This window comes from Malus domestica, chromosome 02 (assembly GCF_042453785.1).
Source record: "Malus domestica chromosome 02, GDT2T_hap1".
Taxonomy (NCBI): domain Eukaryota; kingdom Viridiplantae; phylum Streptophyta; class Magnoliopsida; order Rosales; family Rosaceae; genus Malus; species Malus domestica.
In genome coordinates, this window is record NC_091662.1 from 10,713,810 (window position 1) to 10,854,129 (window position 140,320).

At 38.9% G+C, this 140,320-nt stretch overlaps 12 protein-coding genes, 3 long non-coding RNA genes and 1 other non-coding gene across 27 annotated transcripts in view; 11 read left to right on the plus strand and 5 right to left on the minus strand.

The window, feature by feature from the left end:
* Positions 1-1,812, minus strand: part of LOC114822745 (kinesin-like protein KIN-7F) — a 6,741-nt gene extending 4,929 nt beyond the window's left edge. Inside the window, exons 1-2 of the mRNA XM_070808315.1 lie at positions 1,403-1,812; positions 1-455 (exon numbers count right to left, since the gene is read on the minus strand). The exon at positions 1-455 is cut by the window's left edge and continues 3 nt beyond it. Coding sequence (XP_070664416.1) covers positions 1-208 — 208 coding nt within the window. The 5' untranslated portion in view covers positions 209-455; positions 1,403-1,812. The remainder of the gene's footprint in view (positions 456-1,402) is intronic.
* A 19,072-nt stretch (positions 1,813-20,884) lies between these two features.
* LOC103420005 (glyoxylase I 4-like) lies at positions 20,885-22,323 on the plus strand. The gene is made up of 3 exons (XM_008358081.4): positions 20,885-21,499; positions 21,694-21,796; positions 21,877-22,323. The coding sequence occupies exons 1-3, from the start codon at positions 21,336-21,338 to the stop codon at positions 22,162-22,164; spliced, it is 555 nt and encodes a 184-aa protein (XP_008356303.1). The 5' UTR covers positions 20,885-21,335; the 3' UTR covers positions 22,165-22,323.
* Positions 21,547-24,820, minus strand: LOC103420004 (pentatricopeptide repeat-containing protein At1g09820). Its single transcript, XM_008358080.4, has 2 exons — positions 22,673-24,820; positions 21,547-22,137 (listed from the first exon to the last, which is right to left on the minus strand). The coding sequence occupies exon 1, from the start codon at positions 24,672-24,674 to the stop codon at positions 22,872-22,874; it is 1,803 nt and encodes a 600-aa protein (XP_008356302.1). The 5' UTR covers positions 24,675-24,820; the 3' UTR covers positions 21,547-22,137; positions 22,673-22,871.
* Positions 24,821-29,596: 4,776 nt separating this feature from the next.
* LOC103436121 (B-box zinc finger protein 19-like) lies at positions 29,597-32,447 on the plus strand. Of its 2 annotated transcripts, none has more exons than XM_008374539.4 (5): positions 29,597-30,330; positions 30,880-30,976; positions 31,096-31,211; positions 31,312-31,557; positions 32,141-32,447. In XM_008374539.4, the coding sequence occupies exons 1-5, from the start codon at positions 30,238-30,240 to the stop codon at positions 32,144-32,146; spliced, it is 558 nt and encodes a 185-aa protein (XP_008372761.2). In that variant the 5' UTR covers positions 29,597-30,237; the 3' UTR covers positions 32,147-32,447. The 2 variants fall into 2 exon arrangements, with proteins under 2 accessions (XP_008372761.2, XP_028945554.1); XM_029089721.2 differs by having other exon boundaries at positions 29,725-30,330; positions 30,861-30,976.
* A 4,186-nt stretch (positions 32,448-36,633) lies between these two features.
* Positions 36,634-37,803, plus strand: LOC139192690 (uncharacterized). Its single transcript, XR_011576970.1, has 2 exons — positions 36,634-36,861; positions 37,500-37,803. It is a non-coding gene; the product is annotated as an uncharacterized lncRNA (long non-coding RNA).
* A 4,471-nt stretch (positions 37,804-42,274) lies between these two features.
* LOC103409271 (probable serine protease EDA2) lies at positions 42,275-45,821 on the plus strand. Its single transcript, XM_008348083.4, has 11 exons — positions 42,275-42,812; positions 42,911-43,066; positions 43,157-43,339; positions 43,456-43,572; positions 43,706-43,759; positions 43,843-43,914; positions 44,220-44,425; positions 44,558-44,652; positions 44,984-45,058; positions 45,176-45,259; positions 45,497-45,821. Exons 1-11 carry the CDS (start codon positions 42,498-42,500, stop codon positions 45,610-45,612), a joined length of 1,473 nt encoding a protein of 490 aa, XP_008346305.1. The 5' UTR covers positions 42,275-42,497; the 3' UTR covers positions 45,613-45,821.
* An 808-nt stretch (positions 45,822-46,629) lies between these two features.
* On the minus strand, positions 46,630-49,153 carry LOC103428071 (protein CHAPERONE-LIKE PROTEIN OF POR1, chloroplastic-like). The gene is made up of 5 exons (XM_029089725.2): positions 48,943-49,153; positions 48,391-48,553; positions 48,199-48,302; positions 47,322-47,766; positions 46,630-47,068 (listed from the first exon to the last, which is right to left on the minus strand). Exons 2-5 carry the CDS (start codon positions 48,537-48,539, stop codon positions 46,918-46,920), a joined length of 849 nt encoding a protein of 282 aa, XP_028945558.2. The 5' UTR covers positions 48,540-48,553; positions 48,943-49,153; the 3' UTR covers positions 46,630-46,917.
* Positions 49,154-49,221: 68 nt separating this feature from the next.
* On the plus strand, positions 49,222-49,294 carry TRNAE-CUC (transfer RNA glutamic acid (anticodon CUC)). Its single transcript has one exon. It is a non-coding gene; the product is annotated as a tRNA-Glu (tRNA).
* Positions 49,295-50,061: 767 nt separating this feature from the next.
* Positions 50,062-54,229, minus strand: LOC103428070 (PHAF1 protein At3g51130). Its single transcript, XM_008366169.4, has 15 exons — positions 53,952-54,229; positions 53,500-53,582; positions 53,214-53,288; positions 52,592-52,659; positions 52,414-52,519; positions 52,246-52,306; positions 51,984-52,150; positions 51,690-51,752; positions 51,525-51,572; positions 51,324-51,437; positions 51,122-51,221; positions 50,963-51,036; positions 50,687-50,791; positions 50,532-50,597; positions 50,062-50,369 (listed from the first exon to the last, which is right to left on the minus strand). The coding sequence occupies exons 1-14, from the start codon at positions 54,046-54,048 to the stop codon at positions 50,547-50,549; spliced, it is 1,212 nt and encodes a 403-aa protein (XP_008364391.2). The 5' UTR covers positions 54,049-54,229; the 3' UTR covers positions 50,062-50,369; positions 50,532-50,546.
* A 948-nt stretch (positions 54,230-55,177) lies between these two features.
* On the plus strand, positions 55,178-56,127 carry LOC114819962 (uncharacterized). The gene is made up of 2 exons (XR_003767319.2): positions 55,178-55,378; positions 55,685-56,127. It is a non-coding gene; the product is annotated as an uncharacterized lncRNA (long non-coding RNA).
* A 7,299-nt stretch (positions 56,128-63,426) lies between these two features.
* Positions 63,427-78,651, minus strand: LOC103401218 (aquaporin PIP1-2-like). Its single transcript, XM_070811537.1, has 2 exons — positions 78,400-78,651; positions 63,427-64,113 (listed from the first exon to the last, which is right to left on the minus strand). The coding sequence occupies exons 1-2, from the start codon at positions 78,649-78,651 to the stop codon at positions 63,427-63,429; spliced, it is 939 nt and encodes a 312-aa protein (XP_070667638.1).
* Positions 78,652-79,341: 690 nt separating this feature from the next.
* LOC114819963 (uncharacterized) lies at positions 79,342-84,824 on the plus strand. Of its 10 annotated transcripts, none has more exons than XR_011576988.1 (14): positions 79,461-79,632; positions 80,882-80,929; positions 81,755-81,790; positions 82,231-82,309; positions 82,408-82,494; positions 82,680-82,758; positions 82,839-82,891; positions 83,427-83,539; positions 83,622-83,711; positions 83,900-83,930; positions 84,182-84,223; positions 84,311-84,363; positions 84,464-84,560; positions 84,675-84,824. XR_011576988.1 is itself a non-coding variant. In XM_029089749.2 (12 exons), the coding sequence occupies exons 1-12, from the start codon at positions 79,605-79,607 to the stop codon at positions 84,312-84,314; spliced, it is 690 nt and encodes a 229-aa protein (XP_028945582.1). In that variant the 5' UTR covers positions 79,461-79,604; the 3' UTR covers positions 84,315-84,454. The 10 variants fall into 10 exon arrangements, 2 of the variants coding, with proteins under 2 accessions (XP_028945582.1, XP_070671215.1); XR_011576990.1 differs by having other exon boundaries at positions 79,463-79,632; positions 83,900-83,961; positions 84,183-84,223; XR_011576995.1 differs by lacking the exon at positions 80,882-80,929 and having other exon boundaries at positions 79,342-79,632; positions 83,900-83,961; positions 84,183-84,223.
* Positions 84,825-119,852: 35,028 nt separating this feature from the next.
* Positions 119,853-126,705, plus strand: LOC103407085 (zinc finger CCCH domain-containing protein 44-like). The gene is made up of 10 exons (XM_008346037.4): positions 119,853-120,619; positions 120,863-120,942; positions 121,059-121,243; positions 121,576-122,449; positions 122,542-122,669; positions 123,135-123,194; positions 123,281-123,331; positions 123,549-123,619; positions 123,850-124,001; positions 124,112-126,705. The coding sequence occupies exons 1-10, from the start codon at positions 120,261-120,263 to the stop codon at positions 126,421-126,423; spliced, it is 4,272 nt and encodes a 1,423-aa protein (XP_008344259.2). The 5' UTR covers positions 119,853-120,260; the 3' UTR covers positions 126,424-126,705.
* A 1,730-nt stretch (positions 126,706-128,435) lies between these two features.
* On the plus strand, positions 128,436-131,185 carry LOC103401007 (uncharacterized). 2 transcript variants are annotated; one of them, XM_008339713.4, is made up of 5 exons: positions 128,436-128,780; positions 129,292-129,458; positions 130,210-130,285; positions 130,591-130,660; positions 130,763-131,185. In XM_008339713.4, the coding sequence occupies exons 1-5, from the start codon at positions 128,624-128,626 to the stop codon at positions 130,881-130,883; spliced, it is 591 nt and encodes a 196-aa protein (XP_008337935.2). In that variant the 5' UTR covers positions 128,436-128,623; the 3' UTR covers positions 130,884-131,185. The 2 variants fall into 2 exon arrangements, with proteins under 2 accessions (XP_008337935.2, XP_070671253.1); XM_070815152.1 differs by having other exon boundaries at positions 130,594-130,660.
* Positions 131,186-131,638: 453 nt separating this feature from the next.
* LOC103401000 (protein FMP32, mitochondrial-like) lies at positions 131,639-134,061 on the plus strand. Its single transcript, XM_029090791.2, has 8 exons — positions 131,639-132,040; positions 132,146-132,421; positions 132,566-132,697; positions 132,816-132,875; positions 133,264-133,340; positions 133,450-133,506; positions 133,615-133,681; positions 133,763-134,061. The coding sequence occupies exons 2-8, from the start codon at positions 132,221-132,223 to the stop codon at positions 133,880-133,882; spliced, it is 714 nt and encodes a 237-aa protein (XP_028946624.1). The 5' UTR covers positions 131,639-132,040; positions 132,146-132,220; the 3' UTR covers positions 133,883-134,061.
* Positions 134,062-134,205: 144 nt separating this feature from the next.
* LOC139192705 (uncharacterized) lies at positions 134,206-134,741 on the plus strand. The gene is made up of 2 exons (XR_011577002.1): positions 134,206-134,332; positions 134,564-134,741. It is a non-coding gene; the product is annotated as an uncharacterized lncRNA (long non-coding RNA).
* The last annotated feature ends 5,579 nt before the right edge of the window (positions 134,742-140,320 follow it).

Consider the following 140,320-nt stretch of genomic DNA (forward strand, 5'->3'; position numbering starts at 1 on the left):
ATGTGTAGGCAGTTGGGTACATGGAGCGTTCGGAAACTGAAAGATTGTTCCTGTATATGATAGTTGTGTCATTAATGCATTCCCAATCCGACACATCATTTCTAGCAGTCTCCTTCTCAACCAGAGGCCGCAGCCGGACTGAAACCAATATTCTCTCCCCGTGGCCAGCTGGCTCTTGCATTGGCTCCTCGCCATCAACGGCCACCATCTTTCACTCTTACCCTATTTTCTTCCAAAATCCACCTCCAAGCAAGATTGATAACAAAACTAAATACCAAGTATCCAACACATTTCTCTAAAAACCATGAATCATTGACCCTTCTATTCAGCTCCCAACAACGTTCCTTTCAATTCAACAAAATGCTTTATGTTCCCAAATGCTCAATAAATCAAATGTGCTGCTGGGTTTCCAAAGAACACAATGGCCAACCTAGTTATACACGGACAATCGTCATCTGCAATTAACAGACCAATCATTTGTCAGTGCTGATTCACCGGCATTTCGTTCCGCGTTGTGTCTCGACCATAATACAAAATCTCTTCCAAAATTTAATTTATATTCAGAAATGTGAAAGACAAACACATACCCAACACACAAACAAACAGTGGCTCTCTATTATAATCGAAAGTTTGGATTTTTCCGACAGGGTAGCCGAACCCAGGCTGTCAAAAGTGCTTATTGTAATCAAAACCCGTTTCTGATTAAAAAAAGTGCTTTTCCAAGAATCAAAGAAAGACCAGAGAAAGAAAAACACAAACTTTTAATATTTATGTTTTAATCCTTAGGTTCAGAATTCAGAGTCACTTTCAAGGAATGTTTTCCAAGTTTAGAGAGAGAGAGAGAGAGAGAGAGTTAATGGCGGTGGTGTGAATTGTCAGATTTTTTTTCTGGGGAAACTCATGGTTTTTGGATGCTTCCATCTTTCTAAATTTGGCTCTGTACAGAGAAATCCAAACAGCACTTCCAAACCCACATTTCCCAAAAATAGAACACTCAAAATTCAAAAACTCGAATCCAAAAAAATCACTAATCTTCTCAGTAATTGCCACACGATGCCAACCAATTCGACCCAAAAATCATCCAATTTCTGGATTATCCAAAACCCCAAATTTAGAAATTTCCCCAAAAATGTAACTCAGAACGCTGTCACTACACATATTCACTAGAAATCGGAAAATAAATCGAAAAAAAAAAATCAATTCAGTTACAGTATAAATATATTCAGCATTACCAAACATAGAAATCGATCAGCAATCAGAGTCACTAGAAATTGGAAAAAAAATTCCCAACAAAAAAATAAAAGCAATTAAATTACAGTGAAAACACACTCAGCATTACGAAACATAGAAATCGATCTGCATTTCGAAAATCCAGAAGCAAAACACGTTAAAATTCTCTTACCTCCTGCAACCTAAGACCGCCATTGTTGAAAGCTTGAAGCTCCAAAGCGAACAATTTTTCTATAATATTTTGTGAAGAAAAATGTGTGAGTGGTTATGGCGTCGACTTCTGTGATAATTGACTGTTGCTTTCGGAGCTGCTGCGACAAATCATTGCTGGCCTTTGAATAAAACTACCGCGCTAACGCAGAAACGAGTGGCTACCCGGGACCGGGAGGGAGGAGGGTGTTGAAATGACTGATTTGCCCACGACATTGCACCTAATTTGCGTGGCAACCAGGGCTAAAAAGAGAAGGGCATTGAATTATGGTCGCTGTAAGCCTGTAAATTCGGTGGAGCACATGAGAAGTTGTGCTTCTTTTGCTCTAACTTTCGAAAGTAAACTCCCGAAATGCTTTCCACCGCCCATGTTAAAAGTCTCATAAAATAAATAGAGAGAGAAAATTTACAATATCCTAGCGGGAAAAATATCGAGCAGAGGATCCGAATCTAATACGAATAACATTACATAAAATAAGATTCCGAGAGTTGAAATCAAATCCGAGACTTTGCGTGTAAAGAATAATGATCTTAATTAATTGTTCTTGAAATATTTTAAAGTAGTTCTCATAAATTCTAAATCCGTCACTAAACATGTGCAACTGGACGGTAAATTCATTAGCAAATGATAACCATTGACTTGAACGACATTCATGGTTGACGAAATTTTTTTTGTATTTTCTTATCATCCTATTATGCCCACTCACATGTTTTTTCCACTATATTATTAATATTTTAAAAATCATAATCCTTTTTTTTAATTGAAAAAATCCTAATCGTAGAACTAATATATTAAAAAGGTTCCTTCACTATAAAATTTCTTCAACCATAATATACCAATTAAAATTCTTAATTAATAATAAATAAAAAAACAGGTTGAACTTCACCAAAATATGAGTAGTACTAGTTCATTCTTCACAAAGTAGAAGTCAAGTAATGAACATCTAGGGTTTAAAAAAAATCCTTACAATAAATTCATTTTCAATGTTTAAAGTTAATAAGTGGCGAATTGTCTTATACTATGTTTGAATGAGGCAAATAAACTTAAATTTGGACAAAGACAGAATTTACAAATTGATAGGTTAGCCAAACCATAAAATTGTACATATTCCAGAAAATAAAATTTCAATTTTGAATTTTATCATATTTTTTAGGCTAGTCAAACAATAAAATTTACAAATTCTAGAAAATAAAATTTCATCATTTCAACTTATGTCATTTTAAAATTTCTTAATAATTTTAAATTTATTCACCCACAAGTAGTGTTAATGACAAGTAGTGTTAATGACTAATAGAATTTTCCTCTCCAATACATTCAGAGTTCAGACAATTTTTCCCATCCCTTCTAATACAACAGTAGTCATTATTCAATATTAATGCTACACATCACATGGGCAAGGTTTGATGGATGGATCCCATATGTATATTATGTCCATATATAAAATATCCACAGAAAAAAGAGTTTAATAGATGAAAAGAAATTGTGGCATGCAGCCATGCAGGCTTTAGTTACAAAATAAAAAATCAGATGGGGAGCTTTTTATAGTTTTCTCCCGATGGGAGAGGCAAACAAAAAGCTGCGAAACGATGAGTATGGGGACCGCTTCTCTTTGACCCGAAAAAGAGTAAATAATAATGTATTATGCATGCACGAGGTTGAGACACACCATGTGAATTGGAGAGAAGAAGAAGAAGAAAGTGCAGGTTAAACATTCGTCCTTGATTAGCAGGACCCCATGCATCTGTCGAAAAACTCCACAGAAAAAAACATATGAAAAGGAAAGTTAATGTAGCACCAAAATAACTATTAATGGAATCCAAAAATAATATTTAATCGTATATCAGAGAGTACTAGATATATGTAATGAGCATGCAGATTCATTCGACTGGAATTGCATGTGCTGGCACCAACCATTTTTCCATTTTTTTTTAGCTTTATATTCATTGTTGCCGACAGTGATATTTCTTTTTTTATTTTTGGAGTAATTAGGTTTTCATCCTTATTTTTACTACTCTATTGATTAAAACCTTATTACTTTTCAATTTTTGATCAAGGTCCTTTGTATTAATAATATCATTAATTATTTCAATAATAAAATATTTTTTATTTATAAATATATTCATTTAATATTAAAAATGTTACAATTAGTATATTTATATTTATGGCTAAATTTTTTATCATATATTTTTATTTTTAGTTTGTACCCATTTTTAATTTGCAACCCTTTTTTAATTTGTACCAATTTTCCTTTCAATTTTAATTTGTACCCATATATTAATTTCTTTTTGTGCCCATATTTTTTAAAGTTTTATTTGTATTGTACCCATATTTTTTTATTTATTTGTACCCATTTTTATTTTTGCTAAATGTACCCATTTTGAAGAATGTACCCATGTTTTGATACAATAATTTTTTGGTTATTTTTTATGAATGTACCCATGTTTACACACACACACACACAATAGTATATTTATATTTTAATATTTTTAATCCCACAAATTATGTTTTTATTTAAAATCTCATTAATATAAACAACTATAAATTTTAATTTTTAATTTAAAAAATATAGTAACGTACATAGAAATAAATTATCAATTAATTTTAGGGACTTGGATCAAAAATTGAAAACCAACAAAGTTTCAGTCAAAGATTGTTCATAACTAGGGACCGCATCCAAAGTCTCCCTTTATTTTTTTTATTTTTTTATTTTTGGTGACAATGGGGCACCAACCTTTCAGAAAAAAAAATTACATAAGGATATCACGAGGTCATGAGATTCCAATTATATTTGTAACTAGCAATTGACAACAAGAAAATGGAGCTTTATTTGTCTTGTTTATGTTATATTCCCCTTGTCATGAATCGTGCATCTTGAATTAATATTGAATTAAATAGAGGTTATCGTTTGCTCAATGATGAGGATGAATTGTGTGGTAGATAGGAGTTGTTCGTGGCTAGAATTTCCGTTGGGGATGTTTCCTAGCCGACGAGCACACAGCTCCCCGAGAAGTTGGCGCCTGTCGATGCTTTCTGTCGGGCTTCTGCTTTACTAGCGGGCTTGTCGGGCAAGGCTAAAAGAGAAGGACAGAGTTACCTTTGAAATGTGTCTTTGTGGGGCCTTAGGTATAGGCCTTGAGGCTCACAATCAAGATTAACTTTTAAGTGCTCAGGCGTGTCACTGCCATCTTCAGCATGGCAGATGTAAAACGGATGTTGAGTTTTAGTTTTATATATACCCGAGAGACTGTTTTAGTTATGAAAGGTGTCTTTGTGGGGCCTTAGGTGTAGGCCTTGAGGCTTCCAATCAGGAACTAACCCAGTACTTGAATATATAATGTTTGTTTCATTGATTATAGAAGTATTATGACTATTATACTTCTGATTACCCGAGCCAGAAAAGCAGAAAGAATCCAAATAGGTGCCTTTGTAGGGCCTTAGGTGTAGGCCTTGAGGCTTCCCATCAGAATTCCTTCTATGCTCAAACGTTCTACGATAATCATAATATAATAGAAATAACACTAAGGGATAGGTCGATTACTTGTGCCCCAAGTAACTTCGGACTTCTTGTTTATCAAAGACTGTCGTGGATGGGTTAAGTCCACATAAGGTTCTTTTTTATGCCTTGAGATCAAGGACTTTTAAATGATCAATCTTACATGCCCGAGGGCTTAGAACTTAGATCTGATTTAATCTGTGAAGACATATTTAAATCGGATTCAAGAACTGAGGAGCCTTTTTAATCATCAACTTGCCAGAAATAACTTGGATACAACTGGAAGTATACAACATATTGCTAGACTACTGAATGAAAAGACAAAAAACAAAGAAGGTCGGGCAAGGCTGATCGTCTTGCAACTTTCTATCTTTGTGGTTTATTAATGGGTTTGAGAGCTTAGAAAGAGGGGTAGGGAGATGGGTTTACAAAAGGAAATCAATACTACAGCAAGTTTTAGACAAGGTAGCAGAGCTATTACAAAGGCTTTGGGTGAGGGTTGATCCCGAAAGGGATGAAGGCTTGGGCTGACTACAGCTTCGTTGAAGGCAAATCTGGTTTGAGCAAATTTTGTGCTTGTATTTGTTTGTTTGATTGAGTGTCCTTATCTTTGATTTCTCTTTCTTCTTTTATAGACACTTCGGCTTGGCCTCATGTACCAGTAATCTTGCCCGAATGCAACTTGAAGGGCAATGACTCATCAGCTTTTTACTTGTACTGCCACTGTAAAGTGCTTTTGGGCTGATTAGCTGGCTGGTCTACACCACTTGACCTCTAAGTAGGTGAGCAAGTGGTTCAAATGGTCTGCACCTAGTCAGAAAATGGCCTATCCTGCTTTCTGGGCTTTGGCTGGGCTTCGGGCTTTTCTCCTTCTAGACCTCTTTCTTTTGGGCCAACTCCTTCTTGAGCCCAAAGTTCAAGTTTTAACCCAAATAGGAGTAGGTTAGGTTAAGAGTTCGAAACACTTCTAGATAATTAAAGAAGTAGTGATTCGAAGAGAGATGTTTATGCTCTCAATGAGCATGTTCTAAGAGACCAATATTATCATAAATTCGAACCTAGCTATGATTCGGCTAAAATTATATAAAGGGAAAATTAGGTTCACATCCTTAATGAACAAACTACACATATGGAGTAGGTTATATAAAAGTTAAAACTGATGAAATTAAGAAATTATTTTCAAAATGTCTCTTTGGCTACATCAAAATATTCCCCTTCCTTTTTTCTAGACCTCATCATTTTAACACTTTTTTCCCCTTGCTAAATTAGAAAATAGTACATCAACATATAGTCATGGAGGGTTAAATGTCGCTCTTGACTATGTTTTAGCTCTTAAAAATTCATATTTAAAAAAAATATATTTTAGTGCTAAATTTTTTTCATCTCCAGATATGCAAGGCTAACTCTTTCTATCTTGTCTTGAGATGCACATGTTAGGGCACACTAAGGGGCTTAAGGGCTTGATATATGTAACATGTCCTTGGCTAAATTTAGACCTAATTATTCTTTTAAGCAAATTCATTTTGGCCCTTGCTGGGAGATGAATTTTGCACAAATTCGAGCTAAAAGTGGCCCATAGGCCTTAACACACTTTTCTCCTACTAAATTAGAAAATACAAGTACTTGAATACTTGAACATAGCCAGGACCTTCTAATAGATTGTATTTCTTTTACATGGCACAACCTATACATCTGTCTTTACGTCTGTTTGTCTTCTTAAAGAGATTTTTCAATATGCTAAGGACACGAGTTAGTGTACCACATATCAATGATACAAGTGAGGTAGAATTTATTTTTGGGTTCTTTAGATATAAGCTCATGCAACACTTATTTATTTGACAAAAAATCCATCTCATTTTAAACATCCAAATAAAACCCAAATTTGAAGTAGACTACCATGTAAACAAATAAATACCTATTATTTTCAAACAATTTACAATTGTGCCAAAACACTCTAATTATGTTAATGAATTTAATTATCCCCATAATTGTGGGAAATAAGTGCCTTATTATTATAAAATTATCTACATTATACTTCTCTTACCATCATATGTTTCATTTCTTTTATTTGTTTGACAATCATTGTAGGTAAATTATTTTGCATGTATGTATTAGGCACATTTTGTTAAAATTATATATATGCGTACAAATAATTTATCTATATTTTTATGTAAAATAATATGTAATTAATTAATTTTGAATCAATTGGCTAAAAAAATTTATTTATTTTGTAGGTAAATTTTTTTTGATGTGATATTACATATATACTAGCCACATTTTGTTATTATTATATAAAGTGTGTAATCAATCGACATTCTTTTATTCTGTAGGTAAATTATTTTGCATGTAGGTAAATTGTTTTATATTTTTTTACAAAATATTGGTATTTAATTAATTTTGAATAAAAAAATATTTATTTATTTTGTAGGTAAATTATTTTGCATGTATCATTACATAATTTACTAGGAACTTGTATTGTTATTATATATATGTTGTGCAAAATAATTTACCTATGTTATATTTAAAATATTGATAATTTTGAATATTTTTATATTTTTAGGATATACTAATTTATCTGTTAGCATAATGTGAAAACAACTATATAATAAGGAACATTGATATCATGTAAATTTTTATTATTAAATGCATAGGAATCATGACATTTAAATTTTTTTCCAAATCCCCATAAGGTATTTGAAGACATTTAATTGAATGAAATAATGTAAAATAAATGTAGATAATAAGGGAGATACCCAAAGTAAGTTTTATTAAGGGTAATTTAGACATCTAAAAATACAAATTTTGCCAAGCCAAACTTAATTATGGATATTGCTTAGTTGGAGTCTAGTCATTGAATTTTTGTTAGATAAACTTATCATGATGGGTTTTTGTTAAAATTGAATTTCAAGGGGGTGTACTCATATTTTCAGTTTATTTTTAGGATTTGTCTACTTATGATAATAGACATTTGATATATCTTGTTGCGGGTATGGATGCAAATTTCTTCCTCCTTGATCTTCGACAATTTTGCACCTACAAAACAATTAACACCTTAGGTTAAGGCCAAGAGCCTCACACGCCCACCATGAATGAGGGGCTTTGGCCGAAGAACCTCAAATGCCAAAGTTAGAATTTAGAGAGAAAGAGTGTTTAGAGAATTTTGGGATTTTTGCCAAAGTGTTGGACTGACTATTTGGTGAAAATAGGAGCCTATTTATAGGGCTAGATTGGTTCACTTTAAAGAGGAATGTGGCCGGCCACTTAGTAGGGTTTTTTGGTTTTGTTTTTGTTTAATTAGGCAATTAATTGGCTAATTAAACATAAAAGGAAATGTTTTGGTGGTTATGGAATTTATTGGCTAATAAAAAGGAAGAAATGGTGAAAAAGGTAGAAAAAGTGATGGATTAGGTTTTGAAATGGGGATAGCCGGCCCTCTAGTGACTTTTAGGTTTGAATGGGTGTTTCAATTTGGTAATTAAGGGATTAATTAGGTAATTAATCCCTTAATTAATCAATTTTTAGGAAATTTGAAAGGAATATATTATTTAGCTAATTGATTAGCTAAATAATGGAATATAAAACATATTAAATAAATTAGGTTTTGGGAATTACCTTATAGAAAGGATTTGATGAAATAGGCTTTAAATTGTTACCTATTTTGGGCACTTTTGACTTGGTTGAAAGATGATTGCCCACTGCTCGCGCGTAGGAATCCCGGTATGCCTCAAGGGTATTTTTGTCCTCTTTTGTCCAAAAAACCACATGGCGCCTAGTGAATATTTTTGGCTCCACAAATGCCCCCACACCTGTTGGGCTGTTCGCAGAAAAGGGCAGCAAGTGTAGATATCTTCTTGCTTTAGGAAACTTAGGACTGCTTCCTATTTTGATGTAGATTCTCTCTTTAATAGGAAATTAGATCGTTATAGGAAAGGGAAATAAATTTCTCTCAAAGCCTATTTAAGTCCACCTTAAGTGGGTTATTAAATCAACTTTGGAGAGCGATTTATTCTACCCTACAAGAGAGAGATAGCTTAGAGAATATTTGTTCCCCCTCCTCTAGCAATCTTTTACATCTTGCCCGTGCAAATCACCGTTTTTCGTTGCTTTCTTCGTCTTCTTCGTGCCGCACTGAGGTAAGAAAAAATTAATTTTCCTTGTCTTCTTCTTAGATGGTGCTACCGCTGGGCAGCCGTCGGGGTGGTGCGGCACGTCGGCTGGCATGGGCCAGGAGTCAGCTCGGCATAGGCCGATGAGGTATTGTGGCAGGGACCACTACTTTAAGCTACTCGACTTGGGTAGAACCAAGGGCAGCTTGTGTGGCTGGGGCCGCGGATTGTGGCGCTGGGGCGCAGTACTAGGTGAGTCACATGGCTCATGTCCTTTTAGGCTTTTGGACATGACGCGAGCTAGGCCGGTGATTGAGAGAAATGAAGAGATTGTGGGCCTCATGAGCTGCTGGAATGTTGGGTTGAACTCCCCTACTAGGTACCACGAATGGCGTTGGTTACTTTAACTCTATTCGTCAGAAGAAACGTGGGCTGCTCCCAAAAAAGGAGATGAATAGAATCAAGGCGAATGCATTAGCTCGTCCAATCACTGTTGTGGATCCTGCTGTAAGTGAAAGTGGGAAAAATGATCTTCCCTGCCTGCTCAAGAGATACTGGTTGAGAAAAAACCAAAGACTTATTTCGCTCGCGCAGGATCGCCGACTGCCTTCAGGCTTATGATTGTTCCAAGGGGACGAAAAATAAGGCTGCTAGATCTGAGCATGTGGCGCCTGCCATGTCAAGAATGGCTCGTATGATTGCTGATAAGATTGTTCAGCATAAAGGTCTTATCATGCCCCTAGTGCCGAATTTTGTACCAAGATGTCTGTTGGGAGCTAAGTCCGGTTCACCTTTGGAGAAGCTTGCTATTATGAAGAGCGATAAGGTGGACTCTGCTACTAAAGTGGCGCCAAGGCCCATTCCTTATGCTGCTGAGACTGATTCGCCTGCTGGGAATGAGGAGACTGCTCGCGTAGGCAGCTGTAAGAAATCCACTAAGCCTGCTTCTGGGGAGGCTGCTGAGATCTATGTGCCTTTGAAACCATATCTCTTGAAAACATGGACGCTTGTGCCAAGTTTGTTGATGGCGTCAAAAAAGTGTTTGCCCAAGCTTGTTTGCGAAACATACGACCCAATATAGAATGACTGCTCTGCTTGCTATGATGCAGATATAGCAAGGCTGTTAAGGAGACGACAAATACTATGGCAGATTTTGAGCTCGTTGCTTTGAAGGGGTCTCATATGTCTACCCTCACTTCTTTGCAGCTTGAGACCGCTCGCCAAAAAATCGTTGACTTGAAGACTAGGCTTGACGTGATCCAAGTTAAACATGAAAGTGCAGAGAAGGAGATTGCATGTTACATACCTTAGATTCAAGATCTTGAGTTTGCAGTTTTTAAGCTTTGTTTCGCTGCTTATGCAAAGGATGAAAAGTTGATTGCTGCTTATAATCAAGTGATCCACTTCAAGAGAATCGTCGATAAGCTTGAACCCCAAGTGTTGGAACTTCAAGGTGTACTAAAGATCAACGAAAGTCTGAAGAAGGAAGTGGATGACCTGCAGGGCATCCATGTTGGTCTGCTCGAGGAAGATGAGCAGCTGAAATGTGAAAAAGCTAGGATCGGGGTTTCGAGACCTTCTCTATTTCTCCGAAAGACTTGCTTGATTTTACTTTTGAGGCTTCCATTGGCGAAGTAGGGGCAGCTGAGGGTTAAGCGCCGGATGATACCGCTGCTAAGAGCGTCACGACTGCTGAAGGTGTGGCGACCGAGTAGTTGTGGGATGTCCAAGCTGCTATAGTCTTCTAGGTAGCCTTTAGGATTTTATTTATTTTTTCTTATAGTTCTTGTTTTGCTTGAACTCCTTCGGCCTTTGCTAGTTGTTTATAAACATGTTTTCCTTGGCTTTTCTTCATCTTCGCTTCTTTTGTTTATACCCTAACCTTTAGACTTAATAGACCAGTGGCAGGCATGCTACTTTTTTATAAGCAGACAAGCCCGCGTAGCCTATGCAGCAGTAGGTGTTGGTGTAGAACTTTGCAAAGTTGTTAGCCATAGAGTTGGCAGCCGGATGCCTTACTTACAGAAACAGACAAGTTCGCGTAACCACTAGGCTGTTAACTTAACTTTCTCCAATTCCGTAGGTTGCGTAGCAAGTATCACGACATTTTAGGACTTGGTGTAGGTTGTTCCGCGCTTGGCAGAGGTGAAGCTTATTGACTACGTAGCATGTCGGCAGTGGATAAAACTTCATATATGTGTGCTAGCTTGTTTAACCTTTCACAAGAATGTGCGGTTGTATAAGTCTAGCGTGGTTTTACTGCTCAAATGGCAAGCCGTAGGCAGTCTTCCAGAATTCGTAAGCTACCTTAGTGCACTCGATAACAGCTTTAGGGTTCCAGGGCAGCCGTCTGTAGGGCGTACTGCATAATGTGCCCCCTCCGTCTCTGGGGTCCGGTTCCCTACGGATTAGGCCAAGAGACCTAAAATCCTTCAATTAGCTAAGCCTTGAAAAAGACCATTGTGGCTACTTCTAGGAATCCCGGCACAAGCCATCGTGCATCTAGTTATACTAGGGCAGCCAGGCTCATCCACATCTGGATATTCGGAGTGTAAAGTTTATCCTCCAGCCTTGGAGAGCTGACCCATATAGGTGTGGGGAATTGGTTTACCCTCTCGCACTGGAAAACAATTAGTTTACCATCTCGCACTGGAGAGCATGGTTGGTCCCTCGAATGGCGCAATTCCTGCGATGAATCCCTAAGTAGGGCGCAGTCTTCTTTTGAAGTGCAAGAGTGATCAGTTGTTATAAGCATGCAGCCGAGCCAAGTTGTGATTACTTCTAAATTCCTCATTAAAAAAACGAGTGAAACGAACAAGAACTTAGCTGTAAAGTAGGAACTACATAATAACTGGATAGTCATCGGCTTGTGAGGTGGTGCCCGTCGAGCTTCTTGAATCTTCGGGTTTTGCTATAGCAGGAGGTCACACATGGTACTTCTTCATATTGTAGGCCATGCACTGATTTTCAATCTTTTTGCCGTTTCATGGTGGCGAGGGTGTAATTACTCTTACCACCTACTCTGCTGATCTTATACGGACCTTCCCAGATGGGATCCATCTTTTTGAAGCCTTCTCTGTGGGCAGTGATGAAGGTTTTTCATAGGACTAGATCTTTGGGTTAAAATTGCCGGATCTTGGCCTTTTTGTTGTAGCTAAGGAGGAGTTGCTGCTAGTAGGCTACGATTCAAATGATGGACTGCTCACGCTTCTCCTCTGCCAGATCTAAACTTGTGGCCATCTCCTTTATGTTCGGTTGTTCATCTTTTGGTGGTGCGATATGCCCATAGACATCCGAGGAGTTCGTTTAGCCATTTTCCCTTCTTGTTGGTGAGGGATTTCTTGAGGCATTCGAGGATCGTCTTGTTGGATACTTCGGCCTGCCCATTGCTTTGAGGATATCTCGGCGTGGACATGTGCTGCTAGATGCCATATTCTTAAGGCACTTTTGTACTAACTCCTTAGCATATTGGTGCATGGTAGGCCAATATTAGCCTGCGTTAAGAGCCTTCTATATTTAGGATTGGCCTCCGGAGTGGTTTCCACATACACCTTCGTGGATTGATCTTAGAACTTTCAAATCGTCAGGAGGCGCTAGGCAGCGGATATGTGGTCTGATATGGGATCTTTGGATGAAAATGCTATGACACTTAGGCTGCTGGCTCCATCTCTATGCTTGGCTTGTCAAGATATTCTATCGGAATAGAGTGTTTTGAGTTGGTGATCAAGTGCAGAGCCTAGGCCGGCTAGTACGTCTGCATGGGCGTTGTCTGCCTGGAGAACTTGAGTGAGAGTTTAAGTCTGAAATGCCCCAAGCTGCTTGCGTACTTTCTCTAGGTATTACATCATCGATATGCAAATGCCAAAAATCTCCATTGAGGGAGCAGGTGCAGCTAAAGTGTGCTTGGCTGCCTTCAGAGCGCCATTGGGCCGCTCTGTTGCATTGTCAAGGCTAGGTGTGAAGGCGCGGTAGGGAGCCATGGGGCTGGGGCCATGTTACATGTAGCAGAAAATGCTCAATTTCCGGTATTGGGCCACTCTAGAGCTGAATAATGGAGCAAAGGTTGGCTAGGGCCGTGTGACGCACAGCAGGAGATAGTGTTCAACTGTCGGTACATGTTGCTTTTATGTAAAATCTTATGGGGCGACGAGGACAAAACTTGCTTTTGAGTGTTCCTTCCAGTGTTCGTCTACCCTTGGCATGTCTTTTGGGCCTAGTTGTTGCGTTCGTCAAGATTCGGTGGAATAGTGCATCATCATGATGACCGCGTACGTTTGAAGGTAAAACTTGAGCTTTTAGGTTACAACAACTATCACCAAAGTTAGCTTTTGAATTTCTGATAACATCAATGAGAGCTTTTAAATTGTGGAATACAACTGATAGCATCGAAGAGAGCTTTTAAACTGTGGAATACAGGTAGTCGGGCCCCCAGCTCTTCTCGTATGATGGTAGAGCTTATTTCTGCTTTAGATGTGACTACTCGTCCAGTCAGACTTTGAATCTCCTTCAGAGTAGTAGGGAACTTCATATTCAAGATCGTTTGGATTTGCCTTAAATGGGCATCGACGAACTTCGTCCTAAAGTGCATGCTTCTTTGCCAGAGCGAAAGAGTCTGCTAGAGTTAGATCTTCTTTCATTATCAGTTTTTCGAACAGTGGGTGGTCTGCTGGAAGTCCTTTTTGGAAGGCTGCTCTAGCTATCGAGTCGTTGCATCCGACTATTTTTGCCTTCTCTACTTTGAACCTTCTCACATAGTCACGAAGCGACTCCTTTGGGTTCTTTTTGACGTTGAACAAATGGTCAAACTTCTTTTTGATCGAGCGATAGGATGAATATTCTTTGGTGAAAACCAAAGAAAGTTCGTAGAAATTCCGGATGGATTGTGGCATCAGGGTGTAGAACCAATCTTATGCCTCGCCTTGTAGAGTGGTGGCGAATATCTTGCACATGAGATCATCGTTGTTTTGATAAAGGATCATTGCGTTTCGATAGCACTTTAAGTGTCTCTCTGGGTCTTCATCCCCTTTGAAAGATGTGAAATGTGGCATACTGAACTCATGTGGAGACTCTGCCTGCTTGATCTCGTCCATGAAGGGTGACTTGCTTATGTTGGTCATGTTCCGTCGTAGTGCCTCGTCGGTGACCTCGTTGCGTTGGAATCATGCAATCACTTAGTCAAGAGTCTCTCTACTTCTTCCTGAATTTACCTTTGTTGGGGTAACGGAGCTCTCGGCTGCCCCCAGCCATGACTTGCTGGTCTAGGTTGTTCTTCCATGTGTTTAGCTCGTTTATGCCGCAGATGCAGTGCATGTGGTGCGTTCCTAACAGGCGAGCGAGTTCTTCGCAGGCTGCTGGTTAAACTTGAGCTGGATTGAGTAACTGATTCTCTCCTTCCGTCGTGCTGCCTACTCTAATGTGAGGTGGATGATGCTCCTTGCAGGCTTAGCCGCGAATGAACACTTTTCCTGGAAGGTTGCTCATGTTGACTATCGGAGTGTGACCCCAACCTTGAATGTATGCTCATCCGTGGGCCTAGTCTATAGTGCACGCTCCTCCGCGCGCTAAGACGAGTGTTTACGCTATCTCAGGGGCCCAATCGGGAATGTACACTGCCCGAACGTTCGGCTCGTGGCTAGTCTAATGGTTGTTTACCGGGACGCTGCTAGAAAGGTTCATCTGCCCTTGTCCTACTTCGGGATACTTCGTCCGGGGCACGTTGGATCTCGATGCGTTGCAAAAGTTGATTCACCAAGGTTGTCTGTTGTGCAAGGGCGCTCGTCAACTATATGACTTGTCGAGACAAGTGTTGTTCGCCATTTGGATTGGAAGAGCTTGGAATGAATGCGCCTCATTGGGCAGTGGAAGGGTGGTAGACTCTGGGCGCGAGATTTGAGTTGGGAAATGTCAAATCCGCGAAAAAATGTGGTGAGAATGCCCACGACTCGATGGTAGGTCCAGATGGTTGAGATAGTCTTGGGCCGACTTGGGCTGCTTGGAAAGCCACGGGAGCAAGCTGGGCCACGAAAGTAGGTTGGGCAGTGAAAGTGGGCTGCTCGACGGGAGCAGGCTGGACCACGGGAGTGGGCTGCTCATCGGGAACAGGTTGGGCCACAAGAGCAGGCTGCTCGAAATGAGCAGGCTGAACCACGGGAGTAGGCTGCTCGTCGGGAGCAGGCTGGGCCACGAGAGTAAGCTGCTTGGCGGGAGCATGCTGGGCTGTGAGAGCAGGTTGGGCCATGAGAGCAGGCTATGCCGCAAGAGTGGGCTGCTCGTCAGGAGCAGGTTGGACCACGGGAGTGGGCTGCTCGTCGGGAGCAGGCTGCTCAGCGCGTAATGCATGCGAATGCGAGGCTTGGGCTCGGACGCGTGCAAGCTTGGATGGCACGGCTCGGGCCATGGTGAAGGCACCATGGACCTCGCCACGGGTGGCTACCGAGGTAGCCACCGCGATGGTTCCCGTGGTGGAAACTCGTGGTGGTGGTGATGCTCCACTTATTGTCGCATTTAGCCTCATGTATCTCCACAATCCCATTTCTTGAACATTAGAATTTTCACTTGTGGAATTTTCTAAATTTATAGCCATTATATTTTGCTTACACGTTTTATCAAAGAACATTTGCAAGTAAAAACCTTTGCAAGTAAAAAATTCTAATAATAAGAACGTATGAAAAATATTCAAATGGACTAGAAAATAAAGAAAAAACCTTTTTGTGCGAGAGTCTTCTACGAGTATGGATTTCAACTCTCAATGAAAGCACCAATTTGTGGATGCAAATTTCTTCCTCCTTGATCTTCGACAATTTTGCACCTACAAAACAATTAACACCTTAGGTTAAGGCCAAGAGCCTCACGCGCCCACGATGAATGGGGGGGGGCTTTGGCCGAAGAACCTCAAATGCCAAAGTTAGAATTTAGAGAGAAAGAGTGTTTAGAGAATTTTGGGATTTTTGCCAAAGTGTTGGACTGACTATTTGGTGAAAATAGAAGCCTATTTATAGGGCTAGGTTGGTTCACTTTAGAAAGGAATGTGGCCGGCCACTTAGTAGGGTTTTTAGGTTTTGTTTTTGTTTAATTAGGCAATTAATTGGCTAATTAAACATAAAAGGAAATGTTTTGGTGGTTATGGAATTTATTGGCTAATAAAAAGGAAGAAATGGTGAAAAAGGTAGAAAAAGTGATGGATTAGGTTTTGAAATGGGGATAGTCGGCCCTCTAGTGACTTTTAGGTTTGAATGGGTGTTTCAATTTGGTAATTAAGGGATTGATTAGGTAATTAATCCCTTAATTAGTCAATTTTTAGGAAAATTGAAAGGAATATATTATTTAGCTAATTGATTAGCTAAATAATGGAATATAAAACATATTAAATAAATTAGGTTTTGGGAATTACCTTATAGAAAGGATTTGATGAAATAGGCTTTAAATTGTTACCTATTTTGGGCACTTTTGACTTGGTTGAAAGATGATTGCCCACTGCTCGCGCGTAGGAATCCCGGTATGCCTCAAGAGTATTTTTGTTCTCTTTTGTTCAAAAAACCACGTGGCGCCTAATGTATATTTTTAGCTCGACAGCGGGCAAGTATAAAAAGTTCGTGTTCTTATGTGAGGACAAAGAACTTTTCTTTTGTAAATCTAATTAATGATGGAGCAATTGTCAACAAAGTGGGCTAAAGAAACCTTTAAGTATAGGATGGATTGTCATTATCCCAATTGTCCCACATTAGTCTTGAATAACCTTTATTTGCACACCTTACTTCTACCGTGATCCATCATAGAATTATATAATTTAAAGGTTATGTTAGTGAGATCAATTATGTAGATCATATTTTGTAAATCATATGACGTGATTGTTGATGATTAAATTATTACTTAAGTATTTATTAACGTGTTTATTTCCTATTGATGACACATCACATATTTTAAAATTTTAATTTGAAAATTAATCTACTTAGCATTACACATAATTTAATCTACTTAGCATTACTCATAATTTAACACACCTCGCAGTTGTGATAATTAAGCATAAGCGACAAGCACTAAGAAGTAGATCCATCTTACTTTTCCTTAGTTGTTGAAAACAAAAACCCAACTAATCCGATCGGACGTTGTTTTTTAATTATTATAGTTAGTCGAGCTTCACTCTAATATCTGGTAAAGAAAGAGAGGTTCACTTATATATATCATTTAATAATATTAATTGAGAGCAATGGTTGACAGCTATAGGTATATATATATACACACAAACACATACAACATGAAAAATTATTTTCACACTTTCGTTTTCTATCTCTGCTCTTTTTAATTTATTTTTATTTCTTATTATTTTGTATTCATTAAAAAGCAGAGGAAGAAAAAGAGCTGCATAAATCAGTTTCAATATACGACACATATATATGTACGTAGCAATATCTTCCTGCATGGCGTGCATGGCAGCATCTTATTAAAATCTTGACGTGTTAGGTTTAATATTACTTTCCCATCAAATTAAAGGTCTAGGAGTGACATCTTTAACCAAATAATTTAACCTCTGCTGGTGCAAAAGCACATGCAAACATTGATTAAAACATTAATGTGCAGTAGGTAATGAGTTAATTAATAGGGTCATTAGTTTATGTCAAATATTAATTCACTTCTCCACCCAAAAAAACAATATTCATTCACTCGCATGCAGCCAATTTCAAATGTCCAAGAAAAACAGAGTGCTTAATTAAAAAAAAAATTTATTACATCGATATTTTTACACTAGAAGGAGGGTGAGTCGGCAAAGTCACACAATGGGCAATCAAATTTGCTATCAAATTTGTCATCCACAAGATTCAAAAAATATTTAAAAACAATAATACTGAATTTAACATCAATCACTATTTCTAACGATTTGACGAGATATATATATATTTGTCAAATTGTGTGTGGTTTTAACTTTAAAGCATCATCAAATTTAATCTTCAAATCCCCACAAGAAATGAAAGGTTAGATTGCATGATTATATTTTACAACTTACTCCACATGAAAAGTGAGTTGAATATCAGAGTGCGCAACGAACAAGACTAACAAATAATATGAATTTTATTAAAAGAACGAGAATGCCAAAACGGCTACAAAACCCTAAGAGACTACATTGTGGCTAACTTGCTCTCAAACTAAATTACAAGCTCTATTTATAGAGCAATAGACCTAAGAAACCCTAATGCGTAAATGCCAAAAATACCCGACTATAAAATCAAATCAAATCTCTAATTACTTTCCTAAATAAACCTAATAAATTCCAACAAAGTGTGTCAATGGGCTCTAAAATTCAACCGTTTTATAGAGCACATTCCAACTCATCCGATTTTTCCAATTTAGAGCGTGACTTAGTTTTCATGCACCAAATTATATCATAACTTATGATCGGTTTTTAACTATTACAAATGGAGCGACTACAAAACCCTTCGCTTTATAGAACCATGTAGCTTAATAAGCCCAATAATTATACGATATATAAGAATCGCTACTACAAATAGTACTACACCCTGTCTTGGCCACAGTGTTGCTTTGTTATGTGGTCTGCCAGATAATCGATTGGAAGGTTGAAGGCTTGTTGTGAACATGGACTTGCGGAGATGGAAATTGAAGAGCAGAATTCTAATGTTTGATTATCCACGGCAGCTGCAATGGAATCTGATCTACAGACTACAGACATGAGAGGAGAGGAGGACACGTGGAGCTATAACCTTTTTATGGTGGTAAATAGATTGAAATTGTTGGAAAATAGTTGGAATTTCACTTATGCTCGATAAATACAATAAAAATCTATATATGTCGTTGTTACTACAAACCAAATATCAGAATAAACAAAAATACGTTTATTGTAGCTAATTTTCCATAAAAAGTTTACGATGAAATAAAATATTTATAGTTTCGGTGTCATTTTTTTTTTCTTTCTGGTTTTAGATCTTGGAAATTAACATGCTCCATTACTAACTCAGAACCTCAAGAGTGTGAGTAAACACGCTTAAACTCTTAAGCTACAAGCTCCTTGTAAGCAAATTTAATTGCTTTTAACTTTTTTTTATATACAAGTGATAGTTGGGAGCAAAAAATCGAACTTAAGACCACCAATGCAAGAGCGTTACATGAGTTATGTTGAGTTTGGGTTCATTGCATGGAAACGGTAGATTAAGTAACTAGCCCGACCCAAATACAATATAAACTCATAAAAAACAAAGGCCCAATACTCTCCTATTTCCATTGATAATACGAGTTTTGAACTAAATCTGAATATGAATCAATCAACTGCATGAATTGAATACTTTGCCATGGTTTCTAGGATTATAGGACTTTCCTCATCATGTTTTATATACAAGTAATAGTTGGGAGCGGAAAATCGAACTTAAGACCACGAGTGCAAGAGTGTGACCGGAGTTACGTTGAGTTTGGGTTCATTGCACGAACATGGTAGATTAAGTAACTAGCCCGACCCAAATACAATGGATATAAACTCATAAAACCAAAGATCCAATACTCTCCTATTTCCACTGATCAGACGAGTTTTGAACTGAATTTGAATCAATCAACTGCGTGAATTGAATACTTTGCCATGGTTTCTAGGATTATAGGACCTTCCTCCTCATTTTGTTCCTTTGATCAAAGTAACAATTTCAATAGATAAACTCCGAAAGTACAACAAAGACATCTACAAGACAGAAAAAGCGCCGAGCTCTACAAGGCAGAAAAGAAACGCGCCCAGAAGCAAAAAAATTATCCCGGACAAACGCCAAAACACAAGATCTAGACTCACCCAAAAGTATAGAAAAAGCTACAATACATATGAAGGATTAAAATGGTCATGACAGCACTTTCTGTCACTCTCATATATTAAACAGTAAACAGGCTACATGTGCTAGAAATTAGAAACACATTCAAAACATTTTGATCATCACCGTTCGAAATTTGCTCAAAAGGACGTATCAATCTCTCGGTGATGATATCTCGCCCCATCTTTCGATTTGGATCTGTTGAGTTTATAAGATCAGAACATAAAGGATGTCAGGTGGGAGAGGAAACATCAAAGAAATTTCTCAATATTTGGCACCTTGCTGTTTCCCTTTCTTACAAGCTTCAAAGAAGTAATGAAAAGGCCTCTATTCAATTAAGGTTGAGTCGAAGTTTTAATCACCACAATCATTTTGTCTTTGCTTTAGGCTAGCAAGCAAACTGTGTGTAACCCTTTGAACTTGAAACGGGTTAAAAAATATTTGCATGGTGTATAATTTTAGTACTTATCTTTTCCTGTACCAACTAGCTTTTGATATAAAGTTATTTCTCTTCCCAATAGTGGAAGAGATCCGAAATTCGAATTTCCTTCTTAATTCTGAGAGAAAAATAGAGGGGCCCTCTACTGTGATTAGGGATGGTTCGGTATGGAATATCGAATCCCAAACCAAAAAATTTCGAGACAGGAATTTGAAGACCAATCCTGGACTAAAATTTCGGTATTTCTAATTTTTAGAATTCTCGAAATGTTTTCGTTATTTCGGGAAGGGATTGGATTTTGAGTTTTGGGTTGAAATTTGAGATTTTTTTGGTTGGGGCTAAAATTTGAGTTTTTGGCCTAAAATTTTTCATATCAATTGAAATTTAGGCTCTTTACCTCTTACCAATTTGAAATTTCGTACCATTTGAAATACCAATTCATTCATACAAAGTCAAATTGACGTTCCAAGGTTTCAAACTACTTAATTTCATATTTCTATTTCTTCTATTTCTAATGTAGTCTACTATCAAACTACTTAAATTCAACATTCAACATGCATACCACACAATAAATATCCTATATATTTTCGGCTCGGTTCGGGATTCCTGAATAATTGAATATGTAATCCCCATTTCTGTACCAAAAAGTTCGGGATTAGTTCGGTATGAATCCCAAAAATTTCGGTATTATCGGTTTGGGGAATTTTCGGTATGGGATCGGGATTGGGATTTTTTGGTTTGGGATTTTTGGGAAAATTTTCCAGCCCTAGACATGGTCGATGTGGCATTCAAAGATATTACACCCTTACTAATATATGAAGGTGTACGGTAGCTAAGAGGAAGACTAGATTTAACTTGTCTGATTCAACTTGTGAGAATCTGCCAGGAAAGTTCCTCGCAAGAGTGAGGATGATGTGCAAAAATTTCGAATTGAACTTGAAAGACGCTCCAAAGTGTGGCTTTATAAAAGGCAGTCCCTTCTAGTCTTGTGATGCAGGGCACACGAAAAATCAAAGAGAGACTAACTAATTGCAAGTGAGAGTTATCGTAAGAGTGTGAAATGGAGATTGAGGAAGTAAGCAACTGCGAGGCACTGCCTTTGCTCTCTTTAAATCATGTGTCCTTGTTGTGCAGATCAGTGTGGACTTCCATGAGGTTCTATGAAGAAGTGTTGGGGTTTGTTCTCATCAAACGCCCCTCTTCTTTCAACTTCAATGGAGCCTGGTTAGCTTTCTCTCTGTTATCATGCTTTTTAGAGTGCCAAAAAAGAATTCGATAAACATAATGCCTATAGGATATACTGGTTTTTCATATGCAGCAAAGTTGAATATCATGGTTGTATTCTGTAAACAAATACACGTGTATCCACGGCTTTGTGTAAAAGAAAATAACAAGTTAATATGTCTGACCTTGTGTAGGTTGTATAGTTATGGCATTGGGATACACTTGATTGAAAGTCCAGCAATGGAAGACTATGAATTGCGACCGATCAATCCCAAGGACAACCACATCTCCTTCCAGGTAAGAGCTGTACTGCTACTTATAGAACCTGTAATATAAATTGTGGTCAAATATAACATTCTTCGGTGATGAACATGCAGTGCACTGATGTTGGACTTGTTAAGAGGAGGCTGCAAGATATGGGGATGAGGTACGTGACAGCCGTGGTGGAGGATGACGGGGTCAAGGTAGACCAGGTGTTCTTCCATGACCCAGATGGGTATATGATCGAGCTCTGCAACTGTGAGAACATCCCAATCATTCCAATCTCTGCTTGTTCCTTCAAGCCCAGAGGCAGCAGTTTCAAGAAGGCACCGACTAGTTGTGGATTCATGGAGACTCTGATGATGGAAAGCTTGAGCCTGGACATGATGAACTTCTCCTTTTGAGTTTCGAAAAGAGTGAAAAGTTTCACTACTTTTTGTCTAAAGAAAAATGTTACAAGTGTACTACAGTGTCTATATATGTATCCTGTCTTGATCTGAAGATAAGTTGTATTGGTTTTCTGCTATGTCTAATAAAGAATTGTGAGGAAGATTGGGTTGTAACTTGTACTGTGTGTATGAATATACTTTATCCCTTGAAGCCAATATATGGCATGTGATTAAGCTCATATTAATGAAAAAAGAAGCTCCCCAATACAGTTCTAGTTATTTTGGCCACATAGAGCTGGATACATATCTTACGGAAGTTTATCTTTCTTCACTAATTATAATTTGAGGTTAAATGAGGCACATAAATTGAATGCATACGGGAAGGTTATGGGCAGATAAAAATAGGTTTCGAAGATTCATATATTTCTTTAAGTTTGACCAGAAATGTCTCCACAAATGAGGCACATAAATTGAATGCTTTTTTTTTTTAAAGTATGATCAACATTCAGCAAGAATCACAGACCTTGAAGAGGTGGGAGAAGAGACGAGAGTGAACTGTCTTGGTTTGATCGGTGGAGTTGAGATGATTGTGATTGATGCTTTTACTCCTATTCTCATTCGTCAAATATTCACCTTCGGATGTGGATGCATACATGGCCGCTTTATATCGAAGAAACATTATGGTTACGGTGAGGCTGAAACCAAGTTTCTCATTTCAGCAGCTAAGAACGAGAGATATTATACAGATGTCCATCTATATCAGGAAGGAAACCTTTGTCCATCATTTCTTCTTTTACTACTTCATAAGTAGTTCGATTTGGGATCAAACCTTTCTCCAACATCTCATTAAGAAGTTTATTTGCAACTTCAAGTTTGCCCTTCATGCAACATCCCTTGATCAACACGTTGAATGTTACAATATTTGCCCGCTTCCCTTCTTTCTCCATCTGTACCCTCACATTCAAAGCTGCCTTCATGTTTCCTTCCCTGCAATACCCATCCATCAAGGTATTGTATGTCACATGGCTAGGACTCAAACCCTTTTTGAACATCTCATTCAATAACCTTTCTGCCTTTCTGGACTCCCCTCCTTTGCACAATCCATCTATTAATATATTATACGTTATGGGATCAGCTTTCAAGCCCCTACTCTCCATTTCATCTAAGAACTTCCTGGCTGTTCCCACGTTTCCTTGCCTACAGAAACCAGAAATTTGGCAGTTAAATGTCGAAGTGTTGGGGGAAACCCCTCTCTCTGACATTGAATGAAACAATGCATATGCTTCCTCCATCCTCTCATCCTTACAGTAAGCATCAATTAGCATATTATAGGTTATAACATTAGGCGCCATACCTTGGTTCCTAATGTCATCAAACAACTCTCTAGCTTCCTTCATCCTCTTCTTCTTGCAGAACCCATTTATGAGTGCATTGTAGGTAACTATATTTGGCTTCAAACCAAGTCGAAGCATTTCATCCCGCAAACCACAAGCCTCGTCCAGCTTCCCATTACAACATAACCCATTAATAAGTGAATTATATGTAACCACATTGGGTTTCAAACCCTGCTTCATTTCCTCGAAAACCTTGAGTGCAGATGCGACATTTTCATCTTTACAGAACCCATCAATCAAAATATTAAAAGTAATCTCATTCGGGCGAATATTATACGCCACCATCTCCTTCAAAATGGCATCGGCTTTGTGCATCTTCCCCAAACCGCCCATTTTGCAATACCCGTCAATAAGAGAATTATAAGTAACCACATTCGGTGGGATCCCACGAGCCTTCATGTCGTTAGTAATATCCCTTGCCTTGTTCAATTTCCCAACTTTACACAACCCATTAATCACAATATTGAAAGTGAACAAATCAGCCTCTATCCTCCTCCTAATAATCTCTTTGTACACATACTCAACACACCCAATTTCATTTTCCTTCACCAAACCACTCAACAAAGGGTTACAAGCCAATTTCGACAACTTAAACCCGTAATCACCGGCTCTCTGAAACGCCTCGAAACCCAACCGGGTCCTCATATTTTTCACATATGCCAACACCAACATATCAACTATAACACAATTTGCACAAAACTGACTCCCACCCATTGGAAGCAAGTGAAAAATCGAAGAAACTGAATGATTTTCATGGCTTCTAACAAATCTATCCAAGAAAGCTCTGATATCCGAGTACTCTTTCACATTTGCTAGGGAGTGCAAGAGCCTACAAGTAAGTTCAAGAGGGTGAGTAAATTTGTGATCCTTCTGGGACCAAGTGAAGTACCTCAGTATTATCTTTGAGTCAGCTCCCGCGTCGAACAGTTGGCGGGCAACTGTCACAAAGCTCAAGTCTTTGAGATGGGTTTTGAACTCCGACCAGTGTTGCTTTTCTATGAGCTCTGAAATTAATGGGAGGTTGAATGGCGGTGATGTTGGAGTTGTGGAGGTGGAAGTTGAGGAGCAGAGTCTGGTGCAGGTTCGGCCGGCATGGAGGCATGCGGAGGAGGAGGAGAGGAGCTTCAGCATTTCTTTGTGGCGGGAAAATTAAAATTGGAGGGAAAAAAAAGGGGAAATTAAATTAGGGTTTGAGTTTGTTCGTAGCCATGGCGGTTCTTCTCGGTGTAAGCTCCAACGGCCATTTCTGTGGAGTTTCTGGAGGATTAGTTCAACGGCTGCCGCGTTTTTATGTTTAATGAGTGCCGGCCTGCCGGGCCTTAAACTGGCCGGTCTGGGCCTAGGAATGAAAGCCCATTTCACTTGTTTTTAGTGTTTGAAAAGTTCATCATAAATTTTTTGGATAAATTACATTTTATATCTTCAGGTTTAAGATCGATTGCAACTTCTTACAATATCTTTAAAGTATTTCAATTTCATGCATTTACTTATCATTTTATTTTAATTTCTTACCTTCGTTAGAAAATTCGTTAAGTAAACTGTTAAGTGATGATGTGGCAAATATGAGATCCACATTTGTGCTGACGTGATTGCCAAATTTGTGCTGACATGGCTACCAAAATTGTGCTACGTAGTAAAAAAATAATTTTTTATGCATTTAAAATATAATAATTTACCTTATTTAAAATTAAAATTAAAATAATAAAAAAAACCCTGGAACCCACCACCTTCTTACTCTCCTCCACTCTCTTTGCCTCCCCTACCATACAAAAAACCCACCCGCAACCGACCCCTTCTCCGCAACCCAAACCCCCCCCCCCCCATCCCACCCCAACCCAAACCCCAAAAAACCCAGATTTGTAATCAACCAAAAAATATGTGTGTGTGTGTATGTTCTAAAACAGATTACCCAAAAAACCACATATTTTCGGTGACCTCCTCCATCTTTTTCTCTTCCTCCTTCTCTCATTCTAACCTCGAATAGGCATCGATCGGACCCATGAGATGCGGCCAACAACAACATCGAAAGGGGATTTTGGTATTTGACAATTGAAGGAGTGTTGTTCTTCCTGGGTTTTTTGGTTGATTACAAATAATCTGGGTTTTTTGGGTTGGGGGGTGTTGCAAGGGAGGGGTGGGATGGTGGGGTTTGGGTTGTGGGTGGGTTTTTTGGATGGGAGGGGGGGGGTGAAGAGAGTGGAGGAGATGGAGAAGGAGGGTCAGGAAGATGGGTTTCAGGTTTTTTTTTTTTAATAGGATAAATTATTATATTTTAAATGCATAAAAAAAACTTGTCACATGACACAAATTTGGTAGCCACGTCAGCATAAATGTGGATCTCATATTTATCACGTTATCACTTAACGGATGTATGAAATTGAAATAAAATGATAAGTAAATATATGAAATTAAAATATTTTAAAGATGTTGTAAGAAGTTGCAATCGATCACAAACCTGAAAGGATAAAATGTAATTTACCCATTTTTTTTTGTTTTTATGCTTTTGTCTTTTTGTTCTTTTGTCAATATCTTAAACAAAATTGGTTGAGGAATGGGGAACGACGAAAATTATTAAAGAGACCTCAATCAAATTTTATATTGTAATGAGTTTTTGTCATTTAAACAAGAAAACAAAGCTATGAGTGTTACCATTCAAATTTGATACATGAACACGCACGCACATATATATATATATATATAACGCATAATTTTAATTATTTGTTTAACATTGATAAAATTATACTTAGAAAATCACTTCAAACTTAATAATTTAGAAACACATAAAAACTAATTTATTTTGTATCGTAAGAAGGAAATAAAAAAACTCCAAGTTTACAAGTAGATAAAAATGAGTTTAGTTTTTCATCTAAGCTTTTAAAGTGTTTTTGTATAAATCGTGATGTGTTTTTTCTTATTTACTAACATTGTCAATATGGGATTAAAAAAATAATGATGTTTTTAAGTCTTTAATTGATATGTATAAGTAATAAATGGGTACTAAATTAAACTTTTTTATGACACGTCATATGATTTACAAATTTTATCTAAAAATTTGGTCAACACATTACTCTTTGTTGAAGATTAAACTTGAATGGGAACAAATGTTTAAAAATAACAACCCACATAGCTACTAGCTACTAATTAAAAATAAATTAACAACCAAATAAAAATTCATAAAAATTGAAAAGAATAAACATGCACTTAGCATTTCAAACTTAGGACCTCTCGTTAATTTTAAACAACAAAAACCATTGATTCTAATTAAACTTCTTGATTATTTAGCCAAATTTTATATATTTATAATTTGTAAAAATTGAAAGGTAAATAAGCACACATGGTGTTTTGACAATAAATTGACTAAAGGGTCTTAGTTTTAATTCATTTTTTACAGACATGATTTTTACAAAGTGATTTATTGTCACAGCCCGTCCCAAATATATAATTTTCGACGATGTGGAATGATGGAATTACCCTTGGACGTTGAGAATTATTATGGATGTTGTGGGTTAGACTTAAGAGTGTGGACCAATTAGTTATATTCCTCTATTATTGGAACCAATTAGAACTAAGTGTTCTCTTAGTTATGATTGATGGCTTTTGGACCACACATACCCACCTACCTTCTCTCTCATTCCCGTGTTCTCTCTCTCATCTCTCAGACTCTCTCTCTCTCTTCCCTCTTTCGTACGAACAAGCTTCGAACTTCCCCTTTCAGGCACGGATCGAAGCTTTAAAGGTAAGGTTCTTGCTCATTGTAACCTCCTGAGTATATTGGTACCCTTGTTTGGAAGTGAATGCTTCGAAAACTCGAGAAACCCTAACCCTGATTTTGTGCATTGTTCATGCACACGTAAAACCTTGTGTTTTAGGGAATTCTAAGGACATAGGAAGCTTAAGGAGGTCCTCACGAGCCTAGGGGTACTTCGTTGGAAGGATTTGGACGTCGGATGACTGAGATCGATGTGTTTCTAGGTAAGCCAAGCTATCGACCTTTCTCAGGAAAAATCTAGTAGAATTAAGCCTTGAAACTTGTATAATGTGATTCTACATGCTATTAGCTTCATTTTGGTACCAATTTCATGAAAAATGGTGAAAAATCGAAGGAGAATAGTGATTTTAAAGTTTTACCCAGAAACTGGCGAAGTCGTCGACGACCGGCGACTCACCGGAGAAGAAAGGGGAATATTCCGTCAGTTAGTTTGAACGGTTACCGTTGGACTTAACGGAATATTCCTGACGGATTCCCTGCGCGTGGCGGCGCGTTTTGCCGTGCACTTGTCGGCGCGTGAGGTGTCCAAAAATTAATCTAAAATATGGGGATGTTCCTGAAGTTGTGTAGGTTCCTGTGGTATATTCATATACCCATTTTGAGCTATGTATGAGAAGTTATTAGTTAGTTTTGCATATGTGCTTTAAAATAACGTTTTTATAGTTAATTCGCATATAGGTGAGACTTATCCCAAGGACGAGCGTATCCAATGATGACTTAGGGGTTACGACCCGTCGACATATCAGTGAGTGGGCTTTTGGTTTTCAATATATATTTATATACTTTATACTTTCCCATAAAAATGTGTTTGAATGATAATATGCCATAAATGCCATGCATATAAGTTTATAATTCATACATGAATTGGTATGTGATGCTTTATATATATAAATGTGGTGATGTGGACGCTCAGGTAAGCTCAGGTAAGTTGCGTTTGGTTATGTGAATCATCAATGATGCGATATGTGATTGAATAATGTTGAGCTCATAAAACTGCACTTAGGGTGATTGTGATTTAGCCATAGATATGGCACATGCCTGTTTATTATGTCACATCTCACACTATATGCTCATATTGGATCCAATTTAGGTGCACAATCTTGTTGTACAAACCTTACTTATGGTTCCGACTTGTAGGTGACTGGCGAATTATCGCCCAGTTATTATGTGAGAGTAGTATTGAGCATGATTGTATTACACCCATTATTGTCGTATAGACCTTTTTGTTTGGTTCCGACTCTTGTGCAATATATTTCCGTATAGGTCATATTAGTGACTCCGGCTAGAGTGACTTTTGAGCTATTAATTTAGCCGTACAGACTATCACAAGGGTTCCGGCTAACATGCTATGTTTCTATGAAATTGTTCTTACCTAAATTGTTTATTCTATTATATCTTGGCATGGCATATATATATGATTATGATTACGTGATACATGAATTGAATTGATATGATTTCATATATATATATATATTTATGTATATGCTTATATCTTGATTCTGGAAAAAATTATACATGTTTTACAGCGAGAGGTTAGATATGTTGATAAATGAAATGGTTTTGTAAAACATTTGTTTTTGCCCACTCACGTTTTCTGTTTTGCGCTCCTCCAAGTTTTAAGTAAGCTTGTTGTTGGTGGCTTGAGGACGTCGGTAGTTCTGATCTACCTAAATAATAGTAGGACATTCCTAGTACTGTATAACTAGTACTTGTCCTACTGCACTGCACCTAGACTTATTATGCTTTAAGTAGGAGTGTTTACTTTGTAACTAACTCCTATCACTTCTTGTTTAGTAGTGCACTCTAGTAATTCGGTTTTTAATTATTCGTATATTTTTTATCTCTATTGCTTCCGTACTATGCATATGGTTACGTCACTCTCACGTGTCGGCCAGCATGCCTTGATCTCGGTCAGGGTATGTCATTTATAATATGAACGGTTCAGATCATAAGTACAAAGTTCTGTAATTCAAACACGAAAAATTTTAAATAAAATTTTGTACACATCCTTGAATAATCAATCATCATTTAAAAAAATAATAAAACAGATAAATGGAGAGGACACAAAGACTGCTAAAATCATTTTCCTTCGTAAAACAAATTTTGTTTTTAATTTGATTACCAGATCTTGAAGAAAATAATAGGTTGGTAATGTTCATGATGTCACGTCCTTCCCATCCACTCATATATTTGTGCACTCCAAAGATGCTTTGTGGACGGCAATGCAGGATCGAAGCTGTAAGCAAATCCATCACAGCAAAGCAACAACATTTACTAGAAACTCAATGGGCCCCATGTCAGATATCCAACAGGTGGCTGAGAATCCCCCATCAGCCAGCCACCATCGAATCTCAGCCCCACCTCCTGCGTTTTCAAAACTTGTGGCCGAGCTCCAATCTTTCAAGCTTTCTCAAAGTTCCACAGAGAGATAGAGAGGAGAGAGAAAGAGAGGAGAGAGAGAGGGTTTGTGTTTTGAGCTAACAAAGTTGACAAGTCCAACGTATTTATTTTATCATATTATCTGTTGCCATTGCTTGTCAAATTTCAGATAGTGTTATATATATTATATACATTTGTGTATTTATATATTCGTTTGTTTATAATTTATACTACTATTATTGTTTTGGCTTCCGGAATCTCCCCTACAAAAACCAAACACAACCCACTTTTATCTCTGTCTAAAATTCGAATCCTTTTCCTGTTCTTAGTCCTCCCCATCGTTATTGACTTCACCAAACACACCCAAATCGATCTTGCTGAATTGGGTTCGCTTAAAGTTTCATACTTTTTATGCTTTCTGGATTTCGGATTGGACTGGATTGGATTGAATTGGACTGGATTGGATTGGATTGTGAGCTTTTGTGCTGTGTTATCTTTGCGGACTGGATTGAAGAAATATGAGAGTGGTGGAAGGGATTAGTAATTATGAGAACACTTTGTGATTCCTGTGAAAGCGCAGCCGCAATCGTGTTTTGCGCTGCCGACGAGGCTGCTCTTTGCCGCGCCTGCGACGAGAAGGTATGATTTTTTTACCGTTTGACTGTTAATATTTTTCAAAGTTTTTACAGTGCCCAGTTAGCAGTTTCATAAGTTACAGCAGGAAATCTAGGTAAAAAAGTACCAAGTAATGATGTTTTTAGTTTGCTGGGTGCAAATTGGACCGCATATTATCTGGTTGAATTGTTAGTTGCTCCATGTTTAACTAATGTGAGCTAAGCAGACGTGGGTTAAGTCAGTTGGCCGAGGCAGTCTGCCCGCCTCGTGCCCTCAAGATCAAATCATGCTTAATCGCAAATCTTTTCCGCAAATTAGAATAGTTTAGAATATATGTCCTTTAATGAAAGGGTAAAAAGGTTCCTAGAGTGAAAAACTAGAGGAAGAATTGGAGCTAGAAATATATTAGTGACTGAGTGAGAATGCTTGTCGAAAATCTTTGGATATTGGTTATGGTAAATGCTGGCATTGCTAATTGGTCACAAATTTTGGAATTTACTTTTGTTTTTCATGTTTGTGTAATCTCTGTTCGGCTTGTATTCGAGATGCTTTAGACTGTTGATCGGATGGCAGGTTCATATGTGCAATAAGCTTGCTAGCCGGCATGTTCGCGTTGGTCTTGCAACTCCAAGTGAGGTTCCCCGCTGTGACATTTGTGAAAACGCACCTGGTATGCAGGCCTATTTTTCGATTCTATCTATTCCCTGCTGATAAATGTCTTAATGTTGTTGGAAAGAAAGAAAAGAAACATAACGACGCTCATTCTATCTTCTTGGAAACTACGTGTAGCTTTCTTTTATTGCGAGATAGATGGAAGTTCCCTCTGTTTGCAATGTGATATGATTGTTCATGTTGGAGGCAAAAGAATGCATGGAAGATATCTTGTACTGAGACAAAGAGTTGAGGTGGGTTTGTTGATCCTACTTACTAAGAATCGGATTATTTTATCTTCACGCAAGTGTTGGGGATGACTTAAATGTTTTACACTATTTGGTTGTTCCGTAGTTTCCAGGAGATAAACCTGGTAATAGTGATGACCCAGCTTCCCAACCCATTGATCCAGCTGAGATCAGAAGAGTACAACAACACCATCCACCTAGAATGACAATAGGAGAGAACCCGCAAAATCACCGGGTGTCCCCTATTCGTGCTTCAGATGCCAATGCTGATGGGCATGTAAAGATGGATAATAAGTTGATTGATTTGAACATGAAGCCTCATCGGATGCATGGACAAGCTTCAAACAAAGAGGTACGTGCTTTCATTTTTTAGTACGATCGGCTTGATCCTAGCTCTGTTTTTGTTTTAGCATGTATCTCAACGCTGCAAACGGAACATTCTCACAGTCATATAGAACGGTTCCCATCTGTATTTCACAATAGTTGCTTACTAGGGATAAATTGCAAAAGTTTGTAATGTATGTGCAGCTAAACTAAGAACACAAGCCGGTTTCCTTCATAAGCTAAAAAATTGAAGCCGGAAAGGCAGCTAAATTTGGAACTCGTAAGTTGAGAATTGCCATCGTTACTTGTGTCTAAGAAGAGAGTTTGCATTTTCTATACATCTATTTGTTTGTTGCATTTCACAAGTATATAATAGACACATCTTGTACTCAAGTCCGTCTTTCGGACATCATGAAAGCAAGCTGACGTTATTAGAGAAACGATACTTCTGTGTTTTTGTGTCGATTATCAGATTCGGAATGCTCACACTTCAAGTTAGCATTGTTCTACGACCTTGTGCATAACTCCACAGAACACATTCTCTCTATTGATATACTCGAATCACTTTAACTAGATCAGTGCATAACCTGTCGGCTTTTCGTGTTAATCAGGACTAGCATCGGCATATCTGGAATCATCGGCTCTAGCAGATTACGTCGCTAGCGAGTCGCAAGAAGGGTGCTTCCAGTGTACCTTTGTTGTACTGCTGCTTCGTGTAAAACTGTAAAATGGGCATTTGATCTTTATGTAGTTCAGTTGTGCAGAGGAAATAATCGTAAAAAGGTATCCATAACTTTGCTTCAAAAGAAAAACATATTTTTGCAAGTGCTTGTATATGCAAAAACTGAGGACCTTCTTGTTTTTGTAGTTGCACTGAAATTTGAGAATTTTAAAAGTACTTGTTCAATTCTGAGAAAACGGTTTGAATAACATGTTCAACGTAAGTTTTATTCAGCCATCTAGTATGGTCTAATGGTATTCCTCTTCATCTGTAAGTAAGAGGTTTCATCCCATTCTTTTTAGTGGAGATAATATCGTTGTTCAAAAAAAAAAAAACTTTTATTCAGATATTTTTTCGATAGGTTATGGCCTTCAATGGGTTACCGCCTTCTTCTTGGATCAATTTTTTTTGCCTTAGAAATTAATGAGTATTCAAGTAATTTAGTTACAGTTATCATTTTTTAAAACAAAATATTGGATCCAAGAAGGATTGGAGTTGCAACTAAGGCCATTTTGATATTTTGGAAGTCATGTACGAATTTTATAAAGGAGTTTTCTTTAAGATAGTTTTTCAAGGAATTTTTTTTTTTTGGGACAATTTTTAAGATTTTCTTTTAAACAATGGATTCATGCAAAGTTCAACAATAAAAGTTTCGACTTCATCAAGGGTAGCATCTCAATCTAACTAATTGAATAATCTCACTAATTTTAGATTTTATTTTTCTTTAACAGCCCATTTAATTTATGATTTAATAACCATTTATGAGAGAATTACAAAAAGACGCTTGTGTTTGTGGGTAGAAGTACACCTGTTCTTTTTTCTCTTAATGTTGGAGAAAAGTGAAAAACTAATATAATAACTATAGATTCCACTTAATCAATTGTAATATTATATTTGCTTGTTGGAGCAAAATTTCTTTCAAGAAGAAATATCTCCGCAGATATTTAGATCGAACAATACCGGAAGTACTTTTTGCAAATGTATGGTATGAATTGTGTACCTTCGCCCATTGATGTAACCCCATTTACTATCTAAATACCTCCACTCGTGTAAATTTCGTTCCTCTCCACGTCGTAGAAAAGTCTTAAGTTATCCAATCATGCGGATTTAGATCTCATCCAGATTTAAATTGTGGGAATCTTATGGATCTTCACATCCTAACCGTTTATCGTACATTGTACGGTCATAAATCATCTTGAAAAATTTATTTAAAATTAAACACAAATAATATCTAACGATAACTGATTGCACGATGTATAATAAACGATCATAATGTGAGGATCTCCAGCATCCCACAAAGAGAATAAATTTTTCATTGTGACAGAAACACGGATGGTACACCACGTGTTTTTTTTGTAAGTAATGTGAAATTTTATTTTTTAAATTATTAATTTTTTAACACATATATCTCATTATTTATATAATAACACGTGATGTATCATTCCGTATGTCAATCACATTGAAAATCTCTCCGCAAAAAGGATATCCTCACCCCAATTACGCAACCACTATTCCCGTGCGGCATGCATTGAAAAGGACACGTAATTACTCAAGCTCTCTCGAGGTTATGCAACCAATTCTACTTAAGTGCTTATGCAACCAACCATACCCTTATCCTACTTACGACGTCGTTTCTGTAACTACAAAATATTTAGGGTCCCTCATTGGCTGAAACGAGAAAATCAATATTTATATGTAAACTGATCTTTTTTTAAGGAAAATTAACGAAAAATGCTTAAAAACTTTGATTTTTAATCAAAATGATAGAAAGTTGTAGTAAGTGAATAGTATCAGGAGTGACTTTTTAGAGTAAAAATGTCATTTCCGTTAAAAGTGAATAGTATCGGAAGTGTTTCGTTAAAACTTTTTTTTTTATTGGAAATTATATTTATTGGAGGATGAAAATTTTAAAGACTTTCTAACATAAGGGCCTTGCACCGGTGCATCTTTTGAATGCCTTCCACAACGCCTTTGATTGCAACCAACATATAAATTTAGTGGTGTTATTAGTTAGATGTTTGTCCTGTGTTCAAAAATTGATCTATTAATTCAATGGACATTTGTCACTTGAGAATCGGTGACAAGAGGGGACTTGGGAGGCACTCATGTGTAGGGGGCCAACCTTTGGGTGACATTGATCGATATTATCCTAAACCTACATCTTATAATGATTTGTTTAGATATTACTTTTCAATGATTAAAACCGTTTTTAGAGAAAATATTTTTGGATTTTAAAAGCACTTGATGTGCTTTCTGTAAGAATCACCAATATGAGAACCTTTTGGTAACATTTTATAAAAATTGTTTTGTAAAATGAAAATGACAAATAGGATTGTGCATTTTATGATTTGAGAATGCATTTGGTAATTTAATCCGATAACAATTTTTTAGAATGAAAACAATGAAAATACTACCAAATGTAAATATATGTATAGATAAATTTGTGTTTGGTAATAATTAATGGTGGTGGCTATGGGATGGTGGTTAAGAACAAGATTAGTGTTGGTAGAAATGGTGGTTGGCATAGTGGTAGTAGTGGTGACAATAAAGGTGTTAGCAGTGGTGAGATATAGGTGATGACAATAAAGGGGAGGTGGGAACTGATGGAGAGAATGGTTGTGATGGTTATGGTACAGGAGGTTGGAGGTTGTGAAGGTGGTAAAGGATGGTTGTGTTAACAATGGTTGTGATGGATGATTGTGAAAATGGTGGTTGATATGATGGTGGAGGAAATGGTGAAGGTGGTGGTGGCCATGGTGAGGATAATGAAGGTGGAGAATATGGTGATGGTGGTGGGAGGTGGTGGTGATGGACGCAATAGTGGTGGCCGCATCAATGAGACAATGAAGGTGGTGATGGCTATGGTGGCAGGGGTAATAGTGTGGAAAATATGGTGGTTGTGTTAATGGTGGTGGTTGTGATGGTGGCGCTTGTGGCGAGGGTGATGGCTATGGAGAATATAGTAGTGACAATGATGGGTGTGGGAGGTGGTGGTGTAAAAGATGGTGGCGGTGGTGATGATGATGGTAAGATAGTGGTGGTTGTGGCAATGGCGATAACAATGGAGACAACAGTGGTGGCGTGCATGATTTTATTTTTTTTACTCTAACTTTGTTTTATAATGTACCTCTTATTTTCTATTATTTTGAAAAATGTTTTTGAAAAGCATAGGAAATATCAATTTGATATTCTACATAACTTAGAAAAAATATTATTTTCTACATTTTGTTGTAAAATCAGCAATGCGTGTGCAGTGGAATAAATGAAATAAGACACAATATTTACGAGGTTCCTCTACAGTCAATATGACTGGAGTACGTCCTCAGGGCAGCAAGGGTGCTTTCATTTATAATCTGAAATAATAGGAGTATAAAGGTTACTCTCTCTATTCTCTCATCTCTTCTTCCTCTTTTTTCTCTCTTCGTTCCATTTCTCTTCTCTGCCGAGTCTTTCATAACTCCTCTTTCTTTCCTCTGTATGTTTTCATTTTATAGGCAAAATATTATTGTAGTAACACTATTCACTTTACAAACTTTCCTCAAATGAATAGTGAAAATACTGTGTATAAATAGTAACCCAACCGTTTTTCTTCATATGAATAGTAATCCATCTGATTTTTCTTGGGATGAATAGTAACAAACTATTCATGTGGGCCATCCACGTATTATATTACAACACATTGTCATTTTTTGAGTTTATTTTCACAAAACATGAAACTGTTGTAAATATTATGTGGATGGCCCACATGAATAGTTTGTTACTATTTATTCACATTATTTTCACTATTCATTTGTGGAAAATTTGTAAGGTGAATAGTGTCCTCTTTGATTATAAAATGAATGAGAGGAAGAGGAAGAAATGGGTTCACGGGAGAGAAGAAGGAAAAGGAAGAAAGGAAGAAAGGAAGAGAGAGAGAGAGGAAAGAAGAGAGAGAAAGAAGAGGAAGAGAGAATAGAGGAAGATGAGAGGAGATAATAGAGAGAGTTATCTTTGTACTCCTATTATTTCAAATTATAATGAAAGCGCCGCTGCTGCCCCGAGGACGTACTCCAGTCACACTGACTGTAGAGGAACCTCGTAAATTTTGTGTCTTGTTTCATTTATTCCACTGCACCCACAGTCGATTTTACAACACGTTATCAGCACGAGAAGCTCTCATGTCAGTGGAAAGCACAACGCCACAAATCCTGTTCACCTCCTTCAGCTGGAATCTCACAGATAAGAAACAATTTTCATTTCATCTTCAAATCTCAGTACAATTGATTTACTTGAAGCAACTATATATATTGTTGTATGACTGTATATCATCATTTGCAGAAGCAAAAGAGTACATACTCAAAATTCGTAAAGAATTTGACAGCCATGTAAATAGCCTCGGAACTCTAACTTGCGGACCTCGGATTGAAATACTTTCTTCTTGAAAGTTGTTCGTCTGCTCAGTATCTACAACATATCAAAATTTCAGAAAATGTTAACGGTGCGATCGTGGCAGATGTCTGAAATACCAAACCAGTTTCCAATTTCCGCAGAAAACTGGGCAGCCACCTTATGAGTACCAAAACGCCATTTCGATAGCTCAAATCGAAATTGTTTCTTCACGAAAGTTGTTTGGTATCCTCTTATCCATATCATACTAAATTTTGAATTAAAACTAACGGTTAGATCTTCTCATAAGTTGCAGACACTCTTGACTCCAAAACTTATGGGAACCGTTTCGACTTTTTCGAAACTCACCGGAGGAGGAACACCAATTGGAACTAATTGTTACTATTATTTACTGAGTAACCAAAATGACTTCGAACTGTGAAATAATAATAAAAATAAAAGGGATGAAACAAAAGAAGTGGCAGACCAAGAAAATGAAAAAGCAAAACATGAGGACTTAATCATTGCATTTTCTGTTTTGGCATATTTATGTGCATGGTGTTGGTTTAAAGCCCATGTCACAAGTTCTATTAAAGCAATTTATTTATAGTGGGTAGAATTATTACCCTTTGCTTTAAAGCTTTGATATTTATGTGAATGGTGCTGAATCAAAGCCCTTGTCACAAGCTTTATTTACTTTAAAGCAATTTATTTACCATGGACGGTTTTACCGCCTATTGCTTTAAGTTTTGATGGTGCTGAATTAAAGCCCTTGTCACAAACTTTATTTACTTAAATGCAATTTATTCATTATGGCTGGAATTACCGTCTATTGCTTTAATTTATTTATTGTACTTATCTTTTGTTACTATGAATATATACAGGACCTGAAGTTCCTTGATCAGATCAGAACCTGCAGTTTCTTGATCCTCATCATATAAAATGATTGGACCCGAAGTTCCATCATACAAAAGGATCTGGCATGAAGTCCCTTGATCCTGAAGATCAGGACATGAAGTTCCTAGATGAGTACCGTAAGTTTGAAGTGCCGCAGTGCCTTAACTTAATTGTAATAAAAGCCATAAGAGTCTTAGTTTACAGACTATTAAATAAGGACCAGAAGTTCCTTATGTCCATACTCAAAATGGTTTAGCAGAAGCCTTTATTAAGCGAATGAAATTGATTTCCCGCGCTCTGCTCATGAAAACGAAATTGCCAATTTTCTACATGAGGACATGTAAACTTTACATGATGCATTATTAATTCGGTTGAGATATGTTATCAACCATCAATACTTCTCAGTACAACTCGGGTTTGGGAACCAACGAAACATTATACATTTACGAGTTTTTGGTTGTGTTATCTATGTACCTATTGCACTGCCACAACGTACTGAAATGGGCATTGATGTTGAACATCATCTATCATTCAATATTTAGAACCCTTGACTGGGGATATATTTACCGCTTGGTTTGCGGACTGTCATTTTGATAAGACAATTTTCCTGCCATTAGGGGGAGAAAATAATATCGTTCCAGAAGAACGATGAGAAAATATCATTCCAAAAGAATGATGAAAAAAGACCGTTCCAGAAGAACGAAGAGAATTTGTCTTATTTTGATTCACAAAGCAATCAATGAGAAAATGAAATATGAATAATTGAATGATGCAACGAAAGTGATGAAATCATATATACTTACTGCAAATGTGCCTACAAGAATTGATGTCTCAGTTGGATAAAATAATGAGACAGTAAATGATTTATCTGTTGCACGCCTGAAGCATGGCAGATTTTTAGACTCAAAAGGTTCAGTTATTCGAAAGAAGAATAATATGGCACTACTGAACTATTGCATTCCCGAAGCATAACTGTTGCATGCCAGAAGCATGACAGTCACCGCATGGATACACGTCCCAGATAGGACAATCCACAGACATGGGAATGTTGATGTCTCATACACGAAGCATAATAGACATATAGGTTCCAATGACTCAACTCCCGGAAGTGGAGATTAAAATCCAAGCTCTATAACACTCAAGAGGAGGTTATGATCCACATTCTCTCAATTATGACTATCCTGGAAGAGATAGCGTCATGCCCTTGAAGAGGCAATGGATATCCAAAGAAATGAAAAGCTTTTATGCATGCGCATGCACATGAGAATATGGGATCACGGATTGATGATAACCAATGATAATTTTGGTTTTTACAAGTAGCTACTAAATTCATCAATGAGTTGTGTTAATATTGAGTCACGTTCTTTTGTTCGTCGACAAAAGAAAAATTATTGGCCAAAATGGAGAAAGGCAATTCCATTACAAATTTTGTAAGAACGTGGGCAAATGAACCTATATATATTTGAATACAATACAAATAGCCAAAGAATGTTAAACCAAGGAGGTTATATATGGGCATTTGTAATATAGTGTAATACACTTACATGATATGACACAAAGTTGTAAACGAGTTCATATGAATGGAGAATTATATACGAAGGGTTGTGAGTCGCCCACATTATATTTCCATAAGTAAATCCCTCAAGTATACATGGGAGCAAATTGCTCTGTATAAATTCCAAAGGAAAATGTGTCATGAAGTGTAGAAAACCCTTGAAGGATTCAAATTGCTTGAAGTAAGCCTCTGAAGGGTAAAACATAAAATATGTACTCAATACCAATGGATGATATAAATTGCCTTAGTGAGTACTATCATTATGATATTGTTGCAACATACTAAAATCTCTTGCAAGAGTCAATAACATTAAATTATAACTCTTGAAGAGTTGATGATATTAAATTGGGACTCCTGAAGAGTCTAGAAAAAATTATAAAGTGTTGAAGGAATTATTGTCTCGAGCTGCAGATCGAACAATCTACCAACACGAATCTTATCCATGATATTTATGATATTAAAAGAACCATATGGATTGAAGATTATGAGTTGAATACTCATATGATGAAGACACTAAGAATAATCATTTATCTTCGTGAGGGTAAAGATAAATTAATATTTGGTCCAGAAGTACCACATCTTAGTGAAGTATATGCTTTATTGTATTTGGCACAATACATTGAATGAAATAAAGCTTATTTATTAATATCTCCAAGAAATTACAGATATATACATACACATGAGTTAAAATAAACAAACAGGATGGAGCCTTCACAAAGGTTGCTCATGTGAAGCCTCAGTACTCGGAAGTACCCCAGAAGGGGGAGGCACTGGAGATTGATCATGTGGCACCCCAGTACTTAGCAAAACACCAGAAGGGGAAGGCATCAGTTGCTTTCGGAATCTAGCAACGAACCTCTGGTGATCACTTTGAATCCGACTTTCGGATTCCTGCAGTTGGACGAGCTTTCTTTTCATGCTCGTAGAGTAACTATTTGCAAGCACGTGTAACACCCTATTCTCGTGCTTGAGCCCTCTGATCTCTTGTTTAAGACTTGTCATCTCTGCCATCAATGATTTAATTTGGCGAGTTTGAGCAAGTAAGCGTTGGCCCATATTGGACACAGAGCCAGCACACTGAACACTAAGAGCCAAGGAGTCTTGAACGGCCGACTCTTCAGACCGTTCTGAAAGGATCTTGTTATCCCTTGGAGTGAGAAGATTCCTAGCTACCACAGTAGCGGTTATGTTATTCTTCATCATAGAGTCCCCAACCGTAAGAGGACCATTAGAAGATAAGAAGGACGGGCGCCATATATTATCTTGACGCTGCTCGTCTGTATCACTCCTAAGACTCAAATCTAAGCAAATGTTAGATGGGCAAGTCATTTTTCAGAAATGATGAAGGAAAAATAGAGGTCAAATAAAATTTCAGAAGTGCAAGAAGGTGGAAATTTCTCAAGTAGCAACTTTCTGAACATACTCTTGAACGCAATTGATGTCTCTATAAAAGAAGAGGCAACAGAGCCGCTTGTTCAAAGATCGAAGCGACACGGCTCTCCGAATTTCAAAAAGCCAGATTTTCCTGAATAAAGTTCGTTGTCATTTTTCAGACGTAATCTCAGCTTTTCAGATATCGCGTGCAACTTTGTCAAAGATCTCTGACAAAGTTGAAAACGCGTAAATCTTACTGTTCTATTTACACCACAGTTGCTGACAAGAGTAAAAGCACAGCACCACCACTTGCTATTGAGAAATCTCTATATATGTCGACCTCTGTTCTCCATAACAAGGCAGACCCGCAACACTGCAAGAATACCTAACTCTTCCTCATCTCCGAGAATGCATCTTCAACATAGCATTTCGAAATACTCAGTTTTCTTCCTCTCCGAGAATACCTCTTCAAACATGTCACACCAGAGCAAGATTATCACATATCTTCAGGGACCAGAGCAAGATTATCTCATATCATGCAATCTCCCTGTCATTTCCTTGTCCTTGTTCTTGCCTGCAAAGACAAGGATAAAGAAAGCAATATGTCGGAACCTCCACTCAAACTCCCGGTAAGGAACCGACTGCCTGGAACCTTTCCCGATTGCTTACCTAGTATTGCTCTCGAGTAGTCATCTTCAATTGTTGTTGGAGCGGGGTCTCCAGTCACCAAGAAGTGATGAACCATTCAAATGCAAGGGTTTGCATTCCTCTCCTGCATCAGGGGACAAATCCTACAAGAGAAGATGCCACACATGCATGGGGGAAAAGCAAGGAAAATACTACTTAAGCAAGGGGAGCAAGTAAGGAAAGTGAAAATGATACATTGAAGCATGTGGAGACAAGCGCAACAAACGCGTGTTGATTCATCCCTAACAAAACTGAAGATCACTTGCCACATGAAGCTCCTCATGGTCCAATTTCATTCAAGATCAATCCTCGAAGGTCCTTGAAGAAATCACAAGTCCGATTCAAGATCAAGTGTCCACCACTTTTGAATCAAATTCCGCTCCAGATAAAAGGAGTAAATTCAGATCTTCGATACTAGTCTAGCAGAAAGTCCTACAACTCAGTTCAAGAAAAAGCCTGTGGAAAGTTAACAACAAGTAAAGCAACTCTTCTTACTAAGAGACTAAAGCAGAACGATCAACGATCAACCTAAATGATTTGAAATCAGGGGGAGATACTCATCAGGGGGAGCATCCAAAACAGATCAAGATTTTAACGAGTCAATCGAAGACTTGTGGCCATCCAAGGGGGAGTGTTGTAAATATTATGTGGATGGCCCACATGAATAGTTTGTTACTATTTATTCACATTATTTTCACTATTCATTTGTGGAAAATTTGTAAGGTGAATAGTGTCCTCTTTGATTATAAAATGAATGAGAGGAAGAGGAAGAAATGGGTTCACGGGAGAGAAGAAGGAAAAGGAAGAAAGGAAGAAAGGAAGAGAGAGAGAGAGGAAAGAAGAGAGAGAAAGAAGAGGAAGAGAGAATAGAGGAAGATGAGAGGAGATAATAGAGAGAGTTATCTTTGTACTCCTATTATTTCAAATTATAATGAAAGCGCCGCTGCTGCCCCGAGGACGTACTCCAGTCACACTGACTGTAGAGGAACCTCGTAAATTTTGTGTCTTGTTTCATTTATTCCACTGCACCCACAGTCGATTTTACAACAGAAACGTATTTTTCACTTATTTTTACAAAACATTAACAAAGACACCTTTATTTATTCTAATTTTTTTTTCTTCATTTCCACTCAAGATAAATAAATCAGTCAACACTCAACAGCCCACTACAAGACCACCGAATTTTGGGCCGGTCCATCAGCCCTCCGTAACTATAAAGACCGGCCCGGTCTAAATTAAAGCAAATCAAAATCTAATTAAAATCCAGGACAGAAAGGATTGCTTGCTGCAGTTGACGTTTATAGAAACAGCGATCCACCGCCACCTGCGGCGCCAATCAACCACCCGGGATTCCGAGACCCGATTTCCGATGATGACGTCGTTTTCGTTCTCCTTGTCCTTCCTCTTCGCAATGATGATGTGGACGCCGCTCTCTTATGGCTTTGTCAATCCGCGAACACTTCTTCAGCTGGAGAGCTCGTCGGGAAGCGGCGGCGGAAAGTTATTGACGAAGGAGGAGCTGTGGTTCGATCAGACTCTTGACCACTTCTCGCCGTACGACCGCCGCAAATTCCCGCAGCGCTACTACGAATTTCTCGACTACTTCAGACCTTCCGACGGACCAATTTTCCTGAAAATTTGCGGAGAATCCGCATGCGGCGGCATTGCCAACGATTACCTGAGTGTAAGTTCTGATTTTTTTCTGAATTTTAGGTGTAAAATTTGTAATTTTAGAAGAAAAATCGGAAATTTTGGAGATTTTATTGAATTCATTATGTGCAGGTGTTGGCTAAGAAGTTTGGGGCAGCTATCGTTTCGCCCGAGCATCGATACTACGGAAAAAGCTCTCCTTTCAAGACGCATACAACGCAGAATTTGAAGTACTTGTCATCCAAGCAAGCGCTTTTCGATCTGGCGGCTTTTCGTGAGTTTTATCAGGCAAGAAATTATTGAATTTGCTGCCTGGATTTAGATATTTTACCCAATTGAGCTTGCAATTTACTGGATTTTTTGGTGTGATTGTGTTAGAATGGGTTAAATGTGAAGCTGAATAGAAACAAGGGTGACAATCCGTGGTTCGTGTTTGGTGTTTCTTACCCGGGAGCTCTTAGTGCGTGGTTTCGGGTTAAGTTCCCGCATTTGACATGTGGAAGTCTTGCAAGTTCTGCAGTTGTTGAAGCTATTTATGACTTCACTGAATTTGACCAGCAGGTGATCACTCGGTTAATTTGGCCTTTTCGCTTCGCCCTTAGGATGAGAACGAGATTGCAGTTTTGGTCTCTACTTTCGGCCCTTTTTCGCCTAACTACAATCCTCTCCAAATGCAGATTGGTGAGTCTGCAGGTCCAGAATGTAAAGCTGCACTTCAAGAAACTACTCATCTTGTTGAACAAAGTCTCACAACTAATGGACAAGCAATAAAGGCGTTGTTTGGTGCAAGCCAGGTTGGAATTTTCACACTTTGCACTCACCATTTGTAAATCATGCTGTAATTTAATAGCCCGAGTCCAGTTTCTCAGTGGTGGGATTTTCTTTTTTCTTTTCTCACTTGCATATTGACCTTAAGTCTGTGTGCAGCTTGATATTGATGGTGACTTCATGTATTTTCTGGCGGATGCTGCTGTTATAGCGGTAAGTGTTACTTCTTTATGAGTTTTGTCACTCCATTTTCGGTTTATCAAATTATTGATGATTATTTGTTTGACATTTTGCAGTTTCAATATGGAAATCCCGATAAATTATGCTCACCTCTTGTTCAAGCAAAGACGAATGGAGAGGATTTGGTGGTATGCTTCTCTTCTTTTCATTCCCTTTCGTTCTTTAATTGAAGCATGAAGCAGTCTTGGTCCACAGTTGTGTTATATAATTATCCTCAGCTACTAGATTGTTTTTTGGTCAACGTGTTTACAGTAGTTGTAGTCTACCTGGCAGTGTCTAAATAAATTACCCGTTATGCACATATCTCTATGTGTTTTAACTTGTAAGGAGTGCCACCAATTCTGTCCTTGGGCTTTTATGCTTCATGAAAATGCCTTTGTTAACTGTCTCTGGGTGTCTAATGTTTCTAATGGGAAAAATAATCTTCTTGCAGGAAGCGTACGCCAAATACATTAAAGATTATTACCTTGGAACTTTTGGCATTGACGTTGAAACATATAACCAGAAACACTTGAAGAACACTGCTGTTACTGAGGGCAGTTCTGATCGGTTGTGGTGGTTCCAAGTTTGTACTGAAGTTGCATATTTTCAGGTGGCTCCTGCAAATGATAGCATCAGGTCTTCAAAAGTTGACACAAAGTATGATTCTGAAAATGTCTTTTTATTATACTATTTTGTTTATTATTTCTACTTACCCTTTTCCTACAGTCCTGTAGTTCAACTTTGTAGCTCTTGTATGTGTCTCTGATTCGTAGTTTTTCATTGTCACAGATACCATGAAGACCTTTGCAAAAATGTTTTTGGAGACGGCATCTATCCTGACGTTCTTGCAACAAACTTATACTATGGAGGCACAAAAATTGCAGGTAAAAACATCGATCTCTCTTTCCCTATTTATATGTAAATATCTTCCCTGGTTATTATATATTACAATTTAAGTAGCATAATTTCTATCTACTGTTCCATACTGGCTCTTAACCTTACCCCACCTATCCCCGGAGACCGCCTACCAACTGAGAGCATTTGTTTTACTACCAGTTATGGCATCAGTTATCCGTTTTTCTTGTTTCTTCTACAACAAACCACATCAGTGTAACAGTTATGGCACCAGTTATGGCATCAGTTATCCGTTTTTCTTGTTATCAGTTATGGCATCAATCATTGGTTTACATGATCTTATGAAAAATGAATCTGCAGGTTCAAAAATTGTTTTTACAAATGGTTCACAGGACCCCTGGCGTCATGCATCCAAACAAACTTCATCTCCAGAAAGTGAGTACTACATTGCTTCAATGAAAAGTTTCATTAATGCTATCCTATGAATTGATGCGAAAATATTCGAACTATGTCAGATCTTTCTGAATTCTCGTTTTTTGTATAAACTATTAGTGCCTTCGTACATCATCTCTTGCCATAACTGTGGCCATGGAACGGATTTGAGAGGATGCCCTCAGTCTCCTTTAACCCTTGAAGGTATGTATTGTTAGTGTAACTGTGCAACCTCAATGACACATACTAGCTTCCGAGGAAAAGCTTCCTAATTTTAGCGGCCATTGGAAGTTTTCCATGTTTGTAAAGGGCTTTAATTGTGTCAATCAAATTAGCTGGATACTTTGAATCCGAACAAGATTTTCATGGAAGGCGGTGCTTGTTGATAAGTTTTTAATGCTTGCTATCCTATTTAATTAGGATTTATCACTTTTGTTTCAGGCAATTCCCAGAACTGCAGCAACCCTGATGCAGTCAACAAAGTACGGCAACAAATTGTTGAACACATCGACTTGTGGCTGTCTGAATGCCAAGAAGCCGGTAGGAGTTACATGTAATATAGTTATCTGACGTGGGAACTACTTGTATAACTAATCTTAATCTGACTCTGTGCCTTGTCAAGAGATGTTTGGTTATGAATCTATGACGGATATCCCCGTATGTACACGGATCGTATTTGTAGGTATATCGTTGTTCCTCTTCTTTCCTTGTGTACATATCACGACAATCCATTGAAAAATAACAAGCGCGTGCGCGCATTTTAGAACCGCTTTGGTAATCCGTTGTATGATCTTGTGATGAGTATTTCATGTTGTTAAGTTTCTTTTCCAACAAAAGAGCGAATACGCGACATTTTATTTTCCACATTCAATGATTCGTCGTTTACATTTTTGCCCATTTTTGGCCTCTTGGTCCTCCTTTTTATTGTTTTCATTGTTTTTGTCCATTTTTTGGCCTCTTTGCTTGTTGAATTTCAGCATCATCAGCCCCTTCCTCCTCTTTTTTTATCGTTCTCGACCTTCTTACGTTCGAGGAAATTGACGAGCCCATGAAGAGCGACATCAGCATCGTCCCTCTTCATGAGCTCCTCAGCAACCTCAGCAGGGCTGACCTCTTTGTCCTGTATCAACCCTTCAACTTCTCCACACAGGCGGTGGTCGTTTCTGCCACGAACGCCAAGGTAGTTCGAGGCTAAGATGCTGAACCCAGTTGGAGTGCAGTATTCAACCCGGACGCAACAATGCCGGGTGAAGACGGTCCTTGTGGTTGGTTGTGAAAATTATAATCCTCTCGTCGCCACAGCTCGACCACAGACCGTCTATGAAGTTCAGTAGCCCTGAGAGGGTCCACTGCGAGAATCATAAAACTTATGTCAATTTACCTTCATTTTACCAATTAACACCGAAAACAATTAGAACAGTATGACATACGTTATCACGTCATGCAAATCTAATTATAGCCAAGTTAATTAGAACAGTATGCGTCCTCTTTTTTGCACCCAAATTTGAACTCTTCTCCAAATAATTTAGATTAAATTGGGATGCCACCTAAATAAAAAGAGAAAACACACATGGTTCTATACTTGGTTTTCCACTTATGTAGAAGAAAAAAAAATGATTGATTATTATAATTAACAAAAATAAGGGAACAAAAGGTCAATTGCTTAAACCGATCTTAACTTTCATCTAATTTTACACTTCTCCAAATGACAGAAAACAAATCTCTTCTACATTTTGCCAGAATTATCAGCATCGTCATCAGCACCGTCACTATAGCGGAAAAGTCCGCGCATGAGCTAAATCTCCGAGAAAATCTGCGGTTTCCAACTCCAACAAAATTGAGGTGTGTCGTTAGAACAGAAACTACTTGAGATAGGTTGACGAGACCCAGAGTAGCACATAGGTTATCAATGACGTTGTCACCTCGAAACTCCTTGGTCCTTTCAGTAGAGGTGGAACCACAGACACCATCAAGAAGGTTCCGAAAAGCCATGAGAAAGCAAATGATCCAGCACTGCGCCAAAGCAAACAATTTATCCATACCTTTTCGCCGTTGCCAAATTTAAAGTTTGAATATGGTGAGTTAAGATACGGAGTTCAAATTTGGAGTGAAGGAAGAGCATGTTGTAATTTTCGGTTCAATTATTCAAAAATACGGAAGATAATGAAGTATAATAAAGAATAAATTTCAATAGAGAACAAGTCAGTTGTTCTATATGGAAAATCAATGGAGAAATAGAGTAACTATACAGAAACTATTTACGTACCTGTAGAGAAAAGCTCGTAATTTGCTCTTCAGCCTGTCATGTACAAAGTAGATGGTGGCCAACAAGGAAAGGGCAACCTGAAGGGTTGGACCTTCTTCGGTTGGAAATAGAACAGTGAGAGCTGCAAGCACTAGAAATGCAATGGACGTTTTTACAATGAAAATTGTGGACGGAGTTCGGAACCTATTTCTCACAGCCTGAACAACACGGGACTGATTGACTTCCCTGTACTTTTTCTTAAAGTCAATTTTGGGGTTCTTCCTGTCATAGAACTTCTGCATGATTATTTTGTCATGGGCTGATTCAATTGCATCTACACTTGGTTTGTGACCTGCATATTGTCGGATAAGGAAGTTCCTTGCACCTTGAATCTCATCTTCCGAAGCCTCCCTGCTTATTCCAAGTCGTTTGTAGGGGTCCCTCACATTAATCCTAGGGAAAATAGCTTTACTTGCAAGGGCAGTGAAGAAGAAAACAGATCAGAGAGATAAAGATGCTGTTTCGTTACAATATCTAATAAAAACGAATCAGGTCAATGGTAATTGATCAAATTAACGGTTACAGGGTTGAACGAAATACGTCTAACCTAACCAAGCTACCGATGTCAAGACTCCTACAAATGCACCTAAATGTTTTGGTTCGACTTGGTTACGAAGTTTAGACACGTCAAAGGCCGCAACCAAATACACCAGCTGAAGGGCTGTTGAGAATCCTTCGTGTTAGGTTCTACATTCCAATTTTCTTCATACCGTTTTGTGCAACAAGGACCAGTGTGTTCAAGCTTGAAGGAAGTTATACACAAGCACTCATACATATACAACAACATCCAAAGTAAATGAAAATATAACTGCCCTCAGAAAAATAAGATGAAAATTACCAGTTGGTTCATTGGACATATCGCCGTAGGATGCATCCACGGCAAACTTGATCAGATGTGTTTTCCGTGCGTTCAACCTTTGTGCAAAGCCAGTCCAATAACTTCTGCTTGATTTTAGAAGAAAACAAATAAGCAAACCGAGAAGGTAACCACACTACGTGAAATTAATAACTGATACTGCCCTGGCTGTACCTTTCCACACGAAGTAGCTCATTCTTTCCTGCAGGCTTCCAACCATGAGGGAAATTCGAAACTCGCCCTCGTAGTGAACCAGAACTTCGTGCTGGAATTTGGAAGCAGAATCTGGAGGGACTACCAGTCAATCCCGAAACAGAAGTCATCTTCGCAGCACTCTCTGTCGAAACAAACAAACAGAATCAAACACACTGCATGAAGGAAAAAAATGGTTCATTTCTGGATAACCACTGAATCACTTAAACTGACAATTTTATGGTGATATTCCGGAACACAAACCCAACAAGGCAATGGCAGGAAAATGCAATTGAATACCAATTAGCTGCCCAAATTCCAGTTTTCTTTACTTGTGATGGATTTTACCTGGAACTGAAATTTGCAGTGAATGCGAGAGAAGTTGACTTCTGGGTTTTGACCAATTGCAGAGTTAATCAGTCCTTTATGTTTTTATCAAGTATTTGGAATTCACAGACCACGATAGTTCTGAGCCGGCAAAGAAACTTATAGCAGAAAAAAGGGTGAAAATTTTTTGAGAAAAAATTGGTAAACCTGGTGGCGGATGGTGGAAGATAAAGGGGCTGAAGACGGCGGTGTTGACTGGGTTTTGCGGAGGACTGTGGCGGCAGCAACAGGGGCGTCGTCGTCTACAGCGGATAGGAGAGAGGCAGAGAGAAGAGAAGGCCAAAAACGCTAAAACCCTCCTAATCCTTCCTTGCTGCCGAAAACAAAGGAAGGTGCTAGTCCCTCCCTGTTGCCTACAGTCATTGGGCTCGTTGTATACGAGTAAATACATTTATAAAAATGTAAATAGTACAAGAGAACATGAGATCCGTTGTAGTCTAGTTGGTCAGGATATTCGGCTCTCACCCGAAAGACCCGGGTTCAAGTCCCGGCAACGGAATGTGATTTTTTTAACCACTTTTTTTTTTTTTTTTTTTTGGGGACCTTTTTAACCTAATGAAATGAACGGTAATTTTCCTATTGTAAAAGAAACTCAGTCCTTTTCTCATCATTTCTGACTTGCTATTGGCGAAAGATAGAGAAAAATCAATCATTCGACATTTAGACTTTGAATGGATTCGACTTATACATATGCGATGAAGATACTCAAACAAAAAATAAGACAAGTTTTTCTTTCTTTTATCACTCAGGAACCACCATGCGCAGTAAAAGTCTCATGCATAGTGTTGAATGAGAGAAAGAAGTGAGAATCCGCCTTTCGACCATCCAACTACTTTAAAAATAGCAGTTATCCAAAAAGTGAAGGATTAGTAATCATTTTTCAACATTTAGACTTTGAATAGATTCGACTTATACATATGCGATGAAGATACTCAAACAAAAAAGAAAAGTTTTCCTTTCTTTTATCACTCAGGAACCACCATGCGTTGTAAAAGTCTCATGCATAGAGTTGAATGAGAGAAAGAAGTAAGAATCCGCCTTTCGACCATCCAACTACTTTAAAAATAGCAGTTTCAGCTTCGAACACAAATTTTTTTGTACACTCTGTGCACGGGTAAGTTGAGTTGATTCAAAACAATCGCAATTTTATCTACATTTGTGGGGAGCATCAAATAGCTGTAACCCTTAAAAGAGTTCATTTGCAAAGGGGCTTGCCATTCGCCATTTGCCACGCTCCTCAATTACTACATAGTACATAGGCACCTGTAAATGAAATCCTTCATGTTCTCTTTTCATTGTGTACAAACTGATATTGTCATCCCAAATGATACAAGGCTGATTCAGTTATGAGAAATCTGTAAACGTCACGTCGATCGACTGTGAACATCGTCATACAATCTGGGCACGGATAATGCATCAGGGGCTTACAGAACAAACTTCCATTTGAACAGTAACAGAGAAGATGCAGAGTGTTTACGTGTTTTTACCGTATGAATTATTCTGTACAAACTTAATCTATACAACTGTACAATTATGAATCCAAACGGCTTTCCCCATTAAGTTCCATCATCCAACTGCGGCAAAAAAAAATCAAAACACTGAACCACGAGATGCATTTCAACGATGGACAGAAAAAAAATTCAACAAGCCTTGTTGATGGTAATCTCATAGATGGGATATAACAATGCATTTGTTTGCCAATGAGCAAGGAAACATGATACTACTAAAAGGAGTACCTGTTTGCAACAGAATCACGATGACTGGAAAAGGGTCACGGTTGCAATGTAACCATTCTTCATCACCTGTTGATAATCAACAAAATATTTATCAGCAATCCCATGCACAACCATAGAAAACATAAGCAACGATGAATTAGCAATCATCATCTCACCTCAAATGCAGCATTTTGATAACCATATACAAAAGTAGATCCAAATGGATTGCTTGTAGAACCTTGAGTCTGAATAGCAGCTCGGCCAGAGTCCCCAAGGATTTCCTACAAAAAGTAATCTTTTGTTACTACCATGACCCCAATCATGGTCAAGATACACTGAAAGGAATACACGGACGACATAAGCTATCAATGAGAAAGTCGTTACTCATGGAAAACAATGAAACAAAGTACAAATATAACAGTTTAAAAAACGACGGCCAAGAGAAAGTTTACCTTCACTTGCTCCCACTTTGTGCTAGGTGTAATCCTAGGTTTGCAGTTATTTACATCCTGATAAGACCCCCCTACTGCAAGGGATGATTAATGTGTTTATCAGGTTTCTAAGTCAATAGATCCAACTCGAAACTTCAGAAGAATCAGTGGGGGACTTACAGTCAGATGCAAAGATGGCAAAATTGCACTTTATGTAAGAGTTGAAATCTGCATGACCAGGATAGTTTGTATGCAAAACAAACTTCTTGATTTTGTGAGTCTGGAGGCAAACAAAAAGAAAAGTGATCTGAGAACTTCCAAGCACAAATATTACCATGCAAAACATTTTGAATGTATATTTAACCAGAAAATAAGTTAATACCTGGCCATCAAATAAAATATCCAAACCACGTGTAAAGTAATTGTAGAAGTAATCGCCACAGAGAGTTGTCCGTGGATGAGGGTCCAAGCCAGAATGAATAACCATTTGGTCTACCTACACAGCACAGAGAATCAACAATCACCAACAAGAAGACAAATGCATTTAGAAAACATACTACATAGGCATAACAGTGGGAGTTACCTGCTTCTGATGTATGCCACACGGACGACCCAATTCAGTCCAAACATCCTGTAAATAAAAAGAAAAAACATGAATTACACAGGATGAACAACGAAAGAATGGCAGAACTAGCCAGCCAAATAGAAAGACTAACTAGAGCTTAAACAAAGCAAAATTAAAACTTGCCTGAGGTGAAGCTCCAAAAGGAATATTCTGGCCACCAACATTGAAGTACAATTCTTCCCCTAGCTGGATAAAATAAAAACTGAATTGGATTACATCCAAGAACAACAATCACCAGTGTCAAACTGCTCACTGGGGCAATAGTAAACCACAAATGAAGGAAGCCGCAAAGCCAAAGCATTTGATTCTTCTCCAAATCATGGTTTAAAATCTCCATGATTCCCCTCAAGCTCATAGAAGAAAACAAACCATGGTTTAACTGAAATTATGCCAGAAAGATGGAGAAAAAAGTCAAACCTTAACGTGCACCTCTTCCATATAGAGGCTGCCAACAGGTAATGGAGGAGCAGATGCCTTATCCATTAGGGACCCCACACCAACTTTTTTATCTGTAGAACTATCATATATAGAGACACGGCACGTAACTGGTGTGGTTCCATCAGGAAACTCCAATGGCAATTCCACTTTCATAAACAACCGAAAAAAAAAATTCAAGTAATTAGAGCTTGCAAAATTTTTGAAGCAAGAAGCAATTGAGTAAACAGTGTCAGTAAAATACCTTCTCTATTATGGCAGCAGTCTGTATACTGGCTAGGAATTGGAAAAGAAAAGGAAAGCCCCTACAGTAGCCATGGTTGGTAGACACACAAAACAGATTCCAGCTTGTAAGATGATTCATAAGTAGATAAAATTAAAGAAATATGAAAGTCAAGTTAAATTTACATACTGGGTAAAACAGAGTGTAGACACCTCTATCCTTGCCATAAATTCCAGGGAAAGTTGGCCCAAATAGTGCATATACAGCTACAAAAGTAGCTAATGTAGATGGTCCCCTGAAAGTAGAGACGAAATTCAATAGTATGCCTCATTGTATATAATAGAAAGCCTCAAGTAAAGTAACTCACCCAATCAAAGAAGTAGCATAGCGCATTTGAAGCCGTTTTATATCAAATATTTCAACAAGACGTAGCCTCTGCACCAAAATTTCAAATCAGCAAGCCATATCATATCAGGAGGTATTTATAGATATTACAACCCAACAGTAAAAGCAATCCATGTACAAATTCACCTGCCATTTTAAATAAAATAGACATATACGAATCAAAAGCATAGCCGTATTAACCCGCTAAAGAGAAAAATAGCTGAAGAGGATGGCTATCTGCCAGTGTTTCATGGACTACCCATGGCGTACCGCTCTAACATCCCACAGACATTTTCTTATTTTGTATGACAACCAATTAAGGTAACTTTTAACACACGGTATTAGCTACTACAACCATTAAAATAAAAGAATCCGGTCAAGTATTTGTGGATTTTCTTTAAATAGTAACAATTTTAATTGATGAGTAAATACCACATGCCACAGTACATGGCCATTAGTTAATAGCTGCATCACCCTCGGGTCATATATTTATGAGGAATCAAAGTAAACAAAAGATCGCCACATATGTAAAAACAAATTTTTGATACGCAAAGAAAAAGGCACGAGCACGAAAGAGAACAAATCAGACGTATGCAAAAACGAACCTGTGACCAAGGATCAAAACGAAGATGAAAACCATGATCTGGAAAGCTGATAACAATATCCAACTTCAGGGGCTCCTGCATGGGAGAAGAACAGTGATAAGCAGTCATTACAACTTATCGGTATTTCAGTACATGCACTTTATGAATCACTGAGCTATTTGTTTCATCCCACGAAACATGTGCATACGCCTAATATTAGGGAAAAAAAAATGAAACCCAACAAAATGTGCTTCTACAATAGATTACACAGGCCATAATGATACACAACTTAGCAAACTGATCCAACCTCGTCGTAAAACTTCACGTGGACAACGTCGTAAATGTTAGGCTCCTGCTCTATCTGAGCAAATGCTTCGCATATCGGCATTCCTGAAACAAACATTTCAATCCATGATTCAATTCCAAAAATAATCCGAGCTGCGGTTCTAACACCAGTGAATTTATTTAAAAAACCAACACATGCCAAATCAATTTTTCATATCCAATCTCTACACCATCAACTACTTGACTCTAAAAATCCCAAGAAAAAACAACTCACATTTAACCACACAGATATCAAACAGCTGAGATAACTCACAAATATGGTAAAATTAATTTACACAAATGAAACGCTCGCAAATAATTCAATTCAAATTTCAATTTCCACAAGTAATTCTTGCTCTTAGGTTAAAGAAATGAACAAATTTCGAATTAATTCGATGATTAACAAATAAAATTCAGAAACTAACTGCCGATTACCGATGGTGAAGGGTCCGATTCCGAGGCCGGGCCGGAGATCGAGGACGATGGCGCCCATGGCAGTGCCTTCGCAGCGGCGTCGAGGTCTCTGCAACATGACTGCTGGTTCGAGAAGATGACGTGATTTGGCGACTCTGACGATGGACTCCGTTACTTTCGCGAAAGTAACTGCACAGGTGTTACATGCTTAAATACGAAAAAAACGCTTCGCTGTGAATTTTGCTTTGCCTCGCTGCACACGAAACGTTTGCTTTGTTGGGTTCGTTTATTTCTTTTTTCTTTTTTTCCTTGATAATATTTGGACAAAGGTTTTTTTATTTTTTTATTTTTTTTACATACGATAGTATCTATACTAAAGGACGAGAGAGTATGTTAAGTTTCATAATGGATTAGCAATAATATGATTCAAATTCGCTTTTGACGATATACGATAAACGATTACGATCATAAGATTCCTAGAAAAATGATCTGGCCAGAATCATTTTCTTTTTTTTTTAAGAGCATTTCCATCAGTTGGTAAAAGACAATTGCAATTGGATGACAATAGCAATGAAATTGTTTTTACCGCTCACTTAAAGTAGTAATTGTCCTTGTGCAGATTCATTAGTTTGGAATGAGGAAGGGCAAGGGTCATTACTATTTACTAATATATATATTGCTTAACGGGAGGGATCCCATTTTTAAAAAAAAAATAGGGACACACTCACCACCGTTGGATTTAACTTTAATGAAATTGTATGGTTGAGATTATGTGGCCTGTGTTTTAATATCAACCACATAATTTCATTAAAATCAATCTAACAGTGGGAGCGTGTTTCCATTTTTTTAGAAAATTGGGAATCCCTCCCCTTAAGCAATATGTGTGTGTGTGTATATATATATATTAATGTTTTCTTTGTCTTATCCTTATATATTAATATCATCGTAGATTTTTGGGCAATTATAAATGTATAATTTGCAATGCAAGTGTGTTAAACTTTATAAGAATTTAAGAATGTAAACTTCATAAGTTTGTGGGTAAATTACATAGTAGCCCCTCATGTTTGAAGTCTATTACAATCACATACAACATCTTTAAAATATTTCACTTTCATACCTTAAATAATATTTTATTTCAAAATAATACATCTGTTACATTTTCCATCAATTGATCTGTTAAGTGCTGACGTCACTGCCACATGGCAAAAAAAATAATATTTAAAAATAAAACCCACATCTTCTTCCCCGTGCCCTTCCCTTCCCTGCAATCCAAACACCCAAAACCAACCCGTCTTCTACCTCATCACCAGAGCCCAAGGCTCAATCAGCCTTTTAGCTTTCTAGGTATAAATACCATTTCCAACTCCCTACCAGACAGGGAAACACTCACAGGGTCACAGTCGCAGCCACACCCGCAGCGAAAGAGGGAAACCAGCTCTCCGGCACATGTCAGTAGTTCCTCTCCCCAATCGCCGCTGTCTTTACTTGTTCTAGGGCTTAAAAAATCCTCAATTTTTCTTCGTTTTTTCTCTTGGTATTGCGCGGGGGATTTCAATTATGTCTGCTAGATTTTTTTTTTCTTCTTGAAATTGTTGGGTTTGGGATTGAAATCTCCTTACTTACTTTACCCTTTAAGTCCCCTGCAATGCGATTTCTCAATTAGGGCTTCGATTTTTCCGTTTGGTTTGAAGCTGTGGCCTTGTAGATTGCAGAGTTTCTGAGTTTGAAATCTGGATTTTTTCGTGACTTTGCAGGTTTGAAGCTGGGTTTTGCTACGGCCATGTGAGGTTCGAAGCTGTGTTTTGCTGCGACCCTGTGAGGTTCGAAGGTCGCGGCTGCGTTTTTCATGGGTTGTAGAAGTTGTGGGTTGATGTAGAAGATGTGGGCTGGGAGTCTCAGGAGGGAGAAGAGGGGTGGGGAGGGGTTGCGGGGAAGGTGGAGTGGGTTCTGCGTTTTTCAGTTTTTTTTTTTTTTTTTTTTTAGAAGATTCAGGTTTTTTTTAGGTAGTAGCCACCCGCACTTAACAGATCAATGGATAGAAAATGTAATAGATGTATTATTTTGAAATAAAATAGTATTTGAGGTATGAAAGTGAAATGTTTTAAAGATGTTGTATAGGATTATAATACACCTCAAACATAAGGAACAACTATGTAATTTACCCTAATAATTTTTATGATATTTATGAATTTTTTTATACTTAGATTAATCATCACAGTTGAACTGGCCAATTGTTTACTTTGACAGGGCAACTGCCAAAGTACATGCCTTTCTTGCAATTGTCGTCCATTTTTTCCTTGGTGAAGTTGATTTTTTTTGGGCCAAAGGCAGTTCAATCCAATTGCCCTTGCATTTGGTTGACTTCCAGCGATGCTCTAAATTTGTCAGAATTGGAATGGTTATTTATTTTTATCAAGAATGATATTCTTATCATATATTTTTACTATTATTTGTATCATTTATTTAATAGAGATACATGTGTTGGTGGGTCTTATCTCTAATTTTTATTATTGAAATTTGAAGATGTAGGATGATATTTAAGATCTTGGGTGCAGATTATCCTAATCACTTGGGCTAAGAGCTTTGTTGTAATAATTTTTTTTTCAAAAATTTTATTTTTATGATAAGGAGAGAAAAAATTAGAACTTGGAACATTTCTAACATTAGAGAAGATCTACAAAAAGTTGGAAAATTGAAATTTTAAAGTAAAATTAAATATTTAAATCTTTGAAAAAGAGTGAGTGCGTTGTAAGACTAAATAAACGACTCTGCCTCGCTTGCCTATTAGGTTATGTCCAACCTAGGGGTAAAAGAGCACTTGGCTTTTAAGTGGTTAGTTTAGCCAAGTTAATAATTCTAACTAAGAAAAAAAAGGCCCTCTAGGTTTTCTCGTAAACCCTAGGAGAGCGATGGCTAGAACTATCATTAAGGGCCTGTTTGGTATCGTATTTGAAATTTTTTATCATTTCTCAAAACATTTCTTAAAAACATTTCTTGAAAACAATTTTCTTTAAAACTTAAAAACTTGATTGGTTTGCGATTTAAAATTTTTAAATTGTACGACTCAAACTAGACAAATAGATCTAAAAAAAGAGAGTCGTAGGAGAGGGAGAAAGAAAAGAGAGGAGGAAAGAAAGTAAGAGATAAATGAAGGAAAGAGAAAGAAGAGAGATGATTGGACGAGATAGAGAGGAAAATGAGTGAGAGAAATAACGAAATAATGAAGATAGCGAATTGGAGAAGAGACGAAAAAGATATAAAAAATTAAAAAAATTAAAAAAAAAAAAGAGAGAAAGAAGAAGAGATAGCGAATTGGAGAAGAGACGAAAAATATATAAAAAAAAAAAAAAAAAAGAGAGATAAAGAAGAAGAGATAGCGAATTGGAGAAAAGACGAAAAAGATATAAAAATATTAAAAAAATTAAAAAAATAAAAAAAAAGGAGAGAGAGAGAGAGAGAGAGAGAGAGAGAGAGATAGAGATTTAGAGTGAGAGGGGGGAGAGAGAAAAAAGAAATGAGTGAGTTTAAGTTTAAAAACTCTAAAAACTCATATTTATGTTTTTAAATAATAAACTATACTTTTTAGTTAGTCTTGAGTTCAGTTTTTTAAAACACTCATACCAAACAAATTTTTAAAGCCTAAAACTTGAAAATTATTTTTGAGTTTAAAAAGTTAGATTTAAGTAGAATATCAAACAAACTCTTATAATTTCATGAATAATAACGTTTTGTGAGGTCTCTTTTTTTGTTGTTTCACTGTCCAAGGATTGAGTTTATCCCAATATAAAAAAAAATTATAATATAATTTCAAGTATTTTCCTTTTCCAATTTACAGATCATGGCAATTACTTGGACCAAACAACCAACTAATAAACAATTTATTGCTCTTTTGATAGTACTTTTAAAATGGTTGAAAAAGTTGTGAACATGGAAAATTCCTGAAACGGAAGAGACAAGAACGACGCGCACAAACAAATATTTGTATTTGATGATTTTGGGTTACAATCTCTCTCTATTTTGATCCTCTGATTCAATCTCCGTAAGGTGTGTATTTGTGGATGTGCGATTGATCCAAAGGGCCGTTGGGCTTGATCTAAGGATGAACGTTCTTCAAGGGCCGTGGACTTGATCTTGAAGGTGGATTTGAGCGAATCTTCAAAGGGGCTTTTGGGCTTGATCTTTGAAGAACAGTGATGAACGGATCTCCAAGGGCCTTTTGGGCTTGATCTTGAAGAACAATGATGAACGGATCTTCAAGGGCTTTTGGGCTTGATCTTGAAGAACGGTTGGATGTGTGGATTTGTCGACGTTGTTGATCCAAATGGCCGTTGGGGCTTGATCTTGGATGAACGGATGATGAACGATGGTGCTTTCTTCAAGGGTCGTCGGGGCTTGATCTTGAATTGGTGGATGGTTGATCCAAGGGCCGCCGGGGCTTGATCTTGGAAGAACGATGAACGAAGAACGAAGAACACTTTCTTCAAGGGCCGTCGGGGCTTGATCTTGAATTGGTGGATGATTGTTGATCCAAAGGGCCGTTGGGGCTTGATCTTAGGATGAACGATGAACGAAGAACGCTTTCTTGATTCTTCGGGAACCTGGATGCTTGAGAGCTTCAGAGTTTCAGAGCTTCAGAGCTTCAAGAGTTTTGCCTAATGATTTTGGTTCCCCTCCCCAAATGAATGAAATGGGCTTGTATTTATAGATTTTTCCAAGGCCTAATCTTGAATATAATATCCCAGATGAAATAAGTTGTTTCTGCCAGGTGTTGACACGTGTCCTATTTGATGACTTTTCCAACTCATTTCAATTTTCGTTTAGTCACACGCTACGTGTAAAATTTATGTAATACATGAGCGTTGACACTTTGATTTATCGGTCAACATTTATTTACCGAAATTTCGATGTCTACAAATGCCCCCACTTCAAGGCACGTCGTATACATGTGCTTGTCACGTGTAGGAGATGCATTTTGAAGTCCCTTACTGTAGATGTCGATCCAAGGGCCGTCGAGGCTTGATCTTGAATTGGGCTGGAGATTTCTTCAAGGGCCGTTGAGGCTTGATCTTGAATTGGGCTTGAGATTTCTTCAAGGGCCGTTGAGGCTTGTTCTTGAACTTTCTTTTGAAATTTCTTCAAGGGCCGTCGAGGCTTGATCTTGAAGGTTGAAATTGGGCCACAAGGAGCTTCATGTGGTAGATGATCTTTGGCTTTGGTAGTGGGTGAATCGGCACGTATTTTGTTGCGCTTGTTGACTTTCCACAGCTTTGATCTCGAACTGGATTGGAGGATCTTTTGGATTCCTCCAATTGTTGATTTTCCACAGTTTATTCTTGAACTAGGTTTTGATTCAAGAGTGGTAGACACTTGATCTTGAATCGGACTTGTGATTTCCTCAAGGGCCGTCGAGGCTTGATCTTGAATTTGGCTGGAAACTTCTTCAAGGGCCGTTGAGGCTTGATTCTTGAAGGTTGACTCGAACACATGGCAAGCAGGCACGAGGTAAAGGTGACAACCTGTTTCTTTGTTCAATATTTCCAATTCACACCTGAGCAGTTTGGTCAGCGGTATGATCTTCAAGATTGATGGGCTCTTCTTCCAGTTGGTGACTTGGTCTTTAAGGATTTGATTCAAGGGTGGTGAATCGGCATGTGCAGCCCACAACGCCTAGTAAGTCGACCCAAGAATTTGAGGGTCAAAATGAGTTCACCGTCCTCAGGCAGATGCGGCATCTTCTCGAGTTCTTCATCTCAGACTCTTTCTGCTGAGTTGACTGTGCATGCTACATTCTTCTCTGCTTGTTTCTTCAGGCAGATGTGGCAGCTTCTCGAGTTCTTCATCTCAGACTCTTTCTGCTGAGTTGACTGTGCATACTGCATTCTTCTCTGCTTGTTTCTTCAGGCAGATGTGGCAGCTTCTCGAGTTCTTCAGCTCGGACTCCTTCTGCTGAGTTGACTGTGCAGACCGCATTCTTCTCTGCTTGTTCCTTCTGCACGTTGTCTCCACATGCTACAAGGTATCATTTTCACTTGCCTTATCTATTCTTCAGGCTGATGTGGTAGATTCTTTTGGAAGTACAGCAGCAGTGGGAGACGAGTACTCGAGAGCAGTGCTAGGTAGGCAATCAGGGAAGGGTTCCAAGCAGTCGGTTCCTTACCCGAGTTTGAGTGGAAGTTCCGGCATATTGTTTTCTTTATCCTTGTCTTTGTAGGTAAGAACAAGGACAAAGGAAAGGACAGGGAGAACGCATGATATGAGATACTCTTGCTTTCTACCCTGGTGATATGAGATACTTTTGCTTTGGAGTCATTGGCTTGCAGAGGTACCCCAAGGAATAAAGAACATTGAATGACTCGAGAGGCTTCGTTGGGAAAGCATTTTTGGAGATGAAGAAAAGCTTTGTATGTCTGCCTTGCTATGGAAGGTGAAGGTGGACAATTATACGAAGTTCTTTTAATACCTGTAGAGGTACTATTCTTTTACTCGTGTCGGCAACCGTTGGATGATTGAACAATAAACTTCACGTGCTTTCTCCTTCACCCAATAATCTTCGACAAATTATCCGTGATTTGCGCAAAGTTGAGTGTGCATATGACAGGTGTTGACGCGGCTGAAAAGACTGGCACCTCGTCGATATCTGGGATCGACGTTTCGACAAATTACCCGTGATTTCCGCAAAGCTGAGTTTGCGTGTAATGGGTGCTGATGCGTCTGGAAAAGCAAGATGCCTCTCCGATTTCTGAGCTTCGTCGAGTGTAGAGGTTGCATGTGACAAATGCGAACAAGTCTGGAAATGAAGATCGCCCGTGGTTTTTTTTTAGCAAGCCCAGCTTTTGAGAAAGCTAGCACCTCTTTGATTTTTGAATTGGCCCCTTCGAATTCTGAGCTCGCCTCTTCGATCTCTGAAATCCCGTCGAGTGCTGATTTTTTATAGAGGCATGTTGTTCGTTTCAAAGCACACTTGAATTTTCGCTTGTGAAAACTCCCTTCTTGCACTTCTAAGATCTTGATTTGTCCGATCTTTTCTTTCTTCAACATTTTGAAAATGTTTGGCCCCTCCGATCGTCGTTTTGACTTGAACCTTGGTGAAGAGGCAATCCCTTCTTCTCCAAACAACATATGGCGCCCATCCTTCATATCCCCTACTGGTCCTCTTACCGTTGGGGATTCAGTGGTGAAGAATGATATGACCGCTGCGGTGGTGGCCCGGAACCTTGTCATTCCCAGAGATAACAGACTACTTTCCAAACGGTCTGATGAGGTGGCTGTTAAGGATTCTCTGGCTCTCAGTGTGCAGTGTGCAGGTTCTGTGTCTAATATGGCCCAACGCCTATTTGCTCGAACCCGTCAAGTTGAATCATTGGTGGCGGAAGTGATGAGTCTCAAGCAGGAGATTAGAGGGCTCAAGCAGGAGAATAAACAGTTGCATAAGCTCGCACATAGCTATGCGACAAACATGAAGAGGAAGATTAACCAGATGCAGGAATCTGATGGTCAGATTTTACTTGATCATCAGAGGTTTGTGGGTTTGTTCCAACAGCATTTGCCTTCGTCTTCTGGGGCTGTACCGCTTAATGAAGCCTCAAATGATCAACCTTCGGTGCCTCTTCCTCCTGGGGTTCCGTCGAGTACTGAGGCGCCACCTGATCGTCCTTGAAGATCCCCTCTTGTAAATTTGATTTTTTATTTTTTTTATTTTTTTTAGGTATGTATAATGCAAATTTATGTAAAATTTCCAGAAAAATAAATAAAATGGACCTTATTTCTCTCAATGTTTTTTTTTTTTTAAAGCATGTATAATGCAAATTTATGTAATCTTTCCAGAGAAATAAATAAAATGGACCTTATTTCTCTCAATGTTTTTTTTTATATAGAAATAAATAAAATAAACTTTATTTCTCTTAATGCAATTATATATATAATTTTTATACATATTACATTATATATATATATATGCACACACCGCACCATCATGACCCTTTTTTTTATTATTATATTTTCTTTTTTTTCTTTCGGTGCTAGCCACCACCACTTTCTTTTGCATGCACCATCCCATATCTTTTCATTATTATTATTTATATATATATATATATATATATATATATTTTTTCTTTCATGGTGCTGGCACCACCTTTGCTTTTCCTTTTTTTTTTATTTTTTATTTTTTTTTATTTTTTAATTTTTTTTATATAAATTTGGAGGACGGGTTTGAGGAATTTGCAGGATGAAGCTGAGCTTCGGAGAACCGCCGCATAGCACCGATGTTCAGAACAATCCTAGGCCCCAAAGCTCTGCTTTGCGACCTGACCCATCTCGTCGGCCTGCACTCTACCCAGATCTCCACCTCCGCCGTAGTGGCAGCATCCGCCACCAAATGCCCATTTCCATATCCTCCATTCTCAGACTCCACGGGCAGCTTCTCGCCAGGAATCTCGATTTCCCGGTGCTTCACGGTGGCAATGTCAACGAGCTCGAGGGAGTGGAAAAATTGAAGGCAGAGAGCTGTCCATTTAAGTTGTTAACCCGCAAATTCAAGGTGGATAGATTTGTGCAGTTGGTGAGGGACGGGGGCAAGGCACCTGTGAAGTTGTTGATGTGGAGGAGCAGATTCTCCAACCTGAAAAGGTTACCAATATCCCCAGGGATTTGCCCAAAGAAGTTGTTCGAATAAAGCTCGAGGATCCTGAGATTGGTGAGGTTCATGATGGACGGAGAGACGACACCGGATAAGCCTCTCTTGGGCAGAGAATGCCGGACGACGCAGCTGTGCTCAACCGGGTCGCAGTTGACTCCATCCCAAAGGCAGTAGTCAGTGGAAGCAGACCAATTCAACGGTGTGTTGAAGGGCAAGGACAAAAGAGTGTCGCGATCGAGCCGATCACAGGCAGCAAAGGCAGAGCAAGGAAGAATGAGAAGGACGAGAATCCATTGACCCAAATAGTAGAGAAGATGAAAGGTTGGTGGTGTTGGTATTGCTGGGACCTTCACCTCCTGCTTGTCGTGTTTCATCCGAACAAGAGAAGAAGACATGAAGACTCTCTCTCTCTCTCTCACTCAATCACATCACCATCAATACTGGTGCAGAGGGCGATTAACAGCGGACCGCGGAGGAGAAGCTCCAGATCTGGTAGGTGATGTTTGACATGCACACCATGGAAGACCGCGTGATGGAGCTTAAGGCCTGGATTGGTTGAATGGAAGAGGAACTCAACGCCGGCTTTTACAAAATAAGCTCGGCAGTGACAGGATCCCCGACCTGGTTACTTGTACAGACACCCAGCGCACGACTCGGGCGGGTCGACCAGGTCCGAGAACTTCGCCAGGTCTGACTTGTGCAGGCCTTCGATGGGTTTCACCAGAACTAACTTCATGGCCTTTGATGTGCTGATTCACCAGAATTTCTGCGCTGGGTTGGGGAGTTGGCAAATCTTAGGTGCAGATATGTCAGAAACTGCAAATCTCTGACAACTCTGAGGCCTCTCCGCCGCCGTCATGGTTAGTGGTCGTTGGTAGCGGAGAAAACGGTGTAGACGAAGACAAAGGTGCCGATGATCTCAGCACCAAGTTCTTTACCCTTGGTGTAACCATGGGCAACAGAGTTGGCACCACCGCCCAGTATCTCGAAGGTGGAGCTCTTCTCGAAGCCCTTCGCGACGGCGGCACCGGCGATAGCTCCGAGGGTCTGCATAATTATGTATAACACCGCCCTGGTCAGCGACAACTTCCTGGCCAAAAACAGCCCGAAAGTCACCGCTGGGTTTATATGACCACTGGAGATGCCGACGGTGCTGTAGACGAGGGCGAAGATGGTCCTGCCAAAAGCCCAAGCGATGCCTTGAATCCCGACCGTCGTACACTTCGACTTCGACTTGACGACTCCTATCACCGTCAAGATTGTGATGTAAAGGAACATGAAAGTGGCGATGAACTCGGCGATCCCAGCCCTGTAAAACAACCATGACGTCAGCTCACCGGGCTCGAACAGTGGAGCCGGCGGCGGCTCCTTGTAGTCTTTCCCTTCGTCCTGGGTCTGAGCCGACGTCCCGATTGGATGCCTCTCCAAGAACTTGTTCGCTCCCAGCTTAACATCCTCTTCCTTGCCCTCAATTCTCGCTTTAATTACAAGATCAAACCAAGCAGAGATCGAACTCTCGGTGACTGATGACCGTTGGATCTTTGTAATCTGAGAGTGTGAGTTGGTGTAGGTGTAAATGAGGGAATCTAAGTTGTCCTCATTCCCCGAGATGCGCCACGTGCTGAGGAATTTGCTGGAGGTGAAGAACTGGGCCTGATTTTGTAGCTGGGCTCACGGTTTCGGCTTCATCCTCAACAATCTAGCCCACCATTGATTATATATATATATATATATATATATTATAATACATTATAACATATGTATTATTATTATTTTATTTTTTTGTAAATACATATGTATTCATTTTTTTCTTTTTTTTTTGTAATAAAATTGACTCTATTTAAAACACATTTTTTTTTATTTTGATGTGACTGAACTTGAAATTGAATATTCAAGCTGCCTACGTACCCTTCCAAAGAAAGAGATCAAGTCAAAACGTAGTTCAAATACATACATATATATATATATATATATTTTTTTTTTTTTTGCATTTTCTTTTTGTGCCGTTTGCAATTTTAACTCATGCAGGCAATGAGTGTTGGTGTCGTTTGCAGTTTTAACTCGTGCAGACAAGGAGCGTTGGTGTTGCCTTTTATGCTCATGCAGACCAGGAGCGTTGTGCCATGCAGTTTAGGCTCGTGCAGGCGAGGAGCTTTGTGAATTTTGTCAAGCAATTTTGGAGAGGCGTTCCTCACAATCTTCATAGCAAGGAGCCTTGACCGAGTGATTGAAGAAGTCTTCAGGAAAGAAATCACGCATCGTGATGGGGATGGACGATCTATGTGTTGAAATTTCATCATTTTCAACACGTTCACGTTGCTTTGAAGTTTGACAAGAGCTGCTTTGCCCCTTTTCCGATTGGTGGACTTGTGGATGAGACGTATGCTTCTTGTGCAATTTCTTAGGAGTGACTTGAGTCCATCCTTCAATTTTGCTTGTCTTGGAGGATGCCCCCAGCGGTTGAGGTGAAAACTTTGAGTCGGAAGAGCCAGAAGTAAAGGTGGTATAGTTTGACTTCACCACATCGTCAAGATCTAGCTCGATGATTCCTTTCTGAGCCAGCTTCATGATGAGATCTTTCAGCACGAAACATTTTTCTGTCGGATGACTGATGTAGCGGTGGAATTTACAGTACCTTGGACTGTCGGTGCGATTCATCTCTTCTGGCCGTCTACACTCAGGCAAGCCGATCACCTTCTTTTCCAGCAAGTCTTCTAACATGGCAACCACATCAGAGTCAGGGAATGGATAAGTCCTCTCCTCAAGCTCCTTCAAAGTGCGTCTACGCATCTCTTGATCACGAAAAGCTTCGGTTTGAATCGCCTTGCCTCGTGTAGGGATTTTGACGGGAGCTGTGTTGACCGTCATTGCTTCCTTGGTGGGTTTCCACGCAGTCTTCTCCAATTTTGGCCCAAGAACTTTGTCGTTCTTGTAGTCAGCGATCGGTTCTTTCTTCCCATGATGGGCGATGCTCAACTCCATGTCATGGGCGCGAGTGGCCAATTCCTCGAAAGTCCGTGGTTTAATGCCTTGAATGATGTATTGCAAACCCCATTGCATGCCTTGGATGCACATCTCGATTGAAGAGGTTTCCGAGAGCCTGTCTTTACAGTCGAGGCTTAGAGTGCGCCATCTGTTGATGTAGTCAATGACTGGCTCGTCATTCCACTGTTTTGTGCTCGTTAGTTCTAGCATGCTCACAGTGCGGCGGGTGCTGTAGAAGCGGTTGAGGAATTCCCTTTCCAATTGCTCCCAGCTTTTGATGGACTCAGGCTCTAGGTCCGTGTACCACTCAAAGGCATTTCCTTTCAGCGAGCGCACAAACTGCTTGGCGAGGTAGTCTCCCTCCGTCCCCGCGTTGTTGCAAGTTTCGACGAAATGTGCAACGTGCTGCTTTGGGTTTCCTTTTCCATCAAACTGCATGAACTTTGGTGGTTGATAACCCCTTGGCATCCTTAGGGCATCAATCTTCTTGGAATAGGGCTTCGAGTAGAACAATGAGGTATGTGAGCTCCCTTCGTACTGTGCCTTGATGGTGTTGGTGATCATTTCCTGCAGCTGCTGGATAGAAAGAGATCCCATGAGTGCCGCTGCTTGGTCTGGCTCCGGCTTCCCATCGATTTTCTTCACCGGGGGTTCTTCGTCTCCGCCAGCTCCTCCCTTTAATGGATCATCCTCTGGGTCGGGTTTATCGTCGTCCTGCGCCTCCAGTCGGTTGACTAGTGCTGCATTTTGCAAGTCTTTTTCTTCCACAGTTCGGGTTAGCCTTGCGATTGCTTCATTCATTTGAGCCAGCTGCTCATCGATTGAAGTTGCACCAATGGTCATGACTTGCATGGCTGAACTGTCGCTTGAATCGGCATCAGAGAGCATGGATTCGGAGTATTTGATCGGATCATATTTTTATATATTTTTACTTCGAATTCACTCATCTTTTCTTAGTTAGTTCCTTATATTTTTGAGCTATTTACGTTATTTTTGTGTTTATAGGATTTGTTATGCAAAGAAAATAAAAATAGAACAAGTGAAATTTTATGTAATATATTCGTCAAAACTGCTTGTGTAGATCAGCTGACTTTGGGAGCAAGTTGCGAACAGCTCAGAATGAATTAGAGAATGAGCCTTATATGCTTGGAAAGCTACAGATGTCTATTTTCTAGAACACTTCGCAGATTGTTAATATTATTTTTCTAGAAGAAGTTATGGGCATTTGAGTAAGGGAAGGTCTAGCTGACAACAACTTGCAGATTGGAATTGAAAAACAGACAAAGATGACAAAGAAGAGCATAAAACATAAAATCATGATGCATAATCATGATGAATGATTAAGGCTGCCCTTTGGTTTTGTCTGAAAGGCAACAAATACAGCAAAGCACAGGTTGGCAATAGAAGAAAAGTCAAATAAAGAAATAAATAAAAACAGCAAGTAGATGAGGGCTCCAGCGAAAGAGTGAGGACAGAAGGCAGAGAGATGGATAGATAGAACAGAAGCAAAAGAGTGAGGACAGAAGGCAGAGAGATGGATAGATAGAACAGAAGCAAAAGAGTGAGGACGGAAGGCAGAGAGATGGATAGATAGAACAGACGGGAAAGAGTGAGGGCAGAGAGCAGAGAAGTGAAAGCAGGGAAGTGTGCGGAGAGAGAAGCGCAGAGTGAGGGCGGAGAGCAGAGAAGTGAAAGCAGCGAAGCAGCACTTGCGGGGAGAAAAACAGAAGGAGCAAGCTGCCTTATCTCTCGGTTAAATCTTTCCAAACTTATATTTTATTTCTGTTTTAATAATGTGTAACTAAATTTATTTTGGCTAGAGGTTAATTCAAAGCCATGAATATATTTGTAATATGAATTGATTACCTTCAATTGTGATTTCTGAGTTGTGATTTAATTTGCTTAACTGCTTGATTGATAGCTTATTTTTGTATGTCGATTAAGAATGCATACTTAATTTACATGCATGAATTTGACGCTAGAATATAAGGGAGTTTCACCTAATCGTTATGAACTTATATTCACAAGTAGTGAAGGTTGCTAGTCACAATCACGTTAAGTAAATTCTTGGCATAAGTTTCATGCAAATCATAGTAACGAGTGTCTCGTCAATGCTTATGTTTTTCATAGAACTTAATGATTGTTGTTTGTATCTCTATTATGCAATTCATGTAGGGAACTTGTAGGGAATGTTTTGGGTTGTCGTATGCAATCATCCAACCCAATAACTTGTGGAAAAACTGAAGGTTAATTAGTGCAATTCACGGTTAATTTGGGGCATTGAGATTTACAATTTATTGAAAGAACAACTGAAAATCAATTTAGGTTGCATATGTGTCATGTGTGGAGAAGAACCCTCTAGCTAGTCCGTCACCTATCATTTCACCTTAATTTCATGCTTTTGTCAATTCTGTAATTTATTTAAGTTTAATTTACTTCTCGTCAAAACCAAACCCCCCCCCCCATTATTAAATTATATTATTTAGTTAGTTTTCATTGTTGTTAGTGTTTTAATTCAATTTCCGTCCATTTCATTTCCTAGTGTCTAATTTGATTGTTTTCATTATTTTGAGTCATTCTAAGTGTGTTTCGAGTTATTAGAGTTTTTAGCCTAGTTTTGTGTCTTTGAGTCTTGTTTAATATTTTTAAATTAATTTAGAATAGATTAGCAATCCCTCCTAATCCCCGGCCTAGAACGATACCCTACTTACATCTATACTACAATTGTCAAAAAGAGGGTTAAATTTTGTGTGCTTATATTATTCGCATCAAATTTTGGCGCCGTTGCCGGGGATTAGCAACTTTGCTAATCCCTTTATTTTTGTTTTTGTTTATGTTTATATTGGTGTTTGTGTATTTTACTTTTGATATTTGATTTAGTTTTCTTTCTTTGATTTTAGGTACAAATGGAGCAAGACATGGCATTTGCGACCATTCAAGCTCAATTGGCACAGCTCACTGCTCAATTGACTCATAATGCCGAACGGACCACAATGCCAAGTGTCCCTACACTTGATGTGCCCTATGGGCAAGGATATCAAAGTCCTCAATTTTCTGCAAATGAAGATGTTTGGGGATATCAAGGCCATAACCAATCAAGGGGCAACATGTTTTCCAATGCTTGCAATTCAGATTGGAGAGGTAATTCAGATTATATGTGGGATGAACCTCAACAATTTCAACAAGGTGGATATTGGCAGCAAGACGAGTTCTATTCAAAACCTATGCAGCCCCCACAGCATCCCCCACAACAATTCCAATCAAATCAAAGTATGCCCGTGAATTATAATGAAATTCTTGAAGGACTAATTTCTTTGACGCAGGGTTCACAAAAAGAAGAACAATTGTCGCCATCGGAAGAGTTCTATCAGTGGCCATATGAACCGTCACAGCCACCACAACAATCAGCCCAATTCAATTCAGGTACGTCCTTGAATAATGATACACTTAATAAGTTACTCACCTCTTTGAATCAGGGAGTAGAAAATCAAAACCAGGAGATGCAAGACCGAGTCAAAAGAGTGGACGAATTGGATATGCAAGTTGGGCAGATTGTGGAATTCATGGCACAGATTCGAGATCAAAGTGAACTTTCCAACTCAAACATTGCAAATTCAAAGGCAGAAAGTGAAATCGATGAAGCCATCACTTTGGAAGGTGACATGAAGGATGAAGCTGTCCAGAACCATCCAAACACAGCCCGAACATGGATGAATTGATGCTGCAAGCAGAAGATGAGGAGGACGACCTGGGCAGTTTAGAAGAATTCTTGCTGCAACCTCCTCAAATCCCTATGTCATCCAACTCAGGTGAGGAAGTTCTAAATTCACTTCATTCTAACATTATTCCACCGAATGTCCTTTGTCCTTGCAGGTTTTTGATTCCAAATATCAAAGAGAGTGAAAAAGACATTGTGGAAGCTCTTCCAAAGGTGCAAAGTGATATCCCAATTCTTGGTGCACCAAAACAAGTTCCCGATGGTATTGAAACGTTCAAAGAACCTTGCACACCAAGAAAAGGGATTCAAGAAAATGAAGTGGTTGAAGCATATCAAGAATACATCCAAGAGGCTGTGCATGAGACAATCAAGCCCAAAGCAGTTGAGTTTGATGACACGGGACAAGCCACAACCATCATAGTAAACCTGGCCAAGTTCAAAGTCCCGGAAATGTTCAAAAATGTGGTGTTTGTCATTGAGTTTGTGTCGGAAAAAGAAAGTAAGCCATCTTCTCCAATTTTAATTTTAATTTATACTAACATGTTTCTGATTTTGATGATTCAGGCACCCACTCTTGAATTTAAACAATTGCCGAATCATTTCAAGTATCACCTCCCATTAAAAGATAAATTCCATGCTTTGGAGCCGAGGGGAGTTTAAAGGAAAGATTCGTCCGACTGCGGACGTTAAAGCAAGCGCTTCTTGGGAGGCAACCCAAGCATTCAACTTACACCCTTATCTTTACTGCTTTCATTTTGTTTTGTTTAGTTAGTTGTGTTATTTGGTTGATTTATGTGAGTTTGTGTTATTTAGTTTAAGTGTGGGGGAAGGTTAAACAAAGTTTTTTTACATTAATTTACATATTTAAAAAAAAAAAAAAACATTAAAGTAAAAATATTTTACAATGATGTGTAAACTAATAGCATTCATTGGTCAGGTGGTGCTTCAGTAGTCGGCGGAGCTTCAGCAGTCGGCGGGGCCACGGAAGGAGGAGGTATCGGAGATTGATCAGTTGGAGCTTCACTACGTGGTGCCGCCCCAGAAGACGAAGGCAGATGCGGTTGGAACAAACCCACAAACCTACGGTGATCAAGTAAAATCTGACCATCATTTTCCTGCAGCTGGTCAATTTTCCTCTTCATGTTTGTGGCATAATTGTGTGCAAGCTTGTGCAATTGTTTATTTTCATGCTTGAGTCCTCTAATCTCCTCTTTGAGACTCTGTATTTCAGCCACCAACGATTCAACGTGACGAGTTCGAGCAAATAGGCGTTGGGCCATGTTGGACACAGAACCCGCACATTGCACGCTAAGAGCCAGAGACTCCTTAACCGCCAATTCATCAGACCGTCTAGCGAGCAGTCTGTTATCTCTGGGGGTGACAAGGTTCCGGGCCACCACCGCAACGGTCATGTCATTTTTCATCACCGAATCCCCAACGGTGAGAGGACCAGTAGGGGATATGAAAGATGGGCGCCATATGTTGTCTGGTGAAGGCGGAGCTGCCTCTTCACCAATGTTCAAGTCAAAACGACGATTGGAAGGGTCAGACATTTTTCAGAATGGTAAAGAAAGAAGAGAGTCGGACTGATTAAGATTTTGGAAGTGCAAGAAGGGAGTGTTTACAGGAGGGAGCTCAAGTGTGTTGTGGAACAAAATTAACGCCTCTATAAAAAGAAGAAATCAAATAGGCGCTCCTCAGAGAAGCGTCCTCTCGCAAATCGAATAATCGGGGCTCCTTTCTCAAAAGCCGGATTCTTTTCTCAAAAAAGGCGTTTCATTTCTCAAAAGCTGGGCTTGCTCAGAAACCACGAGCCGAACCCCGAATTTCAAAAGATCAATTTGTCCAGACGTGTCGTCACTCGTCACATGCAACTGGCAGTTTTGCGAAAATTACGGGCAGCTTTGTCAGAAAGCGCGTAATTTATACTATTCATCCATCCACCGGCTGCCGACAATGAGTGAGGGAATAGTTCCGGTTGTGAAGAAAAGTCCTATAAGTATCTACCTTCGCCTTCCCACAGCAAAGGCACACCCTCTCAACACTTCTTCATCTCCGAGAATGTATTCCCAAAGAAACCTTTCGAGTTACTCTGTATTCCTTATTCCTTGGGGTACCTCTGCAAACAACCCATCCAAAGCAAAAGTATTTCATATCATGAAGGTTGAAAGCAAGAGTATCTCATATCATGCTTTCTCCCTGTCCTTCTCCTTGTCTTTGTTTTACGACAAGGAGAAAGCAAGCAATCAGCCAGCACTTGGTATAAATCTTCCGATCTGGAGCCAACTGCCTGGAACCCCTTCCTGATTGCTTACCTAGCCTTGCTCTCGAGTACTCATCTTCATCATCTTGTGCTTTCTCTTCGTCTACCACCTCTGCCTGGGGGACAGTAAGGGAAATGAAAATGATACCTCGAAGCATGTGGAGACAATTCAGCTAGGGACAAGGAGAAAGAAAGCAAGAGGTGGGCACTTGGAAAGATTGAAGAAAGAAACAGACCAACACCTCTCCCTCGTGCCTGCCCGTCGTGCAGAAGAAACAAGCAGAGAAGAATGCAGCTTGCACAATCATCTCAGCGGAAGGAGTCTGAGATAAAGAACTAGAGAAGCTGCCACATCTGCTTGGAGAACAAATAAGGAACTGCAACATCACCAAAGAGCAAAGCTTCGCCGTACAATATCATCAAATCATCACTTGCAAGTAAAAAGCTAAGTGTCACCCCGTTCAAGAGGAAAGCTGTGGAAAGTCAACAAGCACGACCAATGATCACTTATTAGTTTTATTCATTGTCTTTTATCGTGATTTTCAATTTTTCGTTTGCAATTTTTTTTACATTTTCTTGCGTTACTTAACTGAATTATTTCTTTTCTTTGCAGGAATTTTTGGTTATTTCCACCCTTGAAGTTGATTGCAGAATTTTAGCTTGGGGGGTCATCGCTTGGTTTTACTGCAAACTAGGGAAGTTTTCAGTCCAATTTCTTTATTTTGTTTCTTATTATTTATTTATTTTATTTTTATTTGCATTATAGTGTTTTCTGACATTGGGGACAATGTCCAGTTTAAGTTTGGGGGTAAAGAGTATAAAAAATGACCAAATTGAAATATTTTTTTTTTGTACCTTCAACTACGAACGAGTTTCATTTGTTTCCATGTTGTTGCTTTTTGTTTTCTCTATTAGTTTTGTTTTCTTTAAAAAAATAAAAAAATAAAAAATAATAAATAATAAAAAAAATAAAAATCGGAAAATTTAAAAATCCAAAAATATTGTCTTGTTTTCCTTATTAGATTTTTGTTAGTTTCCCGACCCAATGATATAATTGGATCAAATTTGAATCATGATTATCAAGAACTTAGTTAACATGTGTTTTGTGAAATTCCTAATTCTCTTGTTAGTTTTGTACATGTTTGATCATCTTTGAAAAACCAAATGCACATAGCCTTGTTGATGTGAAACTAAAGCATGACTTAAAACTTCATATGTGAATTTAGTGACCATATACATCCTATGTGAGTTTTTGAGCCTATTGAAAGTGTGTGCATTTTTCATACACTCCTATTTTTTTTATGTGTGATGAACTTATGTGAGATACATCTCTAGAACTTGCGTAACGATCTTTCGAAATGTTTGTCATTGACTGCATGAACTTGGAAATGATAGAGGCATTAGGTTTACCACTATGGCCCAAATAACCATGTTTCCCAAAGAAAAATGATATTATTAGATTGCCAATTTGAGCCGTGTATGTTGAGCATTTTTATTTCTTATCACCATATATGTCTACCCTTATACCTGAAATATTTTTCCTTACCCTTTCCAAGCGAGCAATGCGAGATTGTCTTATGAGAAACGTTTATGAAGTACTTTGAAGGTGTTTGGCAAAAGAATAAGTGTGGGGGTATTTCATGTTTGTATTTAAAAAAAAAAAGAGAGAGAAAAGAGAAGAAAAGAAAAAGAAAAATAAAGATTGTACACAAAGAAAATAAAAAGTTGTTCAAGTTTCAGTTTAAGGGTGTGGTGAGAGGTGCTAAAAGAATAGTTGGAAATGTTGAGTTCTTATAAATCTAAAGAAAAGAATTGCTTGCAATGTAGCTTGGAACTTGTGTTTTCCTATTCTTTCGTTTCAATAACCCTATCCCTAAACCTCATTACATCCAATAAAAGTCCTCTTGATTTAAGTTTTGCAATTATGACTGTGGAGAAGTGATCTTTATGCAAGCTTATGGTAGAAATTTCACATTTGATTTTTTGAGCGAAACACATTAAAACTAAACACATGTGTGATTGAGTGTATATCCCGTGAGAAGGTTGCTAGTTTGCATATGATGATTTTAAAAATATAAAAATTTTGAAATTGCATTAGCATGGCTATCTCACACACTACACTTCAAGGATGATTCAAAGATTACTGCTAATATTTGAATAAGGAAGATGAACTTGGATTAGTTCCTTGATGCTAGCTATGGTTCTTGTTGATTTGTGTTCTCGAATGAAATTCTATGAGGGTCACATAGGGGGAAGCTAATGTTTTTCTTGTTACTTCTTGTTCTTGTTTTCTTTGTTTTGCTCGAGGACTAGCAAAAGTTAAGTGTGGGGGTATTTGATCGGATCATATTTATATATATTTTTACTTCGAATTCACTCGTCTTTTCTTAGTTAGTTCCTTATATTTTTGAGCTATTTACGTTATTTTTGTGTTTATAGGATTTGTTATGCAAAGAAAATAAAAATAGAACAAGTGAAATTTTATGTAATAAATTCGTCAAAACTGCCTGTGTAGATCAGCTGACTTTGGGAGCAAGTTGCGAACAGGTCAGAATGAATTAGAGAATGAGCCTTATATGCTTGGAAAGCTACAGATGTCTATTTTCTAGAACACTTCGCGGATTGTTAATATTAGTTTTCTAGAAGAAGTTATGGGCATTTGAGTAAGGGAAGGTCTAGCTGACGACAACTTGCAGATTGGAATTGAAAAACAGACAAAGATGACAAAGAAGAGCATAAAGCATAAAATCATGATGAATAATCATGATGAATGATTAAGGCTGCCCTTTGGTTTTGTCTGAAAGGCAACAAATACAGCAAAGCACAGGTTGGCAATAGAAGAAAAGTCAAATAAAGAAATAAATAAAAATAGCAAGTAGATGAGGGCTCCAGCGAAAGAGTGAGGACAGAAGGCAGATAGATGGATAGATAGAACAGAAGCGAAAGAGTGAGGACAGAAGGCGGAGAGATGGATAGATAGAACAGAAGCGAAAGAGTGAGGACGGAAGGCAGAGAGATGGATAGATAGAACAGACGGGAAAGAGTGAGGGCAGAGAGCAGAGAAGTGAAAGCAGGGAAGTGTGCGGAGAGAGAAGCGCAGAGTGACGGCGGAGAGCAGAGAAGTGAAAGCAGCGAAGCAGCGCTTGCGGGGAGAAAAACAGAATGAGCAAGCTGCCTTATCTCTCGGTTAAATCTTTCCAAACTTATATTTTATTTCTGTTTTAATAATGTGTAACTAAATTTATTTTGGCTAGAGGTTAATTCAAAGCCATGGATATATTTGTAATATGAATTGATTACCTTCAGTTGTGATTTCTGAGTTGTGATTTAATTTGCTTAACTGCTTGATTGATAGCTTATTTTTGTATGTCGATTAAGAATGCATACTTAATTTACATGCATGAATTTGACGCTAGAATATAAGGGAGTTTCACCTAATCATTATGAACTTATATTCACAAGTAGTGAAGGTTGCTAGTCACAATCACGTTAAGTAAATTCTTGGCATAAGTTTCATGTAAATCATAGTAACGAGTGCCTCGTCAATGCTTATGTTTTTCATAGAACTTAATGATTCTTGCTTGTATCTCTATTATGCAATTCATGTAGGGAACTTGTAGGGAATGTTTTGGGTTGTCGTATGCAATCATCCAACCCAATAACTTGTGGAAAAACTGAAGGTTAATTAGTGCAATTCACGGTTAATTTGGGGCGTTGAGATTTACAATTTATTGAAAGAACAACTGAAAATCAATTTAGGTTGCATATGTGTCATGTGTGGAGAAGAACCCTCTAGCTAGTCCGTCACCTATCCTTTCACCTTAATTTCATGCTTTTGTCAATTCTGTAATTTATTTAAGTTTAATTTACTTCTCGTCAAAACCAAACCCCCCCATTATTAAATTATATTATTTAGTTAGTTTTCATTGTTGTTAGTCTTTTAATTCAATTTCCGTCCATTTCAGTTCCTAGTGTCTAATTTGATTGTTTTCATTATTTTGAGTCATTCTAAGTGTGTTTCGAGTTATTAGAGTTTTTAGCCTAGTTTTGTGTCCTTGAGTCTTGTTTAATATTTTTAAATTAATTTATAATAGATTAGCAATCCCTCCTAATCCCCGGCCTAGAACGATACCCTACTTACATCTATACTACAATTGTCAAAAAGAGGGTTAAATTTTGTGTGCTTATATTATTCGCATCAGTATTTCCTTGGGCTTTCCCCCCTTGGTGCCCTTAGTGAGGCTAAGGTGATCAAAGGCTCGTGCCTTGGGTGCTTTTGTTCCCTTGGCAGAGTTGATGCAGAGGTGAAAGAGGCGGCAGAAGTAGCTCTTGCCATGCTTCGAGTCGTGATGCCCAAAGTGACACCAGTTGCGACGATGACGCTTTTGTTCTTTGCGCCGGTTGCGGGAACAGTTTGAGCCTTCCTTGATGCCATTAATTTTGGAAGTGCGCTTGAATTTCTTGAACAGAGAAAGAGATGAGAGGCAGAGACAGTCCCACTGGGCGTGCCAATTTGTGAACACGGAAAATTCCTGAAACGAAAGAGACAAGAACGACGCGCACAAACAAATATTTGTATTTGATGATTTTGGGTTACAATCTCTCTCTATTTTGATCCTCTGATTCAATCTCCGTAAGGTGTGTATTTGTGGATGTGTGATTGATCCAAAGAGCCGTTGGACTTGATCTAAGGATGAACGTTCTTCAAGGGCCGTGGACTTGATCTTGAAGGTGGATTTGAGCGAATCTTCAAAGGGGCTTTTGGGCTTGATCTTTGAAGAACAGTGATGAACGGATTTCCAAGGGGCTTTTGGGCTTGATCTTTGAAGAACAGTGATGAACGGATCTCCAAGGGCCTTTTGGGCTTGATCTTGAAGAACAATGATGAACGGATCTTCAAGGGCTTTTGGGCTTGATCTTGAAGAACGGTTGGATGTGTGGATTTGTCGACGTTGTTGATCCAAAGGGCCGTTGGGGCTTGATCTTGGATGAACGGATGATGAACGATGGTGCTTTCTTCAAGGGTCGTCGGGGCTTGATCTTGAATTGGTGGATGGTTGATCCAAGGGCCGTCGGGGCTTGATCTTGGAAGAACGATGAACGAAGAACGAAGAACACTTTCTTCAAGGGTCGTCGGGGCTTGATCTTGAATTGGTGGATGATTGTTGATCCAAAGGGCCGTTGGGGCTTGATCTTAGGATGAACGATGAACGAAGAACGCTTTCTTGATTCTTCGGGAACCTGGATGCTTGAGAGCTTCGGAGTTTCAGAGCTTCAGAGCTTCAAGAGTTTTGCCTAATGATTTTGGTTCCCCTCCCCAAATGAATGAAATGGGCTTGTATTTATAGATTTTTCCAAGGCCTAATCTTGAATATAATATCCCAGATGAAATAAGTTGTTTCTGCCAGGTGTTGACACGTGTCCTATTTGATGACTTTTCCAACTCATTTCAATTTTCGTTTAGTCACACGCTACGTGTAAAATTTATGTAATACATGAGCGTTGACACTTTGATTTATCGGTCAACATTTATTTACCGAAATTTCGATGTCTACAAAAGTTTTTAGTAAAAATATTTTTGAATTAATTCTTAGTAAAATTCAGGTGGATCATAGAAAAACACTCTAAGCGCTTCTTATAAGAAACACAAATCTAATGCTTCTTTCAAAAAGCACTTATGTTTTTGGAACATGAAATCAATTTAACAAAAAAATACTTTCAACTATTTTAAAAACACTTCCGAATACCCTTATTTTTCAAGTTGTGTTTTTGATACATGGAAGTGCATTGGTTTTCCATTATAGAAAGAGAGAGGGATAGAAAGGAAAAGGATCCTCTCCATATCCTCTTTGTGGGGATTCGGGGATCAATTGATCATTTCCGTTCATCATGCGATCAATTTTTGTTAGGTACTATTTATATTCAATTTTAAATTTTAAATAATTACTGACCACATAATGTACGATAAACGGACATGATTTATTGATCCTTCGAATTCCCACAAAGAGAATTCAAAGAGGATCTTTTCCGGGTAGAAATAGAGTTTTCCCTAAATAATAAAATTGGAGCCTCTCCCTCACTCTCTCTCCAAAAAAAGTCAAAACAAAAAAAAACAAATAAAGATTTCATTATAGCAGTTCCAGCGTGGCCCATTGTCCCTAGGACAATCCACTATGCTATCCATCCATTAAATAGTAACTGCCCTTAATAAATAGTAATGGCTTTTTGCATCTCCACCCTTGTACTCAATAGCCTTGACAATTGGCAATAAAATATTAATATTTTATTTATTTATAAAATAATATAAAATAATTTTATTTGTAATTTCGGATAAGATTTTTAATCGTTCTTATTGCTCCACATGTCATTAATCGAAAAGAATATAGCAATAAAATATTAGTATTTTTTTTATTTATAAAATAATTTTATTCGTAATTTCGGATAAGATTTTTAATCGTTCTCGTTGCACCACGTGTCATTATCCGAAAAGACAATTATTGGTGATGGATTTCCAATAAGATTTTTAACCAATCATGTCGCGCCACGTGTTACAATCTGTTTACAATCTTTGAGGATAGATTTCCACCATATTTTTAACGAATGACAGCATGCCACGTGGCATTATCTACAACCTAATCCTTTATGAATCCTCCATATAATCCATCATCCATCCTCATAAATCTCACACCAATTTTCTCAAGATCTCTATCATTATTCATAGTTTTTGCTTCCTTATTCACCTAAATCTCTATTATTATTTATAGTTTTTGCTTCCTTCTTACAATATCTTCTTCTTCCTCAAGGATGATGTGGGAAATCGATCAGCAAGAGGAAGAATTGTTTAACCAATCAGAAGGAATGTTCAAACGCCATGCGGCCCAAAATCAAAGGGAAGAGGATGAGAAGCGTAGACGGAGAGACGACGAATCAAGAATGGCAAGAGCCTCACATTCCCCGTCGAGTCATCCAAGTTGTGGCTCAGATCTGCAGGCCCAACTGTGTTGTAAACATTGATAGAGACATGCAACGACGAGGTGAGTATCTCTTGGACGATTATTTTGTCCGTAAAAGTGCATTCCTTGATACGTACTTTAGACGCCGTTTTAGAATGGAACGTCATTTGTTCACATGGGCGCTGTTTGCAACCATGAGTATGAAATTGAATTCAAACTTGACAATATATGTTGAATTTATAGAAAAGTAAATATATAAAACTATGAAATTGAATTCAAACTTGAGGTTGAATTTATAGAAAAGTAAATATATAAAACTATGAAATTGGATTCCAACTTGACAATATATGAAATTGGATTGAAACTTTGAGAAGATATGAAATTGTGGTGTACGGTATAAGATAATGAAAAGGTATTTATAGAAAAGTAAAATCAATTTTTTTTTGGATTTTTAATAATTTTTTACATTTTTAAAATTTTTTTATTCACCTAATTAACGTATACTGTTTGGATTTAAACCGATTTGAATTCCAACACTCTAGATTGTGCCACGTGGCATAACGGTAACATTTCTGATTTTTTAACTTTTTTTTTAAATTTTAAAGTCTAATAACGTGGACCGTTGATCTCAAATCTAACTGCTGATATTAAATGAAGTTTTTTTATTTTTTTTACCGTTGGAAATCCAACGGTTCACAATTTATATTCATTGAAATCCAACGGCCGTGGGGAAGCCACGTGGCTCCCCAACGGTAAAAAAAAAATCTGCGCCGCAGGCCGGTTTTCTGATTTTGTGTCTCCTAACGCGCGCTTGAATGGCACGTGCTTGACAGAAAAAAAATTAATAAAGACGTCTGACGTAAGCTGACGTCAGACCCATCTCGGGCTCAAGGGCCGGCACCAATGTACGGGCCTGGCGCTCGGGCTTGCTCCAGCTCCCTCGCCAGCCAAAGCTGGCCTTGCTCCCTCGGGCGATCCGGCCTTGTTCCACCCACTGTCCCTCCAGCAATTCATCCCGCTGGAGTTGCTCTTTTAGTGTGTTGGCTATAACGTGACCGTTTGGGGTTCTTGTTACAACAAACCGAATCAAAGAGAACGTTGTGTGAAAGTTGGGGTCGTCATGGATTCGTCGATGGCTGCCGGTAAAGGTATCATCATTCACGATTTTCACCGTTTTCTTTTTGTGTTTTGATATCATGGATTCGTTGGTAATGTTAGAAGCTGGTGTTCGTTCTATGAATCTGTCGTCTGTCTGAGTCTAATGATAAAATTTAGGGCTTTTAATTTTCAAGGAACCATAAAACTTGTAGCCTTTTGTTTTCTATTGACAGGAACCCTAATTTTCTCTTTGAATATTAGGGGTAGTGTTTGAAAATTGTGGGTTTCTTTTCCAATCTTCAGGAACCCTAAAAACTTTGGGTTCTCTTCGTCAGTTCAGAGAAATCCCAAGTTTTTATTTATTTATTTATAGAAAACCCTGAAAATTGGGTTTTTCATTTTCAATTGGCAAACACCCCTAATTAGTAACCCTAACAAATTGATAAAGAAAACCCTTAATTTTTTTACCGTGAGAGCAAAGTTCTGTAATACAACCACAATTTCTGAGGGTAACCGTGACACTGAAAAAGAAAACTTGGGGTCTGTGTTAGTTGAAAAAGGAATGCATGTTATAAACATTTATAAGTTCCGGTTTGAAATTTTCCGGATTCAGAAGTTTCGGTTTAGGCTTGAAATTTGCTGTTACCTGAGTCAACTTTAATTACATGCCTGATTTCACGATTTCAATGCGTGATTTGTTAGCTGTAGTAACAAAGTCCATCTCTTTGGATTAAACATGAATGTCCTGCTATTCAGTTTTGCGTATGGTATGGCAGAAAATAGTTGAAAAGTAATAAAATGTGGTACATTTGGAGCACACATTGTATCTCTAACTTGTTATATATTTGGTGACCAGTTTTTTGACTCATCCGATCCATCTCTTTTTATTTTGCTTTTTCGATCTTCAATTTGATGGGTCAGAAATATAGACAGTAACAAAATTCCTTCTTTAAATGGATATTTCGGACAGTTTGTTCTTTCTTAAAGGAAAGTGGACCCTCAGTTTTGATCTTATGGATGTGAGGCTGAACGAGGTTAATGTGACTTAAAATTTTTAGTTGTTCAATACGTTGAACTTTCTTTGTTTTTCTTGCTACCCTAAATGGTTGTATGCTTTGGTGCTCGTTTATGATAAATTTGCCGTTTTGTTCTTGTTCTTTAATTGTATGTTTTGGATTCTGGATTTGACTTCCATGGTGACTTAGTACACTGTTCTTTTGCATATTTATAAGTTTGGTAAGAAGTATGAGACTGGTAATATGAGAAATAAGAGAGAAATTGAGAAACATTAAAATACAGTGCAGGCTTCTTGTTGGAATTTTTTAGTCAGGAATAGCCCAAAAACAGGTTTGTTCCCCGATATTAAACCCTTAAGAACGTGTTCATCTTTTATGATTTGTGCTGAAGAATTCTTTCCCCATTTGATTGATTTTTGACCCTCTGTTGTTTTTCAATTCTCAACAATCAATTCTTCAATTACCAAACCTTTATTGATTCCCTTTAAGTTTTTGGCGTTCTGTTTCTCTGTGAAATAGTTCAACATTAATGTTTTCTTGTCATACTTGTGTTTGATGTCGCTAGTTAATTAATTTTTGGGTGGGTTTGTTTGTTTTATTTTTGTTGTGGCCCGTGTGTGTTTTTTTTTTTTTTTTTTGGGAGGGGGGGGGGAGCGATACTATAGTTTGGTAATGGCCATGTGCCTTTTTGGGTTGTTCTAAGATTCAGTGATGATTTTTGGATGTTTGATTTTTCAACCAGAATTACTGAGCTTTGGCTCTTTTGGGGTTGGGGCTGTTTTAAAAAAATAGTAATAGTAAACAGAAAGTGGGACTTTTATGCTTCTAATTAGTGTTAATTTTTGTATCCAAATTTTTCCGCTTGATGGTCAAACTATGGAGGTTTTAAAATAACAACCTTTTATTTGGCCAAGTCTAAATATTTCTGTTTTTTTTCTTCATGCTAAAACATAAACGGTGTGTGTAGTCATTTCTCTTCTTTTTGAGAAGATGGTTTTCTGTAATTCAAAAGGTTATTATAACTTTTATAGATGAAGGGTTGACCGTGATTATGCTTTATCGTGGGAAGAGAGTTTTGTGCCATGATTGTATTTAAAGCTGTTTTTTAATCTCTGATTAAGATAAGTTTTTATGTTTTGTCATTTGAAATTTGCAGAGAACAGCGGTAGTAGGAGTTTTGAAAATCCTCAAGGTTTGTTGATTTTTTTTCTTCTCTTTTCTGGTTAACAGTTTATGCAATTTTGGTATTTTGTCCTTGTCGAAGGCCTATGTGGTTTCTTATGGTTGATTTTACAATTTCATTGGTGGAAAGGTTGACGGTAATTATGGTTTATTTTGGAAATTGGTTATGAGGGTTGTTATTGGCACTCCAAAATGGTCATCCTGCATTCCTCTTTCAGTAAAGATTTGTCATTTTTTCTACACGAGGAGTGCAAGATGAATTTTTGTGGAGAGCCAATAACAACACCCTTGGCTAATACTTTAGGTCTTGATTGCTTTCTAATATCTGTTTTCTTTTTATGTTTTTGGACTAGAATATTTTAGAAACTAATCAAGTATAAGAGAGCAATAGAAATATGTTAGCTGTAAGAATATCACTTAATTAATTATATTCATATATTCACTCCCTAGACATTGGGAGGTGGCTAATGCAGGTGTTGAAGGAGAATGCTACTGCAAGGAGTGCCATTCCAGACTTGGAAGAGAAAAAGTTCGTTGCAATACCCTTGTGTTATAATTTTCTTCATTTGTATCGCTACAATGGGACAAGATTTTCAATGTTTTATTATGTTTGTTATATATGTCCAGAAATTCGTCACATGGAAAGAGGAAAACAGTATGCAAGCCCTTACAAAGCCCATTTATTTTTTGGACCCATGGAATGATAGGAATTTGGTAAGGGTTTCACTGAATCAATAAGTTTGTGTTTTACACACTCAGTGTACACTGTAATCTAATTTGTGTCTCCTTGCATGTGATTATGTAGAAGGCTCCAGGAATAGTGAATCCTGCCATGAACATTAGGTTTGAATTGTATTTCAACAATGCAATTTTCATTTATGCCTTTGATATATGTTCAGGGATCCAATGAAAAGATTCAAGCACCTTGCTAGCTTAGATGCTGTGAAATTAAGGGAGATGCGTCCAGATTATATACCGGTAACAATCCAAAGCATCAAACATTTTACTAGCAATCCATTTGGTGAATGCACTCTATTCTAATTTGAGTTTCCTTGCAGGTGATTTTGAAGAAGGATGCAAGGAGTGACGTTCCTGACGTTGACATGAGGAGGTTAGTTGATTTGCATTGCTGTAATAAATTAGGATTGTTCCCTTTTCATTTATGCTTTTGATTACTATCTGAAATCTGTCAGGAAATAGGAAAGAAAAAGAAATGAGATATATGTGAAAAAGCCCAACACTTGTTTTGTTCTTGTTGTGTAGGCTGAGCTTGTTAATGTGTGTAAGTAATCTATCTGGACCCGAGGTTTTGGTCATGTGTATTGTTCATGGATTGTTAACATTTTCAAAATAATTGAGTCGGGTACTTTAGTGGAAGTTCGAGGGCTGGTTCTGGTTGTAATGGTTTGCCTGGATTGGTTACCCAAGTATGGAAGCCTTCCTACCCAGTAATTTTCATAAGCATATCAGTATATAAGAAAACCTACTTGTTACTACAAAGTACAGACACAAACTCTCAAGATCATTTGTACTTGTAGCTTGGTTTTATCTTTTTCATTTAATTCTTTTTAGATTGTCTTAAATGAGGTGGTCTCATGTGGTTTTATTTTATTTATTTATTTATTTATTTATTTTTCTGACCGCAGATGTCATGTCTATGGTGGTACCCCTCTTAGGGAATTTGTTCATTTTCTTCGGGGGCACATCCGCTCTAAAAAACCTATATTTGTCTTTTTCAAGAACACTAAGCCTCCCAACAGTGAGTTGCAACTCATTTTGGCTTCAAGCATAATTTTTTGCTCCTGGAGTTGTAATTGTAAATAGTTTGTCCAATGGTACAGGTGCCTTGATGTCTGCCATCCATGAGGAAAACAAGGATGAAGATGGCTTTCTTTATGTGACCTACAGTGGAGAAAAAAGTTACATAAATGGTGTGTTGCTAAATTTTCTTCTTTGAGATAAGATGGCCTCTATAGTTTAATTGTTAGTTAAAAGTTTCACAAATGTGGGGTTGATGTTTTTGACGCTTTATTTTGGAAGAAATTTTATTTCTATACTTGCGATTTAAGTTGTTAGTTAGTTTGTGCAGTTGTGATGTTTATTGTTTGAAATTTTGCAGAGGACAGCCGTGGTGGGAGTTTTGACTTGGGCAAAGTTCTTATAAGCAAGAAAATCATCTAGGTATTTTTTTTAACTTTCCGGGTAATTGTATTGCTTGTGCAATACCCATGTGCCTATTTTAGTATTTCGTCTTGGTAGATGGGTCTCACTAAGGAATAATTCCAAATTTTATAGATTCAGATAGCATAGCGATCGTATGGTGTATTTTGTAAATGATGATGCTCAGCCATGTTTATCTTCTCATCTGTCTTTTTCTGATGTTTTTGGTCTAAAATATTCAGAAAGCATGCAAGCAGAACAGAACAATCCAGATCCGATACCGGTAAGAGTTTCAGCGAATCAGATATGTTTTCTTCCTAGTCACTGGCACGTGCTCTAGTCTGATTTGTGCCGTTGTGCCTTTGTGCAGATGATTGTTGAGAAAGCTGCTGAAAAGAGTGACATTCCAGAGATTCAAGAGAAGTTTGTTGCCAATGACTTTGTGCCCCAATTGTCTTAATTTTTATTGCTACATTGGAACAAGATGCTTCAGTTTTCACTTACGCTTTTAATATATTTTCAGAAGTTTGCTAGAGAAAAGAAGGAAAAGAGCCTCTGTGGACATAACGAGAAACGCGTTTGTGCATTTAGACCCTTGGAATCAGAGACCATACAAGATGGTAGGAATATCTCCCTTCATTATATTTGCGTCATAATTATCATATTTACTTCCAAAGCTTTCAGTGGATACGTTGTTCTAATTTGGGCCTCCATGCATGTGATTGCGGGAGAAGGCTTTGTCTACCAGTCCTAGCATGAGCGAGAACATGAGGAAGTTAGTTGCAAATTCTCTCTTTTGCTTTAATTGTCTTGATTTGTATGCTATTATGGATATAGGATTGCTATTTATTTATTTAATCAAGTTCTAGAAAGATTGATTGTAATCTGTATAATTTGGCAAATTAACCCTGTATTCTGTGTTGTAGCGTATAACAACGGGATTCACCAAATAAGCCACATCTAACATCAAATCAGCTGCATCCTCGCAACGCGGATGTCAAATGTTCTCATGGGTTGTGCATCTCCATTTGGGGTATCCATGGAAACTGGTATGAATTTGGGGAGAAACAAGTCTCTAGCTTCAACAGAGACAATAATCCGGCCAGTTTGATCCAGGGAGGATTTTGAACATTCTGCAAGCCTTGGAGATCCACTCTTCGTTGTTCATTGCCAGCTTGGAGAACGTACGTGACACCATATCTTCCATCAAGGACATCAATGTCAGGAAGCGGGTGAAGGGACAACTCATTAAGCACAAGCTGGTGCAATACACCAGCATTAGGTTGTCCGAGTGTATCAACGCGAGACACAGGAACCTTCAAATCGTATGTGATCCTTTGGATTTGTACGTGTCCGCCACCATCATCGTCATTGTTGTCGTCTCCAACGTCACCTTCAACTTCATCGTCTGCTTTTGATCCGTCGTCATCATTGTCTATGACAACGCCTTCATCACCACCAAGGTTTGCATCAGCATCCTCTACCAAACCAGCATCCATATCCACTGCGGCAGCTGCACCACCAAGGTTTGCATCAACCCTTGGTGGTGCAGCTGCCGCAGTGGATATGGATGTTGGTTTGGTAGAGGATGCTGATGCAAACCTTGGTGGTGATGAAGGCGTTGTCATAGACAATGATGATGATGGATCGGAAGCAAACGATGAAGTTGAAGGTGACGTTGGAGATGACAACAATGACGATGATTGCGGTGGTCATGTAGAAATCTGAAAGATCACGTATAATTTGAACGTTGTTGTATCTCACGTTGATCCACTATGATAGCCTAATGCTGGTACATTGCACCAGCTTGTGCTTAATGAGTTGTCCCTCCACCCGCTTCCCGGCATTGATCTCCCAGATGGAGGATATGGTGTCACGTACGTTCTCCAAGCCAGCAATGAACAACAAAGAGTGGATCTCCAAGGCTTGCAGAATGTTCAAAATCCTCCCTGGATCAACCTAGCCGGATTTATAATCTCTGTTGAAGCTAGAGACTTGTTTCTCCCCAAATTCATACCAGTTTCCATGGCTAACCCAAATGGAGATATAGAGCCCATGGGAACATTTGACATCCATCGTTGCGAGGATGCAGGTGATTTGATGTTAAATGTGGCTCATTTGGTGAACCCCGTTGTTATAGACCAGAATACAGGGTTAATTTGTCAAATTATCCAGATTCTAAATCATGACGATATTGCTGGAGCATATTGGCCCCTTGTAGTCCAAGGGCTGTCGAGAGTTGTGACCATCTTGCCGATTAACGATGACCCTCCCTCCGGTGAGAGCGTAGTTGAGGACTAAGCAAAGATGTTAAGATTTTCAAGTTTGTAATGGATGATATAATAGGATACTGTTTGAATTTAATACTAGTAGCTTTTGTTTTTTGAGTTTAAATTTTGTAGTGTGCATCTTATTTGAGAAGTGCCAAAGTGAGACTCTTCACGAGAGACTTTTGAAACTTTCCAATACGATTACACAAGCCATTATCTTTGCTAAGTGCCATTACTTGAACCAAAATTCCGACGTCAAATAAGAACTTCAAATACCAAATTCCTACTGTCATGCAATGATTCTCATCTATAACTTTTTTCAATATAAGTGCAACAAACTGTGACTTTGTTACTACAATAAGCTAGTTACATTCCACTTCGCTTGGAAGTGAGAGGATTTAGTTTTGATTCTCGTCTTACAGGAATTTGAAAATAAAAGATGGAATTAAAGCTCTGCTTCTCTAAACACTAGAAATTAAGAGCCAAATTAAAATAGAAATAGAGAGTCAAAAGAGATGGGAAAGAAAGGGAGGGGTAGAAATAGAGTATTTCCTGAATAATAAAATTTGAAGTTTTCCCCTCCTCTCTCAAAAAAGGTACTAAAAATAAAAAATAATACTTTATTAGTGTGCTGGCTAAACGTCGTTGTTCGAGGTTCTGGTTGCAACTATTTTCACTTATGACTTTTTTTTTATTGGCACTTCATATAGTGTTAAACACCCTCAACATTAAAAATATATATTAAATGATTTATATATCTTCATATACAATGATAATTTTAACCTCATAAGGTTTAAAAAATATATATATAAACACACCCTAAGTCACTTTTAATGTGTATATTTCAATATTATTTATCTTCTTCAACTCTAAAAACCATTCTCGCCCTCCTTTGTAAAATAAAACCCTAATCAATAAAACTACAAGCATATAGATTGAAAAAAAATATATATTCATAAGAGAACCTTCACGTTGATAATTGATATTCAACCAATTAATCCCAACTTTTGTCCCCCATTTGTATATTCCTCTTTGGCAAATTTTCATCTTTATGGAACTTGATTCCTTCAATCCAATCAATCTTCTCTATTGTTGAGAGACTTTTAGGTCAAGGTGGACTTGAGTTTTGAGAACGTCCTCTTGTCTCCCTTAGTTCGGTTTCGTATTAAGTCCCAAAATATCTTGAAAGAGTTAGCTTGTCTTAAGAAATATTCCAGTTAGATCAATGACTCAAAGATTAGCATGATTCAGGAAATAATGGCTTGCTCGAGTGAGACATGGTGTGGATGCTAGAAGTCCATCAATTTAGCATGAGAGAAAGTTTGCATGGTTGTATAGTGTGTTAGGTTGGATAATCTTGGTTTCCTATTGTAGTAACGAAGTTTATGATGGATAGAATACTCAGAGGAAAACCTATGGAAGAACACTAAGGTTGCAGGGGTGTTGCTTTATGGGCTTCGAGTCTTTGTGTTATCCCTTTTCTCTAAGGATTTTGACCTACATTTGTAGTTGAACGATTGCTTCCTAAGAAATCTCTAATTGTGGCTTGGTCTTTTCTCCCCTTTCTCCATAGTTTTTCTGCCACCCCTATTTTGGTGCAAGATGGCTAGGTGCTGCCACCTTATGAAACTTGCATCATGCCTTCTTCCCAAGGTGCTGTTTTTACGGGTTAGTCTTCCACGGACGCTACTTCTAGTGGCGCCTCATGAATTTTGTGCGTCGATCTTATGCGTGACCTATTAATGTAGGCTTTACTGGCTCTTCATGTGATTCTAAGGCTGAAGGATTTGATTCACTCCTAACTAAGTTGGTTAGCTTGCTAGGGAAATGGGAAACTGGGTTTGGTTCTCTCTCAGGCGTACCCACATGGGCTTCAAAGGTTATAGGCTTGGATATTTGGGCCCCCAAGTAGCCCAAAGTCTTCCATAATCTTGACTCCACATAGGCCCAATAAACTTCTGTAACCATCCACACCACAATTCACTTGGCAATGCCATATCACCCTACTTGATCTTATTCTAGCGTGAATCGTAATTAGCTTGATAGAGCTTGGCATCATGTCATGATTTATACAAGTATCTGGCTTAATTACTGTAGCGTGGCATGGTTGTGGATGCATTCCTTTCTCGATTACGCACCTTTGCATGTATTTGGGCTTGGCATGAGGCTCGTATAGCAACTAGGCCTTGAGACATGATGGGGTTTGCATGTGACATTTTTAGGCCTCAAAACATACAAATTCTTAACCCCTTAATTTGTTTTATTAAGTTGGTTGTTCAACTAAGAGTGTGAGATGTATTAAGATTACTTTTAATTGAGAAACAAATATAAGATGTATTAAGTATATATATTCAACAATATGTGGAGTGTTTATTCTTGGCCATCGAACTGACTAAAATGAAAAATAAAATGAATAATGTCACTAGTTTACTTCAACCAAACTCAATGATTATCACTAAGTACCCAATCATATTGTACAACAACAACAACAACAACAAAGCCTTTTCCCACTAAGTGGGGTCGGCTATATGAATCCTAGAACGCCATTGCGCTCATTTGTGTCATGTCCTCCGTTAGATCCAAGTACTCAAGTCTTTTCTTAGGGTCTCTTCCAAAGTTTTCCTAGGTCTTCCTCTACTCCTTCGGCCCCGAACCTCTGTCCCGTAGTCACATTTTCGAACCGGAGCGTCAGTAGGCCTTCTTTGCACATGTCCAAACCACCGGAACCGATTTTCTCTCATATTTCCTTCAATTTTGGCTACTCCTACTTTACCTCGGATATCCTAATTCCCAATCTTATCCTTTCTCGTGTGCCCATACATCCCACGAAGCATCCTCATCTCCGCTACACCCATTTTGTGTACGTTGATGCTTCACCGCCCAACATTCTGTGCCATACAACATCGCTGGCCTTATTGCCGTCCTATAAAATTTTCCCTTGAGCTTCAGTGGCCTACGACGGTCACACAACACGCCGGATGCACTCTTACACTTCATCCATCCAGCTTGTATTCTATGGTTGAGATCTCCATCTAATTCTCCGTTCTCTTGCAAGATAGATCCTAGGTAGCGAAAACGGTCACTTTTTGTGATCTTCGCTAGATTGCTCCGGTCATTAGTGTGGATAAGTATATAAATGGATAGAGATAGGAAAGCAAACACAAGATGTACGTGGTTCACCCAGATTGGCTACGTCCACGGAATAGAGGAGTTCTCATTAATTGTGAAGGGTTTACACAAGTACATAGGTTCAAGCTCTCCTTTAGTGAGTACAAGTGAATGATTTAGTACAAATGACATTAGGAAATATTGTGGGAGAATGATCTCGTAGCCACGAAACTTCTAAGTACCGGAGTGTGGTATCGTCTTGACTTGCCTTATCTGTCTCATAGGTAGATGTGGCATCTTCTCTGGAAGTACTCTTCCTCCATCCAGGGGTGGTATCTGTAACTGGTGGAGATGCACAAGGTAATGTATCAATTTCACTTGAAGCTTACTTGTAGTTTCATGCTTGGTCAAGCGAGATACAAACCATGTAGTAGGAGTCCCCCAAGTCGCCGAGCTGGGGGATCTGCTGAAAGAGGTGACAGACAAGGTAAGCAATCAGAGCTCCGGCTGATTGTTCACATTCTCCCTATCTTGCAGGCAGCATGAAGGATAAAGATAAGAAAAATGAGGAGAGATGATATGGGATACTTTTGCTTTTGAAGAAGTAACTTTCCACAGGCTTATTCTTGAACTGGGCTGGAGGGTTTTCTGGTTTCCTCCAGAGTATAAGGCCGACTAAAGAATTTGAGGGTCAAAACAAGTCCATCAAATCTAGAGTACGCTCGACTCTGCTGATATGGGATACTTTTGCTTTTGATAGAGTAGTGGATGTATCGGCACGTGTGCTGTTACGCTTGTCTCCACATGCTTCCTTGTATCCTTCTCACTTGCCCTATCTGTTCCTCAGGCAGATGTGGTATCTTCCCTGGAAGCATAAGATGTTGAAGATGAGTACTCGAGAGCAATGCCAGGTAAGTAATCAGGTAAGGGGTTCCAGGCAGTCAGTTCCTGGCTGGAAGCTTGATTCCAAGTGTTGACTGATTGCTCTCTTTCTCCTTGTCTTGCAGGTAAGAACAAGGCCAAAGGAAAAGACAGGGAAAAAGCATGATATGGGATACTCTTGCTTTTAACCCTGATGATATGAGATATTCTTGCTCTAGTATAGCTTGTTTACAGAGGTATTATCGGGGGGAAAGAAAGCTGAATATTTCGAAAGGCTTTGTTGGGAGTGCCCTCTCAGATAAGAGAAAGGGTTGAGCATTTTTGCAGGTCTGCCTGTCCGTTAGGGATGGAAGTCGACATATATAGGAGTCTCCCTAACATCAAGTAATAATGCTATTCCTTTACCCTGCTTGGTTATAGCACGGTAGTGGGAGCTGCCAGCTTCACATGTTTTAACTCTGTCAGAGCACTTTGAAAAAGTGGTTTGTGGTATCTGGAAAGCTGATGTTGCGTGTGAAGATTACAGACCTGTCGGGGGTCTGGCTCTCGAGATTCGGAGAACGATGCCTCTTCGATTTTTGAGAAAGTAATCCTGCTGAGGGTCTGGCTCTCGAGATTCGGAGAGCGGTGTCTCTTCGATTTTTGAGAAAGTAATCATGTTGGGAGTCTGGCTCTCGAGATTCGGAGGGCCGTGCCTCTTCGATTTTGGAGCAAGCAATCTTGTTGGGAGTGTTTTCTCGAATGTGAGTAAAGGTTGGGCATGTTTGCTAGTCTACCTTGCCACGAAGCACAGAGGTTGACACACAGGGACTTTCCAATTATCCAGCAGTGGTACTGTTCATTTACCCTCTCTTCGATTTTGAGAAAGTAATCATGTTGGGAGTCTGGCTCTCGAGATTCGGAGGGCGATGCCTCTTCGATTTTGGAGCAAGCAATCTTGTTGGGAGTGTTTTCTTGAATGTGAGTAAAGGTTGGGCATGTTTGCTAGTCTACCTTGCCACGAAGCACAAAGGTTGACACACAGGGACTTTCCAATTATCCAGCAGTGGTACTGTTCCTTTACCCTCTCTTCGATTTTTGAGAAAGTAACCATGTTGGGAGTCTGGCTCTCGAGATTCGGAGGGCGGTGCCTCTTCGATTTTGGAGCAAGCAATCTTGTTAGGAGTGTTTTCTCGAATGTGAGTAAAGGTTGGGCATGTTTGCTAGTCTACCTTGCCACGAAGCACAGAGGTTGACACACCGGGACTTTCCAATTATCCAGCAGTGGTACTGTTCCTTTACCCTTGTGGGTAATAATATGGTAGCTAGACCTTCAAAATTTATGTGTCTAAACTTTGTTAGTGTTGTTTCTTTGCAATTCTTTTACCCTTCTTGGTCAGAGCGATGTAGTGGGAGCTGCAAGCTTCACGTGTCTCAACTTTGTCAGAGAACTTTGGCAAAGTTATCTGTGGTACCCATGAGCTACTGTTGCGCGTGGGAAGTGGGTGATTGAACAGTACGATTCATGTGCTTTCTACTTCGCCAGAAATCTTCGACAGAATGCCCATAATTTCCGTAAAACTGAGTGTGCGTGTGACAGGTGCTGACAAGGCTGGAAAAGTAGGTGCCTCTTCGATTTCTGAAATCGGCCCTCGTGGTCTCTGAGCAGCCCAGCTTTTGAGAAAGCAAGCCTCTTCGATTTCTGAGATCGGCCTTTGTGGTCTTTGAGCAGCCCAGCTTTTGAGAAAGCAAACACCTCTTCGATTTCTGAGATCGACCCTCGTGGTCTCTGAGCAGCCCAGCTTTTGAGAAAGCAAACGCCTCTTCGATTTCTGAGCAGGCGCCTCTTCGATTTCTGAAGCTTCGTCGAGTGCAGATTTTTATAGGGGCTGACATTAAGTTCCAAAGCACACTTGAATATCCACCAGTAGAAGCTCCATTCTTGCACTTCTAAGATCTTGATTTGTCCGACCTCTTCTCTCTTCAACACCTTTGAAAATGTCTGGCCCCTCCGACCGTCGTTTTGACTTGAACCTTGTTGAAGAGGCAGCCCCGCCTTCTCCAGACAACATATGGCGCCCATCCTTCGTCTCCCCTACTGGTCCTCTTACCGTTGGGGATTCCATGATGAAGAATGATATGACCGCTGCGGTAGTGGCCAGGAACCTTCTCACTCCCAAAGATAACAGACTACTTTCCAAACGGTCTGATGAGTTGTCTGTTAAGGATTCTCTGGCTCTCAGTGTTCAGTGTGCAGGTTCTGTGTCTAATATGGCCCAACGCCTATTTGCTCGAACCCGCCAAGTTGAATCATTGGCGGCTGAAGTGATGAGTCTCAAACAGGAGATTAGAGGGCTCAAGCATGAGAATAAACAGTTGCACCGGCTCGCACATGACTATGCTACAAACATGAAGAGGAAGCTTGACCAGATGAAGGAATCTGATGGTCAGGTTTTACTTGATCATCAGAGATTTGTGGGTTTGTTCCAAAGGCATTTATTGCCTTCGTCTTCTGGGGCTGTACCGCGTAATGAAGCTCCAAATGATCAATCTCTGATGCCTCCTCCTTCTAGGGTTTTGTCCAGTACTGAGGCTCCAAATGATCCCCCTCCGGTGCCTTCTCTTTCTGGGGCTCTACCGACTGCTGAGACTTCTCCTAAGCAACATTTGTGAAGGCTCCCTCTTGTTTGTTTATTTTGACTCAAGTATATGTACATATTTGTAACTTATCGGGGATATCAATAAATAAGCTTTCCTTCATTTCAACGTATTGTGTTAAATACACCAAAGCCTTCTTAGCTAAGTTCTTTGAATTTTCTTTTGTTGAAGCTTGTATGTTGAAGCTTTGTGAGTGGAGCATATAGGTTGAGGTAGTGTTCCCTTAATTTCCCGAGTGAGGAAAACTTCTCGGTTGGAGACATGGAAAATCCAAGTCACTGAGTAGGATCGGCTATATGAATCTTAGAACGCCATTGTGTTCTGTCCTGTGTCATGTCCTCCGTTAGATCCAAGTACTCTAAGTCTTTTCTTAGGGTCTCTTCCAAAGTTTTCCTAGGTCTTCCTCTGCCCCTTCGGCCCTGAACCTCTGTCCCATAGTCGCATCTTCTAATCGGAGCGTCAGTAGGCCTTCTTTGCACATGTCCAAACCACCGTAACCGATTTTCTCTCATCTTTCCTTCAATTTCGGCTACTCCTACTTTACCCCGGATATCCTCATTCCTAATCTTATCCTTTCTCGTGTACCCACACATCCAACGAAGCATCCTCATCTCCGCTACACCCATTTTGTGTACGTGTTGATGCTTCACCGCCCAACATTCTGTGCCATACAGCATCGCCGGCCTTATTGCCGTCCTATAAAATTTTCCCTTGAGCTTCAGTGGCATACGGCGGTCACACAACACGCCGGATGCACTCTTCCACTTCATCCATCCAGCTTGTATTCTATGGTTGAGATCTCCATCTAATTCTCCGTTCTTTTGCAAGATAGATCCTAGGTAACGAAAACGGTCGCTCTTTGGTATTTCTTGATCTCCGATCCTCACCCCTAACTCGTTTTGGCCTCCATTTGCACTGAACTTGCACTCCATATATTCTGTCTTTGATCGACTTAGGCGAAGACCTTTAGATTCCAACACTTCTCTCCAAAGGTTAAGCTTTGCATTTACCCCTTCCTGAGTTTCATCTATCAACACTATATCGTCTGCGAAAAGCATACACCAAGGAATATCACCTTGAATATGTCCTGTTAACTCATCCATTACCAACGCAAAAAGGTAAGGACTTAAGGATGAGCCTTGATGTAATCCTACAGTTATGGAAAAGCTTTCGGTTTGTCCTTCATGAGTTCTTACGGCAGTCTTTGCTCCTTCATACATATCCTGTATAGCTTGGATATATGCTACTCGTACTCCTTTCTTCTCTAAAATCCTCCAAAGAATGTCTCTTGGGACCCTATCATACGCTTTTTCCAAATCTATAAAGACCATGTGTAAATCCTTTTTCCCATCTCTATATCTTTCCATCAATCTTCGTAAGAGATAGATTGCCTCCATGGTTGAGCGCCCTGGCATGAACCCGAATTGGTTGTCCGAAACCCGTGTCTCTTGCCTCAATCTATGCTCAATGACTCTCTCCCAGAGCTTCATTGTATGACTCATTAGCTTAATTCCCCTATAGTTCATGCAATTTTGTACATCGCCCTTATTCTTGTAGATAGGCACCAAAGTGCTCATTCGCCACTCATTCGGCATCTTCTTCGTTTTCAAAATCCTATTGAAAAGGTCAGTGAGCCATGTTATACCTGTCTTTCCCAAAACTTTCCACACTTCGATTGGTATATCGTCTGGGCCTACTGCTTTTCTATGCTTCATCTTCTTCAAAGCTACACCCACTTCTTCCTTCCGGATTCTACGATAAAAAGAGTAGTTTCTACACTCTTCTGAGTTACTCAACTCCCCTAAAGAAGCACTCCTTTCATGTCCTTCATTGAAAAGATTATGAAAATAACCTTTCCATCTGTCTTTAACCGCGTTCTCTGTAGCAAGAACCTTTCCATCCTCATCCTTGATGCACCTCACTTGGTTTAGGTCCTTTGTCTTCTTTTCCCTTGCTCTAGCTAGTTTATAGATATCCAACTCTCCTTCTTTGGTATCTAGTCGCTTATACATATCGTTATAAGCCGCTAACTTAGCTTCTCTCACAGCTTTCTTCGCCTCTTGCTTCGCTTTTCTATACCTTTCACCATTTTCATCGGTCCTATCCTTGTATAAGGCTTTACAACATTCCTTCTTAGCCTTCACCTTTGCTTGTACCTCCTCATTCCACCACCAAGATTCCTTTTGGTGTGGGGCAAAGCCCTTGGACTCTCCTAATACCTCTTTTGCTACTTTTCGGATACAACTAGCCATGGAATCTACCCAATCATATTGTAAATAAATAAAAAGAAAAATGAAAGTTGAACACCCAAAAAACCAAGTTGAATAAACACATTTGGCCCATTAGGGAACTTCCAAATAGTTGAAGTTGAAGGTGACGACGGCGTCTGTAAAATTTGGAAGGCTGAATATTCATGTCAACTGATTGATTAATTTACACCGATACCCTGTACAACAAGAAAACAACAATTCTTTCTTGGAAATGGGTCGATACCTGCAACCCGGGTCTCCGGAAAGGGGATTCTTTCTGGATTCACTTTGTAGAGATTGTAGGGATCCTCACATTCTAACCGTTTATCGTATATCGTGCGATCAGTTTTTATCAAATACTATTTGTGTTTAATTTTAAATAAGAAAATTAAATAATTTATGACCACACAATGAATGACTAAAATGTAGAAATCCTTAAGATCCTCACAAAGTGAATCCGGATGAAATCCACTTCCCTCAATCCGACTCACCATTCGCGCTCTCTCTCTCTCTTAATTTCCGTTTAAATTTAAATTTAAAGTCACTCAATTACTTATCACAAGAAGTCAATATACATAAAATAATTATTTTATTGTTCAAAATAAGGAAAACTAATGAAAAATGTTTGAAAACTTTGAGTTTTAACGATAATGACAAAATAAAAGGGTAAAATGAATAGTACCATATTTGACTTTTTAGTGTAAAAATGTAATTTTTTGTTAAAATAAATAGTACCGCAGACTTTTCGATAAAACTCTCTTCAAAATATTTATGACACGTAGAATAATATCACATAATTATTTGACTGTTGAACTCATAAGTTTGTCTAGTCCGGATCAAAAATGTATAAATATATAATATATTTGTTGATTGACCACAAAAAGTTATATATTTGTTTGACTTTCTAACAGCCCAATGAATTGTTTTATTTCAACAAGTGCTATCAAATGTCACGTTGGATTTGGCCAAAAAAAGTCACGTTTCAGGACATTAAATGTCATGTTTAACCAAATGCAAAGAGAATCATGTAATGGGTTACTAGGCCTGATAAACGGGGTTATATTTGTTATGTTTGTGTCATTTTTTGTATCATATATATCATCTTAAAGAGTTTTGTCATGTTAACGGATTTTTAACAGGTGATTTCATAACCACTTGATTCGTTAACGTGTCATATCATTTTATTTTTCGTGTTGGATTGACAAGTAGTGCAAAAAATTGTCAAGCCTATGTATGATATTTTGATTTTTAGGGAGGTTGCTTTCGAATTTAAAACTTACGGGTCCTGAAACTAAATAAATAGCAAGTGGTCCTCAGCTCTTAAGTGTTTACATTAGCATCATCCACACGTACCAAAATGTGTTCAATTATTCACCAACGTGCTGAAGTGAAGATGACAAAAAAAAAAAAAAAAAGAAGAAAACGTGTTTGAGTGAACACATTTTATTTACAACTTTGGAATGAAATTTGAGAAGGTCAAATTTTATACTATTGTTTGGGTTTAAAATTACACTATCGGTTTGAGTAATCGAGACCGTTAGATGAATAGAGTTTAAGACCGTTGGATGATAAAGTGGTTGAGATGATTTTCAACTATTATTAAGGAATAATATTGTGGTTTTAATCATAATATTATCTCTTAATATATGTTAGATTATCTAAATCTAATATATCCCGCTGATTGTTTAAAGATAGATGAGATGCAAATTATATTTCCAAAGCAAGAAATGCAGTTCAATTTGATTTGTGACTCTTGGAGTTTGGACGCGTGGTCGATTGGAGCATCAGAGCATTTTATCAAGAGTCTTAATATATTGCAGCGTTGGTTGGCAAACGGATATTGATTGGCAGAGAAGATTAATGCATGCATTTAAATGGGATGCCAAGATGCGTAATCAACAGAGAATCAACTCCACGTGTGCTTGGAGTTGGTTAGCCGTGCATGCAGGATGTGGCATATTTCAAATTAAGATGCTTATCAACATAAAGATATGTGCTAATAATTGGTACATGCTATTAATTAGCACGTGATGGTGTTGTGCTGGTAAGTGATAAGGCATAACAATCTTTTGTTTTGCATGAAATTGTTATGCAGGAGGAAGCGTTGGTATTGACAGCAGTTTTACAACACGACAGCCATCGAGATGATAGTCCTATAAATACGAGATGCGTAGGAAACAGAAGGGACTTCCAACTCAACACACAAACTGCCATGCGCAAACCCTCGCTCTATGTTAAACCTCTCAAACATCTTGAGATTTTTTTTTTTCTTTTTCGCCAACACATCTTCAGTTTGGATAAACAACACTGTGAAGGTAACCGGCGAACATCTTCAGTTTGGATAAACAACATTGTTGCCGTAGAATCAGCCGACCACAGAGCACTTTCAATTTGGATAAACAGCACTGCGTCGAGACCGACTGGTTATCTATTCAAGTCTTGGTCAAGAAGGATTTTCGAATCCTCATTGGTAAAGGTCATCTCCTTAGCCTTTTCGGCAAAGTGAGGTGTTACAAGTTATTACATTTGGCACATTGAAAGCCGAATTTGATATTGAACTTCGCATAACTAGCAGCCTTGTCTTCAGGCTCTAGAACCCAAAGGCCAAGAGTGTTCCTTCCTCGGCCGCAGTCGTGAGATTCAGAAGTCAGCAGCACCCAACGCAACATCAACAAATTTTACTACTCGACCGAGCTCGGCAGACGGGTTGGCACACCCGCATACAACCGAATGACGTAGTTAGCTCATTAGTTACTCGGTTGACGCGCCACGTAAGCTTAATAGTTTTTAGGATCAACAACTATCAAAAGATAAAGGGTATTTTTTCGTGATTCGTTGATCTAGTAGTACTCTATCTTCGTTTGATTGGTTATTATATTTGACTGACGCATAAAGGAAGCAGCTGCTGCATTTGTGTTAAGAAATGTTAGAGGGTAACTTATTGGAGTTGGAGCCTTGAACTTAGAGACCTCGTTTGGCACGCCGTATAAAGTATCGGATAGGATAAATAATACGAGAGCAGTTGTTTGGTGCACTCTCGTACTAAATAAGCATCCGCTTAATTATCCGGCCCATCAAATTTTATACGGTTGACACCGTACTATTAAAACAGCCCAAAAGCTCGGGATAATTAGTCGGGGCGCTGTCCTTTCCAACTTCACGAAGCCGTCGTTAACGACTTCTCAAAGTGGGCCTTCGAGCAGTTCCTCGACGAGTTCTCCACCCCGGGCGCCACTCCTCTGCAATCATTCGCTGACTAATTTCCCGTCTCGTCCGACGGAAAGCACACAGAGGAACAAAGAAGAGAGAGAGAGAGAGACAAAAGGAGACCAGTAGCGAAACAACATATTCCACAGGGATATTCAGAAAGGGGCGGATGAAGCTGAGGAATTCGCCAACTGGAAGCGTCACTCAGCTCTTCCCCTCCTCCAAATCGAATTTTGTCAATGCTTTTCCCCAACCTAATGCCCAAAATCACAGTCAGCCCCATTTTTCTCTCCGATGAGTGTTCTTGGTTTGTTGAAAAAAAGGTGTCCTCCGTGAATTTCCTTCCAATTGTTTTTTAGGACTAATAGAAACAAAGTCCTTTGTGTGAATTTTCTTGGTTTATGGTGTGTTTTTTTGCTAGGTTGATTTGTAGCTAAAAAAAGGAGAAGGATTGGGAAAAAAACAATGAGAATTTGAAAGGTGGGTTTTGCTGGGTTTCTTGTTGCTGCCTTTGTGGTGGGGTTTAGTTCATGGGAGCGGACGGGGAAGAAGAAGAAGGGATAGAAAGGGAGGGAGTTGGGGGGGGGTGCGGCAGAGAGATCTGGAACAAGAGAGATGATTTCAGTTTTTTTTTTTAATTTTATTTTAAGTTTTATTCCTTCTATCCGGTATAATACCAAACACAGTATAAATAATACGGTCATTAGTCCGAAACTGCATCAAACGCCCGACTAATTTAGTCAGTACTATCTGATGGCTATTTATCCTATCTGACAGAAATAGTCAGTACAGTCCGAGCTGCCAAACGAGGCCAGATGGTGTAATTATCTCGGTGGATGAGGCCATGACTCTAAGGAATGTTAAGGTATGCCATACATGGAGGAATAAAGAACATTATGGTGGAGGGAGATTCAAGATTGATCATCTAATCGGTGCAGGAAATCTGGGATGCTTTATGGAACCTGAAATATATTATTAAAGATATAAGATGGTTGGGCTTTGAGTTTAACTGTATTTAGTGGAACCATATATACAAAAAAAAAACTTTGTAGCTGACGTCTTGGCACACAATGGTCTCGCCTTATCTTGCTGAGTGTAAAAATATGATTTTTCGTTAAAATGAACAGTACCGGAAGCTCTTCATTAAATTTCCCTAGATTTTAAGCTTTGAATGAATTTTACTTCTTGATAAAAAATAAAAAAAAAGTGAATTCGAAAATTATTCATTTTTTTAATTTCTCATGCGTTTACAACTTTACCACCTAGTTAGTTATACGATTTAGTATTACTTTTCTTCACTTGTGAATGATGGGTATTAAATTTCAATATTGTGATGGTTACTATACCAATTTTATTTTCTCAACTCTTAGTGTAAACATATTATCGTATAAAAAACTTCTCATGTGTTTATTACTATATAAAATTAAAAAATAAAACTAGTTTCTAAATTTACGATTTGTAAATCAATATATCAAAAATTAGAAATTAGAACAACTGAGAAGGCTAATTGATCAAAGGGGCTTTTAGATCTAGGTCCAAAATCACATAGTGTTTTTAGGAGTGAATCCAGTTATCTAATTATATGTATTTATTTCTTTTATACTCATTTAATGTTTTCTAAAAATATTAAAAATCAATTAAAATCTTTTAATATTATGCATTTTCCAACTCCAAAATATCTAATTAATATCTTATAACAAAAAAACTAGGGTAAATTACACTTTCATACCTCAGGTTTGGAGTTTATTTCAATTCCTTACAACATCTTCAAAACATTTCACTTTCATACCTTAAGTACTATTTTTCCGTTACATTTTCCATCCATTGATCCGTTAAATGCTGACGTGGCTGCCACATATATGTCACGTGACAATTTTTTTTTTAACCTGAATTTTCTCAAAAAAAACCTATAATCCCTTCCCCCCCCCCCCCCCCCGACCCTTCTCCAGTCCCCCTCCGGGCGGCGACCCTCATCCCGTCCCCCCCCCCTCAATTTTTTTTCCTTTCTTCCTCCAAGAAGAAGAAGAAGAACCCTTCCCCCCCCCCCCCCCCCGCCCCGCGACCCTCCTCATGTCCCCCCTCAATTTTTTTTCCCTTTCTTCCTCATTGCAGATCTTTTTCTTCTTCTTCTTCTCAATTTTTTTCTTCCTTTCTTCCTTCTACAGCTTCTTCTTCTTCTCAATTCCCCCCCCCGGCCGGCGAACCTCCTCCCGCACCCCCCTCAATTTTTTTTCCCTTTCTTCCTCCCTACAAATCTTCTTCTTCTTCTCAATTTTATTTTATTTTCTTCCTTATGCAGCTTCTTCTTCTTCTCAATTTCCCCCCCCCCTCGCCCGGCGACCCTCCTCTCGCCCCCCCTCAATTTTGTTTTCCCTTTCTTCCTCCCTGCATATCTTATTCTTCTTCTCAATTTTTTTTTCCTTTCTTCCTTCAGCAGCTTCTTCTTCTTCTCAATTTTTTTTTCCTTTCTTCCTCCCTGCAGATGTTCTTGTAGATGTGGGTCGCTGGGGGGGGGAAGGGATTGTGGATTTTTTTTTTGTGGAGAAAATTCAGGTTTTTTTTTGCCACGTGGCAGACATTTGGCATATATGTGGCAGCCACGTCAGCATTTAACAGATCAATGGATGGAAAATGTAACGGAAGTATTATTTTGAAATAAAAAAGTGAAATGTTTTAAAGATGTTGTAATGAATTGAAATAGACCCCAAACCTGATATATGAAAGTGTAATTTACCCAAAAAACTAATATACTAACATAAATATATCTGCAAAACATTCTACCCTAACTCAAGTAGCAAATTTATGAATGTATATTATATTTATAAGCGAGATATGAAACCTAACTAAAAGGTAGAAAAAAAACAAAATATACCTACAAACAAGACATATTAATCTATGACAGGTTGACTATGAAAAAAATCTGTCATATAGGTTAATACAATTAACCTGTAATATAGGTTGATTATAAAAATTAAAATAAAATCTATAAATAGGATAAAGCAAAGGAAGAACAAGAAATAACAAAAAAATAAATAAAAAGAAATAATCAAAGAGATAATTAGGGAGAAATTTGATTTTTACAATAATTTTTTTCATTGAAGAGATAATTATTGATAATTAAATAATTAAATAATTAAATTTAAGGAATTGGACTTATTTTAATAAATTGGATTATTCCTACTATTGACTTAAAAAATTGGACTTATATCAAGTTTCCCCTTGATGATCAAATATCTATTCATTCTTTCTCTTCTTCAATTTATGAGTTCCCTGCGTCCAATTTAATATGTCATAAAATATTTGGTTAAAAGTTTATAAGGTTTTAATTTTGGCTAATATTAGAAAAAATGTTGTGAACACGGAAAATTCCTGAAACGAAAGAGACAAGAACAACGCGCACAAACAAATATTTGTGTTTGATTTGATGATTTTGGGTTACAATCTCTCTCTATTTTGATCCTCTGATTCGATCTCCGTAAGGTGTTGATTTATGGGATGTGCGATTGATCCAAGGGCCGTCGAGGCTTGATCTTGGATGAACGAGGATGAACGGATCTTCAAGGGCTTTTGGGCTTGATCTTGAAGAATGGTGATTGACGGATCTTTAAGGGCTTTTGGGCTTGATCTTGAAGAACAGTGATGAACGGATCTTCGAGAGCTTTTGGGCTTGAACGGATCTTCGAGGGCTTTTGGGCTTGATCTCGAAGAACAGTGATGAACGATGAACGCTTTCTTCAAGGGCCGTCGAGGCTTGGGCTTGATGAACAACGGATGAGCGGATTCGTTGATGTTGTCGATCCAAAGGGGCCGTTGGGGCTTGATCCTTGAGGATGAACAGTTGATGAACGATGAACGATGAACGCTTTCTTCAAGGGGCCGTTGAGGCTTGGGCTTGAAGGTGGATTATTGTTGATCCAAAGGGCCGTCGGGGCTTGATCTTAGGATGAACGAAGAACGAAGAACGAAGAGAGCTTTCTTGATTCTTCGGGAACCTGGATGCTTGAGAGCTTCGGAGTTTCAGAGCTTCAGAGCTTGCTTAATGATTTTGGTCCCTTCAAATGAATGAAATGGGCTTGTATTTATAGAATTTTCCAAGGCCTAATTTTGAATATAATATTCCAGATGAAATAAGTCGTTTCTGCCAGGTGTTGACACGTGTCCTATTTGATGACTTTTCCAACTTATTTCAATTTTCGTTGAGTCACACGCTACGTGTAAAATTTATGTAATACATGAGCGTTGACACTTTGATTTGTCGGTCAACATTTATTTACCGAAATTTCGATGTCTACAAATGCCCCCACTTCAAGGCGCGTCGTATACATGTGATTGTCATGTGTAGGAGATGCGTTTTGAAGTCCCTTACAGTAGATGTCGATCCAAGGGCCGTTGAGGCTTGATCTTGAATTGGGCTGGAGATTTCTTCAAGGGCCGTCGAGGCTTGATCTTGAACTTTTGTTTGAAATTTCTTCAAGGGTCGTCGAGACTTGATCTTGAAGGTTGAAATTGGACCACAAGGAGCTTCATGTGGTAGATGATCTTTGGCTTTGGTAGTGGGTGAATCGGCACGTATTTTGTTGCGCTTTGTTGACTTTCCACAGCTTTGATCTTGAACTGGGTTGGAGGATTTTCTGGATTCCTCCACTTGTTGATTTTCCACAGCTTATTCTTGAACTAGATTTTGATTCAAGAGTCGTAGACACTTGATCTTGAATCGGACTTGATTTCTTCCAGGGCCGTCGAGGCTTGATTTTTGAATTTGGCTGGAAGCTTCTTCAAGGGCCGTTGAGGCTTGATTCTTGAAGGTTGACTCGAACACATGACAAGCAGGCACGAGGTAAAGGCGACAACCTGTTTCTTTGTTCAATCTTTCTAATTCACACCTGAGCAGTTTGGTCAACGGTATGATCTTCAAGATTGATGAACTCTTCTTCCAGTTGGTGACTTGATCTTTAAGGATTCGATTCAAGGGTGGTGAATCGGCACGTGCAGCCCACAACGCCTAGTAAGTCGACCCAAGAATTTGAGGATCAAAACAAGTTCACTGTCCTCAGGCAGATGCGACATCTTCTCGAGTTCTTCATCTCGGACTCTTTCTGCTGAGTTGACTGTGCATGCTGCATTCTTCTCTGCTTGTTTCTTCAGGTAGATATGGCAGCTTCTCGAGTTCCTCAGTTCGGACTCCTTCTGCTGAGTTGACCGTGGAGACCGCATTCTTCTCTGCTTGTTCCTTCTGCACCTTGTCTCCACATGCTGCAAGGTATCATTTTCACTTGCCTTATCTGTTCTTCAGGCAGATGTGGCAGCTTCTTTGAAAGTACAGCAGCAGTGGAAGGCGAGTACTCGAGAGCAGTGCTAGGTAGGCAATCAGGGAAGGGTTCCAAGCAGTTGGTTCCTTACCCGAGTTTGAGTGGAAGTTCCGGCATATTGTTTTCTTTATCCTTGTTTTTGTAGGTAAGAACAAGGACAAAGGAAAGGACAGGGAGAACGCATGATATGAGATACTCTTGCTTTCTACCCTGGTGATATGAGATACTTTTGCTTTGGAGCCATTGGCTTGCAGAGGTACCCCAAGGAATAAGGAACACTGAATGACTCGAGAGGTTTCGTTGGGAAAGCATTTTTGGAGATGAAGAAAGGCTCTGCATGTCTGCCTTGCTATGGAAGGTGAAGGTGGACAGTTTATAGGAGGTCCCTTAATACCTGTAGAGGTACTATTCTTTCACTCGTGTCGGCAACTAACGCGTGATTGAACAGTAAACTTCACGTGCTTTCTCCTTCACCGAAAATCTTCGACAAATTGCCCGTGATTTGCGCAAAGTTGAGTGTGCATATGACAAGTGATGACGCGTGATTTTCGCAAAGCTGAGTTTGCATGTGATGGGTGCTGACGTGGCTGAAAAAGACTGGCGCCTCTTCGATATCTGGGTTCGGCGCTTCGACAAATTGCCCGTGATTTTCGCAAAGCTGAGTTTGCGTGTGACGGGTGCCGACGCGTCTGGAAAAGCAAGATGCTTCTCCGATTTCTGAGCTTGCCTCTTCGATTTTTGAATGGCCTCTTCGAATTCTGAGCTCGCCTCTTCGATCTCTGAAATCCCGTCGAGTGCTGGTTTTTTTTTTTATAGAGGCACGCTGTTCGTTTCAAAGCACACTTGAATTTTACTTGTGAAAACTCCCTTCTTGCACTTCTAAGATCTTGATTCGTCCGACCTCTTCTTTCTTCAATACTTTGAAAATGTCAGGACCCTCCGATCGTCGTTTTGACTTGAATCTTGGTGAAGAGGTAGTCCCGACTTCTCCAGACAACATATGGCGCCCATCCTTCATATCCCCTACTGGTCCTCTTACCGTTGGGGATTCAGTGGTGAAGAATGATATGACCGCTGCGGTGGTGGCCCGGAACCTTGTCACTCCCAGAGATAACAGACTACTTTCCAAACGGTCTGATGAGTTGGCTGTTAAGGATTCTCTGGCTCTTAGTGTGCAGTGTGCAGGTTCCGTGTCTAATATGGCCCAACGCCTATTTGCTCGAACCCGTCAAGTTGAATCATTGGCGGCGGAAGTGATGAGTCTCAAACAGGAGATTAGAGGGCTCAAGCAGGAGAATAAACAGTTGCATAAGCTCGCACATAGCTATGCGACAAACATGAAGAGGAAGATTGACCAGATGCAGGAATCTGATGGTCAGATTTTACTTGATCATCAGCGGTTTGTGGGTTTGTTCCAACAGCATTTACCTTCGTCTTCTGGGGCTGTACCGACTGCTGAGGCTTCAAACAGTCAACCTCCGGCACCTCCTCTTTCTGGAGCTCCGCCGAGTTGTGAGGCGCCACCTGATCGTCCTTGAATATCCCTTCTTGTAAATTTGATTTGATTTGAATCCTTTTTTTTTTTTTTTTTTTTTTTTTTTTTTTTTTTTTTTTTTTTTTTTTTTTTTTTAAGGTATGTATAATGCAAATTTATGTAAAATTTTCAGAAAAATAAATAAAATGGACTTTATTTCTCCCAATGCTTTTTTTTTTTTTTTTTGGCACTGTACGACCATCCCCTTTTTTTTTTTCTTTTGTTTTTTTTTTTTCTTTCTCTTTTGTCACATGGTGCCCATGCACTACCAGAAACTTTTGATCTGCCATGGGGCTGTTCCCCATCTTTGATCCACCATCCCATTTTCTATTATTATTTTTTTTGTATAAATTTCGATGATGGGCTGGGGAATTTGCAGGGAGCGGAGCAAGGAGTCGAGAATCACGCTGCTGATGCTGACGTTGCTGATGATGTTGAGGCCGAATCAAATGTTGCTGAGCATGAGAAGCACACCAACCTTCGAACCCAAGACCCTCCACCTGAGCGGAGCATGGAAGCCAGTTGTAGTTACTCTGGAGACTCACAGTACAGTGCCACACGCGTTGAGAGCGCTTGGAAAAGGAGCATGTACTGACAGCCATGCCCGATGTCGAAGTCAATCACATGAACCTTATTGGCCGCTGGTTGGTCCGTCAAGGTCTCTTCAAGGATTGCAAGGTTAGCAGCCATAAACCCGAGTTTGAAACACGGAGATAACTCGTAAAGCAACTGAATCGACCCACTATGCTCCTGCCCAAAAAGCTCGTTTGCCGGCGGCGAATTTATCAATCGGGCCGACCCGGGACTTCAAAGCTAAACCCAGGAACTCCAGAAGCCTTTGTTCTGAATTGGGTCTCGGATCCGGGACTTGTGTCGTAATCATCCGGGCGAGGATCTCTGCAGCGGCCTCAGATTTCCCTTCAGAAATGGCCGTCGCGGCCTCCATGAGCGACTGCTTGGAGTACGTGGAGGACGCCGGAGACGCCACGGGGGACGATGAAGTGGGCGATGGAGAAATGGAAACATGTGAAGAGAGAAGAAGAAGATTTGTTTGGATCTGGAGATTTGCTTGGATCTGGAGATCGCCGCGAGGAGATCTGGAGATTTACTTGGATCTGGAGATCTGGAGATTTTCTTTTAAAGAGGACGATGAACCCGGACCCGCCATTTGATCGTGCGCCATCAGACTTCCGGCGACCTGCCCTGTCGTGCCCATAGTCTCATGATTCCTCTTCTTGATCCCCTCAATACCTCCTTCGAACCTATTGATGAATTCCAAAACTGAAGGCACTACCAATTGCGGGCTATAATCCCTATTCCCAACCGAAGCACTTTCTATAGCCAAACCATTACCATACTCATGGGAAACAACAGGATGGTGCAACTCTGGGCACTTGGGAGAGCAAGAAAGCCTCGTAGAGCTTCTCGGAGCGGCGGAGGGCGTGGATGAGGATGGAGTAGAGGAGTTCGTAGGAGAAGCAGAGGTTGTGCTTTTGGAGCCACGAAACGACGGCGTAGGCAAGTCCAATGTCGGAGGAGGAGTGGGATGAGTCGGTGAGGTGGTCAGTAATACAGTCTGGTGGAATCGAGTGACTGAGTCAACCAGCTCAACTCGTTCGAGGACTTTGAAGGGCCACGGGATGCGCCTGAAGACCCAGTGCAATCTTGGGCGTTGAAGTTCCTGTAGGAGGAAGATTGAGAATGTCGAGGCAAATCCGGCCTCCGGTGTCGAGATTCGGGTCGTTAGCGTATCTCTGGGTATCGGGTCCTCCTGAGTTTCAGGTTCCAGACGATTGGTTGGAGAATACCTCTGTAAACTCTAGTGAAGTTGCAGGGATTTCTTGTCGAAATCCTGTTCAGCTGCTCAGTTCTGATCCCCGCAAACTCGAGCAAATTTCCTGCTCCATGGCACTCCTTGCTACCATCATTCTTGATATAAACATACGTTTTGGAAGCAACAAAATTCACTGCAATGTTTCCGGATTGCTTGAAAAGCGCAGGAGGGATTGTGCCATTCAACATGTTGGTATTGAGATCCAACCATATCAAGCCCTACAGTTACCGAGCTCTGGGGGAATACTACCAAAGAATGAGTTGTTACTGAGCTTGAGTATTGCTAGATTTGGAAGCTTCCCAATCCACCCGGGAACCTCACCACTCAACTTGTTGTTTGCCAATGAAATCCAATTCAAATTGGTGCAGTTGCTTAGACCGATGGGAATCGACCCTGTAAGCTCGTTGAAGTCCAGAATGAGATTCTCAAGTGACCCAAGGTACATCAGCTCCTGTGGGATTTCCCCACTCAGCTGGTTCAACCAAATGATCAAATCGCGAAGCTTGGACAATGACCCCAAGATCGAAGGGATGGTGCCCTTGAGGTAATTGAAGCTCAAATCAAGAGAAACAAGCTGAGAACAGTTACTCAGAGACGGAGGAATCGTGCCGGTAAACAGATTGTTCTGAAGGTACAGCTCCTTCCAGATGTTGCCAGGATCCCCGCAAAGCCCAGCTGGGATTGACCCAGAAAAGTTGTTGGAGCTGAGATCCAAACTCTCCAAGGGACAGGAACTTCAAACTGTTGGTGGGCATGACTGGAATCGGACCGTTGAAGTGGTTCATAGAGAGGTTCAAGAACGTGAGCTGCTTGCAGGAGGAGATGGCGCGGCCAACGTCGCCAGAAAACTTGTTGCCAGAGATGTCGAGGTCGAGTTTCCTTGCTATCTCAGGGAGAGTGTAAATCTCTCTGCACACCCACCATCAGAAGCTTTCTCTGGCATGACCACGATGGGCCTGGACGAGATGAGAGCTTGCAGGAAGTGGGAGGGCGTTTGGGCCTGGATGCCTAAGATATGGCATGGGCTGTGAAATGAAGAGAGATAGTCGGAGAGACCTTTGGAGGCTAGGTTGATGAAGGTGGAGAGTCGAGAAGCGTGCGCATAGCGTGGGGTGGGCCTGGAATTTGGGCTGCGTGCCTCAGCTGCTAAGACCTGTGCGTGGAAGAAGACACGGATTTGGGCTTTGAGAGCCAGGCCTGGACGTTGGACTTGAAGCAGGCTTGGGTCTGGTGTTGCTTTGGAGTCCATGGCGCTTTCTGCCTTCTTTTGTTGCTATTCGACCTAGACACACACATATATATTTCTTTCTTTTTTTTTTTTCTTTTTTTTTTTTTTCTTTTCTTTTGAAGAAATTGTATTTCTTTTATTATTATTATTATTTTTTTTTTTTTTTGTAAATACATAATAACATGTGTATTCATTTTTTTAACAAAAATAAATTTATAATAAAAATTGACCTTCATCAATGAAATTTAATCAAACCCTTTTTTTTTTTTTTTTTTTTTTTTGATGTGACTGAACTCGAAATTGAATGCTTGAGCTGCCTACGTACCCTTCCAAAGAAAGAGATCAAGTCAAAACGTAGTTCAAATACATAGATATATTTTTTTTTTTTGTATTTTCTTTTGGTGGTGCCGTTTGCAGTTTCAGCTCGTGCAGGCAAGGAGCGTTGGTGTCGTTTGCAGTTTCAACTCGTGCAGACAAGGAGCATTTGGTGCCGTGTTGCAGTTTCAGCTCGTGCAGGCAAGGAGCGTTGGTGTCGTTCGCAGTTTCAACTCGTGCAGACAAGGAGCATTTGGTGCCGTGTTGCAGTTTCAGCTCGTGCAGGCAAGGAGCGTTGGTGTTGCCTTTTATGCTCGTGCAGACCAGGAGCATTGTGTCTTGCAGTTTAGGCTCTTACAGACAAGGAGCTTTGTGTCATACAGTTTAGGCTCGTGCGGACAAGGAGCTTTGGTTTGTGCAGTTTAGGCTCGTGCGAACAAGGAGCATTTGTTCGTCAAGCGATCTGAGAGAGTCGTTCCTCACAATCTTCGTAGCAAGGAGCCTTGACCGAGTGATTGAAGAAGTCTTCGGGTAAGAAGTCGCGCATCGTGATGGCAACAGACGATCTTTGTGTCGCAATTTCATCATCTTCAACACGTTCACGTTGCTTTGAAGGTTGACAAGAGCTGCTTTGCCCCCTTTCCGATTGGCGGACTTGTGGAGGAAACGTATGCTTCTTGTGCAATTTCTTAGGAGTGACTTGAGTCCATCCTTCAATTTTGCTTGTCTTGGAGGATGCCCCCAGCGGTTGAGGTGAAAACTTCGAGTCGGAAGAGTCAGAAGTGATGGTGGTATAGTTTGACTTCACCACATCGTCAAGATCTAGCTCGATGATTCCTTTTTGAGCCAGCTTCATGATAAGATCTTTCAGTACGAAGCATTTTTCTGTCGGATGACTGATGAAGCGGTGGAATTTACAGTACCTTGGACTGTCGGTGCGATTCATCTCTTCTGGCCGTCTGCACTCAGGCAAGCCGATCACCTTCTTTTCCAGCAAGTCTTCTAACATGGCAACCACATCAGAGTCGGGGAATGGATAAGTTTTCTCCTCGAGCTCCTTCAAAGTGCGTCTACGCATCTCTTGATCACGAAAGCCTTCGGCTTGAATCGCCTTGCCTCGTGTGGAGATTTTGACAGGAGATGTGTTGACCGTCATCGCTTCCTTGGTGGGTTTCCATGCAGCCTTTTCCACCTTTGTCTCAAGAACTTTGTCATTCTTGTAGTTGGCGATTGGTTCCTTCTTCCCATGATGGGCGATGCTCAACTCCATGTCATGGGCGCGAGTGGCTAATTCCTCGAAGGTCCGTGGTTTAATGCCTTGAAGGATGTATTGCAAACCCCATTGCATGCCTTGGATGCACATCTCGATTGAAGAGGTTTCCGAGAGCCTGTCTTTACAGTCGAGGCTTAGAGTGCGCCATCTGTTGATGTAGTCAATGACTGGCTCGTCCTTCCACTGCTTTGTGCTCGTTAGCTCTAGCATGCTCACAGTGCGGCGGGTGCTATAGAAGCGGTTGAGGAATTCCCGCTCTAATTGTTCCCAGCTGTTGATGGACTCAGGCTCTAGGTCTGTGTACCACTCAAAGGCGTTTCCTTTCAGCGAGCGCACAAACTGCTTGGCGAGGTAATCCCCTTCGGTTCCTGCGTTGTTGCAAGTTTCAACGAAGTGGGCAACGTGCTGTTTCGGGTTTCCCTTTCCATCAAATTGCATGAACTTTGGTGGTTGATAACCCCTCGGCATCCTTAAGGCGTCGATCTTCTTTGAATACGGCTTTGAGTACAACCCGGAGGTATTTGAGCTCCCTTCGTACTGTGCCTTGATGGTGTTGGTGATCATCTCTTGCAGCTGCTGGATAGAAAGAGATCCCATGAGTGCCGCTGCTTGGTCTGGCTCCGGCTTCGCATCGTTTTTCTCCACCTGAGGCTCATCTTCTTCGTCATCTCTTCTTTTTAGTGGATCATTCTCTGGGTTGGGTTTATCGCCGTCATGCGCCTCTAGTCGATTGACGAGTGCTGCAATTTGCAAGTCTTTTTCTTCCACAGTTCGGGTTAGCCTTGCGATTGCTTCATTCATTTGAGCCAGTTGTTCTTCAATGGAGGTAACGCCGATAGTCATGACTTGTGCGACCAATAGACGTGACTTTCCTTTAGACATCCAGGATGCTGATGAAGAACGTCGTTGGCTGCTTTGGGATGTCATCTTGTGCGCCCCAACATCGTGTTTCGGTGCCCCCAGTGAGGTCAGGTTGATGACATACTCACACCTTGGATGCTCCCCTTGCTCTTTTAGCGGCACCAATTTTGAAGTGGCATGTTGAGGAACGGTTGTGGCGCCAATGGATTGTCCGTTTGCGGCAGAAGTGCTTAGGATCCTTCCCTCAGTGGTTGCAAGAACGGCTTGTCCCTTGCTTGATGCCATTGACTTTGAGGTGTGCTTGGATTCCTTGAACGGAGAAAGAGATGAGAGGTAGAGATTGTCCCACTGGGCGTGCCAATTTGTGAACACGGAAAATTCCTGAAACGAAAGAGACAAGAACAACGCGCACAAACAAATATTTGTGTTTGATTTGATGATTTTGGGTTACAATCTCTCTCTATTTTGATCCTCTGATTCGATCTCCGTAAGGTGTTGATTTATGGGATGTGCGATTGATCCAAGGGCCGTCGAGGCTTGATCTTGGATGAACGAGGATGAACGGATCTTCAAGGGCTTTTGGGCTTGATCTTGAAGAATGGTGATTGACGGATCTTTAAGGGCTTTTGGGCTTGATCTTGAAGAACAGTGATGAACGGATCTTCGAGAGCTTTTGGGCTTGAACGGATCTTCGAGGGCTTTTGGGCTTGATCTCGAAGAACAGTGATGAACGATGAACGCTTTCTTCAAGGGCCGTCGAGGCTTGGGCTTGATGAACAACGGATGAGCGGATTCGTTGATGTTGTCGATCCAAAGGGGCCGTTGGGGCTTGATCCTTGAGGATGAACAGTTGATGAACGATGAACGATGAACGCTTTCTTCAAGGGGCCGTTGAGGCTTGGGCTTGAAGGTGGATTATTGTTGATCCAAAGGGCCGTCGGGGCTTGATCTTAGGATGAACGAAGAACGAAGAACGAAGAGAGCTTTCTTGATTCTTCGGGAACCTGGATGCTTGAGAGCTTCGGAGTTTCAGAGCTTCAGAGCTTGCTTAATGATTTTGGTCCCTTCAAATGAATGAAATGGGCTTGTATTTATAGAATTTTCCAAGGCCTAATTTTGAATATAATATTCCAGATGAAATAAGTCGTTTCTGCCAGGTGTTGACACGTGTCCTATTTGATGACTTTTCCAACTTATTTCAATTTTCGTTGAGTCACACGCTACGTGTAAAATTTATGTAATACATGAGCGTTGACACTTTGATTTGTCGGTCAACATTTATTTACCGAAATTTCGATGTCTACAAATGTATCTAAAATTTATTAGGGAAATATCTTCATTGGCAATGTGTTTATATACCAATGCTTAAGTAAAATTCAAACTTTGGGTATTTATTTTTTAGTCACATTGGAAGGTTTCGAACTCTAGATTTATCTTAGGGAACTTTAACGAAAAGCTCCCGGTACTGTTTACTTTAACAAAAAACCACATTTTTACACTAAAAAGTCAATTGTGGTACTATTCACTTTACCCTTTATTTTGTCCTTATCGTTAAAACTCAAAGTTTTCAAGCCCTTTTCATTAGTTTTCCTTTTATCTTATGCCTATTAACGAAAATAAGAAATTAATCTCTCAACCTACATCTAAGCCTAGTGACTTAAAACAAAACTTGCATGGAATACATTAGTTGCAAACTCGTTATTTTTGAGATTTGAACTTGTGACATCTTACTTATAAGTTATAAGAAATATTATTAGACCGTAATACTGAGTGACAAGTTAGTTGTGAATTTAAAAACATATAATTATGTGGACCAACAAAAAATAAGGACATCCTTCTAAAAGGGACAAGTAAAAAGGTGGCAAAGAGTCAAGAGCTGTGTGTTTTTTTTTTTTTTTTGAACAAATTTTTTTTGAAACAAACGATATTATCTACACTAAAATGGGGGAATATACTTAACCTCACAATGAACTAGCAATAATGTGGTTGAAATTCGCATTTGACGAGAATCAAACCTAAGACCTCTCACTTACAAGTAAAGAGGAACACTAGTACTACTGGCCAATAGTATTAAGTGGCAAGTACTGTGTTCCCTTTTTTTTGTTTACATAATTTAAAGAGAATGGATAGGGGACCATACCCTAAGTGAGTAATTAGAAATTAATACAAAATCTTGAAACATATACCCTGTTTATTAACCACGTATTATTATGAGTAGTAATACAAAAAATATTTTAAAAGATTGAAAAAAAAGTTCCACTGCTAAAAGTAATGGGCACTATTATCTCTTTTGGAAGCAAAGTTTCTGATAAGGCTGATCCCTTGGCACTAACACACATCTTATGTATTGAATTACATGAAGATATCTCTAACAAATAATCTTCAACTATATAAATCAAGTAAAACAAACTAAAGTACAAAACAAGAAAAATACAATGACTAACATAATTGGTGTCAATGTTATGTTGCAGAAATAAAAGTGTGTGATCTTTACATGCAAATCACGTATTTCAAATCATCTTATTTTTCATATCTTTAATTCAAAACTTTCTCATTCCAATTAAATAAACATGTCGCTAACAAATGACTAATTCTTTTTTTTTTCTTTTCATCAAACCAACCGAAATGAAAAACCTCGCAGGCTAAGTAAAATGCCAGTGATAAAATTCGAAAGCAGATGAGATAAAAACTTCAACCGATATACCAATTTTGTGTGGATTGACATATATATATATATATATATATATATATATATATATATAGTGCTGCCAATTTTGACATATGAGAAAATCTGTCAAACTATTTTTTTAAATATTTTGTTGTGTGGTTTCTAGTAATGCACCAATCATAAATTATGAAAATTAGTTTTTATTTATTTGTTTTGAAGAGTGGGTCCTACAATTATAATTAAATAAGATAAAATATATTGGTTGGAGCAAAAAAATCTGTCATTGCCACATAAGCCTTCAAAAGTTATATTTGATAAGGAGAGGGGAAGTTCGGCTAAGTCACACAATAAATAGCCTAATTTGTTATCAAATTCACCATCCATAAGATTCGAACCTAAGACTTCTCACTTTCAAGTGAAGAGAAATATCACCTGACCGTAGTACTGAGTGACCATTGGAGATGCTTTTAAAATTTAGTTTCAATTTAGTTTCACATAGCCATTATGCCACTACTTTACTTTAAACAAACTCCAACCCGTAAAATGAACTTAAAATGAAAAAAATTAATAAAATTCCTACAATCATGCAATGATTTTCATGAAGAGCCCAATCATCTTGTGAATAAAAAGAAAATGAAAGTTGAAGACCCAAAAACCCAATAAGTTGACTAAACACGTGGCCCATTAAGTTAATTCCGAACGGTTTGGCCCAACAAGTAACTCCATATGGGCCCATTATATAATAAACGGGATTTCGTATTTTTTGATTGGCGTGTATATCACAGACGATGAGTTTTGAGGAATTGAAGGTGACGACGGTGTCCGTAAGATTTGGAAGTCCGAATATTCTTCTCCGGCCCTTTAAAGAAGAGATTTCTATTTTTTTTTTCAAAAAATAGAATTAATTGTAGGAGTCTCTCTATATCGAACTTTAATGATTCGAACTGTCTATTGTATAAGTCTCAATTTATTAATCATCTTTGTAAAATTTCAATTCAATCCAAAATCATTTGCTTATTTAATTGTCACTATGAAATTTTAATGTTTTACTTTTTTTTTAACAAACCATATTATCTACATTAAAGTGGTGAAGGAGGGGGCTAAACCTCTGGACTAGCAATAATATAGTTCAAATTCACTTTTAACGAGAATCGAACCTAAGACCTTAATTAGATGACTCAAATATTGTACGTCAAATTTTATGAAGTCATTTAAATGCCTCTATCATTTCTAATTTAGCTAATATTTTACAAAAATGATCTATTAAGTGTAACTTGAAAAATATCGGATCTTTGAAATTCGATATTGTATTCCTTTCCTTAAAAGCTATGTATTCTTCTATATTGATTGATTAAATTACAACGATACAAATACAATGTACAACAAGAAAACGGTGATTCTTTCTTGGAAATGGGTCGATTACCTGTACACCCGAGTCCCTTGGACCCGACTCACCATTTGCTCTCTCGATTACCTGCACACCCGAGTCCCTTGGACCCGACCCACCATTTGCTCTCTCTCTCTCTCTCTCTCTCTCTCTCTCTCTCTCTCTCTCTCTCTCTCTCTTTCTTAATTTCCGTTTAAATTTAAATTTAGAGACACTTCAATGTCTTACCCCAAGAAGTCAATGTGCATAAAATAATTATTTTGTTGTTCAAAATATTTATGACACGTAGAATAATATCACGTAATTATTTGACTGTTGAACTTATAAGTTTGTCTGGTCCAGATCTAAAATGCATAAATATATGGACCTGGCTTCTGCCCTTCAGTTTCCATACAATCTTATCCATTCTTAATTTGTGCGGTCATAGTTAAGTCATACTAATATTTTATATTAATTTTTTATAGAGATAATAAGACAAAAGATAATAATGATATAAAATGTTGAAATAACTTAACCGTGATCGCAAAAATAAAAAGAGATGAAAGTGTATGGAAACTGAAAGGGCAGAGAAGCTATGTCCTAAATATATAATATATATTTGTTGATTGACCACAAAAAGTTATATTTGTTTGACTTTCAAACAACCCAATGAATTGTTTTATTTCAACAAGTGCTATCAAATGTCACGTTAGATTTGTCAAAAAAAAAAGTCACGTTTCAGGACAATAAATGTCATGTTTAGCCAATGCAAAGAGAATCATGTAAGGAGTAAAATTTTCTCCCCTCTTTTTTTTCCTTCTCTTCCCTCATCTTCTATTTGAATGATTACAGTTAAGTCGCGTCAATATCTTATATTAATTTTTTTATAGAAAGAGAAAGACAAAACAGAGAATGTGAGAGGATGAGATAAAAAGGATAAAAAGAGAAAGTAAGAGAATCCTAGTCCATCATGTAATGTGTTATTAGGCCTGATAAACGGGATCGCTTTTGTCATGTTTGTGTCGTATTTTTTATCACACATGCTATCTTATTGAGCTGTATGATTTCGAATCGGTTATTTTAATGGATTTTTAATTGGTGATCCTATAACGACTTGATTCGTTAACATGTCGTGTCATTTTATTTTTCGTGTCGGATTGACAAGTAGTGCAAGAAATTGTCAAACTTATGTGTGATATTTCTATTTTTAGGGAGGTTGCTTTCGAATTTAAAGTTTACGGGTCCTGCAAAAAAATAGCAAGTGGTCCTCAGCTCAAGTGTTTACATTATCATCATCCACATCTACCAAAATGTGTTAAATTATTCACTAACGTGCTGAAGTGAAGATGGCAAAAAAACAAAAAAGGTGCTTGAGTGAACGCATTCTATTTACAACTTTGGAAGGAAATTTGAGAAAGTCAAATTTTACACCATCAAAAGATAAAGGGTATTTGTTTGGTCTAGTAATACTTCGTCTTCGTTTGATTGGTGAACTTATTATATTTGACTCACACATAAAGAAAGCAGCTGCTGCATTTGTGTTAAGAAATGTTGAAGCGCAACTCATTGGAGTTGGAGTTTTAAACTTAGACGGTGTAACCATCTCGGTGGATGAGGCCATGACTCTAAGAGAATGTCTAAGGTATGCCAGACATAGAGGAATCAAGAACATTATGGTGGAGGGAGATTCAAGATTGATTATCCAATCGGTGCAGGAAATCTGGGATGCTCCATGAAACCTGAAATCTATTATTAAAGACATAAGATGGTTGGGCTTTGAGTTTAACTGTATTTAGTAGAACCATGTATACAGAAAAGCAAACTTTGTAACTGACGTCTTGGCACATAATGATCTCACCTTATCTTGCCCTAACTTTTGGGAGTATTGTTTACCGACTTTAGCTCATAATGCTTTTATATTTGATTGCATGAGAAGTTGTGCAATAGATTTTAAGCTTTGAATGATGTTTACTTCTTGATAAAAAAAAATAAAAAAAAAGTGAATTCGAAAATTATTCATTTTTTTATTTCTCATGTGTTTACAACTTTACCGTCTACTTATACAGTAAGAAATATCATTAGACTGTAATACTAAGTGACCAATTAGTTGTGTATTTAAAAGCAGATAATTATGTGGACCAACAAAAACAAGGGCATCCTTCTAAAAGGGACAAGTAAAAAGGTGGCAAAGAGTCAAGTACTGTAACATCCCACATCGACCAACAGAGAGGGTGTGATGTGCCTTATATGTACATACCCACCTCCATATAACACGAGGCCTTTTTGAGAACTCACTGGCTTCGGATTCCATCGGAACTCCGAAGTTAAGCGAGTTTTGGCGAGAGCAATCCTATGATGGGTGACTCACTGGGAAGTTATTGTGTGAGTTTCTATAAACAAAACCGTGAGGGCGTGGCCAAGGCCCAAAGAGGACAATATCGTGCTCTGACGAAGTTGACTGGAATGGGACAGAATGATATCAGAGCCATTATGCCATGTGGTGTGAGTGTGTCGACGAGGACGTTGGGCCCCTAAGGGGGTGGATTGTAACATCCTACATTGACCAACGGAAAGGGGTGATGTGCCTTATATGTACATGCCTACCTCCATATAGCACAAGACCTTTTGGGAACTCACTGGCTTCGGATTCCATCTGAACTCCGAAGTTGAGTGAGTTTGGGCGAGAGCAATCCCAGGATGGATGACCCACTAGGAAGTTGTTCATGAGTTCCCAGAAACAAAACCGTGAGGGTGTGGCCCAAAACGGACAATATCGTGTTACGGCAGAGCCGGTCTGGGATGTGACAAGTACTATGTTTTTTTTTTTTTGAACAAACTTTTTTTTTTTTTGGAATAAACGATATTATCTACATTAAATGAGAAATGATGTGCTTAATCTCACAATGAGCTAACAATAATGTGGTTGAATTTTGCCCTTGACGAGAATCAAATCTAAGACCCTTCACTTACAAGTAACGATGAATACTACTGGACAATAATACTAAATGACAAATATTGTGTTACCATGTTTGGTTACAATATTTAAAGAGAATGGATCGGGGGACCATACCCTAAGTAAGTAATTAGAAATTAATACAAAATCTTGAAACATATACGCTATTTATTAAACACGGATTGTTATGAGTAGTAATACAAAAAATATTTAAAAAATTGAAAAAAAAAAAAGTTCCACTGATAAAAGTAATGGGCACTATAAGCAGTAAGTTTCTGATAAGGCTGATCAGTTGGCACTAACACACATCTCTTGTTATGTATTGAATTACATGAAGTTATCTCTAACAAATAATCTTCAACTATATAAATCAAGTAAAACAAACAAAAGTATTACCTAACCACTCTCAAATCAAGAAAAAGACAATGACTAACATAATTGGTGTCAACGTAGCAGAAGTAAATGCGTGTGACCGTCACGTGCAAATTACGTATTTCAAATCCGACGTTTGCCTTTTTAAAATTGGCACTTTGGACACTTTCGAATGTAATAAAAGTTTTTCTACTAACTTTAAATTTTGTGGTAGTTTTCTACACTTGGTTGAAGGTGATTTCAAGTTTAATTTACATCATGACAAAACAGTGAGGGCGTGGTCGGGGCCTAAAGTGGACAATATCATGCTCTGACGGAGCAAGACTGGGATGTGACAAAATGGTATCAGAGCCACTATGCCATGTGGTGCGAATGTGCCGACGAGGACGTCGGGCCCCTAAGGGGGTGGATTGTAACATCCCACATCGACCAACGGAGATGGGATGATGTGCCTTATATGTACATGCCCACCTCTATATAACACGAGGCCTTTTGAGAACTCACTGGTTTTAGATTCCATCAGAACTCCGAAGTTAAGCAAGTTTGGGCAAGAGCAATCCCAGGATGGGTGACCTACTGAGAAGTTGCTCATGAGTTCCCAGAAATAAAACTGTGAGGGTGTGGCCCAAAGTGGACAATATCATGCTACGACGGAGCAGGTCTGTGATATGATAAGTACTGTGTTTTTTTTTTTTTGGAATAAACGATATTATCTATATTAAATGAGAGATGATGTGCTTAATCTTACAATGAGCTAACAATAATGTGGTTGAAATTTACCTTTGACGAGAATCAAATCTAGGACATCTTACTTACAAGTAAAGAGGAATACTACTGGACAATAATACTAAATGACAAATACTGTGTTACCAATTTTTGTTACAATATTTAAAGAGAATGGATAGGGGGACCGTACCGTAAGTAAGTAATTAGAAATTAATACAAAATCTTGAAACATATACCCTATTTATTAAACACGGATTGTTATGAGTAGTAATACAAAAAATATTTAAAAAATTGAAAGAAAAAAAGTTCCACTGATAAAAGTAATGGGCACTATAAGCAGTAAGTTTCTGATAAGGCTGACCAGTTGGCACTACACACATCTCTTGTTATGTATTGAATTACATGAAGATATATCTAACAAATAATCTGCAACTATATAAATCAAGTAAAACAAACAAAAGTATTACCTAACCACTCTCAAATCAAGAAAAAGACAATGACTAACATAATTGGTGTCAATGTAGCAGAAGTAAACCTGTGTGACTGTCATGTGCAAATCACGTATTTCAAATCCGACGTTTGCCTCTTTAAAATTGGCACTTTGGACACTTTCGAGTGTAATAAAAGTTTTTCTACTAACTTTAAATTTTGTGGTAGTTTTCTATACTTGGTTGAAGGTGATTTCAAGTTCAATTTACATCATGGCGACACAACATACATTTACGATCAATTTGTTACCTAATCGACATATTTTCATTGCGATTCTGTTGCACAGACTTACGACAAATAAGTTAAGGGTAAAGAAAAATATCAGGTTCTAGATACTCACATTTTCTTTAAATGCGGATATATTGTCGAAATACAAGCGATATTGCGTCTTCAAATACAGTTAACTACGACACGAAAATACTTGGTGGACAATAAGAAGATGAAAATCAAAGGGGTCAGGAAGCGAACGAAAGCGGTAGAAGTGACAAAGTGAGTATCGTAATGTTTAAAGGGTTGAACAAAAATTCAAGGCGGCCCCACATGCGATTACCTTTTCTGGGTGCCCACTCACCACGTGGTGCTCGAGATCAGAGAAGGAATATGATAAACGGACTCACAAGAGCCGCGTTTTGACCCCCTCAAGAGGCAAAAAGGTAATTTCCCCCGCCCGCCCCTCCCTTTCCCTTCCACCCAGCCAACCGTCCTTGGTGTGAAAGCCCACTTCCTTCCCTGCCTACCCCAACAACGACCCCCCTCTCTCTCTCTCTCCTCCGTTTTTTTCTCCCTCTCTCTTTCTTCCACCCAATCTCCTCCCAGGTGTCCGCCTGTCGACAGCGCCGTGTGTGGCCGCCCATTCACTCACACGGACCAAAAACAGACCAGATAATGCCCTGTCCCATCCGCACCCGGTGTTCCATGTGCGCTGCTGCCGCTGCCGCTTTAGCTTTAGCTTCTCATAATTGTAGTTCCAACTCCTAGGGTTTTCAATCTCTCTCTCTCTACAAATCCGTTCAATTCTTTTGCTTCAATTGTAGTTTGTATGGAGCTTGAGCAAGCTCAGCTCGCCTCGGCCTTTTATGGACCCAGTATGCAAGAAGACGGAGGCGGAGGAGGAGAACCGCCGCAATCGCAGGAGGTGTTTGACCGGTCGATGCCGGCGGTGAAGGACTGCATGGCGGCCGATCAATGCGAAACGATCGGCGGGGGGATGGTTGTTGGGAAGGCGGGGCAGATGGTGGTGGTCAAAGAGGAGGCGGGTAAGAACTTGGGGAAGCGGAGGCGGGGCCGGCCGCCCAGCGGGCATGCCAAGGCGACGGCGGTGAGCAAGATGCAGGACGAAGAAGAAGACGTTTGCTTCATTTGCTTCGACGGTGGAAGCCTCGTGCTTTGTGATCGCAGGTGAGAATCCGGTTCTTCGCGGTCGCAGCTTGGTCAAATTCAGTCCAATTTTGATTAGTCCATGCTAGAAAAGCTGAGAGTTTTTACTTAATTTAGCTGATTTGGGTTATTTCATTTCCTTATTGGCAATCCAACGGACAGTTCGAGTCGATTTTATGTTTTGTTTTGCGAAATTTAGTGAATGTTGTTGTTGCTTATTTGCATTGCTTAATTAAGCCTTGTTTGTGGATTGTTACTTGTTAGGGGGTGCCCTAAGGCATACCATCCATCATGCATCAAGCGGGACGAGGCCTTCTTTAAATCGAAAGCCAAATGGAATTGTGGTATGTTGCACTATGTTAACCTACTAATTTGTTATAACTTATATCCATCGCAAGTTGAGTTATGATAGTTGTGTGCTTTGTTCACGTTTCGGTGTTTTGGATATTATGCATGTCAGGTTGGCATATATGTAGCAGTTGTCAGAAGGCTGCCCATTATTGGTGCTATACTTGTACATATTCTCTGTGCAAAAGATGCACTAAAGGCGCGGATTATCAATGTGTACGAGGAAATAAAGGATTTTGCGGAACATGTATGAGAACTATCATGCTAATTGAGAATGTGCAAGAAAATAAGGAAGGGGTATGCTTGAACACACTTTGGTGTATTTATTTACTTACAGTCATGTAGTTTTTACCTACGAATTAAGGATTCTCAGCTTTGTTGAATTTGGAGAGGGATTAGATTGATTAAGAACAGCATATAACTCTTTTATATCAAGAATGCTTTATGTTTTTGTTTTATGTCCTTCTTTAAAGCCCGACGCTGTAATAAAAGTGGTATTCCATTACGTTTCACTCTGATAGAGTTTGTTAGGAAACGAATATCTGTTTAGTTTTTTATTTATTTTTACAAACTTCCATCTGGGTTTTGCAATTTTTACCATTTCCCTTTCTCATTTAAATTTTCTGCAGGCTCAAGTTGATTTTGATGACAAGAGCAGCTGGGAGTATCTCTTCAAGGTTTACTGGATTCTTTTGAAAAGGAAACTATCCTTAACTTCGGACGATCTTTTTAAAGCTAAAAATCCATGGAATGAAGCTGCCGTTATGGTTGGTAAGGGGGATTCTTCAACTGAACTATATGATGGTAATAAAACAAATTCAGGTGCAGTCAACTGTTGTGCAGATCTGGAAGCTACACATTCAAAAAGAAGTAATAAAAAGCCCAGAACTTTGGACAAGGATTTGAGTGTTGAAGACACAGTTTGGGCGTCAAAGGAGCTCTTGGAGTTTGTTGCTTATTTGAGAAATGGTGATACATCTGTGCTATCGCAGTTTGATGTCCAGGCACTTTTGTTCGAGTACATAAAGAAAAACAATCTTCACGATCCTCGCCAGAAATGCCAAATTATTTGCGATTCAAGACTCATAAATCTTTTTGGGAAAGAATGTGTGGGTCACTTTGAAATGTTAAAGCTTCTTGAATTTCACTTCCTCATTAAGGAAAGTTCCAAGGCAGATAACATTATTAGCCCTGGAGTTGATAATACTGTTGGCAGCCAAATGGAGATTGATGGGAACTATGATAATCAAATGATGATGCGTAATGATAAGAGGTGTAAAACACGCAAAAGGGTAGATGAGAAAGGACCACCGACCAATCCTGATGGATTCGCCGCTATTGATCTTCACAACATTAATCTGATTTACTTGCGGCGTAACTGGGTGGAGAAGCTTATTGAAGATGTTGACAAATTGCATGAAAAGGTGGTTGGTTCAATTGTGCGAATAAGAATTCCTACTGGTGACCAAAAGGAAGATATTTATAGGCTTGTCCAAGTCACAGGTACTAGTTTACACAACCAATGTTCTAAGTTATTTCTTATATTTTCACAATAGGTCGTGCAAAATTTGTATTGATGACATCTTTTTCTGCAGGTACCAGCAAGGTTGCTCAACCTTATAAAGTTGGCACAAAAACAACTGATGTTAAGCTTGAGATCTTGAACTTAAAAAAGAAAGAGGTTATATCAATTGACGAGATCTCTAATCAGGAGTTCTCCCAGGTCAGTGAACTTATCGCCTACTCTCCTCCTCCCGGGGTTCCTTGATATAACTTATCTACACATGCTATAATTTTTTTTTTCGGTAAGAATTCTTTTGGAACTGACGGTTAAAAAATAAGTGTGCATTAGTATAGATATCAATAATGAAAGCTCTTGGAGCCTAATTGTTTATTTGTACCTGCCTGTCTTCAGTTATGTGGACTTTAATACGAAAGGGTGCTGGGGGAGCGTTTGCCCTCACCATTAATGACTGACTTGAAACCTATATCCACACTATTTTCAGTCCTTTCTAGACATGGAAATAATGATATAACCAAAAATACACATTGACTAAGGCATGCTAGCTTTTCATATACAGTTTTTATCGGTCACAAGACTGTCTGTTGAAGTGTGTTGCTCGTGTTGAGATATTTATTCCCCTTCATCCCCCTCTTACTCAATTGTGACATTTTACTTATTTTACAGGATGAATGCAAACGATTACGTCAAAGTATAAGGTGTGGGCTCAGCAAACAGTTGACTCTGGTAGGTTTGCATGTTATGTACAATATGTGATGTTCAAGATATTTGCAACTCCTTTAACAAAGGAATATTTATGCTTGGTGTTGCAGGGTGAGATTCAGGAGAAAGCAATGGCCCTTCATGCAATTAGAGTAAATGATGTAAGTTCCGTTACTTGTAATTCTGAGGCAAGAAGAGGATACATTTGTGTTTTTATGGAAGGACTTTAGATGATCTTTCTTTTCCCGTTTTAGTTAATAGTTATTACTGCCCCATTTAAGTATATTCGTTGGCTTTTATTGTTTCTCCTAAATAAATCGTCAAATGCTATGTCTGATATTGCTTTTTGGTTGACCGTGGTCTTGTTTTTTAAACTAGTGTCTGGAAGCAGAGGTATTACGGATTAGTCAGCTTCGTGATCGAGCAAGTGAAAAAGGACGCAGAAAGGAATATCCTTTTTTGTTGATTATTCTATGTTTTTAGTTTCTTTAATGACATTTCTTGCACATTGTTGTGGATTATTCCAGTTGCACTCTCTGTTTACTCATTGATTACTTGTAGCACATTACTTAGTACGAGAGGCGGTTTCATGGGTACCCGTGTACTCTATTCTTCATATTGTCTTGTGGCAGAGGTATTTTGGTCTAAGAATATCAAGTTTTCCTTGACCATAGTTTACGCTTAGACAATGTGTGGACAAACTACAGCTTCTGAACTCGCTAGAGGAACGTCAGCGCAGACTGCGTGAAATTCCTGAAGTACGCCCTGATCCTAGTATGGATCCAAGTTGTGAGTCCGAAGGCAGTGCTGGAGCATTCGATAAGAAACAAGGTCCCTTACATTGATTTAATAGACATGGAATAACATCTTATCCATTTATCTTTTTCAAGGCTTCTTTTGGAAATGTTAATTTGGTGTTAATTGCGCTGATGTGTATGCAGATGCCAAGGTCAGACCAAGGAGATCTGGTAGAAAGGGAAGGGCACCTTTCTCTCAACCAAGGGAAGGCGATACTTCAAGCAATTCTAGAAGTAAGGCACCGAAAAATCCGGGTAGAGCAACATTTGGAATAAATGGATGCAATACGACAAGGAGCCAGGTCAATCTCACTGGTTTGGTGGCTTTTGATGGGAATAATCAATCAGCAGTTGAATCCAATACACCTTCTGAGGTTGCATCAGAAAATTCATCGTTGCCCTCTTCTATAGTGACGAGTGCGAACCATTCTGTTGATGATTTTGAGACAGACATTATATGGCATTACCAGGACCCAACTGGAAAAGTTCAAGGACCATTTACACTCATGCTGTTGCGTAAATGGAATACAGCTGGGCACTTCCCTCTTGATCATAGAATATGGAAGATAGATGAGAATCCAGACAACTCCATCCTTTTGGCTGATGCATTGAATGGACAGTATAAACAACCATTATTGCCACATGACAGCCCGTTACTTTCTCAGGAATTTACAGCTGCCTCGGATGATAGAAACAATGGTCAGGATGATGGAAGGAACAAGAGTATGAACACAACTCCAATAGATGGTAAACAGGTTGAAGAGAGCTGGAACACGAAGCAGGATGGCCAAAGTTTGCAAAATAGTGGCAACAGTGAACTTTTAAGGAGCACTGCACCTGCTGATGTTGTCAATTCTAGTGATGAACAAACTGGAATCATTTTGCAAGGCCTGGATCAATTGAAGGATGATAATTCTTCGCCCAATCAACCCCAAGAAAGTAGTTCACAACCTTCTCCTGCATTTCCTGTGAAACCATCTGAAACTTTGTCGCATCAAGAAGGGGAGAGTAGAGGAGAGGAAATTAACTCTGATCAGAAGAATGGAAATTTGGATCCCCAACAGGCTGCTCAGGCTCAAATTACAAATGGACAGCATAATGAGAGCCGATCTGATAGTGAGGGCCATTCAGGTCAATCTTCCGGGCAAAACTGGAGGCCTCCACCTGTAAGCAGTCCTTCAAATGGCCATCATTCCAACTCGGATCTTGTTCCTTTGATTAAATCACTGGAGATTCCCGAACAAGATCAGAAGGAAAATAATTTTTCAGATATGCCCGGTCCCACTCCAAAACCAAGCAATGGAGACTTACAAGGTCAGGCAGCTGAAAATAGACAGTCTGTGCCTTCAAATGTTCCTGTTCAGGATGCTGGCCATAGCTGGAGCACCTCTTCTAGTTTAGTGGGTGGTGGGGCACCACTTCCGGAAGTAGATGATGACTGGGCCAAACCATCTTCTATAGAGGAATGGGAATCCAGTCTTGTCTCTGCATCTTCTTTTAAACCAAGCGAGATGAATCAGTTTACGGAACCAACTGAATTTTGTACTTTACCTGATGAATCAGTTTCAGATCTTCTGGCTGAAGTTGAAGCAATGGAGACTCTCAGCAGCTTGGCTACCCCGACTTCAATCATGAATTGTCAAGGGGACTTTACAGAGGGTTCAAAAAATGATAGTTTCAGTTCTGTAGATGGATTCAGCCCAGCACCCGACCCTGGAAAAGGTGATGCTTTGAGCTCCACTGGTGATTTACGGGTTTCCAAGGCGATGGATGAACCAGTTGGGGTATGTCAGGGAAATGCACTTGATTTGAGCTCCACTGCTAATTTACAGGTTTCCATGGTGACGGACGAACCAGTTGGGGCATGTCAGGGAAATGCTCTTGATCTAAAAAACAGATCTGGTGTACATTCGTCCACAAGCCCCGAAATGGAGGGAGACAGAAAGTACAGTGATCTTTCAGTTAACCAATTTGAGGCAGGTACAGAGATGCGAACCACTGCACCATCGGACATCAACAATCATTGGAACAGTAGGTCAGAAAGCACAGGAAGGAGTTGGGAAGCAGTTCAGCCAGTTCCGATAAATGCAAACATGGGACGGGGAGGACCAGACCAAAGAAGTGTAAACCTGGGTTGGGGAGATGGTCAGGGGATACCGCACGGAAACACGAGCATACATCCAGGTCATCAGTTGCCCGCCGGGAGAATGTGGGAAAGCCAACCAAGGTACGGCGGCGGCGGAGAAAGACTCTTGGGTCCAAGAGATCGTGGTTTCCAGAATAGGGATTTAGGTATGGGTAGGGGTAGGTTTGGATGGAACAGGCAGACGATGCATGGAAATGGCAATGGAAATGGAAGTTCGTTGAGGCCTCCTCCCAAAGGGCAGCGGGTTTGTAAATATTACGATAGCGGGCACTGCAAGAAGGGAGCATCCTGTGGTTATCTGCACCCCTGATTTTTGGGTCTCAATTCTCAAACAAGAAGATTAGACACATTTAATTATGTAATCATTGCTCGTAATTAGGAGGCTCCTTGTTGCCAATTGCTGTAATTTAACCTGTAAACGTAACTTACGTAAGCCGTCCAAGTGGCTTAAGTGAATAATTATTATTTTTGGGGGATAGGTTTAGCATAATTTTGGAGTGTACCATATTATTTGTGGTATTCATTCCATGTTTCATGTAATATCTGACGTCCACAATGGACCTTTTACGTTTTACCAACCCAAACAAGTAAATTCCCTTGTGTTTTCTTTTCTTCCTTTTTAAACGAATGAAAGTGTTTTGGAACCAAACTTTGGTAAAAATCCAAATTAAGTGCTTCCAGCAAGAAGCATATCACAGGTGCTTTTAGCAAAAAACACCTCAATCGCTTGAAAGTGATTTCAGTTATTTAAGAGCCTCCGCCAAAGGAATCCTAAATTTTTCTTAGATGTCGACTCCATTCCATCATACATAAAATGTGGGTCATTTAGCAATGTCAACTTACATTGCTGGCCACCGGAGTGAAACATATGGAGTCAATTGGCCGGAAGGTTGATACACATGAATAACTTTCACATTTGTACATTTATCATCTGACAAAGTGTAAAATAGTGACTAAATGAGCTGAATGCAATCCCGGGTGAACTTTTCCTTGAGCTCATTTTGATAAATAATAAACTATTTTATATTAAATTCATCTCAATTACGAAAAAAAAGATTATACGCATAAGTGAGTATCTCATAATTTTAACAAATTTAACTAACCTCGGTTGTGTTGGGTACTCTTTTGAAGGAATGCTCAAGCTCAACTTTTTTTTTTTTTTTGGAATGATTTTAAGGGAATGCTCATTACTCAAGCTCAACTTTTTTATTTATTATTTATTTTTTAAAACAAACGGTAGTATCTATAATAAGACTTACTCAAACCTTTAGAGTAAAACTCAAATTTTAGGTTCTAAACCTATCTCAATTTGCTCCAACTCTTGGGCCAAATATGAGTTTTAACCCAAAACTCATTTCCGAGGCAAATTTAGGCTAGAATTTCCTTTGGGTTAGTAGTGGACTGGCTCACTATATATGTGTGTTTTTTTAAGTTTTATATTTATAAATCTATTGAATCTAATAACTAAAATCTAATATGATCAAATCCAACAGTAAAAAAATAAAAATAAAGATCTAACAGTCTAAATTTAAATCTAAGGGCTAAAATAAATATAAAAAAAATTCTTTCATGTGTTTCATATTTTTTTTGTAGTGTTCCATGAGTTTGATGGTGTTGATTTAGTGATTTTTCAATATTTATCAGAATCTAAATATTTTTAGGTTAAAATGTTCATAAAATTAAATTAGGGTAGTCTACATAATTTTTTTTAAAAGTTACTTTAAGAAAAAAAAATTATCTTAGATTCATTCTTTAACAAACAAATTATACTTAATTCATATTTTAATATGATCTTGGGTTAAAAAGTTAAGCATATTTTAATAATCTCGGGTTAAAAAGTTAAGTATAAGCGTCGGAGGAGAAAATCTATATCTGGATTAAAACCTAAATTTTAGTTGGAGATGGCCTAAGAGATGTTTTCCATAATGATATGATTCAAATTTGCATTTGACGAAAATTAAATCTAAGACTCATCACTTATAAATTAAATCTAGAGAACTTTAACGAAAAGCACCCGAGCGTTGGCGGGTCCTGGAGTGCCTGTCAAGGGCGCTAGCGCATACCCCGGGGTGATCATCACCACCTGCACCTCACATCTCGGCACAGTGGAACGTGTAACCCGCCTGCTGTCTCATTCAACTACATTTGTTCCTGTAATCCATAGCCGGTACTGTTCACTTTAACGAAAAACCACATTTTTACACTAAAAAGTCAATCCTGGTACTATTCACTTTACCCTTTATTTTGTCCTTATCATTAAAACTCAAAGTTTTCAAGCCCTTTTAATTAGTTTTCTATTAAATCTAAGGCTCAACTTTAATCATAAAAAAAATTAAAATAAAAAATAGTCCGGTAAATTCGTAAGCGAGAGAGCATTCCGTGCGAGTAAAAAACCATGTGTGGGGGCACCCGAGCAAAATGGTGGTACACGAACGAGAGAGCGACCGCGACACAACGAGAAGAAGACAGTCGCAGATGACACAGTGACGACGACGACGGCGACGGCTGCCATGGATACGAACAACAACAGCAAAGACGAGCTCCGGGACCAATCAAAAACCTCCCAAAAAGGCAGATCATGCAAAGGAACACTCTATTATTCATCCGCCCTCAAATCCAAGGCTTACAATCCTCTCTGCGTCGGCGTTCCTCGCTCCATCCCCGAAGGTTTCATCTCTCCCCTTTCTCTTATCTTTGCTATTTTCTGTTTGGTTCTCGAGAAAGTTTATACGAAAACATTAGTTTCTTCACCATCGGACCTATTGTATCACCAGAAATCTTATCAATTGCGCAACTTTTGGTTCTCTTTCTTTTGGATTTTGAGTTTTACGGTTTCAATTTCTAAAATCTGAATTCTGATTTTGTGTTTGCTTGGATTTATTACGGAAGTTCTTTTCTTTTTGTCATTTTATCATTTCGCCTTAAATTTGAGATTAATTGATGATAATTTTGCTTAGGAAATTAACCAAGTCATCATCTTTGAGCTGCAGTCTGATTTATTTTGCCATTTCCCAGAAAGGGTTGATCTTTCTCCGCCATTTTTGTGATTGGAATTTATAGCCGCCTTATTTTGTAGTTGAGATTGTTGGTTTGGTGTTTACTCTTCTTTTTGTGAGTTGAAATTCGTTTATCAAAGTTGTATTGGACTAGTTACTAATATGTAGGTTTTGGTGACCAGTGCCTCAGTCAATAGTTTCGGAAACTGAGACGAAAGCTTCTAAAGATGATCGACATCTTACTGAATTTCGTTATGCTTGTGCTGGTTACTCGCTGTACTTGGATCGAATTACGAAAGACCATTCTGGAAAGGAACAACCAGAATTGCCTGTTTGCTACGGTCTCGAGGTTTAAAATCTCTCCTCTCTTTCCTAAGCCCTCACACACAAAAACACACAGATTAAAACATTGTATTATGTGTTAATATGAGATGTGGGGGGTTCGTGTGCTTGATTATTGACCTTAACATATTGCTTAAATGCATGGAGCTGTGCAAGTCCCTTTTCGGGTTTCTTTTATATTAATTGGATTAGCTATTAATTTTAGGGCTCGTTTGGTGCCTAGGACCGGACCAGAATGGATAACTCTTATAATTCATTTGAAGATAGAGGCTAATGATTTTTCATTTTGAGGGGAGTAGACATGAAGGAGGTTATCCTTGTAATCCTAAAATTTTGGGGTGATTGCAAGGGATAAGTATCCTTGATGAGTTATATATCTTCTATCTTTAAAGGTTGGACGCAATTTTTTCATTTATTCTTTCAGTATACCTTAAATATAGTACAGTATCAAACCTAATCCAATCCCAGACACCAAACAAGCCATGGCTTTAGAGTTTAACTAATGAGATCTCGGCAGATCGTGTTTACAAGATCTAAACATATTGCATGATAACAAGCTATGAACCGTTCATTAGATGATCCGACTTGTGAGCTTCTGGTGCAAATTGGAGTTGGATCAATGTGTTTAGTGCTTAGAAAACTGGAAGTAATAAAGTCTATGCAGAAACTGACTTTCTCGACACATGAAATTTCTACATAAAATGCTTCACCCTACATTAATCTTTTTTAAGCATTCTGACTGACATGAGTTAATGCAGCTTTTGGTTGGCAAAAGAATGGTTCAAAAGACACCTGCTGCTGCTCCCGTTTCTGCCCATGTCCATCATAAACAGGGTAGGGAAATGAATTTTTGTTTACCCGTCTTTTTTTCCCTTTTATTTCTCCTTCTAGGTGTTGCTTACAATAGTTCGCCTCCAATGTAGTCAAGATCTTCCTGCAAAACTAGCACTTAGATAGTGGGGTCGAATGAGTTACTTCGGTTGAACAGACTTTCACATTGGTTAAGAATCTTAGATATATAAACTAGTGTTTGGTTTCTCGAAATGATTTCGAAAAATTCTTGTGCTCTAATGTTAAGATGAAATGTTAAATTTATCATTTAATGTCGGCTTTATTTATCCCTTGCGATTACCTTTTAGAAGTTCGTGAAGTCCCTCAGACTCAGAGGCAGCAACCGACTCAGTCTGCAGGAAGTCTTTTCTTCAACAGGCAAGCATAAGATTAGACTGTTAAAGTGAACAATCTCCTAGTTTTCTGAACGTTACGCCTCATTTGTAACGGGTTATCTGGTGTTTGTTAACGAATGTGTAGGTTTACAAGAAACGCAGATCTTGTTGCTTCAGGGGTGACTAAGAACATACGTAAAGTTGGGAACTACATAAAAGGAAGTGTCGATGATTTTCTATACCAGTACAGAGGGCGACCAAAGTAAAGATCGCTTGTTGCAAAATCCAGATGAATGAAGAAAATAACTCGAGAAGCAGGCTTCGGTTTGATTCCATATCTGCTCTCTTCGTCTTCGATTCGTCGTGGTTTTTGTGCTGTTTATAACTCCTCTGCACTCCATCCACATTTTGAGCAATAGAATGTTAGTGCAACTGCTATAGGCTTAAGAGGGCTTCTTATTTATCTTGCAACTGTTTAATAACTAATCTATGGTGATTATTATTTATTTGGTTGTGGAGGGAAGTAAGAGATTGTGCTATTTTCTAATGACATTATTATTTCTGACAATCGTTGTATACACTACTTTTACGCTTCGATTCTTGTATACAACCTTGTAGATAACTTTCCTCTCCTAAAACTCGTCATGTGACTAATATGTGAGCGCTTTAGCGTAACTGTGTAAGAGGAGTTATATGCGTCGGTTGTATACAAGATTTTTCTGGTTCAGATTATGTGAGCGGATTAATAAGAGAGACACTTGTATGAAAGTTAAATGAAAAGTTAACCGAGACAATTAGAGCCTATTTCGGGGAGGTTAGAATCACTTATAGAGAGTAGCGCTTGTAATGTGCTTCTTTATAAGTGATTTTATGCAAGACAATCGAAATTAAACATTGAAACAACTGATAATGCAAGTGCTCCCAAACACGATTACAATCGATGAATGCTCATGTGAAGCTAAAGCGTCTGTCATGAAATTAGCTCATTAACCATTCGGGTTAATGGAGATTCCTCTTTCACTAAACCACTATGATAATCTATCAGTAAGCAGCACCAGGGCGACCAAATCGACCTGCATACAGCTCTGGGCTGGCTTATCGCAGACACGATTAAACACTTAATTAAGAAGGATTAAGCACTTAATTAAGAATCATGCTTACGACCGTACAAACACAATTAGCAGCTTCCGAAAAATAGAAATAGTCTGCGCCCTGTTTGGCACGGAAGCTAATTTAACCAGAGGAGGAGACAAAGCAAACCGCGAAATCAACAGGATCCTCCCTGTACTTATATTTTGCGAATTCCGAGACGGACAAGGGACAACAATCCTATCCTATCCAATCCAATCCTGCAGGATTTCTCAGCTGGAAAAATAGCATATATTTGCTCTTAGCTCTCCGGCTCGTAGCTTTCCGGATACAGGTACGTACTGGATCGGATTGAATTTTCAAACTTTTACTGTTTTCTATCGTTTTCTCGCGTTTTCTCGGTAACCAAACGGTCAACATTTCTCTTCCGTGCGTGCAGATTCTCGGCAACCAATCGATTGAAGGATTGAGATTGAAGTTAGCATTGGGAATCAGGTGCGGAAATCGAATTCGAATGGCCGCTGCCGCGGCTTGCAGACGGGTTGCCCAACTGGGGACCGGGTCGGGGATCGGATTATCCGGTTTCGGAGGGGCCGGTGGTGGCTCGAGAGCGGTGTCTCCGTCGTTGGAGTACAGGCATTTGGATTGCAGGCTGACTTCTCAGCTGGTCAAATCAAATGGAAAGCGGTTGTTTCTTGTCGATACATTAGCGTTGGTAAGTAATCGAATCGCTTTCTCTTGAGAATGACAATTTGAATTTTTGAAAATTGCATGAATATGCAAAATCAAACGATGACAAATTTACAGTGATATTAGAGAGGTTGTAATTGTTGCTAATAATATGCTGCATTGTGTTTAGGTTAGGAGATTAGAGGGACAAGGCGTGCCCTCGAAGCACGCCGAGGCGATAACATCTGCCATTACTGAAGTTTTGAATGACAGCTTGGAAAATGTGTCTCATTCATTTGTTACAAAAGGAGAGATGCAGAAAGTAAGGAGCTTTCATGTGTACTCTAATTTTCCCGTTTAGTGATTACGTCTGTGTATGTTGTCGTTCATCGAATTATGATGGTTGTATCTGAATGTATGTTCTGCGTAATTGTTTATAGACGGAGATGATCCAAGAATCCAACTTGTCCAAATTCAAATCCGAAATTCAAAGTGCGCAGGTACTTAACAGCTCTTTCCGTTAGTCATTACCATGAGATCGTGGTTTGTGTTTAGTTGTCGAATTTTTTTTTTTTTTCCTGATATGTCGATTTGTGGATGATTCTGTTCTAGTTGCCGTTCAAATCTATTTACTGTTTTGTTTGTATGCAAACTTTATGCCTGATTGACGTTTCTATAATAAGCTTTGTAATTGGTTTTTATCTGCGTTTGTTCTGTGTATAAAAGTCGCCAAATCATTAATGGTTTTCTAATTGGACTGCATTTTGGGTTTCAACTGATGATGTTGTCTCCAAGATCCCGTTAACATCAGCAGACATGAATGTCGTATCTAATTTTCAGTCACACTAAATAGCTGCCATTGGTTCTCTGAAAGAATATGTTATGCAGGGACACCATTTTTCTTTGTTGCAACACGAGACTGAAAAACTTCGGAATGATATAGAGAAGATGCGGAGTGAATTGAGGTCTGATGAATGCAGTTACTTTACTGTCATTTCCTGTCTGTTTCCATGTGGATATGTGTTTGCTTTCTATAATCGTCATCACAGTGCAAATGTTTTCATTGTGATGCAGGTATGAAATCGACAAAGTTACTGCAGGACAGCGGTTGGACTTGAACCTGGAAAGAGGGTAAGTGAATACGTTAAATAAAACATAGTATTCTCTGAGTTCATCAAAGTCTCTGTTTGAGTTATGAAATTGACTCGCCTTGTTCATTCTTTTGGTTAATGAGTACAGGAGGATACGAGAAGAGCTATCAAATCAGAATGCTGAAACCAATAACCTCACCAACAAACTTGATCGGGTAAGAATTGGTTGACTACTTTTTCGATTTGAACTAGGAGCGCACCATACAATACGTTTTACTAATGCTTAATACTATCAGGAAATTCATGCTTTAAGGGCTCAGGTGGAAGCAGCAAAATACGATGTCATAAAATACTGCATAGGTTCTCTGGTATCGATATCTGCTGTCGGTCTCGCTGTACTCCGTATCTTAAAGTAAACTTGTTCTATAGTTAACGATGACGAGTCCCAATAGGGGAAAACTGGGAAAGGTTTCATTCTTTTCAAGCTGTTGTAATTTTAAGAAATGTGATAAAGATGTGAAAGATAAGGCAAAGTCATTACATTGTAAGTTGGATCAAGGAAGCATTCAATTAGGCAAAATTCATATTTTTGTCCTTTTTTCGTTCTTTTCAATATTCTTTGGTAAATAATCTGTAAATAGTTTCATTTTGCACTCCCCGATTTCTTATATGTTGTTTTTGCTTTCTGATGAGTTGAGCGTTTTGTCAATTTTTTCTTGAAGTTGTTGAGATTTGCTAATGCCTTCGCCCATGAGCGGTAGGTCTCGGGTTCGAGACTTGGGAGCAGCCTCTCCATAAATGGGGGTAAGGCTAGCCGACATTCACCTCTCCCAGACCCTGCGTAAAGCGGGAGCCTTGTGCACTGGGTACGACCTTTTTTTTGGTTGAGATTTGCTGCTCAAAATTAGGATGATGCATAAATTAAGTTTATGTTACCTATTTCGTATTGGTGTCCTATTTGGGTTTGATTTGACTTCTTGGTTGGATTCCCTGTTTGGTGGAGAGATTTTGTTAATTACCTATTTGATTAGGGTTTAGTTTATGGTGTCGTCACCATTGCTTTAGAGCGTTTTCTCTAATTGGGTTTCGGGGTGCAGGTCATCTTTTGGAATCATGAGTGCGTGGCAAACTCATGGCTCATTTGTTTGGCAATTTGGTGAGAAGAAATTTGTGAGTTGGAGAACAATTTGGGAGAACCTTCTCTGTTTGTTGTGGGTTCTCTACTCGTTTGGTTTAGGGTTTGTAATTTGTGGAATTTGAGTTGTGAGAGTTAAACCTTATGCGTCACACCTGAGCGTTCCCGATTGGACAACATTGAGTTGACGTGGCTAAGGTACTTCTGTGTATCGGGGCTCATTTGAAATAAAATTCCACTTGAGGATTTCTTAGTTTGGATGCCTCACTTGGACCTACTTAGACACATGGTGTCGCAAAACGTACTTGACTTAGTAAGTTGGTCGGGGATGCAAGTAATCATACTCAGGGTGGAGTTCAGAGCCACCCCTTAGATGATTTTCAAATCGCCATTTCCATTATTCCATTGAATAGTGTAGAGCCAAAGATTTGAATGTTATAACTCATAACCCTTTGGTTGCATAAACTTTTCGGAGGCTGGATGGTGCATTGGATTTCCGGGTCGGGGAGTCATGTCCCCATGTTCGTAGCCAACCTATCGTAACCGCGCTTAATACGGCTTGAACCTCTCAAACTCTTAACTAAATACTATGAAATGGGATAAAGGAGACTCCTTTGACATTAGCACTTTGAACTTTTAGACTTGCAATTATGCGAAGTTTCAAAACTTGTATTATTTGGGATTTTAGGGCATCCCTTATAATGCAAAAAAGAAAAGAACGAATAAATAGACAAAAGTTGTAGTGTAATCAAACATTTAAATTTTTTATTCATAAAAATATGGTAAATTGATAAGATGGTGTGATTGAATTCAAATAGGATTGTGTTATAAATAGGCAAAAGTAGAGAAATAACCTTTGCTAACAGCGAGGACGAAGTGGTGCAAAATATCACACTGACAAAAGTATTGCAGATATTAGAAAATGAGGGATACTGAGAGTATTATATTTCTTCATTTTCTCTTCTTGATGTTCTCTCCCATTGAACAATCAAAGTGCTCTATTTATATGGCTACCTCAACGAAAACTTACAAAACTTACTATTCACATGTGATACTTTACTATACACATTACTATACACATGTGGGCAATCCACTATTTACAACACTCCCCTTTGGATGCCCACATATCAGTATCAGTTGCCTCGTTAAAACCTTGCTTGGAAAAACCCAGTGGGAAAAAAACCATAGCAAAGGAAAAAAAGTACAATTTTACCAGGATGGTGTTGAGCATGCTTATGTTGCCTCGTTAAAACCTTGATAGAAAAAACCAAATGGGAAAATATCCTAATCAAAGGAAAAAGAGTACAACATGCATGTATCATGGATGCTCCCCTTGAATTGTATCTCCCCCTGATTCCGCATTCTTCATTGTAAGCCGACGTAATCCGATTCCCTGCACTAACTTCTGAAATGTGCACTTTTGTAGAGATTTGGTGAACAAGTCTGCTAAATTTTCATTGGAACAGATTTGTCTGACTTCAATAACTTTACCCTTCTGAAGCTTATGTGCACTGAAAAATCTTGGAGATATGTGTTTAGTCTTATCACCTTTGATGAATCCTTCCTTCATCTGGGCGACACAAGCTGCATTATCTTCATGGATGACAGTTGGAGTGTGTCTTTGAAGGTAGACCACATGAATTCCGTATGTGATGGATCATTGATCTTAACCAAGAGCATTCACGACTTACTTCATGTAAAGCAATTATTTTCGAGTGATTGGAAGATGTAGCAACTAGCGTTTGCTTCATTGATCGCCATGAAATTGCAGTATCTGCATAAGTGAACACATATCTATTTTGTGAGCAGGCTTTATGTGGATCAGAGAGAAAACCTGCATCTGCATATCCAACAAGGATCTGATCATTTGTGGGCTTGTCTAAGTAGAAGAGACCCATATCTGTTGTCCTACGAAGATATCGTAGAACATTTTTGACTCCCTTCCAATGACAAATTGTTGGATTAGAGCTGTACCTGGCTAACAAGTTAACTGAAAAAGCTATATCTGGTCTAATACATTGTGCTAAATACAATAAAGCACCTATTGCGCTCAAATATGGTACTTCTGGACCAAGGACTAGTTCAACATCTTCTTTTGGATGAAATGGATCTTTCTTAATGTCCAAAGAACGAACGACCATTGGGGTGCTAAGTGGATAAGCCTTGTCCATGAAAAATCGCTTTAGTATCTTTTTAATGTAAGCTGATTGATGGACCAAAATTCCATTAACACAATGCTCGATCTGCAGGCCGAGACAATATTTGGTTTTTCCAAGGTCTTTCATTTCAAATTCGCTTTTCAGATAGTCAGCAGTTTTGTTAAGCTTTTCAGGGGTTCCAACTAAGTTCATATCATCGACGTATACTGCCACTATAGCAAATCCAGTATTTGATTTCTTAATGAACACACAAGGGCAGATGACATTGTTGGCATATCATTCTTTAATCAAATACTCACTAAGACGATTATACCACATTCGCCTAGATTGTTTTAGCCCATATAGTGATCGCCTTAATTTGATTGAGAACATACCTCGTGGTTTGTTAGTTGCTTCAGGCAACTTAACTCCTTCTGGGACCTTTATATATATATATATATATATATATATATATATATATCAGTATCTAATTGTCCATATAGATACGTGGTGATGACATCCATAAGTCGCATGTCAAGTTTTTCTGAAATCCCCAAACTTATTAAGTAACGGAACGTAATTGCGTCCATAATTGCGTCCATTACAAGAGAGTATGTCTCTTCATAATCAATTCCAGGTCTTTGTGAAAAACCTTGTGCAACGAGTCGTGCTTTATATCTTGCAATCTTGTTTTTCTCGTTGCGTTTCCTTGTGAATACCCATTTGTAACCTATGGGGTTCACACCAGGTGGGGTTTGGACTATTGGTCCAAAAACACTTCGTCTTTCCAAGGAATTAATTCTGCCTGGATTGCATCTTTCCACTTAGGCCAATCTTGTCTCTGTTTGCATTCATTAACAGAGCGGGGCTCAATATCATCATGTAATATAATTTCAGTGGCTATTGCAAATGCAAACATGTCCTCGATGATTATTGCATTTCGATCCCACAATTCATTAATACATGCATAATTTATGGATATTTCTTTGCTTTATGTACTTCTGTCTCTTCAGGGACATGTGTCTCATCAATGACATTTTCTTTTTCTGGAAGTACAGAATCATGAATTGTGGATTTATCATTCATTTTCTTTTCTTGAATGATTTCATTGGGTTCAACTGTGCCATCATCTTTCTCTTTCGAGGGGCTGAATCTTTTGAACCTGGGGGTCTACCACGTTTCAGGCATGCATTGGATGAATAATTCGCTACCACTTTATTTTGTCCAATAGGGACATTAATTCTTGCAGGTGCGTTTGCAGCTGGTATATGTGACTTTGTCACTTTCGAAGCATCATTAAATACATCTGGCATTTGATTAGCAATACCTTGAAGATGAACGATCCTTTTCACTTCATTTTCACATTGAGCGCTTTGTGGATCAAAATGAGATAAGGTGGGAACAACCCATGTCAGCTCTTGCCGTTCTTCTGGAACGATATTTTCTCCCCTTAACGACGGGAAAACTGTCTCATCAAAATGACAATCAACAAAACGAGCTGTAAATATATCACTAGTCAAAGGTTCCAAATATCTAATGATAGATGGTGAATCAAAACCCACATAAATTCCTAGTCTGCGCTGAGGTCCCATTTTAGTTCGTTATGGCGGTGCAATAGGCACATAAACAGCACAACCAAAAACTCGTAAATGTGAAATATTTGGTTGATGTCCAAACACGAGTTGTATTGATGAGAATTGGTGGTTGGCTATGGGTCTCAGTAACCAATAATGCTGCATGTAAGATGGCATGTCCCCATGCAAAGACTGACAATTTCGTTCTCATGAGCAAAGTGCGGGCTATTAATTGAAGCCGCTTGATAAACGCCTCTGCTAAACCATTTTGGGTATGGACATGAGGAACAAGATGTTCAACATCAATGCCCAGTGCCATGCAGTAATCATCAAAGGTTTGAGACGTAAATTCACCAGCGTTATTAAGTCGAATGGACTTAATGGGATGATCTGGAAACTGTTCTCGCAACTTAATTATCTGAGCAAAAAGTTTCGCAAAAGCTATATTTCGAGTAGACAATAGGCAAACATGTGACCATCGGGTAAATGCATCAACCAAAACCATAAAATATCGAAATGGTCCACAAGGTGGTTGAATAGGTCCACAAATATCCCCTTTGATTCTTTGCAAAAATGATGGGGATTCATCATCAACCTTTAGTTGTGATGGTCTAATTACCAACTTCCCTTGGGAACAAGCCTTATAAGGGTTATCATTTGAGACATCAATGTGTCTGCTCAATAATGGATGTCCATTAGAGTTGGTAATGATTCTACGCATCATGGTAGATCCTGGATGACCTAGACGGTCATGCCAAAGCATGTAAACCTTTGAATCAATGAACTTCTGGTTCATGACAGTATATACTTCAACTGTTTTTATGTATGTATAATACAATCCACTCGATAAACCATGCAACTTCTCCAATATACGCTTTTGGGTATCATTGGAGGTAATGCATAAATATTCCACATTTTCTACACTTTTCGTTTCAATGTGGTATCCATTTAGACGTATGTCTTTAAAACTCAACAAATTTCGAATGGATCGAGTATCGTATAATGCATTATGTATGGACAATATTGTTCCATTTGGTAACATAATCTGGGCTTTTCCTAAGCCTTCAATTACATCTGATTGCCTTGAATTGTTGTTACCTTTACTTTTACAAGTACCAAATTCGAGAAATACTTTCGATCTCGAAATATTGAATGCGTGGTTGCGCTGTCTGCAAGGCAAAAGTCTCCGTCATTGATCTTATTTTGAGAATAACCATAATTTTTATCCTTGATCTCTGAGTAAAGAAAAAGCAGTTTATTCATACTGGAATACTACTTTTATTGAATTGAAAATGCGAGCATTAAACCACAAGTACAAATAACAAGAGTACATTAAACATAAATAATTCAATCGGACCCATAAACTTCATTCCTTCTTTCATTAATAAAGTCTGTAGCATTCAGGTGGGTTGTGTTTAACTGTCTTGATAAATTGGTCACTGGATCAGGTGTTTCCATTGGTTGAGCCTGGTCAAAGAAATTGATCTCGACACCCTTTTCCTTGAATGAGGCTTGATACAGCTCCACCAGATGCTTTGGGGTGCGACAAATACGCGCCCAATGTCTGTTGCCACCACACCTATGGCAAACTCCTTCAGGATTTCTATGAGTGTTCATATGAGCTTTTCCTTTCTGGCGATTTGCATTTTTAAAGTTCGGGCCTGGATTATGCCTTGGAACCTGGTTGTGAAACTGGACACCATGGTTCTTACTTTTCTCGTTCCACTGGCCTTGCTTATGGCCACGTCCTCGTTTGTAATTATTACCACGGGAGGATATGATATTCCTTTCAAGAGAAGCATCATTCACTTCTGGGAACGGTGCTGATCAAATAGGTCGGGAATTATGGTTTTTCATTAGGAGCTCATTGTTCTGTTCAGCTACTAGGAGCACAGATATTAGCTGGTTGTATTCAGTGAAGCCTCGCGCTCTACACTGCTGCTGCATGAGCATGTTAGAGGCATGGAATGTGCTGAAAGTCTTTTCCAATAACATCTCTTCAATAAT

What these genes read in the sequence shown, in the direction of transcription:
- LOC103420005 (XM_008358081.4), top strand. Translation starts at nt 21,336, where the DNA reads ATGGAGATTGAGGAAGTAAGCAACTGCGAGGCACTGCCTTTGCTCTCT. An exon ending in TTCAACTTCAATGGAGCCTG is followed by an intron (nt 21,500 to 21,693) that starts GTTAGCTTTCTC and finishes GACCTTGTGTAG; the next exon opens with GTTGTATAGTTATGGCATTG. An exon ending in ACAACCACATCTCCTTCCAG is followed by an intron (nt 21,797 to 21,876) that starts GTAAGAGCTGTA and finishes ATGAACATGCAG; the next exon opens with TGCACTGATGTTGGACTTGT.
- LOC103420004 (XM_008358080.4), bottom strand. Translation starts at nt 24,674, where the DNA reads ATGCTGAAGCTCCTCTCCTCCTCCTCCGCATGCCTCCATGCCGGCCGA.
- LOC103436121 (XM_008374539.4), top strand. Translation starts at nt 30,238, where the DNA reads ATGAGAACACTTTGTGATTCCTGTGAAAGCGCAGCCGCAATCGTGTTT. An exon ending in GCCGCGCCTGCGACGAGAAG is followed by an intron (nt 30,331 to 30,879) that starts GTATGATTTTTT and finishes ATCGGATGGCAG; the next exon opens with GTTCATATGTGCAATAAGCT. An exon ending in CATTTGTGAAAACGCACCTG is followed by an intron (nt 30,977 to 31,095) that starts GTATGCAGGCCT and finishes AACTACGTGTAG; the next exon opens with CTTTCTTTTATTGCGAGATA.
- LOC103409271 (XM_008348083.4), top strand. Translation starts at nt 42,498, where the DNA reads ATGATGACGTCGTTTTCGTTCTCCTTGTCCTTCCTCTTCGCAATGATG. An exon ending in CTTTTCGTGAGTTTTATCAG is followed by an intron (nt 43,067 to 43,156) that starts GCAAGAAATTAT and finishes TGATTGTGTTAG; the next exon opens with AATGGGTTAAATGTGAAGCT. An exon ending in TCACTGAATTTGACCAGCAG is followed by an intron (nt 43,340 to 43,455) that starts GTGATCACTCGG and finishes CTCCAAATGCAG; the next exon opens with ATTGGTGAGTCTGCAGGTCC.
- LOC103428071 (XM_029089725.2), bottom strand. Translation starts at nt 48,539, where the DNA reads ATGACTTCTGTTTCGGGATTGACTGGTAGTCCCTCCAGATTCTGCTTC. An exon ending in GAGCTACTTCGTGTGGAAAG is followed by an intron (nt 48,303 to 48,390) that starts GTACAGCCAGGG and finishes AAAATCAAGCAG; the next exon opens with AAGTTATTGGACTGGCTTTG. An exon ending in TATGTCCAATGAACCAACTG is followed by an intron (nt 47,767 to 48,198) that starts GTAATTTTCATC and finishes TTGCAAGTAAAG; the next exon opens with CTATTTTCCCTAGGATTAAT.
- LOC103428070 (XM_008366169.4), bottom strand. Translation starts at nt 54,048, where the DNA reads ATGTTGCAGAGACCTCGACGCCGCTGCGAAGGCACTGCCATGGGCGCC. An exon ending in AATCGGACCCTTCACCATCG is followed by an intron (nt 53,583 to 53,951) that starts GTAATCGGCAGT and finishes TGTTTGTTTCAG; the next exon opens with GAATGCCGATATGCGAAGCA. An exon ending in TGGAAGAGGTGCACGTTAAG is followed by an intron (nt 51,753 to 51,983) that starts GTTTGACTTTTT and finishes TATTTTATCCAG; the next exon opens with CTAGGGGAAGAATTGTACTT.
- LOC103401218 (XM_070811537.1), bottom strand. Translation starts at nt 78,651, where the DNA reads ATGACGTTCCATTCTAAAACGGCGTCTAAAGTACGTATCAAGGAATGC. An exon ending in TTGATTTTGGGCCGCATGGC is followed by an intron (nt 64,114 to 78,399) that starts GTTTGAACATTC and finishes TCACACTCTCAG; the next exon opens with ATTACAAAGATCCAACGGTC.
- LOC114819963 (XM_029089749.2), top strand. Translation starts at nt 79,605, where the DNA reads ATGGATTCGTCGATGGCTGCCGGTAAAG. An exon ending in GAGTTTTGAAAATCCTCAAG is followed by an intron (nt 81,791 to 82,230) that starts GTTTGTTGATTT and finishes TTCACTCCCTAG; the next exon opens with ACATTGGGAGGTGGCTAATG. An exon ending in AGAAAAAAGTTACATAAATG is followed by an intron (nt 83,712 to 83,899) that starts GTGTGTTGCTAA and finishes GAAATTTTGCAG; the next exon opens with AGGACAGCCGTGGTGGGAGT.
- LOC103407085 (XM_008346037.4), top strand. Translation starts at nt 120,261, where the DNA reads ATGGAGCTTGAGCAAGCTCAGCTCGCCTCGGCCTTTTATGGACCCAGT. An exon ending in GAAAAAGGACGCAGAAAGGA is followed by an intron (nt 123,620 to 123,849) that starts ATATCCTTTTTT and finishes ACCATAGTTTAC; the next exon opens with GCTTAGACAATGTGTGGACA. An exon ending in AGCATTCGATAAGAAACAAG is followed by an intron (nt 124,002 to 124,111) that starts GTCCCTTACATT and finishes ATGTGTATGCAG; the next exon opens with ATGCCAAGGTCAGACCAAGG.
- LOC103401007 (XM_008339713.4), top strand. Translation starts at nt 128,624, where the DNA reads ATGGATACGAACAACAACAGCAAAGACGAGCTCCGGGACCAATCAAAA. An exon ending in CTGTTTGCTACGGTCTCGAG is followed by an intron (nt 129,459 to 130,209) that starts GTTTAAAATCTC and finishes GAGTTAATGCAG; the next exon opens with CTTTTGGTTGGCAAAAGAAT. An exon ending in GGAAGTCTTTTCTTCAACAG is followed by an intron (nt 130,661 to 130,762) that starts GCAAGCATAAGA and finishes ACGAATGTGTAG; the next exon opens with GTTTACAAGAAACGCAGATC.
- LOC103401000 (XM_029090791.2), top strand. Translation starts at nt 132,221, where the DNA reads ATGGCCGCTGCCGCGGCTTGCAGACGGGTTGCCCAACTGGGGACCGGG. An exon ending in CAAAAGGAGAGATGCAGAAA is followed by an intron (nt 132,698 to 132,815) that starts GTAAGGAGCTTT and finishes AATTGTTTATAG; the next exon opens with ACGGAGATGATCCAAGAATC. An exon ending in AAGATGCGGAGTGAATTGAG is followed by an intron (nt 133,341 to 133,449) that starts GTCTGATGAATG and finishes ATTGTGATGCAG; the next exon opens with GTATGAAATCGACAAAGTTA.